This window comes from Pongo pygmaeus, chromosome 13, assembly GCF_028885625.2.
Source record: "Pongo pygmaeus isolate AG05252 chromosome 13, NHGRI_mPonPyg2-v2.0_pri, whole genome shotgun sequence".
Classification (NCBI taxonomy): domain Eukaryota; kingdom Metazoa; phylum Chordata; class Mammalia; order Primates; family Hominidae; genus Pongo; species Pongo pygmaeus.
In genome coordinates, this window is record NC_072386.2 from 68,615,489 (window position 1) to 68,759,667 (window position 144,179).

General features: G+C 36.9%; 1 pseudogene; it reads right to left on the reverse strand.

Moving 5' to 3' along the window:
- Positions 1–7,491: 7,491 nt before the first annotated feature.
- Positions 7,492–86,046, reverse strand: LOC129043487 (keratin, type I cytoskeletal 18-like; annotated as a pseudogene).
- Between the last annotated feature and the right edge of the window lie 58,133 nt (positions 86,047–144,179).

Sequence of the window (144,179 nt, forward strand, 5' to 3'; positions counted from 1 at the left end):
GCCTGCAGTTCTCTATACTTGTCGCCCAGTCCTTGACTGCATATTACTTATCAGTACTTGTACCTGCAACTTTGTTCCAAAGTTATCTGTGAACCCCAGGGACAGCTTCCCCCGGAGAGAGCTGCAAGTGTTGGGGAGTTTATAACCCTCCGGGGGCAGACTTCAGTCAATGACTAACTAAGGGCAGCTTTGAAATTCCATCTGTTTGCTTTGAGACAGGACAAACTCTGTCATGTCATGAATGTTCAGATCTCTTGTGGAATCAGGCTGGGTCTGGAAATAACCCAAAGTTATTATTTTTTGGCTTCTCTATAATGTTGCTCCATATCCTCACTGATACCTCTTGGGGTGACTTTCTTAATAAACCACTTGCACATTCATCACAGCTGTTTAAAAACTTGAGCTAAAATACTGAAACATTGCCATAGGCCAGGAATTTCTCTCCAACTCTGTACCCGAAAATACTACTTACCAGACATCTACTGAATAGTGAAGTTAAGATGAGGAAATTCTAATTACTTTTATGATGATAATTCTAGACTGCTCAGAACTTGCTTGTTTATAACCTGGTCTTTCTTAAATCCAGTTTCCTTTCCAGTTTTCAGCAGCCTTTATGATCTTAAAGTTTGTTTTTACTCTTTCTAACTCCTAACTTTCGACTCTAACTCAAAGATTCTGGTTTGAACTGACCAACAATAAGCACATCTAATTTTAGCCTTTTTTCTAGTACTTGGACACTTTACCCAATTTGCTCAGGCCTAGAACTGTAGGGGCATTGTCATCCTCTGCAAGTTTGGAGGTTAGGGCTGAAGTTTCAGGTACTCCACTAGACAACCAGAATTCAAAGATGGTTAAGATTGTGTATTGAAAAATAGTACCAGGTTAACAGTCATTGATATAAAGTCTCTAAAATTCTAAATAAAACACCCCTAAAAACACAGGGGGAAAATAGGAGAAAATTTGCAACACTATTGTAATTAAGAGCAACAGTCCTACTGCAGTAGGGATGTCCACTTGTTAACTAGGTCTATGGAACTGAACTGACAGACACATTGATGGTTCCTGCTGCATAGTTTCTATCTTGAAAGACAACAAGGAGATCTTTTGCCAATTGTATACTGCCTATTTCTGGAATTGAACAGGCAAGATCTATAGTTAATACAACCTAGAAAAATTGTTGGTTATCTTTCTACTGCAAAGAAAATATATTCTACAAGATTATTAGAACACATTCTTCTCTTCTCTAGCAAGAATATCTACCTCTCCACCAAACCCAAGATTTTCTTACACATGCTATCTGCATGTAAGGAAGAGACAGAAAGATTCTTAGACATAGGTGAGAACAGAGGGGAGTAGGTAAATAGTATACATACCATATATCACCTGCAAATGATCTATGAATTTATAATGTGTAGATAAAAATATTTGATTAAGAGAAGAATCAATGTGCAGAATTTAGGAACCTGGAAGTATTGCTATACTTTTTTTTCTGGTGAGGAATAAAATCTGGTAAAATAGAATTATAAAAATTGTAAATATGATTTAATTTCAAAATAAATCTGAAGAGAACACATATGTGTAAAAAATAATTTGTAGTTGTAATTTGGTTCTCTTCCAGATTTTATTTATTTTAATATGGATTATAAAATGGAAGAAAAGCTTTTAAGTAGAAATAAAAATTAGTAAATCCCTATCCCAAATCCTTATGCTAAGTATGATAGACATGGAAGGGGATCGAGTTCACATTTTGCAAAGATCCCTCTGAGTATGATATGAAGGCTGGACAGTGGTATGCTGGAGCTGACCTCATAGGCTCCAAGAGTCTATTGTTAAATTTACAGGAATTTTGCAAGCCTTCTGCTTAACATATACATCCTTGAAATCAGTCATGTTGGGAGTATTTATAATGCGGAAATGGGCAAATGCTAGAAAGTCAAGGTTTTCCTCCCTTATTAAACATTTACCAGCACACTACTGAAAATGGCTGATAGGCAGACAAAAGAATCTGGGAGACAAGTAAGGAAGCTTTTGATGTTCTCCAGGAAAGAGATGTGGTGGCTTGACGCAGGCAGTTAGTCATGGAAATATACCAATTAGGCTATGGTCTTCAGGTAGTGGTACCAGGGTAAGTGAAGGATCAAATGTGGGAATGAAAGATAGCCATCAGGGATGACTTGAACTATGATAGATAGCGTGTTATTTACCAAGATGGGAAAAAAGCAGATAAGGAGCAGGGTCTTCTTGTGGTGACAGGAAGAGGACATGGGACAAGGGTTCCATTTTGGCCATGTTTGGTTTATGAAACTTATTAATGGTACAAGCGGATAAATATAAAAAAGTAATGGTTTGGGGGTGCAGAGGAGGCTATGATTAGAAAGAGAAACACAGAAGGTTTCTGGGGGTGCTGACGATGCTCTCAGTGACCTGTATCTGGTTATGTAGGATGTTTCCTTAGTGATAATTCATTAAACTGCACAATTATGCCTTTTGTATTTTTTCTATATACATTATTTTACAATAACAAAAGTTTTAAAAGCAGAAGAAATATGACATTTCTAGATAAAAGCTTGGGTAAATATTAACTTGCAGAGAGGAAGGCACAAAATTATAGAATTCATGAAGAAAAGTCGTACATGCTACGTATAGAAATTAAGATTTATATTATAACAAAAAAGACCATGAATAAAGTGGGAAACATATTTGCAACACTTATGGTGGCAAAGTCAGCTTTGCTAGTTTAACATGGAATTTTTACAAATCATTAGAAAAAGACTAACACACACTATAGAAATGATCTGAACTGGCAGTTTACAGAAAAGGGAAAAATAAGTGTCTAATATGAAGAAGCTCAATATCATAATTTTTTAAAAGTTTCAAACAAAGATGGCAACGATACTCAAGTTCTATTATACCAGTGAAGCTGTTAATAAAAGTATGATAATATGCTGATTTTCCAAGGATTTGGAGAAATAAGCAGGCATTCCTGTATAATTGGAATTTTCTGAAGGGGAATTGCGCAGTTTGTTTTTTCTTTTTTTAAAAAAAATCACATACACTTAAACCTGGTGTATGGATGATGGAGTCTTTGATGCGCTGCCCAGAACCCCCTTCAGTGGAGAAGGACTTGTTTCTCTAGGGGCTGGGAAAGCTGACAACAGCTCCCAGGTGTCAACACACTTAGAAAACTCCCCAGCTGAAGAGTGTTGCCTAGTTCAAGGTCATAGCCTCTCTTCACAGCAACTTATATCCAAGGATCAGTCACCCGGGGCATATGAAGACCTCCTTGCTTTAACTTGGGACATCTCCGAAGGACCATCCAGGTTTAGAGTCCCCACAGGGTCACTGAGACTGTGCCACCTTCTCCTACTGCCTGATCCTTCGCCCTTTCCCCCACTTCCTCGGGTGCCAATTCTAAGAGCTTTCCTTAATAAACCTCCTGCATGCTAATTTTTCTGTCAGAGTCTGCAGGAACCCAACAGTGGCACTCAGTGATCCCATCATTATACCTTATCAATATAATTGTAAATTATCACTGTGGAATTTGAGAATTTTTTATTACACAAGTTTTTAGTAGCAAAATGTGTGTTAAAAAGAAGTGTTCAGTCCATAATTAGTTAAAAATTATCTTATAACTATGAGATACAATACTCAGCAAATAATAAAAATAGGTAGGTAGTTCTATGTGAAACCATAGGGAAATAGCAAGATATATTGTTAGTAAGGTGCACAACCATTTATAGACTGGAGTCATTTTTATAAATAATTAAAAATTGATGATTGATTGAAGCTACATTTATTTTTAAAATTATGGGAGAAATGGCAAAAAAATTGCTTAAGAGAATGGCCAAGAGAAAGCACCCCCTCAAATCTTGGCTGCAGAGAGCATAACTGACTGGAAACCCCAACTGCTGCAGTTTAAAACGTACTGCTGCATTGAGCTGAAGGCCAAGCTTCTCACTCACTGGTTGCTCCTGGCTAGTGACTGAGTCCAGCAGGGATATTAAGGCAGGCCTGCTCCTGAGACAGGCATCTTCTTGGACAAGTGATCTTGGATTTAGGACTCCTAAATTGTCTTGCTTTAATTTCCCTAAAACTGTACACAAGTTTAAGAAGCTGTAACTTAGCCTCTTTCCTTCCACACCTCCTTCCCTCAGGTCAGAACTGCATCATGTTCTGACTACTCTGCAAGCTTCTCTCAACTCTCTTCCTATTTTCTTTCACAAATACTTCCCCTAATAAATTTTTTGCACATCTAGTTCCAGTTCAGTGTCTGCTTCTGGGAGGACCCAGAATTTTCCCATTTTCCTTGTTTAAATGCTGTGGCAGAATTTTCCCATTTTCCTTGGTTAAATGCACTAGCAGAGCAGAAGGGTAAAGGAGACACTTAATCTTCATTTTCTAGTTTCCTGTAGTGTTTGAATCTCCCAATCATATATGTGTAAAACTCTTAATTGTTACAATGTCAACAAGTGTTATGAGGGCAGAGATCTTGTGCACATTTTATTTTTCTCCTTTATATATTTTTCTTCCCCTGTTTTATTCATAGAAATCAACTTAACATTATTATCCTTCTCCTCTCCCCCATTACTTTTCTCCCAGGAAAATCTTTCTTCTGTATTTAATCCCAACCTGTAAGTTACTTTCAAAAATTTCAGATATGTTTATCTGGTTCAGAGAATAATACTCATTGGTGATAAGTTCATGGAGGAAATAAAAACAAGAAATATAATCATCTGAAGAGGGTCACAATTTATGCTGCTGTTGTTTCTCTTGTTACCATTTGGTGTCGCTGTGGAACATGAGTCAACTGAAGCCCGGTAAAGTCCTTTTGAATGAGCAGAAGCATCATGGTGACCCAGGGACATATGGCTAACCAGCTGGCACTCCAGTCGATATTTATGCACTGCCACAACACAGTAGTGACTGAGAACAGAGTCACTTTCCTGGCAGTAATTTCTTAAGGTTTAAAAGCAGTGAAAGTCAGTCTTCCACATGGTTCCACTAAGCTGCAGTCACTCTACTACCGCTTTGGCTCTGTGTTTCCAATGTTGTAATTCCTTATTACATTATTTTACAGTACACAGATGTTCTTTACTTTGTGGGTCCCAAAATATCCTTTTTCTATTCTATGTATATGACATTTCCTTGTTCAAATGGAGAAAAGGAGACACTGAATTGATTTGTTGTAATTATGAGATTGAGATTGGAAGCAATTTTTTTTTTGCTTTTGATTGTTGTAGTATTATATGTGTAATTATTTTTTAAGGAAACCTTTTAAAAAGCATGCTTGACAAATTATTTATTTAACATTCAAATGCTGTATTCCCATGCAGATTTATTAACATCACAGCCTTTGAGTCTTTCTTTGTCTTTCCATGGCTTTGTATATTACCAACCTAGTATATACCAGCTTTGGCCAATCACAAAAACACTCAGAGTGGCTTTACAGCACTTATGGAGAGGTTGACAACACATCTTACTACAAATTGTGTCTATTACCCAGTTCACTACTTTCATTAATGACTCCAACCTCATGGGGAAATGCAATGCTTTGTCACATGCTGATCATGCTTAAAAGAGGATATCTTCAGCTTCTGCTCTTATTTTCAAAGAGAAAATCTGTTGTTTCTCACAGTTCACTAGTAGTAATGCAGGAGATAGAGGTGGACCGTGTATACCAGGCCTTTGCAATGAGATCTGGTAAGTCTCCACAGGTATGGACTGGAAAAAGAGTTTCTCAGGAGATACTATGCCCAGCTCCTCCCTCCACCTCATACTTTCATCAAAAAGTCATTGTGAAAGCTGGAGCATTTGTTCAAATGTTTGAATTTGGTCTCAGAGGCTTCTATTTTGCTGTCACAAAAGATTACTAGAGCAGCTTTCCAGCCCCACTCTATATCTCAGGGCAAGGCAAGGACACTTGTTTGTTTCAGTTTTGATTAATGTTTGCTTATCTGGACTCATTGTCAGAAAATTCTAGCCAGGTCTTTTTGGTCTTTTTAAAAATACATTCTATGAATTGAACTGTGTCTCCCCAAATTTTATATATTGAAGCTCTAACCACCAGTGTGACTATATTTGGAAATAGGACCTGTGAGGATGTGATAAAGGTTAAATGAGGTCACAAGGGTGAGGCCCTAGCCTAACAGGGCTGGTGCCCTTAGAAGAAAAGGAAGAGATACCATAATAGAGAGCTCTGTCTCTCTCTCTCTCCACTCTGTAAGAACACAGCAAGAAGGCAGCCATGTGTAAGGCAGGAAAAGAGCCCTCACCAGCAATTGACCATGTTGGCCCCTTCATCTTGCACCTTCAGCTTCCAGAACTGTGAGAAAACGAATGTCTTTAAGCCATCCAGTCTGTAGTATTTTGTTATAGCAGCCCAAGCTGACTAATATAATACAACCCACATATAGCAAAGGTCTTTGTTCCTCTGTCTTCACTCACCTCTCTATAAGAATGATGAGCATTTGCAGCAATAAACGTTCTAGGAGAGGAACAGAATGCTTTTCAGATCTCGTGTTAAATGTTGCAATGCTTCCCTACACTTACCTTGATAAAATACAATACAGACGTGGTAATGGAGTGAGCCTCACTTTATAAACTTTTAACACTAATGCTGTATTGCTTCTTCATAGTTTGGCCAAACTGGTCCAAACAGGCTAGTACTTAGGAGGACAGCTCATCAACCTCTCTCTCATTTTGGGTTCTTGCTTATCATATCTGCACCCAGTATTGTTATAGATTTGAAACACAGCAGTTTTTAGGTGATGTCTGGTGTTATTATAATCCCTTGTTACCGTTGTTATCCTCATGACACTTATAATTCCTTGTTTGATGTCTGTGTTTTCAGCTGTACTGTAGGCTCTGTAATAGCAAGGTTTGCATCTGTTTTGCTCAGGAGTTTATTCCTAGTAACTACCATGGTACCTGACAAAAAAAAAGTGTGCTCAGTGAATATGCTCCCCGTTCAAGTGGGTAGATGTGTCCCCATCCATGTGGATCAGAGAAGAGAGTGTCTTTCAGCCTCTACTTCCCACCTCAGTTAAACAGCTTTATGTAGCACACATGGAAGGCCAGCTTCAGGTCATTCCTGGTGCAGTTCCTCTCCTTGTTCTATTGTCCGAGGTCAGCGTGGCTAGCTAACCACAGCCTCCACCTCTGGGCTTTTGCTGGTGTGGGTCTCGCATTAGTCTCTGTACTCCATGTACTCCAGAGGCATAAATCAAGCTCTCTGAGTGCTTCCACCTGTCTCACTCTGCTTCCTGGGAAGGGTTGGGGCCCCTGGTCCTCCTTCCTGCAGGGTAGGGACAATGCTATTGCTCTCCAACAACTCTCTCAAACAACTTTCACTCTCGGATACTACAATAGTAACCTATTAAACTGTGTTGGCCACCTTTTTTGCACATGGAGCTTAGACGATCAGGCACCTCACTTTGGGTTGTTGAAACACTTGCTGCTTAATGGCTTGTCCCCAGCCTTTTGTGGTCTCAGTCAAATGAGGGATAAAAGATGCTCCATTTTAATATGCTCTTGCATTCGTGTAAAACCCATATTCAAATTGCTTCTGAACAATGCAGGATTCCATCTCTCATTTACATTCAGCCAGTTCAAATATCTGAAGCCAGCTATTATGTCCTCTATACCACCTAGTCCTCTGTCCATTTCCTGTTCCTTAAACATGACAGTGGCTTTCAGACCCTTTCCCATCCTAATTTTCCTCTTCGGGTCATATTCTAATTTGCCATGGTACTTAAAATGTTGACCTGTAATTGAACGTAATACTCCAGATGTGGTTTGATCAGAATATAGAAAGACGATTACTTCCCATAAGCCAGAAATTACACTTTTATTAATGCAGTCTAAGATCCTTGGCTTTTTAGCAGCCACATCACACTGAATTACAGAGTTGACTGTAATTCAAAATAATATCCAATTTAAAGCAAGTGCTATTCCCCTTCCAGCTGGATAGGGTTTCCCATTTAAATGGAGCATTTAAGCCAAAATGAGGTTAATATGTGACCAGAGGTGGCATTAGACCACCAAAGCACGTTGGGCTCTTAAATTGGTTGACTAATAAGTGTCACAAATCAGCTCAAGTGAAACTGGAAGTGTCAACTACCCTGACTACTTGTCAACAGGAAATTGGGGGTGTGTGTGATGGTGGTAATAAACAAGTCACTCCTCAGAATTATTCGTAGGTATTTTTCTGAAAGAATAGTCATTTATTATACAACTTGCTCTTTTCAGATTTTAATGTGATATTTAAAATTCAACTTCCTTTAATTTTTAAAAACAACATGTTTCTGATTTTAAAATACTTGTTCATCATGGAAATTTGGAAAATATGGCAAGTTATAAATGGGAAAAATTAACCTATATTTGCAGAGATAACTCTGTTAACATCTTTTAGTGTCACTGCTTTTTCATTTGAAATTGCTTCAGGAGGAGAAGAGTCACATGAATTAATGAAGGTTTTTAATGTTCATCTTTAATAGGCAAAGATAAGTGCCACTGAGGTTTTTCAACCAGAAAGGGTTTCCCTAAACAATGGAGGTCATGACTTTAACTCTATGCAACTCCATTCAAGAATTAGAGAAACTTGATCATAATTTGTCTGTTTCTAATAGGTTGAACCATATGACACCACCATATTTTTAGGTAAAAAAAAAGTGTTTGGACATCAGCAATATCATATGGTTCAACATGGTAAAGTTGTGGCAATCTTGCAAAGAGTTTCTTGAATTTTGGAATGTCTTAGAACAATGCTATATTTGATTTAAGTAGCTCCATTTGACTGGATAATGGCAGAGACCGGAAACAAACAAGTTGCACACACCTGTGTTTCCCAATGAATAAAATGCACAAACTAAACTGCCAGAAAATTTTGCAGAAATGTTGATGTGTTAAGTACATTTTAATATACCTTTAGTGTGTTCAGTAATTGTAATCACATTCTAAATTTTTAATATGAGTTATTTCCAAAATATGAGCCTTTATTTGGTAACGCCTCTCCACTTTGCACCTTGACTATTTCTAACATGGATAGTGCTGACCAGGAACTCAAGATTAATGTGCTTAGGAGACTTAAAATAATGAGTATCTTTAGTTCCATTCTTGCATTTTAAGGGTGTCCCAGGTTTATATGTCCATGCATACAGATTTTCAAATAGGTTAAATAAAACATCCCTCTCTTGGTCCAAAAAATCTTAAGAAGAGCAGCATAAATCTAATTACTGATACCAATCTTCCATGTGGGCTGCACTTGGGTGAAATATTTTTTGTTGTGATTATTGCCTAGTGATCAACTGTTCAATTGAATTAGGCTTCATTTTCCATTTTCTTTGCCTTTCAAGGTATAATTAAAGCCTAATGCCAAATCTCACTAGAGCTCTCATCAATAACTTCCACTTAACCACTTTTAAGAAGACAGCCAGCCTTTGGGTTCAGACAAGGAGGCTACAATTCACAACTTACTATTTAGATGACCCTTAAAAGCCATTCTCGGTCAATAATTCAAAGCAGTGTTCAACTTCCTTTATGAGGGAGAAGGAATTAACCTATCATGTTCTTATAGCCGTGTTTCACCCAGGCAAATGTAAATCATTTAGATTGAAAATATAACATGATAAAGAAATTTTATCTCTGTACCCAGGTGAACCGGGTCGTGTTAGAAAAGCAGTCATTTCTCTTACACTATGCTGGAAACAAAAAGAATAACTGTGCTATAGTTAAGCTGAGAAAACTGCTTGTTAGGCTGATATTAGAAAAGGAAGAGGTCAGAGGCACCAACAAATAGCTGCAGTGATTGCCAAGAGGCAGGTTACAAAGAAAACAAATGACACGTGAGCCACTATATTTAACAGCATTATGTACAATAAGAAAATACCCTCCTACTTATTACCTCCACTAATCCCCTCAACAACTTGGAGTGATATTATTCTGGCTTTACACAAAAGAAACTAAAGCCAGGAGAAATTAAGTGACCCACTGAGGATCACACAGCAGAGCCAGAGCTTGAGTTCAAGACCTGAATCTGTAATTTTTGTCTTCCCACTGTCCCACAGCTGCTGATACGGCCTTGTGTGTTCTGCATTCTCCTCGAAAACCAGGTAGGGAAGTATATTCAAGACAAGCTGGTGGAAAGGTTCATCTTTCCTCTATGTATCATAAACGACAGATTTGGTGACCTTCCACCAATTTGGTGAGAGTGAAGGCAAATTCAACGACAAACTTTACATCAGTAATGAAGTCAGCATGAACTTGACAAGTAAGTGCACATTTATTTTCAGGTAATACGAAGTTTAGTTACAGGGAGTACACATTTCTTTAATTTTGGGGGGAATCATAACATAAAATAATTATATGTACTTTTTTTTTTTCTTTTTAGAGTTCAAATAGTACAGAAGGGTGTAAAATGTAAACTAATTATCTCCCCATCTCACTTTCCCGCTCTCATGCCCATTCCTATTTTGAAACTTTAACTGCTTTAACTATCTTTGTTGATCTGGTGATTATCACCACACTTGTAAAAAATAGGCTTACATGTAGCTCTATTATTTCTTGTATAAATTTATAATTTTTCTTTGAATTGTACTATAAAAGATGAGCAATTAGACTTACTTTTACTACCTCCCACACTGTTTCAATTCCTTTCCTTTCCTTTTAAAATAATTATTATATTATTATATATAACATAGATAGTAATTGCATTAGGTAGTTTTATTTTTCTCTCAGATGAATACCTTTGCAACTCTGAATAATACACCTGGTTAAGTACTCATATGTGAGACTGAAACCATGGGAAGTGTGACATCAAATTTTTGTAAATGGGAAGGGCTTCTCGATGGGAGGCTTCACCTCAGGCAAAAGAAAAGATAAAGGCTGTACATGAGAGGACTCGCCATAAAGCTAGCTTGAATTTATTGCGTTAAAATATGGAAAAATTGTTAATTTATGTATGTGATTATGTATTATGTATATAATTTATATATTTAATTTGTGTATGTAATTAATGTTTTCCATATCTTAATGCAACAAATTGGAAATATATTATATATATGTAAATATATAGCAAATGGCCTTTGTAGTAAAAGTTTCTGCATTTGATCATTCATTTGAAGATATTTTGTATATTATATTTTACTGGTAGAAGTAGGTTTCATCAAATCAATAGATTTAGACAAACATGTCATGGTCAATGAGAAGAAAAATCACTAGTGAGAAAGACAGTTGATCCAGAAATGAGAAAGGGGAAGAGACAATTCTTGGGGCCATGAGAAAGGGGAGTGGGCAGCAAGTCAGAAGTGTTTGAAGAGAAGACAGTAATCAAAATTCCACGATCATGATTGTAAATGCATGTTAGGGGTAAAAGAGAAAACAGTAATCTGCAAGCTTACAGGCATATTTTGGCATGTTTTGTTTTTCTCCCACTGGCACATTTGTGAATGGTACAAATAAACCAAATGCTTTTGGATCAACTTTGATTTGCCTGTGCAACTTGCTAACTCTGTGAAGGAAATATGGAAGTGAGAATCGATCCCATTCTCCTGGAGGTTTCTATGAATTATAAGATGCTGGAATTGTGTTTCACAGGTTCACAGCTGGAGAGTAATTTACCTCAAGGTGAATCCTATTTTGAGTCTGACTCATATCTTCTTTACATGATATTTAAATGAGACTTTAGACTTTTGAGTTGATGCTGAAACTACTTAGAACTTTTGAGGCTATTGGGATGGAATGGAAGTATTTTGCGTGGGAGAAGGATGTGAATCTGGGGGGACCAAGCTTGGAATGCTACGGTCTGAATATTTGTTCCCCGCAAAATGTATATGTTGAAATCCTAACTCCCAAGATGACGGTAATAGGAGATGGGGCCTTTGGGAGATGATTGGGTCATGAGGATTGTTAAGGGATTAGGGCCCTTATAAAAGAGGCCCCACAAAGACCTCTCTCTTCCACCAGATGAGGACACAGCAAAAGTTGCCTTCTGTGAGAAAGTGGGCCCTTCACCAGACACCAAATCTGCTTTGATCTTAGACTTCCCAGCTTCCAAAACTGTGGGAAATAAATTTCTGTTATTTACAAGCTACCAAATCTATAATATTTTGTTATGGTAGCCCAAATGGACTAAGACAGACACCCTCAGATAAATGAACACACACACACACACACACGCACACACACACGGAAAGCAAACAAATTAATATCTTTTCTATAACCGCACTTAGAATGATGAGTTTTAGGCAACATTCTGCTATTCTCTTACTATCTTTCTTATCTTCATCAGATACAATTATCGCATGATATTTTGTTTTTGGATATCTTTATTTTGAAACAGGCATATGGCCTCAGAACTGGAAGCAAAGTTATTTCGTATGATTAACACAAATTTAAATATTCATAGACATTATATTTGATCATTAAGAAAAACCGAAGTGATTTTAACATAGAGTGTTTTTATTTTGCCCATGAAAACTCACCCTCCATACAAATATTATAAACAAAGATGTAATTAAAGTTAAGATTCATCCCCATATTAAGACAGATTGTCTTAAGATATGTAACCTATTGTTTCTTCTTTACCAAAATCTATGCTGATGCTTGGAAGGACATATTGAAGAAGTTGATAGTTTTTTATCATCATTAATTTTAGGAAGCTGTAAAAGTATTCTGGTAACATAAAATACATCATTTATGTTTTAGCAATTTTTCTTAAAATATGCTTAATCAATGAGTATTTCACAGTGTATAGTCTTCTTATCTACCATTTTTAGATAAAATTTCAGATAGTAGAAATTTTCAAGTTCTATAATAATACATTTATATACTACATTTTAAAGTGATGTGATAAACCAATAGCAGACAATGTTACATAATAATGAATGAATGTTACCATAAATTTTATGGAAAAGTGTAAAATTTATTTTCCTACATTTAGGAATTTTCTTCAATGTATATTTTTTAACTAACAAAAATAATGAGGAACAGATACTGCTTTTTAAAATATGCCTTATACTGTATTTCCTTCTAATTTGGGTATGTCACATTTTATTTACCTATCATTTTAAGATTCTCACAATGAGTATATAAGTAACATCACAAGTAATCACAATTATGTAGAGACATTTTGATTCACTTTATCTTTTATCATATCATTCATACATCAGCAAGCATGAAGGGGTAAGTGAGTTTTTATCAATAAATCAGTGGTGGGTGGTGGTTGTTGATGGGGTATGGGTATAAAATCTCTATTATTGTGATGTTTGCCATATACTATACCCTATTGACTATGCAGTATTGCTATAATATATGCATATCATCAAAGTTTGATGACACATAAAAGTAGCTGCTTACCTATTTGTATTTGATAATGATATCCTAAAACATGTCAGGCTTGAGGGTAACTGACTCATGGATCTACTTCCAAAGTTAAAGCTTCTTGCATCTAAGAAGCAAACAGTACCCAAACATTCCCTGGACTAGCCATTATCATGCGTCTGCTATTTTATTGCCAACTGCTAAAAATGTGTGATGTTCTGTAGGAGATTGGTCAGGGTGGTGGGAGAAATTATAAGGAAAGAAGCAAACCTTCTGGAAAGCCAGGAGGTTTTGCAAAAGCTTCGAAAGAAAATTTGGCTGAAGGCAACCAAATTCTCGTATCTGGAGCCTAAGAGCAAAGGGCAGATAACACGAGAATGTAAAGGAACTTATCTAGATAAATTTGTTTACTCCTGTCTCCAGAAACCAACTTTTGATCATTCGCACACGGGACTGCTCTCTGCTGGGGGGTTGACAATGTTTATTACCCACAAATTGTGTTTGCACCATGCCTTTGTCATTAAATCTGTACTAAATAAATGCGAGCATTGCCGGCTTAGGGGCGCTGCTAACTCTCTTCAGCCCCTAGTGCCAGCAGTCCCCTAGCCCACTCTTTCACTGGATACCTGTGTCTGAGTACTCTTCTCACCCGTCACTTGGCCAGAGTCTGCAGGGCAGACTCAACAATGTTGATTAATGTTCATAGTACTGTTAGTTGATATGCAAAATTTCTCCTACTACTTGAAGAATGCTTTTATAAGTCTGAGATACATTATACAGATGCTCCTTGACTTAGGATGGGGCTACATCCTGATAAACCTACAGTAAATTGAAAATATTGTAAGTCAAAAATGCATTAAATGTACCTAACCTCACCGGGTGTGGTGGCTCACACCTTTAATCCCAGCACTTTGGGAGGCTGAGGTGGGCAGATGGCTTGGACTCTGGAGTTTGAGACCAGTCTGGGCAACCCCATCTCTACAAAAAAATATAAAAATTAGCTGGGTGTGGTGGCATGTGCCTATAGTCGCAGCTGCTTGGGAGGCTGAGGTGGGAAAATCACTTAAACCAGAAGGTCAAGCCTGCAGGGAGCTGTGATTGTGCCACTGGACTCCAGCCTGGGCAATGGAGTGTGACCCTGTCTCAACAAACAAACAAACAATAAAAAACCTAACCTACTGACCTACCTTAAATGTGCTTAGAACACTTAAATTAGCCTACAATTGGGCAAAATCATCTGGCAGCACAGTACACTGTTGAGTATCAGTTTACCTTTGTGATCACATGTCTGGAAGCTGTGTCTCATTGCCACTGCTCAGCATGATGAGAGAGTAGTGTATCACATATCTCTAGCCTGAGAGATCAAAATTCAAAATTCAAAGTATGCTTATTAATGAATGCCTATTGCCTTTACACCATCATAAAGTTGAAAAAGTAATAATTTGAACTATTGTAAGTCAGGGACTGTTTGTACTTATACGAGTACATTTTTGAAAACATAGTACAACCACTATGGAAAAAAGTGTGGCGATTCCTCAAAGAATGAAAAGTAGATTTTTATTTGAGCCAGCACAATTTCACTACTGGGTATCTACCCAGAGGAAAACAAGTCATTATATGAAAATTATACTTGCACACACATGTTTATAACAGCAAAATTTACAACTGCCAAAATATGCAAACAGCCCATATGTCCATCAGTCAATGAGTGGATAAAGCAAATGTGATATATATAGACATACATACACACACACCATGGAGTACTACTCGGTGATAAAAGGGAACAAAATAATGGCATTTACAGCAACCTGGATGCAATTGGGGATCATTATTGTAAGTGAAGTAATTCAGGAATAGAAAACCAAATATCGTATGTTCTTACTCATAAGCGGGAGCTAAGCTATGAGAACACAAAGGCATAAGAATGATACAATGGACTTTAGGGACTTGGGAAAAAGGGTGAGAGTGGGGTGGGGGATAAAATACTATTCACTGGGTACAGTGTACACTGCTCAGGTGATGGGTGCACTAAAATCTCAGAAATCACCACTAAAGAACTTAATCGTGTAACCAAACACCGTGTGTTCCCCAAAAACATATTGAAATTGAGTTAAAAATTTAAAAACCCTATAGATAGCCTAATAAAATAATATTCCTAAATACTGACATAATCTATATATTTTGAACACCAATCTACATAGGTCTATTTTGATATGGGAGAAGGGAAACAATGACTAATTTGGGGACTAGAAAATAAAGTTCCAACTGTAGAATAGGAATTCTAGAGTAGTTCAGTTAAGAAGACCTGCATCTATCCACTACCTATTGTTCATCCCCATGGATGGCTGTGCAGGGAACACCACAAAGAATGAAACCACTTTTGCCAAAATTATAATGGTGAGAAAATTATGACAGTGGGGGCGATCTGATCTGGCCAACCCCCATCTTGTCTTTAACCTTTAAGTTGCTCTTAATTATTCTGGACTTGGACGAAGCTAACTTTGGGAGACATTTAGTTTATAGTTTAAATGATATTAAATGCTATCATAGTGATAATAGCCCTTACCCAAAACTCAACTGCCTTTGTAAAGCTAATGAAAGGCCACCAGACTAGGAGAATGAGAATAGTTTATGTCTACACCTTAGCCAAATTCACCCTGAATTTGGCTAAGGTGTGAATTTGGCTAAGGTCTGTAGACATAAACTATTACTAGCCATTATTCCAGAGGTTGCAAGGTATGCAACTTCCTCAGTTACTCCTGCAGATAGCATCACTATTGTAAAACCTAAGATTGGCCATTCAATATATCTTTTCAGGTTTTTTTGCATGTCTGATGACCAATGGTTCCACCTTTACACTGCTCCTGTGGCCCCACCCAGAAGTGACTCAGCATGCATGAGGATCATTTCCCACTCCCCTATGATTGCACCCCCAGCCAATCAGCAGCAAGCACACATTGCCTAACTATGCCCTCCTCCTCCCCCAAACTATCTTTGAAAAACCCTAGCTCTCAAATTTTTGAATTTTCAGAGAGACTGATTTGAGTAATAATAAAACTCCAGTCTTGCATTTAGCTGGCTCTACATATGTAAAAGTCTTTCTTTATTGCAATTCCCCTGCCCTGATAAATGGGCCCTATCTGGGTAGTGGGCAAGAAAAACCCACTGGGTGGTTACAAGAAGAAGAATTTATGATATGCACAGGTGCAGAACTCATCAACTTTCCTCTGCTGTATTCATATACAGAATTAAGTTTTAAAAATATTTGGGGATTTATAGGGTATAAAAGTGATAGTGTAGCGACATAGGCCCATGTATAGGGTAGTCATGTATTGAAGGCTGAGGGGATGAATGAATGAATGAATGAACAAGATGCTTATTAAATGAGTGAGTATGAAAAAATAGTGTTGAGAAGATTGTGAGATGAGTAGAGTGGCACCTATGAATAGAAAGTCTACAACTCAGATATTCTGGGTAGACATAACTTTAAGTGATTTTATTCTGATTTAATGTTTTCATGGGCAAAACTATTACCAGAATAATTTTTTTAAGAAGAGAGGGGGGAAAAAAACTCTTTTGTAACTATGTGTCCTGATTTAGGGCTTGGAAATTAGGGTCACCATACTTATCAGTGTATATTTTAATAACTCACTCATGGGTTTTAAGATGCCTGGATTCTGTAAGTTTCCTCCCAGACAACATAATCTACACGAAGATGAACTTCCCCAAGAACATATTCTGCACTAAATATCAAATATCTGAAATGAAAGGATTTATGGGAGGTTTTATGTTTGCTATTTAGGCATGGACTATCCTCTTTCGATTATGTTTTTTTTCTTTTTATAACAGATCAATAAATTTTACCTGAGTAATAAAGCAATTTTGTAGAAATCAATCTTCAATCCTGATTTATTCTGAGTGGTTTGCGTCAGTGACTGGGAGATAATTCACAAGATCTGTCTGCCATTCCTCTGCCAACAGGGTCTTGACACCTGGCCAGAGAACAGTTGTATCTAATCCTCCTCGTTAGCTCATCCCCAGGGAGGCTTCTTTCAGCTGGTCTGTGAAATGACTTGGGTGGCTAGTATTTAGAAACGGGAGTTAGAAAAACGAGGAGAGAAAGTGAGGGAGAGGGAGAATGGAGAAGAAGGAGGGAGGGAACAGGAGAGAGGGAGAAAGAATAAGAGCAAGAGAGAATTTTAATTCCGTCCGGTGAGAACAAATTTTTGTTGTGCATCTTAGGAGTGGGTGTTTCCTATCAGAGTGAAATAAGCAATAATAGTGGGTTAGCAAAAGGTCTCAGTTCATTAGAGGAAATGTGGTAATTTTTTCAACTGAGGTAGACGCTCACAGGAGGAAACTCTGTAAACAATCTCAATGTGTGGCTTAACAGCTGTCTTGCAGCCACTAACATTTTTAATAAGGTGGGAAAAGATGGAGAGCAACACTTAGAGTTTTCTTTCTTTTGTCATATCTTTCAAACACACACACCAGACAAATGGTTTAATGATTAACTCTTCAGACTTTCATTGAGGCAGATTTTAAAAAATAATAATAATAAAAGGTGCCAGCAAAAACCACAGATCAGACTGGAAAGAGGAACAGCCCCTTACAAGGGCTTTTATCTCCTGCCCATCATCTCAAATTGTCTTGTTTACCCCCTTGAATCCTGATCAGGCACCATTACTGCACTCAGTGTCCACAGCACTTTAGTGAAGGGAAAATTAATTCTGAATTACTGGCCCCATAACTGCCTGCTTCTTCACATGATCTGTCAGGAAAATAAGCAGACAATAGCTAGCTAAGTGGATTTCTGCTTGCTGCCATTCACAGGAGAAGGGACAGGTGTTCAATGGGGCTTCTTTCTTTCCCCCACTGCTATTTCACAATACATAGAAGAGGAGTTTAATAGCTTGTACCCACCTGCACCCTTGTCATTTCTTGGTTTTATTGGTTTTAATGAAAATATTAAGTGCACTGTAGGAACAGCAGCTAAGTGACATTTTGATTGAAATACACAAGGAAATGTATAATGGAAGCAGGCACTAGTACAATGTTAATAGAAACTGAAAGAAGCAACATCCAGAACAACATTTTTGCTATTGTTATGCATATAGCTAGTCCTCAGAAGGGTAATAGGGGACTTACCCTTCTAGCTCTTGGTAAAAGAGGCTTTCACCTCAGCTACCTGACTTTTTTTGGTTTTGTTTTCTAGAAGAATAAAGTGGCCAGCTTTGATGTATTTTCTTTCATTAGACACCTCTTAGATAGCATTCATGGTCAAGTATATATTGGAATACCTTTCCTCTTCTCTGGAATCACAACTCAGTAGAGTTTCTGGAGAGAAGTTGGATTTATTGACATGAATATAGGATGAAAACAATGATTCCTTGCAGGTGAACTCTCTTACCAGTAGCAAAGATGTGCTGCCTGAGCCCATATCCTAGACTCAAAATATAGGAAGAAAAAAGTCAAAATAAAAATTATACTATGAAGCATCCTCAATGCATTTAATGTTCATTTCTATCTTGACCATTATGATAACATGAAATTGTGTAATGGATATAAAATGAAATAACATTATCATCCTTAACAAACATGCATGCACATACTTGCACACACATAAATTGTCCCATAGAATTTAAATTGCTAATATAGAAAATTAATGATCTCATACATTTTATATCTTTTTATTTAAAAGTTAGAATAGGCCGGGTACAGTGGCTCACGTCTGTAATCTCAACACGTTGGGAGGCCAAGGTGGGTGGATCACGAGGTCAGGAGTTCGAGATCAGCCTGACCAACATGGTGAAACCCCATCTCTACTAAAAATACAAAAATTAGCTTGGCATGGTGTTGTGTGCCTGTAGTCCCAGCTACTCAGGAGGCTGAGGCAGGAGAATTGCTTGAACCCGGAAGGTGGAGGTTGCAGTGAGCCGAGATCACGCCACTGCACTCCAGCCTGGGTGACAGAGTGAGACTCTGTCTCAAAAAAAAAAAAAAACCCAAAAAAAGATAGAATATTTTCTAGTGGGTATTGAGTGACAGAAAACAACATGTTCTTCATTGATAATGTTCCTGAATGTATATAGCCATATAAAAGAGCAGTGTGCATGCTTTTTCTTTAGTAGGAAGGTCTCTGTTCATCCATGATTTAAAAGAATGAGGAAAGCTTATAATATTGACAATACTAAAAATACAACAGAGAAATTCAGAGGGACATGTGTTGCATACCTGTGCATACATGTAGTTGTCTCAGGGATTCTTTGCTCAGTACACACCTAAATAAATGATCTCATGTATTTATTCATTCATTTATCCATTTGTCCCTTCATCCATCCATTCATCCATCGATGTATCCATCTGTTGTATCAGAATCTTTTGGCTGCAAGTTACATATTATTCTTCTGAAAGTGCCTTAAGGGAGGGTCATTTGTTGACTCATAACAAGATACCCTGGGGCAGGGAAGTTCCTTGTTTGGTGCAGTAATTCAATGGTGTCATCAAGGAACCAGGTTTCTTTGATATTTTCTTTCATTCATTTCAAGCCTGTTAGTTTTTATTTTTAAGCTTGCCTCTCCTGACTGCAAACTGACTACAAGTATCACACTCTTAAAAGACAATATTCCAAGATAAGAAATCTGGGTATCTCCCTTTTTATTTGGGAAGAAAATTCCCAGAAAGCCCCAGGTACCAGTGGTAGAACCGAGCCACTGGTTCACTCCTTATCCAATTCCTGACAAAGGAGACTTGGGATTTCCATTATTGGCATAGACTAATCATGAATTTAGGAGTGTGCCAGTGGTATGTGGTAAATGTGCAATAATCTGTTCTCCAAAGGGGGAAAAAAGGACACTCTTTGATCGTAGTATTGGCTGATTTCTGTAGTGCAAACACTTCCATCCTGGCTGATTTCAAGCTACCAACATGACTTCACTGAAGCAGAGTTGGGAAGAGAGAGGCACAGTAGGCTCCTGCAAGCCAGAATGAATTATCTCCAGCACCCATTGGACTGGGGTCCTTTTTCCCTGAGCCTAACTCCACCTAATATCTGAAAAAAATCCAGATTATTTTAGAGAGAAAGAAGGGAAAATTATTGTTTGGCATGGTACCTACAATGTCCGTCTCCTTTATTTGTTCATTTATGCAACACATACTTTTTTTTGCCCCATAGGTATTGAAAATAAGTACTAGACATTTTTGAGGGTCCCACATTATCTATGCCTCTTTATGAGAAAATCTGATCAGTCACACAACCTTTGCCAATTTGCCAGTGAGCAATGTACTATGCCATTACAATTGACCTGAAGGGAGCAACCACCTACAAACTAATGATAGGACTCTGCACAAACAGAGAGGCATGGAACAAATCAGACTGGCTCTCTCAGCAATTTGAAGTCACTAATCAGTATTTAATATTGAATCTGGAAGGTCTTGTTGAATTGGGGCAAGCTAGGTGTTTGCAACATGAACAATCAACAGGATGCTGTGAAGAAAGGGAAAATGAAGCTGATTCTTAGAGAGTGGAAAAATACTAGAGGAAATGGGGTTACAGAAATATGGAAAGAGTGATTTCAATTCTTGGCATTCAATTCTAATCCCTCTTGAGGCCCAGCTGCACCTCACTTCCTTCCCTGAAATACAGCCTTAATGTATATCCTTGTGTGAGCCATTATTTTATTTTCCTCATCAATTAGAGTTTTAATTTTCTTTTTTTCCTCCTTTCTTTATTGGGGTGTGTGTGTGTGCATGTGTTTAAGAGACAGATTCCTGCTGTGTCACCTAGGCTGGAGTGTAGTGGTGCAATCATAGCTCACTGCAGCCTTGAACTTGCTGGCTCAAGTCCCCCCGAGGAGTAGCTGGGATTACAGATTCAATTAGAGTTCTTAAAATAATTGTTTTTATTATCTCAAATGAGTTTCAATGTGTTTCAATCAAAACAGTCAACACAATATAGAATAGAACACAAAAGTGAGCATGAAACTACTGTCCTCAAAAGAGTTCGTAATCTAAATGTAGAGATACAGAAATCAACCAATAGGCAAATACTTCCCAAGGCAAAAAATCTTCACTTAGATAAAGCACACTAGCATACTTTGGCTAGTCTTTAAGCCACAAGAGAAAGTTCTCTAGTGATAGTTAAAGACTTTCAGAATCATCTTAATTTGGTGTGCCATCAAAAGAACTGCTCACTCTAATTAGAAGATGATGTTTTCAGGTATACAATTTTGGTCCAACTCTATCCCTATTCTTTCAGGGTTCCACTTCTGCTTTGTTAGACCACTCTCAGACCCACGGAAGATGATAATCAGAGTGGCCAGCACCTCTAAGTCAAGGCAGAAACTCCCCCTCACAAAGAAAGGGAAAGTCCTTCACACAGAACACATCTGTGCCAGGGACATAAAGGAACACATGTGGTGTCATTGTCTCTAAAGTAGTTCTGAAGAGTTAGAGTGTTTCACGCCAGTAAAACAAAAGATTTTACAAAATCAGAAAACTATTCTCTAAAACACACGTCTTCTGAAGTGTGATTTGGGTGTCTTACCCTGTATAGATAAAATAGAATATGTGACTCCACGAGCAGAGTTCTCTGTTTTAAAAGGCTTTTGGCACCTGATAACGTTCCTCCCAGTGAGTATTGAGTTATAGTCTGTTTGAGAGGAAGATAAACGATGTTTTTAGTGAAAATACAAAAAGAATCAGTTACATGTTTCATGCAAACACTTCCTTTCTGCCTGTGTTTTGTTTCTTCCTTCACTGTTGACCTTCACTTACTGGCTCAATTTCAGTTTATGCAATTATACTCTGATAATCTGAAGCTCACTCTGCTGTCACTTCAATTGGTTAAGGGGTTCTTCTTTACTTTTCCTTTAATAGTCGTGCTAAGTGGCTATAGAGAACATTATTGCATTTGCTGGATCTCACTTCTGTTATCACTGAAGCCAGTCTGGGTCACATATAAACATCAGAGACTACCAATATTGGATGGCAGAAATCATGTAAGTGTGTTATAAATGTCTTTGTCTTAAAAGAGTGAAAACTATATCATTATGGGAACCGAAAGATGTGTCCCATCAGCCACGATGCATCCAGATCTCCCGTAGGGTAACCCTTTATAAAATGAACTTAAATAATTTATAATTACTGAAAAACTAAAGTTGTGTTTCTTAAGCATGGCCCAGGGGTCACTGTCATTAGGATCCTAGGTATGGAGATGTGCTGAAGCAAACATTTCTGTGGTCCATTTCAAACCTCCTGAATCACAAAACCTGCAATCGCAGTCGGGAATCTGAATTTTTAACAATATTTCTACGTGATCCTGATGCATAATTAAATATGAAAACAACTGATTAGATGATAATTCTAGAGAAACTGATGCAAAGTAAGAATTGTTCTAAACTAAAGTTCTTTAAGCGTCTCTTATACTCTCTACTTTTTAGTTTTCTTTGGACTCTCCTTAGAGCACAACCGTCTTCATTAAACTGTTGAAATAATATACTCTATCAATTAGAAAAGGCTTTTAATACATAAACAAGTAAACCCCTACGTATCAGTGGCTTAAAAGAACAAAATTTTGTTGCTCATTCGTGCTATATACCCATTGTAGATTTAATTGGAGACAATACATTCAATGTTAGTAAAAGTTTCAAATTTGATTCTGAGTAATATAGATGAATGTCTTAAGATTCAAAAGCTATTAACAGAAGGAGAAAGTGTGGCAAAAACTACAAATAAAATAGAGGTAATAAACATATCATTTGGCTCATTCATGACCACAAAAGCCCAATAAATAAGGCCGGATGACATGAAAAAGATGGGGGTGGGCGTATTAAAAAAAACTACCAGCAGATTGTTTCAAAATGTCAAGAGCAAAATATTTTCTCTGCCTCAAATACAGTTATTTTCACCCAGTCAATGGCGGAGACAGAATGAAGAAGCTGCTTGCCTAGAACTAAGGCCTTTCCTGCCACTGCCTCTTAATTTTATTTATTTATTTATTTATTTATTTATTTATTTATTTATTTATTTGAGACGGAGTCTCGCTTGTAGCCCAGGCTGGAGTGCAGTGGCGTGATCTCGGCTCACTGCAAGCTCTGCCTCCCGGGTTCACGCCATTCTCCTGCCTCAGCCTCCGGAGTAGCTGGGACTACAGGCGCCCGCCACCACACCCGGCTCATTTATTGTATTTTTTTTTTTAGTAGAGACGGGGTTTCACCGTGTTGGCCAGGATGGTCTCGATCTCCTGATCTCGTGATCCGCCCGCCTTGGCCTCCCGAAGTGCTAGGATTACAGGCATGAGCCCGAGTCCGGCCCACTGCCTCTTAATTTATTTGTCCCAGCTTGACTCCTTACATTTTGGTGGTAAATCGCACCTCAGTGAACACCTTAAAATGCCTAATGTCTGAACCCCTTTCATTTCATAATTCCTTAGGCTTTGCTTTCTCTCACTGAAAACTGTTGAGAGAAGTGAGTTTAGTACTGAGTATTTCCTGCCTGTTTCCCTGACAAACAGGGACTTTAAAGGAAAAATATTTCAGAGAGGGGAACTTCTCCCCCTATGTTGAGGTTAACTTTTCATTTCAACCCTCTTTGTGCTTCCAGAACTAGCTATTCAGCAGCAGAACTCATGAGACACCATGACTAAAATCTCACTATGGTCTTTGGGGGAAAACACCAACCTTAAAAATTACAAGGTAGAACTTGTGCTAAAGTTTTATTAATTGACAATATGACAAGAATATCTATGGTTATTTGGATCAAATATTACCAATATGCTGTAACTGCTTTAGCAAAGTGACCCCTCCAGATAGCCAAAGAAATAGACTGCTAAGATGTCATTTCTGGGTAACCACCTCCCAAAAAATATGGACTGCAAAAGTTACCGAGTCTACCAGGTGCAAAAAAACCCCCAAGTCTCCTGTTTCTCTATAGTCCCGAGTAGCTGGGACTATAGGCACAACGTACCACTATGCTCAGCAATTTTTCAGACACGGGGTCTCACTGTGCTGCCCAGGCTGGTCTCAAACTCCTGGCCTCAAGCAATCCTCTCATCTTGGCCTCCCAAAGTGCTGGGATTATAAGTGTGAGCTACTATGCCCAACTTTAAAGCCACAAGAAACTCTCTGATATATGTCACTCTCTTATCCAAAAGAAATTTTAATGGATTCCTGTTACTCAATAACAAAGGTGAAAATCCTGAGCCTGGTACCTTGCATAACCTGTTATTAATCTAACTTTGCAACTTCATTTTCCACTTCTCCAAAGTATGCTCCTCACATTTTAATTGACTAAATTATTCTCCATATGTGTTCTGTATTCTTCAACCTCCATAACTTTGCACAATCCACTTCAGAAGTCTAGGAGGCCCTAATTTCCATCTTCATGGGTTCAAATCCTACCCACCCTTCAAAGCCTTCCTCTACCCAACAAATAATGCCTCCACCAGATGCAGCCTTGATTTCTCCCATGACAGATTTTTATTTTCCTCTTCATCAGGGCATGTGATGGTTAATTTTAGATGTCCACTTGATTGGATTGAGGAATACTTAGAGAACTGGCAAAGCATTACTTCTGGGTGGGTCTATGAGGGTGTTTCCAGAGCAGACAGGCATGTGAGTCAATGAACTTAATGAAAAAGATCCACCCTCAGTTGGATAGGCACTATCCGATTAGTTGGGGGCCTGGATAGAACCAAAAAGGAGGGAAAAGCATTTTTTTTCTTCCTCTCTCTCTTTGAGCTGAGACCTTCTCCTTCTCCTGTTCTTGTGCATCATAACTCCAGGCTCTTTGGCTTTTGGACTCCAGGATCTAATACTAGTGGTCACCTCAGTCCTCAGGCCTTAGGTCTTAAACTAAGAATTATACCATCAGGTTCCCTGGTTCTGAGGCTTTTGGACTTGAACCGAGCCATGCTACTATCATTCAGGGTCTCCAGGTTGCAGAGTGCCTGTCATGAGACTTCTCAGCCTTCATAATTGCATGAGCTGATTCTCCTAATAAACCCCCTCTCATCTGTCTATCTATATTCTATTGGTTTTGTCTCTCTGGAGCACCCTAACAGGACATTTATTTCCTAATTTCCAACATAGTTCAGCAAATTGCTTACTCCCTCAACCTCAGCCCAGACCAAAGATTCTTTGAAGGAAAAGTCTGATTAACGTTGTCCTTTTCAGCACCTAATGTAGTGCCTTACATTCAGCAGATGTGCGATTATTATGGTCAGAATGAAAATGTATTTAACACCCGTATTACCTTTGTTAGGTACTTTGTAGAATTTTATCATTGTAAGCATGACAGTAGTCCCGTGCAGTTATCATTACTACTATTATCCCCCTTTTGCAGATAGTAATCTGAGGCTTCTTGGGGTGTGTATGGCACTGCTTATGAAACTTTAAGGTGTATCAATATCATCTGGAAGGCTATGTAAAACACAGATGGTCATGCCTGTAATCCCAGCACTTTGGAAGGCCGAGGCAGGTGGATCACGAGGTCAGGAGATCGAGACCATCCTGGCTAACATGGTGAAACCCCATCTCTACTAAAAATACAAAAAAATTAGCTGGGCGTGGTGGCGGGTGCCTGTAGTCCCAGCTACTCGGGAGGCTGAGGTAGGAGAATGATGTGAACCTGGGAGTCAGAGCTTGCAATGAGCCGAGATCGCGTCACTGCACTCCAGCCTGGGCAACAGAGTGAGACTCCATCTCAAAAAAACACCAAAAAAAAAAAACCCAGATGGGTCCCACCCTCATAATTTCTGCTCCAGTAAATCTGGGGTGAACCCAAGAATTTGTATGTCTATAAACTTCCCAGGCCATATTGCTGTTGTCACAGGAACTACCCTTTGAGAACCCCTGACCTGTGACACCGTGGCTGCCTCCTTGCCTCCCTTTCATTGAATTAGGTGAAATGAGTATCTGAACAATGGCAGAATTTACATTATTAAAAGATGTTGTGAACATTGCTTATCCTAAATTCCCTCTTCTGTAAATCTTATTTAATATGTTAGATTAAAAGTAAATTAGAGGGGAAGGTTATACAGTGAAAGAAGAAAAGGGAAAGAAGGGAAGGGGGTTTAGTGAGGCAAATAATGTCTTTTTATATTAATTTACATTCCAGTGATATGAAGAACATCTGAGAATGTTAAATTATGACCCCTACTGCCTACTGGTAGAATTCTAAATCAATTGGAGAGAATGTAAGACATTTCTACTCTTCCAACTTTACAGATGCAAAAAGGGGTTCTGAGAGCTGAACTGTGTTTTAGACTCAGAAACATGCTTTTTAATATCATATTGAATAATTGAACATTTTTTTCTTCCAAGGACAAGTTTTCTGACTTTTAATCTTAACTTTGTCACAAAGGGAATAGAAAGAGAAGCCTCTGGAGAATTTCTCAAATGGAAGCACATTTTAATTTTGGGATGATGTTAATGGAAACACTATAATACAAATTCTCTTTTCCTTTGAAAAATTTTCTGAGAGGCAAAATAGTACAACACTAAGAAATACAATGATGTGGCAAACAGCCCTTCTTTGGGGCTTTCGGGATTGAAATTAAAGTTTCTCAAAGGTGATTCCCGTCAAGTAGGGCAAAGGTTCAGCAATGTGGATCTTTTCGAGATTTATTTGTATTTTCCCAGAGGTTTCTGAGAGGTGGCCTGTTCCTGCTCTGTGACTGTCTTCAGAGATGGTGTTTCCTGGTGTGTGACCCTCAGCATATTAAAATTCTGAGATAGTCAGTTTAAAAAAAACTAAACTCTGCAATTTAGTGGCTGTCATTAAAAGACACAGGGTGGTAAACAAGATGATTATTTGAAAATAGAAATAGAAAAAAAAGAACACATTCTTAGAGGATATTCTTCAGCTCCTCATTATCTCCAGCCTGCGTTACTGTCCAGTTTACTTAGCAGCCTCCAGTCTTAGTGACCCTTCAATTCGCTCCACTCCCATCCAAGTGCTCTTTCTAATACGATTTTATTCCTGCCCTGCTTAGAATTCCTCAATAATTCACCATTTTCTTCAGGAAAATAATCGACTACCTTTTGTGTTGTATCCCAAACAGGGTTGCACGTGATTCATTCCACTGTCCACTATGTCTTAAGTTGCAGTAACGCTAAGCTCCTACTCTTCCTTCAAACCTGATTTTTTTTTTTTTTTAATTCATTTTTGTTGCCCAGGCTGCAGTGCATTGGCAGGATCACGGCTCACTGCAGCCTCCACCTCCCAGGTTCAAGCAAGTCTCCTGCCTCAGTTTCCCGAGAAGCTGGGATTACAGGCACCAGCCACCATGCCTGGCTAAGTTTTTATATTTTTAGTAGAGATGGGGTTTCACCATGTTGGCCAGGCTGGTCTCAAACTCCTGACCTCAGGTGATCCACCTGGCTCGGCCTCCCAAAGTGCTGGGATTACAGGCGTGAGCCACCACACCTGGCCAAACCTAATATTCTTTTTCATGACTCACTGTGTTTCCCTCAGCTTTCCTCAGTCTGGAAAAACCCTTCTAAACTCTACCCAATCTCTCCTCTGCTATGTTGTCATTATTAATTATTTACAAGATAAATGCTTGTTAGCCCTTTTACTGAAACTATCTCCTGCGTGAGGCTTGCCTTAACTATGTAGGTTGACTTAGGCAGACCTTATTATGTAGCCCTCCATGGGAGGCTAACTAGTGCCCCAAGGTTGTCCAAGTCCTGATCCCTGGAACCTGCTAAGCTTACCTTATATGACAGAAATGACTTTGCTAATGTGATTAAATTAAGCTTCTTAAAATGAGGCGATTATTCTAAGTTATCCAATGACATTAAATGTAATCACAAATGCCTTGTAAAAGAGAAGCAGAGAGAGATGTGACTTTAGAGGAAAAGGCTATGTAATGACAGATGCAAACACTGGAGTGATGTACTTTGAAGATGGAGGAAGCAGTCACAAGCCAAGGAATACAGGCAGCTGCTAGAAGCTGGAAAAGGCAAGGAAGTGACGTCTCCTCTAGAGACTCCAGAGGAAGTGTGGGCTCACCAACACTTTGATTTTGGTCCAGTTAAACCCATTTTAGACTCTGGCCTCCAGAGAAGAAGAAATTTATATTGTTTTTTCTTTTCCTTTTTTTTTTTTTTTTTTTTTTTGAGACAGGGTCTCACTCTGTGGCCCAGGCTGGAGTGCAGTGGCATGATCACAGTTCACTGCAGCCTTGATCTTCCAGCTCAAGTGATCCTCTAGCTCAGCCTCCTGAGTAGCTGGGACTACAGGTGTGTACTGCCATGCCTGGCTATTACCCAGGCTGGTCTTCAATTCCTGGGCTCAAGCCTTCCTCCCACCTCGGCCTCCCAATTGGAGGGATTATAGGTGTGAGTCACCAGTCCTAGCCACATTTCTGTTGTTTTAAGCCACTAAGTTAGCAGTAGTTTGTTATGGCAGCAATAGAAAATGAAAACACCTTCTCCACACTGTGCACCTCTATTATAGCAAGTGTTTCTGGCTTTTGTAATCATCTGTGTACTTGCCTTCCCACTAGATTAGGGGATCTCTGCTCATCAGTTCCAACTATCTATCTTTTAATGCCCCTTCCACTATGCTGAAATTAAGTTCATCTACATTCATAATTTGAAAATGTGTTACCTATAATATATAAAGAAATACAAGGAAAGGAATTAATAATAAATGATATTTATTCTACATGTAAATATATGGACATAATTATATGTCAGGATAACTAGGATATTCAAACACTGGCTTCTATAAATAGAATCATTAAGTATGTGACAGCTATGTATGCAAACCTACAATACCAGTGTGTTTTACATTGTAAAACAGGCTTACTGTTTATGAAATTTGTTTATGAAATCATGCAGAACTCTTGGTAAGTGCTAAAAAGAAATCAGATGAAAAGAGAATTATTTATTTACTTTCATGGTAGTTGTATTCTTGGAGAATTCACTGTAAATTAAAACTACATGAAAGTTCTTTGTGTTCATTGGTTAATTTCTGGGCTCAGATAACCTTGGTTTTCACTACATTAATACTTAGTAAGAGACTGGTAAGTCAAGTGTGACATGGGACATTCTTCACGTGTGGAAGTATCCTGTGTTCTGCAGAATGTCTGACATCCTGAGCTTCTGTCCATTAAATGCGAATGACATCTTAAGGCTAAGTGCAGTGGCTCATGCCTGTAATCCCAGTACTTTGTGAGGCCAAGACAAGTGGATCACTTGAGGCCAAAAGTTTGAGGCCAGCCTGGCCAACATGGTGAAACCCTGTCTCTACTAAAAATAGAAAAAGAAAAAAAAATTAGCCAGGTGCAGTTGCACATGCCAGTAGCCCCAGCTACTTGGGAGGCTGAGGCACGAGAATTGCTTAAGCCTGGGAGGCAGGGTTTGCAGTGAACCGAGATCACACCACTGCACTCCAGCCTGGGCGAGAGAGCAAGACTCTGTCTCAAAAAAAAAAAAAAACAAAAACAAAAAAAATGCTAATGACATCCTATAATTATTATAGCAACAAAAAATATGATAACAAATATTCAAAATGCCTCCACTGGTAATCACTGCTATGTACTGTCAGCTCCATGTAACCAGTGATTGTGGCTTAGTCATCTAAATTGTGGATCTTCACACCTGTGGTGGGCGGTGGCTCGGTTCTAAATTCAGTTATGTAAGCTTCAGTCCCAGCTGCTTTATCTCTTTCCTGTGCAAGCTGATACCAGGTTGGCCAGTGATTTTCTTCTCTGCCTGTCTCCATTCTGGAGTTCCCATATCACCCTCTGGTTCTGCTTGCCCTAGAGCCCTTTTTTCTGATTCCTCTGGGTAAAAAGATTAGTTTTTTGAAACCAGAGTTTTAGCCACCACTGCAACTATTGCTGACCACAGGGCAAAGTTGTAAAAATATTAAAAAATGCATTCCATGCAGGGCCCTTTCTCTAAGTTTCCACTTCCCTTCAAAATATTGTTGCTTTTAGTCCCAGCACCCTCTAGGTCACTCCAGATCCTCCCAATCCTTCTATTAGTTATTTTTTGGATTTTTCCAGGGTTGATAAGTGTTATTTGCAGGAGGATTGCTATGTTAGGAGCTCATGCTTTGTACCAGAAACGTGTACATTTCCTTTAGAGAAAGAAAAAATCTTACAGAAGTATTAAAACAAATCATAGCTAGTTAGCTCTGTATTATTTTATATACACTTGAGTTTGTCAAGCACAATTCAGGAAATGTGTTCTCCTTACATATAAATGACCACAACTTGTAGATTGTCCATTGCTCTGGAAATTCAATAATTTCTACATCTGGATGGTTCAGACCTCTACATAGCAGTGTGCTTGCTTAAAGCTACTACTGTGACTGTTCATAGTGGAAGGTTCTTTGGTAATTTTGCAAATGGATGAAAATACTAGTGGGCTTTCTTTGAACTCACTCTGGTATTAATTGCCCTTATTTCTGAAAGCAGCAGGGGAGAGGGAAGTTGGCAAGGAAGAGAAGAAGCAGCCAACATTGACTTCTCTTTCTCTGTGCTCTAGTGAATAAAGGATGAAACATTCACAGAGAGATGAAAATCTTTTGGTTTGCCCTGAATCGGGCCAGCATGCTTGATGACTCAGGGAAGGCATTGATGGGTACGATGTTAGAAGAAGAAAGAAACAGCAAGCATAGGTTATGAACATATTGTTCTGCCTGTAAAATAGCTGCTTGTCTACTTGCCCTGTACAAAGAATGATTTATCCAGGCAAGAACACCCTGTAGGGAAGTGGATCAAAAAGAGAAACCAACAAGTGAGATGAACTAGAGCAGGGCTTGTCAAACTTTAATGTGCAAACCAATCTCCTGGAGGATCTTGTGAAAATGCAGATTCAGACTCAGCAGTTCTGGATGGTGCCTGAGATTCTGCATTTCTAACAAGCTCCAAGTTGATGCAGATGCTATTCTAAATTGCAGTGAACCAGAGGCTTTCAGATAGCAACATTTTACCTAGAGCTGATCCTAGTGCCAGGTGAGGAGAGTCAAATGATGATTTCATTTATTTTACTGCCAGGAAAAAATTCCATGGGGGAAAGTGGAAAAATTTTTGCTTGTGTTGGTCAATTTTTTTGTGCATATTCAAAACACGATGTTAATTTATTATCAGGGTTAGCACTTATTACGCTCCCACTCATTCTGGCTGCTTTGCAACAATACAGCTTGTTATGTGTTATAAGATGTCAACAGCTGTGTTATTGATGCTAATGCAATCTTTCTCACTAACAATTATAATAAAACTACTACTTTAAGCTTGGAATTATTTTACCCTGATATTCTTTTTGGGGCATTTTATACCATACTTTAAATCTGTGTTTTTCTTTCATGTGTTAAGAAATGGGAATCTATTTATATTTGTCATTAAGCTTGGTTTTCATGATATATTTTACGTGAGTTTTTAATATTTATGACCACGAAATTCAGAGAAAGAATTAAATAGCTTATTCTTTACTTTGTACCTGTGTTTTCTGAAACGTAAGTTGAGACTGGTGGAAAAACAAAGATTGCCCTTCCTCTTCTGGGTATGAAATGTACTTTGCAGAGCAAGGATACTAAAATGTTAGAATAGTAGAAGTCAGGGTATTTTGATGGTTTAGAAGGACAATGGGAAAGAATATCAGAAAATTAGTTCCATAGAAATTTGATAAATATGATTGGCTAATGTAAAAATCTAATAACAAAATAGTCTTGAGAATTCATCTAACTCCCTAAGATGATCCCCCATTCATGCAGCCTGATCTTAGCATTGTCCAAACAAAACTGAATTATTTTGTCTTAAGTCCCAGGAGCATATTTCACCCCGAAAATTTAAATGCACATTAAGGATTCGTACTCTCATTCGACAAATATCCTACTGTTTTTAAAGGCATTGTTAAAATTCCTTTTAAGTAGGTTTTGATTTGGTAGATAAGAAAGGCCCATTAAAAAAAAAAGATGATTAAAAGAAAATAAATCAACCTAGTAAAATAAATCAATGAGTATAACCCGGATACAAAAGATTCTGAGAGGCAAAAATAATTTGGTGATTCAAAAGAGATAGATGAGGCCACATTCCTTTGGACACTTTAGAGGAGGTTCATAGCAAAGGGTTAGGGGGTGGGGAGATTGATCTATACCGTATTGATTTTTAATACTTCACGCCTCTCTTTGATACTTCTGAAACTAAAATAAATTACAAGTTTGACATTTTGGGTGTCATCTTGATATTTTTAATGGCATATTGTCTTCCTGGAAAGGTAAGGAGATAGAAGGTGAGAAGAAAGCAAAAGAGGTCCTATAACTAACCACAACCTTCTATATATTTCTTCTTAAAAGAGAGAGCTGGTAGAAGATATTGAAACCATAATTAGGGAATTAAAACAACTGTAAGAAGAATGTTTCCTGCTTTTAAATCCTCCATTTCAATGACAACTCTGCTTTCTTTTATCATTTAGGATCAACATAAAAACTTTTATAAAAAGATTAGTTTGGGAGAAGTGGATCACATTTAAGGCCTTAAAAATTTTGTGATCCAACCAATTCCCACACATCTTGGGAAAAATGAATTTATTCAGTCATTCATGCACTGAATATATTCATTAAACGTCTACTTTCTAACAAGTACTGGGCTATAAACTACATAAAGATGAATAAAAGGTAAATGGAAACAATTGACACATATGCTTATTAGAATAAGGCTAATTATAAAGGAGTGGAGAGTTCATTTTCCCTGTACATAGCATTTGTTCAAAACAGAAAACCTTAATTATGCCCTCTTTGAACCCCTTCCAAAAAGATCTATGAATAAGATGATTGATAATAAATTCTAAATTAAATTGTGCTTAGAGAAATTTTAGAAATTACAGAGCAGAGAAAGAACTAAGGAATACATTCAAATACTGGACCTACAGTAGCACAGCTTTCACGAAACAAATCCAAAATGGTTTTTAAAAACAAATATTTATATCATACTCACATTACCTGTCATCTTTGGTTCGGCTACGGTTCTATACTGTATACCTTCTTAATCCTGGGTTCCGAGCTAAGGGAGCAGCCCTTATGTGAGGCAAATAAGCTTTGTTGGGGAAAGGAAAGAATAATGGTGGAAGAAGGCAATGACTCATAAAGCATCAACTCAGGCATAGCATATGTTCTGATCACATTCCACAGGCCAAAGCAAGTCAGATGGTAAGTTAATGTTAATGAGTGAGGAGAAATGTAACCATCTAACAGCGAAGAAGAGAAAATAATTAGAAACAATTAATTGATATTTAATTAAATAAAATTTAAATTATTCTTTTAGAAGACAAAGCAGAAAGATTGAGAAAGAGACCAGAGACAATACATTTAAAACAAATTTGACAAGGGTTTAGATAGGATAGCACCTATCTAATATGCCCCTAATGGCATTTAGATAGGAGCAATAACTCCTATATGGCTCGTATATGGCTAAAGCAGAGGCCTTGTATATTTTTCAGGTTAAATTGCATACAACAGAATTCACTCTAGTTAGTTTAATCAGAAGGGAATTTTTACAGTAAGAATAGATACTTACAAAATTATTTAGCTCTCAACTTAATTCAAGGAATAGTTTCCAGGCTCAGAACTAATTCACCTCTGACATAGTTGTAAAATTTACTTCTCCCTCTACAGAAAGTTTTCAATCCACTATTGGCACTTCTGATTGCAAAACACATGACTTCTGCCATAAGCAGGAAAATAAGCTGCCAGAATGGAAAACTGCTGAGACAGCTCTAGAACCATCATATCTGCTATATTGTATGCAGCTAAATAGATGCTCTACCCCGTCCCTCTTTTCACATGACGTTAGGGATCAAGATTTACATAAGAACATTGATTGGTGGAATATAAATCACATTGAGAAACCTGGATACAAAAGAATCTGGGAAGGTAGTGTTTTTTAGTAATAGAGAGGCTTTATTTAATCTTTATAATAATTATGCTATTTGGTTAGTGTTCTTTTGGTTTCTTGTGTTCTACTAATCACACAAGAAATGAAAGTAAATAAATGAAAGAAATAAAACATATTGAGAAATCCTATAAAAATTATACTTATTTTATCTTGGCTTTTTTATTTTTAGAAATGCAGTATATCAGGTAGAAAAATTAAAGTCCCAATAATTGAAAGACATTCTTTTCTAAGGCTAACAAAGGCAGGAAACGAAACAATGACTCACATTTAACAAACTCTCAGTTAAATAGAGAACATTCTGACCAGAATTTGATATGAAATTAAATATACTTTTGTTTATCAACTATAAAGAAAATTAGCAGTTTTTCAAATATTATTTAATAAGAAAGAAAGTAAAGCTACAAGAAAGTTGAAAGAATAGTGTTTGAATACCTGATAACCATTCACCTGTTTCACTATTAAACTATCACCACACTTGCTCTCTCTCCCTCTCTCTTATATAAATAAATGCTTTATTCTCTGCCTACCTTCACCTGTTACTGTGAGTTAGATTTTGCAGAACTATTTGAAAGTAAGTTGCAGACATCATGACACTTCATCATGAATCATTCAACGTGAATATCCTAAGAACAAGGACATTTCCTTACTTAACCATAATACCGTTAACATACCCAAGAAATTTAACACTGACTCAATGGGAAATATAACTTTTAGCTTTCAGGGCATTAAAAAAGAGGTTGGAATGGATGTTTACTAAACCTGGGCAAATTATCTTTCATTTTTAAGTTCAAGAAATGCCTTCTCTTATATAGGGGTTGACTTTGATGTCTAATGCTGTCAATATCCTGTCAGTCCCTGAAGGTGAATTTTCTACTCAATTCCTTTCAAAATCATTTCCCTACTGGGCAGAAATTATCATAAATGTAGCAATTTATTCCTGCTATGCCCTGAGAATTAACTCAGGGTAAGTTGAACTTGCAGCGCCAGAGTCAGGCTCTGACAGAACACATCTGTTTGGTGCCAGCAGCTGTAGCTTTGGTCATAGAACTCATTTTCAAAGTGTGAACAGGAAAGAATTGAGTCTGCTTTTTTGTTTGTTTGTTTGTTTATCTGTTTGGCTTTAATGATGTCCACAAAAAGAAAAGATGGAAGAAAATATGCTACTGGCATTGCCTCTGTTACTTCTATAATTCTGAAACACCTTATTACAGTAAAATAAGTAAAATTCAGAAGGAAAAGCAAAATAGAAATCTGTTTTTTTAAATAACTCCTGCAGGTTAAACACAACACAACTCTCTTTGTAGAACTGAGATGAAAAGTCACTACCTAGAACCATAACTAACTACAGTGTCTTTTGCATCATTCATATCTAGAGAGATGGCCTTTAAAAATATATATAATTGCTTGTTAACTCACTTTAAGAGCAATCTGAAATGGAGGGAGAGGAGGAGGAAACTTCTGAAGCATAAAGAAGGAACTCCCTGGGTTGATTTCCTCCTAATGGCCATGGCTTTCTTTCAGAGATACTTTTCTGTACATCATGCTTGCACATTTTGATTTTACAAGTGACACAAGCTTTTCATACCTCCAATAGGAGCATCTCTGAAAAAGTACAAAGTCCACTCTTCCTAGATGCTCCTTTATCTATCCCAACAACACCTGAAGCTTCTAATACAATGATGAGAAAGCTTGCATTTTATTTCTGTCTTAAGAGAGTTTAAAATGAATCCAGATTATATTTTTCACTGTTTTCATTTCCTTCCTAGAGATTTGAAAATTCTGAGATAGAAATTTCAGAATTGTTTAAAATTAAAGGTAAGAAAAAAATGACTCTTGAATAAATAAATCTCCACTTCATGGACTGAGGGCTGAGATATCATTCATGGCCTCCTTGATAATTTTGGAAGATATCTACAAGTTATTTGATAGTACAGCTGGTCCTCCCTATCTGCAGATGTTAAGCCCATGGATATGGAAAGCTGACTGCACAACACCATTTTATATCAGAGACTTGAGCATCCACAGATTGTTTGTATTCACTGGTGGTCCTGGAATCAACCCCTTTAGATACCAAGTGATGTCTCTATTTTATTGATGCATATATATGAAAAAGCTAATAGATTTTAAGTTAGTATTTGTCAAATACTAAGACGCATTCAAACTTTTGTAAAAACTCAATGAAATGTGAGCAGGTAAGTCTAATAAAGGGGGAAGACATTTGCTCAAAGGTTTAAGGGCAGCGACCATAGCAGGAAATGTAAACCCTTTTTGTTTTAGAAAGTTGGGAGATACTATGGTGGTTAAAAGATGGTCTCAAGAAATAAAAGTACCTTGTGGTTGGCCTTATGAAGAGAAATTAATCCGTTTTAGAAAAGCGATTTAAAATGTATATTTATTGAGGACCTGCTATGTTCAAAGCACTGTGTAAAGCATACCTCTATTATATAATGAAAAAAATGTTTTACACATTCGTTCCCTATAAAAAACAGGTACCAACAATCCAATGGAAACCAGAAGACATCTTCCAATACCTCATGCCAAACCCCCTTCCACTTCCATCTTCCATCACTCAACCAATATGAATTCATCAACACAAAACATTAGTTGATGCATAGAGAGAGCTATCTTGTTTCCATTTGTATGATTTGAAGTAAAAGAAATAATTTATTTTTTCCTCTTGATTTTCCTCTTATCCCTAGGCACTACCCTTAGTTAATGTATTATGACTTTGTCTAATAATATAGTAGATACAGTGCTTGAGTCATGAAACAACGGATACACCTTATCTTTCTGTCATTTCTTCTATGACACCTAATGTGAACCATGTTCCCCCAACTTTTAAAACTTTTCCTCATTCTTGAACACATATATTGTCTTGATTTAGGTTACCCCAGAAACAGCCTTGGGGCAAGGGTTCATGTTTGTTTGGAAGGTACAAGAAACATCAGTAGAAGAACAGAAAAATTAGACAGGAAAGGGAAACAAACTGATAAAGGAATACGCATAAAGACTTGTAGATTTGTTTCTATTACAAGGAACTGGAACTGAATTTCACTGGGAGAACCGTGAAAGGCAGAGTGGAGTCTTCAGTGGCAAGGGAGCTGGACATTTATACACAAATTCTTAGGGGACATTAATTCCTCAGCTCTTCGGCCAGCCTACCTATAGGAAACAGTGGCATCCAGTCACTTTGGAGAACACCCTCAAGCAAATAGGTTAAGATACTCGTGGTTAGAAGTTGACTGCTGAAGTAGGAGTCCCAAGGGCTATGAGCAAGGTGCCTCTGCCATACACACTGTCCTGACCTGTGGCCTTGTGTATTCTTTGTTTTCCTGCGTAGGTCTTTGCTCCCCATCTCTTCCCACCTTCTACTTAAGCAATTTCTTATGATGTTATCTCAAAATCATCTTTTTGATGCTTTCCATAACAACCAAATTAAGTTTATTCTTTCCTTTATTGTCCTGTGTAACACCTATGTAATATATAAAATAATTCTTATCTTGTTCTATTTTGTACTGAGAATATTTTTAAGTATATGTTTCACTTTCACTATTAGAAAGTGTGATTTCAAAAAAATAGGGACTCTGTAAATTCACATCTCTTTCAGTGTCTGGCAAAGTGTCTTGCACACAATTGACACCCCAAAAAACTTCATAGAGAGAATTTACTGAATGAATGTGCACTGAAAACTAAATAGCACAAGGAAATAAAATGCTGGTATTTTAGTATCAACATTTATCTAGCAAAATGTAGATAAGTACATGTACTACAAAAAGCATATTTTATTCCTACTACCAAATGAAGCAAGGATTTACAAAGAAAAAGTCAAAGCACAAAAAGATTTGGTATATATTGTTTTCAACCTGATTGTGATAACTTTACTTTGGCACTTTCTCTCAGCTTTTTTATTATCTAGTTTCAAGCCCTCAAAGTCCCACTTGTTAAATACATTTTTAGTATTATTTACAAAGTTACTATAAATTCCATACGATTGAAATCACTACAGTTGAAACTTTCATTATTCTCATAGCAGGTAATATCTGCTCATCTCTGTCATGCTGAAAATATCTCCCTTTCCTAACAGCCAGAAAATATCTTTCTCTTGCTCTCTTTGCCTTTTAAGTGAACAGATTTGATGTCACTATGTTATTATCACTTTCCTTCTGGCATCATTATCTCAGGTTTTCTCTTAGTTTATGAACTGATTTTATTTTGTGAAGTGCAAGCTGCACAAATTAAATATATTAACATTATTTAAAATCATTGTATTTCTAGGTGGATCTTTTACTAATAGAAATAGGTGAAAAATCTTGATAATCAGGTATGTTTGGACTGATGGAAAGAGAACTCGAAGCAATAGAGAACAGGTGAAGTTGTAAGGGTTTACTGCTAGGCTTTCATTCAGTAGTTAAGGTTTTACTTCTAGCACTATTTGAAAGGTAGGCATTTCAATCTAGGATTTCATGATCCTACAGTTTATGAGTGAGAAAGCATTCCAATGGTCTATGTTTGCTTCTGTCTTTAGTTGTCCAGTGTGTTTAGATGATATCACCTGAATCCACACAGGAAGACATATATCTAGGGATTACCAACTCACAATTGGGTCCATAGATTATGAGGATCATATAAAAGACAATGGCTGCACATGAATGGACCCATGTGGAATAAAATATGCTATACCATCACATTATAGATAGTTCTGTATAAATATCATGTGCAAATATTTTACTAAATTTACCACTATAGACAAAAGATACAAGAAAAATGCAGTGATTTGAGTCATTACTATGGGATAAAATGATATGCACTAATGTTCATCTTGAGCTAAAATTCAAGACATTATAATAGCTTTTAATATTCTTTCCTAAATATATGGGTTTCACTGCCTTTAATCTTAGAAAAGGATGAGGGTTAGGATGTGGCTCATTGAAAAGATAGAAGCAGCTGTTATGTCATAATCAAAACAACTCTTCATCTCTGCCATGATATTTTATGCAAAGTTTTGTGTTTGTCGCATATATTTCCATACTTAGAATAATATAAATAGGAGTTAACATGTAATATTGATATATGTACATATATATACACACATACATACAGTGTCCCAGCAAAGGAAGCTTAGATTTGAGTCATTTTAATGTATGAAATGACATTTTTCTTATTTAAAAAACCTATTCTCTGAAGGATTCTGAACTTCCTTCAAAAGACCAGATTTAAATTCTACTTTTTCATTTACTCACTGTATGATGTTGGGTAAATTACATAAACTTTCTAAGCTCTATATGTCTCATTTAGAAAAAAAATCATGATTAGTGTATTTGAAAACACTTTATAACATATTATACTCTACAATTCTTTATATTATTCAGAGTTTAGATACGCAATTAAAAAATTACCACCAGAGGAAAATAGTTACCTTTATCTGTTTGACATGTAATATTCCATCAGTTTTTTTTTAATTTGCTAGTTCCTTTTCTTTTTATAAAATCCAGCTCCTGCACAGTTTTCTTTTTGCTATAGTTTTAACACACAAAGACATCTTCCTTTGTCCTATTTAAGTTCCTCTCATTGCCTTATAATCTTAGGAGAGAACTTCTAATCACATAAATTTTTATCAGACACACAAATAAATGAAAAAGTCTGAAGTCCACTAGTTCTGGGATGGAGATTATTCCTGTGGATAGCATCCAGTTTGGCCACAAAAATAAATGTTCAAAGTCTTGTTTTTTTGCAGTGAAAGCAAACCACCTTGTAACTTCAGTTATGAAGAAATGATGTCAAGAATCAATAAAACAGCAGGTTTTCCCTAATCCAACATCTTTTCTGTCAATAAAAGTGTACAATTATATGATAGAAAAGATGACAGTTAGGGAGATTTCAGTAGGATAAATACAGTCTTCCAGCCTGATATATTCAGAGACCATTTGTAAGTAGTATGTTTCAGTTTGCCCCTAAAAAGTACTAACTGGCTATGACTAAAGAGAACAGCTGGGATCAAGGACTGAATCGAGATCACAGCCAGGCAGACAGCAGCCTGTCACCCCATGGAGCTTGTGTCTGGTTAGAGACACTTTTTTCTGCCAGTACTATTTCAGCCACCCAAAAATATTCCTGCATTTATCCCCAGAATTATATTCCCGATGTTCCCAAATGTCTGAAAGGTCATATATTCTGAGCAGAGGAGATACTTAGAGCAATAATATCCTGGGAAGGTTTCTGTTCTCCTCAATGTTAAACCAGTAACTGCCTCAGTGTTGAACTCCAGAACATTACTATGAATATTGCCTGGGAAGAGCATTCTAAATTTTATTTCTATGATGATGAAACAAGGCAAAGACCAGTAATTTGGGTGAGTACTAAGAAATAGCTGAAAACAGTTTCTCTTTCTCCTGACACCTTGAAAGATACCATGCCTACAGATTTCCTGCTCATTTCTATGATTTTTTTGTGATTATTTTGAATAAAATGTGTTTTTTATTCATTTTTCTATGAAAACACTATTCTTTTTTATATTTTATTTATTTTTATTTTTTGAGGCAAACTTCAAATAGCGTAAAATTAACCGTCTTGACCATTTTAGAGTATACAATTCAGTAATTTTAAAATTATATTTATGACATGGTCCAACAATCACTGTTATCTAATTCCAGAACATTTTTATCACCTTTCCCAAAACATCATATATCCATTAAGCAGCCACTCTCCAGCAGCCCCTCACCCCAGCCACTGGCAACCACTTTTCTGCAACTATGGATTTGCCTTTTCCAAACATTTCATATAAATGGATTCATACAATACGTGACCTCTTGTGACTATCTTCTCTCATTTAGAATAATAATTTCAACGTTCATCTATGTTTGTAGCATGCACCAGTACTTCATTCTTTTTTATGACTGAATGATACACCATTATACAGTTATACCACATTTCATTCATCTATTCATCAGATAATGAACATTTGGATTGCTTTTACTTTTTGGGTATTATGAATAATAATGTTATGAACATACATGTACGAGATTTTGTGGACATATATTTTTAATTATTTCGAGTATATACCTAGGAGTGGAATTTCAAATGAGTCATAAGGTAACTCTATCTTTAACTTTTTGAGGAAAAGCCAAAATGTTTTCCACAGTGGATGCACCATTTTCCATTGCCACCAGCAATGTAACTTCTCCACATCTTCATCAGTACTGAGGTTGTTGTTGTTGTTGTTGTTCTGCTTTTTCTTTTTTTAAATATAGCCATCCTAATGAATGTGAAGTAATAGCGCATTGTGGTCTTGATTTGCATTTCCCTAATTACTAATTATGTTCACCACCTTTTCAGGTACTTAATGGCCATTAGTATACATTTTTTGGTGAAATGTCTATTCAAGTCCTTTGTCCATTGATGGTCTTTTTGTTGTTGAAATGTTAAAAGTTCTTCATATATTTTTGGTACTAGACTTTTATCACATATATGGTTTGCAAATATTTTCTTCCGGTCTGTGGGTTGTCTTTTCACATTCTTGATGGTGTCTTTTGAAACACAAAAATATCAATTTTGACAAATTAATTTTTGATTTTTTCCTTATGCTTTTGGTGTCATATTTAATAAACCATTACCTAGCCAAAAATTCACAAAAAACTGCAACTATCTTTCCTTCTAAGGATTTTACAGGTTTGACTCTTGTATTTAGGCCTTTCATATCCTTTGAGTTAAATTTTGTATATGATGCAAGGTGGAAGACCAAATTCATTCCTTGGCATATGTTCCTCCCATAGTTCCAGAACCATGTGTTATAAAGACTATTATTTCCCAGTAAAAGGTCTTGACAAAATTGGTGAAAACCAGTTAATCCCAGATGTATGGGTTTAGTTCCAAACTCTAAATTTTATTCCATTGATCTATATGTCTATACTTATGCCAATATCACACTGACTTGATTAATGTAACCTTGTAAGTTGTGAAATAGAGAACTGTGAGTCCTCCAAATTTGTACTTGTTTTTCAAGATTGTTTTGGCTATCCAGGGTCCCTTGCAATTCCATATGAATTCTAGAATTGGCTTATCCATTTCTGGGGAAAACAAACAAACAAACAAAGCAACTGGAAATTTGACAGAGACAGCGTTGAATCTGTAGATAAATTTAGAGTATTGCTATCTTAACACTATTAAGTCTTTTGACCTAGTAATTTGATATATCCTTTTATATTTATAGCTTCTTCAAGTTCTATCAAAAATGTTTTATAGTTTTTAGTGTACTTCTTTGGTTGAATTTATTCCTATTTTAACATTTTTGATGCTATTATAAAGGAAAACATTTTCTTAATTTTATTTTCAGATTACTCATTGCATATATATATAGAAATACAATTGATTTTGTGTATTTATCTTATATCTTATTACTTTGCTGAACTAGGGTGTTAATTCCAATAATTTCTTAAAGTAGATTCCTTAGGCTTTTCTGTATATAGTGATCATGCCATCTGTAAATAGTTTTACTAATTTCTATTCAATTTGGATTCTTTTTTATTACCTTATTATTTTGCTTAATTTCCCTGGCTTGAACTTCCAGTACAATGTTGAATAGAAGAGGTGAGAGTCAACATCCTTTTCCTGTTCCTGATCAGAAAAAGAAAGCTTTCAGTCTTTCACTATTAAGTATTATGTTAACTGTGGGATTTTTACATATGACCTTTCTCAAGTTGAGAAAGGTCCTTTTTATTCCTAGTTTGTTGTCTTTTTTATCCCAAAAGAGTATTGCATTTTGTAAAAATCAAAATGATTTATCCATTTTGATTAATACACATTTTGATTTTCTGGATCTACTGAGATGATCACATGGAGTTTTTTTTCTTCATTCTATCAAGATAGTGTATTATATTAATTGAGTTTGTATGTTTAACCATACTAGCATTTCTGGGATAAATCTTACTTGATCATGGTGTTTAATCTTTTTACCATGCTGTGGTATTTACTGTGCTAGCGTTTTACTGATGATTTTTACATGTACTCTCATGAAAAGTATTGATCTGTATTTTTATTTCCTTGTGATGTCTTTGGCTTATTTGCCCCACTGATTATTTAAGAAAGTGTTCAATATACATATATTTATATATCATATATTTTCCAAATTTTCTTGTTATTGATTTCTAATTTTATTTTATTGTCATACAAATAACACAGTTTATATTATTTCGATATTTTTAAATTTATGAAGATTTCTTTTGTGACTCCACATATGGTTTATTCTGGAGAACATTCCTTGTGCACTTGAGAAGAATGTTTAGTTTGATGTTGTTGGGCAGAGTGTTTTATAGATGTCTGTTAGGTCTTGATTGTGCAGTGATTTTTAATTATTGTATTTATTGGCTGATAGTCTGTTTAATTGTTCTGTGCATTATTGAAAGTGGGGTATTGAAGTCTCTGACTACTACAGTTAAATTGGCTTTTTTTCCCTTTACACTCAGTTTTTGCTTCTTGTATTTTAGGATTTGTTTTTATGTTCATATGTGTTTGTAATTGTTCTACCTTATTGATAAATAGACCATTGTATTTATTTAATATCCTTCTTTGTCTCTCAAATCAATGATTGTGTTAAAGTCTAGTTTGATATTAGTATATAGCTTCTCTTTCTCTTTTTTTTTTGTTACTCTGCATGGAGGACCATTTTTCCATTTTTTCTTTCAAATTATTTGTTTCTTTGTATTACAAAAGAGTCTCTTATAGACAAGATATAGTTAAATCACTTTAAAAAAATCCATTCTGGTACTCTCTCTGCCTTTTAATTTGAGATTTTAATCCATTTACAGCTAATCAAGTTATGGATAAGGAAGAACTTCCTTCTGTCACTTCCTCATTTTACTATTTGTTTATGTCTTTTACATCTTTTTATTCCTTAATTTCTCTATTACTGTCTTCTTTTGTTAAACAGTTATTTTCTAAAATTTTAACTCACTTTAATTTCTTCCAGTATATATATTTTAGTTATTTTAAAAAGTTGCCCAGGGCATTATAATTAACATTTAAATTTATAACTATTTAGTTCAAATTAATAGTAACTTAGTTATAATAGTATACATAAATGTTGCTACATAAAGGGGGTATGGGGTGACATATTTGTGTATAAATAGTATAAATAAATATATAGCCATATTTCCTCTTTATTTTGTTATTTCATATGTTACACTAATGTACAATTTAATTGAGATTTAATATTGCTTTATATAGTCATTTTTTAAAATTACATACAAAAAAAGAAGTTGCAAACAAAACACAAACACTGACTTTTATATATCTACCTCTATAGTTACTTTTATCTACATTATTTATTTCTTTTTAAAATTTGAATTGCTGTCTAGTGTCCTTTCATTTTAGCCTGAAGGATTTCCTTTAGCATTTCTTGTAGGGAAGGCCTATTATCAATAAACTCTCAATTTTTGTTTATATTAGAATGCATTAGTTTCTCTTTCATTTTTGAAGGATGTTTCTGCATATATAATTCTTAGTTGACTATTTGTTTTCAGCACTTTGAATATGCCATCCCACTGGGTTCTAGTGGTTTCTGATGAGAAATCATCTGTTTATTTTATGATATGACTTGCAGATAACAGATGCTTCTTTCTGGCTACTTTTATATGTTTTCTCTTTGTCCTTGGCTTTTGACAGTTTGATTTTAATGTGTCTTGGTGCAGATCTCTGTGTTTCTTGCACTTGGAGTTGGTGGAACTTCTTAGCGTGTAAAATAAAGTTTTCATCAAATTTGGGGAATTTTTGGCCATTATGTCTTCAAATATTCTTTCTGCCTCTCCCTCTTGCCATTCTTTTGTATTTCTGTTTCTCGTACTGTATAATCTCAATAAACTTACCTTTGCGTGCACTACCTACTTTTTTCTCTGCCTGCTCAAATCTACTGTTAAATAACTTCAGTGAATATCTTATTTCAGTGATTATAGATAGCAACTCCAGAATTTATATTTTGTTCCTTTTAGAATTTATATCTCTTTATTGATATTTACTATTTGGTGAGACACATTTTCATGATTTTCTTTAGTTCTTTGTCCATGGTTTTCTTCAGCTCTTGATCAGACCTAACACTGTTGCTTTCAAGTGTTTTCTTAGTATCCAATATCTGGGCTTTCTCAAGGACAGTTTCTATGGGACATAGTTTTCTGTTTCTTTGTATTCTTCATAATTCTTTGTTGGAAACTGGATATTTGAAATATTATAATGTGGCAATGCTGGAAATTGGATTCTCCCTAGTTTCTAGGATTGATTCTTGCTGATTGTGGCAGTTTTTGTTTGTTTAGTTACTTTTCTAAACTTATTTTGTAAAGTCTGTATTCTTTGTCATTTGTGGCCACTAATGCCTCTGATTCATTGATTTAGTGTGCAGCTACTGACTGGACAGATTTTCTGAGGCCCCTGGAACAAAAAATGTTTCTCCCTCAGTCATTTAAGTTGGATTCTGAGTGTGTGTTGGGGCACACTTTCAGTGTTCATTCAGGCAATTTACGACTTTGCTTTAGCTCTCACTTCTGCTTGTGTAGAGCCTTAATGTCAATCAGAAGTAAGAGCTTAGGGCTTTCTCGGGTATTTTTTGAGCTATATGAATAGCTCTAGGGATGCACACGACCTTCTAGATTCCCAGGATTCTGCCAGAACTTTTCAAAGTCCTTATTCCCCAAAGCATCTTATTCCTCACTCTTTCCTCCTAAACTTTTTGGTTAGTTTATTATTTTTCCCAACTGTTTTACAGTGCCAGGTAACTGTAACTAAAACACTTGCCTTTCTAAACATTTTTAACAAACCCACTCTGGGTGACCACTGGATGAGTTCAAGTTAGGTGAGAAAGTACCATTAAGTTGGTCCTCTGAGGAACTACCAGATAGTCAAAACAAACAACCATCATTTTTTGGCAAGTGAGGTTTATTTTGCTTCCTCTAGTATCAGTACCTGTACCAGGAGTGTGAATTGTGATCTTCAAGGCTGCCATTGAGCTGGGAAGTGGAGATCAGAGCAGGATAAGTTAAAACATTTTAAAGCTCCCTGTTCTTTCTGATATTCAGCTGTTTTTCCTAATTAAGTATTCCCTTAGTAGCTTTTAATTAGTTCCCAGAGTTCTGAAAAAGTTGATTCTGACAGGTTTCCCCATAAATTTATTCCTTTTATGGAGGGACAGAATTTTGGATTTGTTACTCAGCCATTTTCACTGATACCAATTTGAGAAGCTATACCTTGTGTGTGTGAGAGATATACACGTGTCTCTCACACACACACATATTCATATATACATACATACCACATAAACATCTCATAACGTTCACTTTAACTCTGACTTATTCTAAAACATAATGTGGTTGATTGTTTTGTGCGTGTTTTCTATGTGTCATTATGTAACCCACAAAGAATTGACCCTCTTTGTTCTCTTTCCCACAGATGTGCTTTTTAATTACTCTCACATTTCTATAATGATCAGAGATTCTATTGCCATTTTGAATCATGTTACTTACTGTGAGATATCTTTATATTGTTTCATATTTTAATGGAAATAGAGATTATTACACAATTATAGAATTATAGTTGATATGTATTGTTTAAGGAGACATTTTAACAGAATAAAGATATACTCCCCATTTTTTCAGTAAAATAAGATAGTTACTGGCTCATGGTAAATGTTTTTAAATAATTTTGAGTATGTTTTCTAGTTATTTTTTTAAATGTTATTCAAATGAACCTTAAGTGATTTAAAATTTGCTAAGTTTATAATTTTTTTTTTTTTTTTTTTTTTGAGATGGAGTCTCACTTTGTTGCCCAGGCTGGAGTGCAGTGGCACAGTCTTGGCTCACTACAACCTCCGCCCTCTGAGTTCAAGCAATTCTCCTGCCTCAGCCTCCTGAGTAGCTGGGATACAGGCATCTGCCACCATGCCAGGCTAATTTTTTGTATTTTTAGTAGAGACGGGGTTTCACCATCTTGGCCAGGCTGGTCTTGAACTCCTGACCTCGTGATCCACCCATCTCAGCCTCCCAAAGTGCTGGGATTACAGGCGTGAGCCACCACGCCCAGCCGGAGATTACACATTTTTTGTCTTGAATTTATTAATTTCCTAACATTAGCTTCTTAATACTAAAACAAAGCTCATATTTTCAGAAGTGATACCTATATACTCATAGTAGTAGACTTTCAAAAATATACTATTGCCTTCAGTTTATCATTATTTTATATCTATTTATAATAAGAAATATCTGTGATTTTTGTTTCTGTGCTGTTATATCTTCTTCGATTTTGAAAAGTCTGAAAGATCCCATTGGTAACAAAAACCTGGTGATGAGGAAATGCATAAAGACAACTTTTGTTCACATTTTAAGTTTTAACGCACAGTAATTTAAATATCTATTTAGAAATTTTACTTGTTATTTTTACTATCTCATGTTCCTCAAAGATTATATACTTTACTGAAATTTTAAAATAGGGTAATTTAGAATTATAAATGTTATCCTAGAAATAATATTTAAATTTTTTCATAGTGGTCAAATTATCTTTAGATTTCTAATTTTGTCTATTTTATTTGTTTTTCTAGAATAAATTTGATAAAATCTTCTTTTGTATGTTGACTTTTATTCAAAAATCAAGTTATGTAATTAATTATTGACTATATTTAATTATTGACTATTAGTTCCTTAGTGGACGCATGTTAGGCTATAGAATTTTTAGTCTTAGGAGTAGTATCCTTACTGTCATGACTTTCTAAATTATGGATTTTGTTTTGTTTCCTCTTTGAGTCAAGAACTACTTGTGGATATTTTTATATCTAGTTTTATTTCTTTGTTAGAGAATACAGTCTGTGTCATTTGTGAACTTTGGAAATTCTTGTGTTCACTCAAATCTAATATATAAAATTTTAATAGACTCTTGGGTATGTATATTCCACTTTAAATAAGTTAAGTCCAAAATATTTTAATTCAATGTCACTAAATATATTATTCAAGTGATATATTTATTTTTGTTAAGATGAATTGTAAAAGATTAAAGAAAATATGTAAAAATATTCCATTTCAAATATTTTTCTAAAGGTTTTTGATTTATACATTTTATCCTCTCTTCCTCAAATCAGATAATTCATGGTTGTCATAGCTCCATTATTGTTTGACACTTTTATTAATATAAAGTTAACCTCTTTGAGCCATTTAAAGCATTTTTTTGGTTCTGAAATTTTACTTTAGGTAGGCAATATACACTTTCTTTTAGCTTACTTTCTTCTAATGAATATTTCCAGAACATTGTGAAGACCACTTTGTCCCTTTTTATTTTAGGTATAGCTCTTGTAGATAGTACACTGTTATATATTGTCATTTTTTTCTAAAGAGCCCTCATCTTCTAACTGGACTATTTATATTATGCCCAATAATCATCAAAACAGATTGGTCTGATCTTAACCTTTTTAAGTTTTATGGATAATATTTAATGCTTTCCTTGGTGTTTAGTATTATTCTGCTTTCGTTATTGGAATATATTTTATTTGACTATAGTTGCTGCAGTGACCTGGGGAGTAGATGCTCACTTGATTTTACTGACTGTCATACTTTGAATTAAACGAGCCTTATTGTATATTTCTTTGATTATCAAATGTAAAAATTCAAATAGTAATACTTCAACATTATCTTTATATTGAAAATTACAGAAACAATACCCAAATGAAATGAAGCAAAAATGAAAATGCGTTAACTCCTGTAAACTGGGAAGTTCTAGGATGAGTCAGGCGTCAGTCATAATTATATCTAAGAATTAAAATGATATCCTCAGGAATTTGTTCCTCTTCATCCAACTAGTTCCTGCTGTCTTTTCTCCATGAGCTAACAAGTATTTGAGCTTGAACTGAGCTCATGTTTCTGGAATCATAGCCCATAGTTAGACAGTGCTAGAAACAATTCACATTGTAATCTTTCAGCTGCCTCTCTGTTCTTCCACCTTCTTAATTGATTTTAAATTTTTGTTTCATGAATATGGCCAAGTTTATCTTCCTTAAGGTGTCTGTATTCATTATCTTTATGGCTGGTCTAGGTTTCCTGGAAATTGTCCATGGCTTGCTGTATCACTTCATTGAAGATCAACTCAGATGTCACTATGAGGGGCTTCTGTGACCAGCTAAATCTAAAATATTCCTTTCAGCATCTGTGTCAATTCCATTACCTTATTTTATGTTCTTGGAAGTACTAATCCATTTCTGAACTTAATTATGATTTACTTTTTGTTGACATTATTGCCATTAAGATGTAAGCTTCATGTGAACAGATGCCTTATCTTTATGGGACGTTACCACACCCCAGTGCTTAGATCAGTATCTGCAATTTATTGTATACCCAAAAAGAATTTCAGTGAACTAGAAAGGCTCTCAAATTACTATTCAACATGTTTGATTTGATCTTCTAAATCTTTAATTTTACTCTTTAATATTCTCACCTTTGATTTCAATTCTGATTTTCTTTTAATTCTTGCAATTCTTCCATATTTTGTTATTCCATTATTTCATTTCACCATATGCCACTAGGTAGTGTCTGTATTAAAGGGACGCCATTACATGTGTCTTCTTATTTGACATACTGATTTGTTTTCTAACAATGTCTTCTAGGTTCTATTATAAATCACCTTCGCGAATTTGTTGTCCTTCTGGATATTCATGATACTTCTTTGTACTTGTTTATTCGGCACTTTAAGGGCATTTTTTTTTTTTTGCTTTTCCTTCTTAAATTTGCATATAATCATTGTACATATTAATGAGGTACATAGTGATGTTTCAATACATATAATGTATAGTGATCAGATCAGGATAATTAGCATATCCACTATCTCAAACATTAATCATTTATTTGTGTTGGGAGTATTCAATATCCAGTTTTTAGCTATTTGAAACAATATGTTATTTTTAACTATAGTTATCCTATAGTGGTATAGAACACTAGAACTTATTATTTTCATCTAGCTGTAATTTTATATCATGTAAGAAATCTCCTTATCCCACCCTCTCCTCAACCTTCCCAGCTTCTAGTATGCTATATTCTACTTTTTACTTCTATAAGATCAATTTTTTTTGGCTTCCATGATGAGTGAGAACATGTGGCATTTAACTTTCTGTTCCAAGCTTATTTTACTTAAAATAATGTCCTCCAGTTCCATTCATGTTGTTGCAAATAACAGGATTTTGTTCTTTTCTATGGCTGAATAGTATTCCATTGTGTTTATACACAACATTTTCTTTATTCATTTGTCTGTTGTTGGACACCTAGGTTGATTCCATATCTTGGCTTTTATGAATAGCGCTGCAATAAAAGCAAGAGTGCAGATTGCTTTTTCTTTTTAAATATTGGAATGAGAAAAAAAGATACCCAGGATAACTGACAGCATTGGGGCAATTAATTTCTTGTTTTCTCTCTCCACTGTCCAATTTGGGTCAGTTTTAAACATTTTTTTTGTTTAATGTCGTTTTAATGTCATTTTAAACAATGTCTTTTTAATGTGATTTTAAACAATGGTAGTTATGTAGAGCTTGCACCCCAATTGTCAATGCCTCACAGGTATTCTTCTGAAATACCACTGAGATGAGGTAGGATTTTCCTCTTATCTTTGTGTCTGGTTCTGAAACCCTCCAAACTGTTAAAATACAAGAACAAAAACAGATTCCTGCATTTGCTATACCTAATATTTGGGGACAAAATACCCACTGATGTTATTTCTTAGTTTCCAGTGTCCTCATTCCCTAAACACACATATTTGTTTGTGCATACCCACTTTTCTTCTCTCTTTTTTGGTACAGTTTTAGTCCTGGAATGGATGTAGAAAGATCAGTGGTGGGGTCAGCATTCTCTGTCCCCAAAAGCAGAAGAATATCTACCTGGTTTTGTTGTTTGTCAGGAAGCAGACAGTGAAGAGAGATGAAATAACTTCCTACACTATTTATTTTTTGTTTCATAAAACATGGCTTGTGAAGTCACAAGTGTTTTTTGTTGTTGTTGTTGTTGTTGTTATTTTTTGTTAATCTAGCACCTAGAGCTGGGTAGTAATTGGAATTTGCAGACTTAAGTAATAGGTTTTCTATCAGTCTTCATTTTGGGGAGGTGTGAATTTTTTTCTTGTTCTGTTTCTTCATAGGTATTTTAGTGATAAATTGGAGAGGCTGCAGCAGAAGTTCCCAGTCAGATGCACTTTAAGCTGAAAGGAGATAGAGTGTTTTTTGTGTTCACACGTGTCCTGCAGCCAAAGTGTGCTGTGATACTCCTTTGGAGTTTTTATTTTTATTTTTATTTTTCCCTAAGCAGGACCAATCCTGACTCAAAATCTTTAAAGCTTATGGACTGTAAAGTGATCAGATTCGCTTGACATTATGCAAAGCACAAAGCTTTTGGGTTTCATTATTTGTGTTGGGTTTAATGAGCCATATGGGGAAAAAAATTAACACCTCATCATTGTGGGATGGTTAGCACAAAGACAATTAGCAGCACAGGGACGTATTCAACCTAACCTGAAGCCCTAGCAACCTTTGAGGGTTAGTTTTGTTGTTCAATATGCTTCCCAGGAGTTGTCGACTGAGATTTCTGCATGGTTAGGTCCCAGCTTTCAATGAAAGCCTAGAGCACAAGCATTCAGTAGCGTGGATGCCCTGAGTGTGTTTGGTGCATGTTGACGAGATCAAATGCACTTTCTTCATGGACTCTGATTTGCTTTATAAACCTGAAAAATAACAAAGGTTGCAACTAAATGAGTCACCAAGTGAAAAATACGTCCTCAGCTCAGCACATCTGTGGAATAAATCTGAGAGACAATCAAGAGAAGTCACAAGGACTGCTGACAGGGACCATTCACTTTACTTTCCTCAGAAAGGACATTTAGTTTTGCTGAAATCGAGTTCAAAGGATGAAGCTGTCAGTCTACGCACATACACACACACATACACATACCACACATGCACATACACACAGCAGCTGCCTTTGGTTTTATAGATCTTTGCTCCAAACTCATGATACTTTTAGCAGAAGCCTAACATCTAATGGTTTAGTCCAGTTGAATTTCCAACCAAAGGGCACCTGAGAGCACATATATGGGCAACTGACTTTAAGAATGAATATTCACTGGCAGTAACAAGAAACAGATCTGCAGTAATGGTTTCACTACAAGTAAAGAAATAGATTGAATTGAGAAGACTCTATTCTGTTTATGATGCTTTGCTCCACAAAAATACATTCTTCTACTTGGCTTTGATAGCCTTCAGTTATGCGGCCCATCGTGCCTGGCCTCTCCCTGCTTTTCTGTATCTAGAATACCATTTCCTTCCCCCGTGTTTCCTGTAGAACAATTCTGTTCAATGGAACTTTCTGCAATTATAGAAATGCCCTATGAATGCACTATTAAGGTAGCCAATGATCACATGTGTCTATTGAGCACTTGAAATGCGGTTAGAACAATGCAGGAACTGAACTTCTAATTTTATTTAATTTTAATTAATTTAGTTTAAAATTTAAAATAGCATCATGTGGCTGGTAGCTACATAGTAGAAAACATAGCTCTAGATCTTTACTATTAAAATGTGGTCCCTACACAGTAACACCACCTGAGAACTTTCAGGATCCAACATCTTGGACTCCAAACTCGACATACTGAAACTGAGGCTGAGGTCTAAAAAGATCTTCAGATGATTTGCATGTTCTGTAAAGTTTGAGATCTACTACTCTAGACAGCTACTCATGCTTCAAAATTCAAATTGAGTCATTTCTTTAGTTAACCAGGATGAACTTACCAGCAGTAGTCACAGTGCTGAGGGCTCTTGATACTTCCAGGGGCCTACGAAAATGTTTTAATTTCTTTTAAAATCAGAAAGAAAAATGTGAATTTCTAGGTCAAAGAAAATGTTTTAATATGTAACAATGCATTCATCTTTCTACAAACACAGTCATAAGTTATTATATATCATATGCAATATTTAACTTGTAATAAATAACATGTAAATAAAGGAAAGGGCATTACAGAGGCAAAAGTGCGAAGGACACATGAATGTCATACTATGGCCCTATTGTTAACATCTTTGCATCCCTAGCATGACTCAGCATTATCTCTTCCTGTCCTGTCGTGGTAAAGGAGGAGACCACCCCTCATATTGTCTTATGCCCAATTTCTGCCTCCAAAGAAAAAAAGAAGTAAAAACTAAAAGGCAGAAATGAAATCCTCAGGCAGACAGCCTGGCGCCACACCCTGGGCCCGGTAAAGATGGACCCCTGACCTAATCGCTTATGTTATCTATAGATTACAGACATTGTATGAAAAAGCACTGTGAAAATCCCTGTCCTGTTCTGTTCCATTCTAATTACCGGTGCATGCAGCCCCCAGTCACATACCCCCTGCTTGCTCAATCAGTCATGACCGTCTCACATGGACCCCCTTAGAGTTGTAAGCTCTTAAGAGGGACAGGAATTGCTCACTCAGGGAGCTCGGTTTTTGGAGATGTGAGTCTGCCCATGCTCCCAGCTGAATAAAGCCCTTCCTTCTACAACTTAGTATCTGAGGGATTTTGTCTGTGGCTCGTCCTGCTACAGTGGGTTTGGTGATCATTCTCATCACAGTGTACTACACGGTTGTATTTGTTTGTCCCTTGGACATTAGAACATGCCTTGCTTGGATCTACAGAACTGAGCCTGTGTTCTGTCACACACCTGGTGCTCAATAAATGTACAAAAGAAGGAAGGAAAGAAGGCAGGAAGACAAGAATAGATTCTGATAGATTTAGTACTTTACCAGAGAGAGTAAATTATTGTAGTCATGTCTCTTAAATTAATTTTGATAAGATGAAAAGTAAAACCCTACCCTCAAAGTCATGATAAACCAGCCTCCCATTAGGAGATATACAGAAGCAAATCTTTCTCCTGCCAGAAAATCTTGAATAATGTGCTGTGGTCAAAAGAAAGAGCATTACTCTTGGTATTAAGACACTTGAGCTTTCTCCTTGTTGTGTCACTAGATAATTGTTTCTACATTTGGTCATGCCATTTTACTATTGATGTCTCAATTCCCCATTGATAGAATAAGATAATAAGCAGCAAACTCTTATTGAATTCCTATTGGGTCACTGAGTTTTTAACAACTTTTAGTGAATTAATTTATTTAATCTTCTCAAAAACTCTATTATGATACCATTTTACAGATGAGAAAACCAAAAGAACAAAGAGTTTAATGATCATGCCCCAGATCACACAGTACTCAGATTCAGGCTGTCTGATCTTATTGTCTAAGTTCAGCTGTTACTCTCTATTGTCTGAGATAAATGACTGCATCTTATGTAGTGTTATGGGCTGAGTTGTATATTCCCCCAAATTTGTACGCTAAAGTCATCACTTCTAGTACCTCAGAATGTGACAGTATTTATAGATAAGATCTGTAAAAAAGTGATTAAATTAAAATGTGGTCATTAAAGTGGGCCCTAATTCAAAATAATGAGTGCATTTATAAGAAGAGAAAACTAGGACACGATTTGTAGAGAAGGAAGACTTATGTGAAAACACAGGGAGAAGACAGCCATCTACAATCCGGGGAGGAAGAGAGGCCTCAGAAGAAACCAGCCCTACCAACACCTTAATATCAAACTTCAGCCTCTAGAACTGCATGAAAACAAATATCTGTTGTTAAAGCCACCCAGTTTGTGGTATTTTGTTATGGTAGCCCTAGCAAGCTAATACATATAGCACAAGACTTATATAATAATGAATAAATGGTACTACTAAAATATGCAAAATGTAGGCTCTCATTCATTCATTTATCCAACAAATGTTATTTTCTATTAAGCAAAAGCAATCCGTTGGTTGCCAAAAGAGATAACAAGGAATCGGATAAGTTTATATAATTATATTATAAATTAATATTTTATTGACTTGTCCTCAGCCTATTCCACCAGACTGTAAGCACCATGAATGCAGAGTGTGTGCAATAAATATCTGTAGAATGAATGAATGACTGAGCATGCTGCTGAACAAAGCCCATTGTTTGGGTTTTAGGTTGGTTTTGCAATTGAAGAAGCACAGTTAGTTGTTGTTATTATATGATTCCCCTTGTTCTTTTCAAGCACATCTTTCTGGCATCTCACTAGGGAACACACCAAAACATCTCTCCTTTCTGCTTCTGGCTGTTGAGTTACATTCTTTCCTGGTTCCTGCCTCCTCCCAGCTGCTTTAGCAGTTTTGGCTAAGGATTTTTCTTCCTCCTCTAGGCTCACAGATGTCTCTTCCATGTCCTTCCTTGATGGAGCATTACAAAAATCTTTGACCCTTTCTGGCAAAATAGACTTTTTTTGGGTGGTGAACATGGGAAAATGGTGGCCAAAGTGGAGAGTGAATTGAGCTGGCTTCACTTGGCTGGGTTGGGTACAGGAGGGCACTTTGTGAACACCCTCATGTACATAGTGCATATTTCCCAGAAGAAGAATCCTTCTTCAAGGGGCCTATGAGCCAATAAGGAGCAAAATATATGGGAATAAAAAGTGACCATTTTAGAGAAGACGTGATCACTTCCTAGTAGTTGTGCTTAGCTCTGTTTTAGTTTAGTTATGTAACAAATTACCCCCCAAATTTAACAGCTTTAAATGACAAATATTCCTTCTCAAAATTTTTGTAGGTCGAGGATCTAGATGCAGCTTACTTATGTGGTTATTGGTGGGATTCAGTTCCTCATAGGTTATTGGACTGAGTTATTTGACACGTGGGCTTCTCCACAGGGCAGCTGCCAACATGGTGCTGGCTCTCCTCAGAAGGTAAGGGAGAGCAAGGGAGATGAAAGACTCTGTCTTTTGTAATCTAATCTCAGAACTGAGAATCCCTTACTTTTTCTTTATTCTGTTCATTAGAAGCAAGCCACAAAGTACACCCCACAATTGAGGGAAGGAGGTGATTACACAAGGGCATGGAAAGCAGGAGGAGGGGTCTCCGAAGCCACCTTAGAGACTGCCTATCTTACTGTTGTTCACACTTGACAAATACTTTTTGAATAAATGAGTACCCAAAATGTGAGAGACTCAGATAAAGGGCTAGAAAATTCAGAGAAGTAATGGGATATGAAAAAGGCTTTTTACAGGACATGACAATTTTAGTTGGAGTTAATGGATTAGGATTAGGTTTTGTGGAGTGAACAAAACATGTGTAGGCAAAGAAATAGCACTAATGGGAGCCTGGAGGAAAGAAAATAGGGGCCAGGAAAAATATTAGATCTGATATCATTAAAGGCACCACTGCTGTACACCATAAAGACTCTTGTTATACGAAGTCATGAAGTTTTATTCTTGGTGAGTGGTGACCTTGTTGAGAATTTCTGCAAAAAACCTGAAATTCATGAAGGGCATGCCTTCCTAAAGAGTCAAACCATAGTTCTGAAGACATTTCTCCTAATCCAAAGATTCAAAAGAGAAGCTGTCACTGTGCTCATTTAGTTGGCTTCCCTGGATTTTGAAAACCATCCATGCTCATCATTTCTCCCTTGCCACGCTGCTTTCATTAATGTCCCTGCAAGAGGGTGGTTTTATAGCAAAACCATCAAAATTTTCAGACTTCTCAGAAGTAGACGTAACTCTAATTGCTTTAGAAGTTAAAAAATAAAAATGTAAGTGACTCACAGTGATGTAAGGTTTTGAGCTATACAATAAATAATCGAATTAGGTAGCAAGGGCAGAAAGAAGAAAGTTTTTCTTAGGAGATTTCCTGATTCTGACAGAAAACACCAAGAAGTGTATGACAAAGGCCAGGAGTGCACTGTAAGCCTAAAGAAACAGCATCTCTTAAGGGCAGTTTTTATATTTCCTTGCATGCTCTCTTCTGTCAATTATAGTATGGATAGAATAAGAAAACAAGTACATGTATCTACGTGGGAGCAAATGTATCTGTATATAAGGAAATCTAAAGTATATGTACTCGATGTGAAAGAAAATAATACTAATTCCTTGAAAAAAAATTATTCAGCACTATATGTCTTGGGTAAGTTCTGGAATTAAATATAAATATTTCAAAGTCTATGGCTGTATTTTAAGTAGCTTGCATTTAAGTGATAGAAAGAATAATTGTGAATAACAATTAAGAATCATTTTATCTTTTCTATTCATCACATTTTTAAAAAGAATCATTCATTTTTATTTAAAATTCAGGGCAAATTTCAAAGTTATATTTAGAGTCATCTATTAATATAATATGTAAAGGTCTGAAATTTTAACTTTAAAAAATGTTTTGACATTGGTATTCATTTTACTGTTTAATGTGTTACTTTAATACCATCTGAAAGCAGGGGAAATCTAAGGATTTTACATGACTGAAAAGGGAAGGCATACAAGTGATCTATTTCCAGGAGTTGTAAAACTATTCCTCCTTAAGGGTGCAATGTTAAGACTCCATGTGTTGGTGGTGGCAGCAGGGACAGAGGTGGGTAGGTGAGGGGTGGAGGTGATGGGGGGAGTGTAGGAAAGTGGAATGGAGAAGGGTGATTTAATTGTAATCTGCAGTGTTACGTTATCTTGAACTGTGCCTTGTCTTCCTTCGTTTTCTTCCTCACGTCTCTCCCTGCTACAGTACACCACTCAGAGCCACCTTCGGAAATGAACGATTATTTCTCTGATCAGTTGGGAACGCTAGCAGAAGTTGCCCTGTTTGGTCAGTATCTTGGTTGTGAACAACTGCTTCTTCTGAGGTCTTGCCTCACCACGGGACAGGCTGCAATGAAATATTGATCAACACAGGGGTATAAAGTCCTCCTATCTCCAAATCTGAAGAGTTATTCCAGCTTTCTGAGATTGGCTAATCACTTAGCCAAGTCCATATTGCTGCTCAAATTCCCTTCCTTGCACAGATGTGAATTCCACGACAACTTCCTACTAAATCTCCTGCATGCTAACCTCCATCTCAGGGTGGTTTCCTGGGGCACCAAATCTGAAATATCCCTGAAATGTTTTACTAAATGGATCACTAAATAATTTTAATGAATATTCTGCAAATTATTGATCTGGCCTTATCAAAAATGAGGAACTGTCTTAGAATTCTAACACTCAAACATCTTACAATCTAGTGAGAGAGAAATGGTTAGAAGACATTGAAAAACAACTAAGACATGTTGGAAGAATAAAAGTCATAGTTTATCATAAGGTTATATCACTTATAATTCATTTTAATGAATTAAAATGAATATAGTCTCATCTAATGAGAGAGACAAAGTGGAATGAAGAATCTATTAATTAATTATAATGAGATTATAATCTCATAGCCCAATGAAAGAGAGAAAATTAATAAAGACGTAAAGGAAAAACTAAAATATCTTTATATTTAATCAAGGTGCAAAAGAAAAACTAAAAAGTAGTTATAATAACTTTTACAAAGAAGCAAGCAGTTTATAAGGAAATTTTACATGCATTATCTCATTTAATCATTTAAACCATACCATTGCTACAGATGAAGTTATTAGCACAAGTTTATGAGTGGAAAAGTGAAATGAGTGAGTTTAAGTGGTCTGGCTAGGAAACAGCAGAGCTTAGTAAATTCAGCATGGAGAGGAAATGAGAAACAACTGCATTCCCAACTAATTTTGTCACTTACTGATCCTCTCTTTGGCACTGGATTGATGTGGCCAGGAATCTCATGTGTTCCTGACCCTATAATCAGCCTTTGTCCCACTTCTCCTTTGACAATAGTTTATAAGACGAGAAAAAGGTCCTTAGCTAGTCTTGTTCATTCTTAAGGTCTAATACTCTTTTTATTACTTTTTTTTCAATATTCCTGTCTAGGTTTTGTGGGGGTTTTTTTTTCTGTCTTCATTTTTACCCCCTGCTTATCCTTTCTTTAATCCTCTCTTCTTTTACTTCTAAAGTTGTAAGCCAGCACTGTGCAATAGAAGTCTCTAGAATGATGGAAATGTTCTATATTTGTGCTAATCAGCATGGTAGCCACTAGTCATTGTGGCTATTGGGCACTTGACGTTTGGCTAGCACAACTGAGGAACTGGCTTTTTAATTTCATTCAAATTTAATTGATTTAAATTTAAATAGCCATGCATAGATTGTGGCCATAGAATTAGACATTGTAGTCTAAGCTTTCATTGGTGCCACAACCCAGCTGTCTCTTAAGTCTCCTAATTTACTTCCCCCATGGTGGTGTCTCCTTATGAAGAGGCTGCAATTCCATTCTTTCTATTTTTATACAACTCTTTCCTTTCTAGCCCCAGTGCCATGAATATCAGTTCCCACTGGGCATTTCCGAAGGTGGGGTATACTCTACAGGTGCATATACCAGTAGTGTTGCCAGGCATGTGTTGCTGGGATAGGGACTATGGCCAAGGAGACAACTTGGTCATTGGATGGCACTTTATTTTAAAATATTGTAGAAACATGCTGAAATTCCCCTTGATCTGTTTCTTATGGTGTGGATAGAAGAAGCTTTCTTTACACCTTCTCTGGTTTGTGTAGGTTTTATATATGACTAGTTAGTCCCCTGCCACTCCAAGTAAATGATTTTACATCTCTGAATCATACATCGCCCTCTCTACTCAGGAAGACCCTTCTCATCTGTCCCTATCTAAATCCAAAATGTCCATTTTGCCTAGTATTTCTTGGTCAGAATTAATGACTCACTTCTGTGTGTCATCCTAGCTCTCTATTGCTTTGCTCATTATAGCCTGAAGCAGATTATTAGGATTTTTTTTATCTCTTTCTACTCTACTAAACTGTGGATTCTTGAAGGACAGGATCATGCTGCATGCATCTCTGTATCCTTCATGGCTAAGGAGAGTATCTGGAACATAGTAGGATCTCAGTATCTCTTCATGGAATTTGCACATCCATTTGGCCTCTGAAAGCCACATCCTCTCCTCTACAGCTTGTCTACTTACTTTTCCTGAGGCCAGCTGTTAGGAAATGATGTTCTAAGGTAAGAATTTCCTTCACACACCACCCTAGTTGCCCTTCTATCAGGGCCAATGCAGATTCCACCTAAATAAATGTGGGTTCTGGCACATTTGTTTATCAACATATTTCTCTGTGTGTATGTGTTATTGTATTTTATTCATTTCTGGTGTATTTATTATGGATTTCTTTTTATTTCCATAAATAACACTACAACTGAAGCAACATATTATCTGTTAAGCATCTCCAACAGTCAGAAGGCATTATTATATGGCTCAGTGTTATCTTTACAATCTTTGTGTACCTCCTCTTCTCTCTACCTCTTCTATTTTTCATCACTATCCTTAATTATGCCAGTGAGTCCCATGATGGGATTGCCCCAATTGTAAATTTTCTGTAATTATTACCTCCTGCACATGCCAGATGCATCTGAATTCACAAAAGCTCAATATGCATTTGACAAGTTATTAAATACTAAACCAAAATGTGCTTCAACACCTACGCTTGTGAACTGCTGCAGTAAATAAAAGTGTCTGATGATGAAAGGTATTTATCCTATTTGATAATTTCAATTAAACCATTTCAGATGTAAAATTTGAAACACTAATTTCCTCAATCCTTGCTGCCTGTCCTTGGTAGTTTGAACATGACTCTTAGATTCCTTTGGCTCATGACATGATGCTATATTGAATATTTTCCTAACTGCAAATTTGATTTTCAGTCACATTCAGGCTTATATCATTGTATGTTATTATTGTACTTGTCAGCAGAGAATCTTTGCAATTGCTCCTTCAAAACTTGCATAAATTTGGTGATCTGTAGGAAGTTATATTTAAAGTATTTTAATAACTAGTGTGGCACCAACCAATTATAATGGACACCTGCAGGAGCTCTGGGGCTGGTATTTGGAAGCCCCCCTGCTAGGCCAGGCTTTAACCCTTTAGCTGCAGAAGAGCTCTTGGAAGTATCCAAAGTGAGGTACCAAGGCAGCTAAGGTTTGGTGGTCAGTGACCCTCCGGGTCAGGACAGCAGCTCTTTACCATCTGCTATGGAGTAGTTCAATAGCAGTGCGCATCTGCTGAATGTCATTCTTAGTGATGTGTTTATTTAAGAGCCAGCAGAAAAGAAAACAATTGTTCAGGCATTTAGAATGTGTGTCAAAGGGCTAGTTTCAGGCTAATGTTTGTCTGGCTTTCAACTCTTCTTTGGTTTGCACAATTGCGTTTGTCCTTAAACAATTTCCAAAAGGACATGTTCTGCTCGGGGCAGAATTCACCCTCTTATTCTGAGAGACAGTTAATACATTATCTGGCAGGTGAGAGACCTGAACACAGAGACTCACCCTTCAGAATTCAGGTCAGGAGTTGCGAGGCTTTTCCTAACTGAACCTTCTCCCTGAGTCCAAGTGACAAACAGGAATGAACTCAGCACAGCAGATGCGGGGAGAGGAGGGAAGAACATTCCAAAAAGAGGCAGCACTATGTACAAAGACACAGAAGTGAGAAGCATCATCCCATGGCAAGTTCACACAAGCCTCAAGCAGGTTAGAATCGTCAGAGATCTGGGAAGAGGAATGGTCACAGGCAGGGTTGGTGAGAGATGAGGCTGAAAAGGTGCACAGGGGCTGGGTATATAAAAGATTATTTATGAGGGAAAAATGTTAATTTATTCCATTAATTAGAATATTGATGGTAGCATTTAGAAATCAGAGAAAGAAATTTGACTCAATGCAGAGGATAACGGCAGATTATTGTAGGCCTTGAAGTGGAGCTCAAGGGAGGTGAAGCTTCCAGGTAGAGAGAGACAACATTTGTCTATTTTCATTAAAATTAGATCTTTTTACACCCTTTATTACAGAAAGTTTTCTACAGAAGCATTTTTATAAGCACGAAGTGGTCTTAGGGAAATATTGGAGAGAAGCTTCACAGTAGAGGCAAATCCTATTTACTGTTTTTTTTTTTTTTAAGGTGTCTTTAGGTGAGAGGTAATCACACAGTCCTAAAAAGATCTGTTTGCTTTCCCCCATCTGACTTGTAACCTAGGCCACTAATGACATAAAAATTATCTCCCAGCATGACTTTGTCCTTCCAACAAGGCACGGTTAGAAGCAGCCAGCCTATTGCTGCGTGATCAGAACCCATTTGCAACTGGAGTTTTGTGTGGTGCTGCAGGTATGCGGTACAAAGGCCTGTCTCATGATCACATTAATGAGGAACCTGTCATCTTCTCTGCAGCTTCCAGCATTAGCACCTCGAATGATAACTTGGAGATGTTGAGTCCTAGAAGGAGGAGAAACATGCTGAGGAGGTTAAGGATGAACCAGTGAATTTCCCAGTGCAAACTTACCAGAAGTACTGCTTTTTTTCTTAAATGCTAGTAGGTTTGAAACAATGTAAAAAACCAGTCAGATAATTTGATTAACAGCTCAGTTACAAGTTTGCAAACTTTCTAACTGTAATAATTATTTTCTTCAATGAATGAAACAACAAAGTAAGAGTTATTCAAACTGGTCTCATATTTACAGTGCTTAATTAAATTTAGGTGACCTTTTGGTAAAAATTGTATTATTCACAGAATGGGCCAAGTACCAGTCCACAGCTCAGGTGTATGAGGTATATTTTATTTTCCTTAACAAACCCTTGCATATTACTTATCTTCTTGAAGACACCTTTGTAAAAGTGAATCTAATCTTTGTGCAATCTTCCTCACTTTCCAATTTGACAGATGAGAAAAGTGAGACAAAAGAAAGATCAAGTTTTTTTTTTTTTTTTCTCCAAGGGAATCAACTAATTCTGGTGGATTGGGGTCTAAATTCTGAGTACTGAGTTTTTACCAAGCATAGGGGCAGATGGTCCAGTGCACACAGGTGTTCCCTGAGGTATCTGTTGGTATCATATGGCCTTCAGTGATCTTTCCATAGAGTTCATGTCTGAGCAACCCCTTGACCTTATCCCTCTAGCCCCTTGGGGTCCATATGCTCTGGGTCTAGCTACTCTCTTGGCCACATCTAGGAGGATCAAGACACACGGCATCTTTTTCATGCCAGGCTGTCTGAAGCTTTATCTGCCCAATGTGCTATTAAGATACTTCTTTCCCTAGGATGTTATCTCCAAATTAAGAATTCATTCATTCATTCATTCAACAACTATGTTTTAGGCAACTTCTATGTGCAGATAATATACTAGGCACTAGGAAAACCCAGACATTAAATATGCTTATAGGAAACTTTCATTCTAGTAGGGGCATATAGGCAATAAACAATCACCAAGATAGCAATAATATCTATCAGCGCCCATCGTTATATACGCTTTAATTACTTAATTTGAGTTCCCTCCAAAAGCAGGCAAGAACTTGAGTGCTGGAGATAATCCCAGGAAGTTGGAGTGAGGGGTGAGAAGAGTGAGACAGGAAAAAAGGAAAAGCCAGTAAGCACTTGTGATCAAATTAATCACCACAGTGAGCACTTGGGGCTCAGTTTTCCCTCTATCTTCTAAGTTACAGGATATCTTTCAGATTATCCACTTAAAGTTTGAAAAAGAAAAGCAGATATGCATTGGCTCCTGGACCCCCATTATTTGAGGCATACCTGTAGATTAGCTCCTCTTCCTAATACATGCTGCACATGTCTACTTACCATGACACAGCAAGATGCTGCCATTGCATAGAGTTGAGATTCATATGAAACACTCTGATGAAACCATGGCTGGAAGCCGAGGTGAGCTAAGTTAAAGAGTCTGAGTAAAGAGGACCCTCCTTATGCTGCTCATACCCACTTAAGCCTACATGAAGTCGAATCTGTCTGTGAGTGGTCAAGGTGCTAGCCTGTTTCAATCTCTACAAATACTTAACACAAGGATTAGTGAAACAAGTTCCAGTTGCCACAGCTGTAAATGATCCCAAGGCCTATCTTGGTGAAAATGGTCCCAAGGCCCATCAACAATCTTCCTTCTCAACTATCCATTCCACATTCCGTCACGTCATCTGATCTCAGTTGTTTGACGGGGTAAGCCCAGACTTCATTTCCAAAGAGCTGGAGTTTTTAGGTTCTTTGCCATTGTTTGGCTATGTTTGCTACAATCTTTGTTCATTGCTACCAGGAGACATAGGGGTAAAAGAAAGAAAACACCCCAGTGAAGAGTTGCAGACATGCTTCTCTCAGCCCAGTTTTGTAGCAGCAACTCCAGGTCCTCGTGATACTCTTTGTCAAATATTATACATCCCAGAGTAACTCCTTTTGTTGTCATTGTTGTTGTTCTTTTGCTTTTGGTAGCTGATCTACCAGTATGAGTTGCTTGAAATGACCGGGTGGGAGCTGCCATTTCAGGTTCAGTGGAATCCTTACTGTGTCTGCTGATGGAAACATTCCTTCCCTGGGACCTATGGTGGCAAATTGAAAAGGTCCTAAGGTTTGGGAACAGGAAATACTGATTCCTTAGTGGATCACTGAGAGCAGTGGTGAGATATGCAACATCCACCTCTTGATTTCTGGATTCATGTAGTCTAGCTTTGAAACCAGAGTGCTGGATTTGGCCATTAACCTGGTGCTACGTGGCATCTGGAAGACAGAGATAACACTGCAGGCTATTTCCCTCAAGTCAGAAGCCTAGTCGTTGTTTTATTATTGGTTTGCTGCTTCTGATAATGTAATCTAGAGCAGGACTAGTGGACCTCTGATCATGTGTCCAATATCTCACTTTCTTTGCATAAAATAGGTCCCTTACTTTAAGATGATATTATATATAATGACTCTAGACAGTGAGTTATCCCGCCCACCTGACTGGTTAGTGGTTTCTCTGCAGTGGATAATAGGTGGTGTACAGGAACATGAGCTACAAAAGTCTACACACTCTATAGTGTGTAAGTTCACTAATAGGTTCATACAGAACCATTTGCCCTGCCTAGAATCAGAGGTGAGACTGAGAGGAATTTAAGAAGCACACAAGAGGCATCTGTCACAGTGCCGTATTGAGTTATATGTTCATTTGATTACATTAATCCCTAGATGATAAGCCCATTTAGGGGAGAGGCTACATCACATTAATCTTGTGTAGGCAACACTTATCACAGCATTTGGAATTTGATGAACACTTATGTCATTTTGTTTTTTTTTTTTCATGTGAAGCCTGCATGCAAATAGAGACCTTTTGGGTCTGTCTCTTACGGATGAGGAACGAAAAAAAGACTAATGATGGTGAAGGACTTTTCTAGGTTCCTGCATCCACATGGTGGCAAAGGCAAGACCCCAAGTCAGTGTGACCCCAAGGTCACAGATCATCAGGCCATGATGCTTCTTCCTAGAGTTAAGTCTGTGTGGTAGAGATTGAGCATTATTTTTTAACAATCCAAGACTATCGAAGACATATTAGCCTCTCAGCATGAAGTCAAGTGATTAAACTATAAAGAATTATAGAATTAATTTGTTGTTATCCATAAATGGCATAGTATATATTCTTTCATTATAAGATGCAAGCCTGAAGTCCAGGCTACTGCAGAATATTTCACTTCTGATCTAATGAGTTTGGAAAATTTTCACTTCTCCTTGTGTTTCCACTAATTTTACTCCATCTTCTTTTGTTACCCCTTGAAATAACTTATATTTAAATCAAGTTGGGATTAGAATCACTAAAGCTGTACATTATAAGAATTGAGTTTAGGTTGGGCACGGTGGCTCACAAATCTCAGCACTTTGGAAGGCCAAGGCAGGCAGATCACTTGAGGTCAGAAGTTTGAGACCAGCCTGGTCAACATGTTGAAACCCCATGTCTACTAAAAGTACAAAAATTAGCTGGGTGTGGTGGTGGGCACCTGCAATCCCAGCTACTCAGGAGGCTGAGGTAGAAGAATCACTTGAACCCAGGAGGTGGAGGTTGCAGTGAGCCAATATCGCACCACTGCACTCCAGCCTGGGCAACAAAGTGAGACTCTGTCTCAAAAAAAAAAAAAGCAGTTGAGTTTAAGGAATATTTCAGGGGGAGGATGCATACACTAACGAATAAGAACAAAATCTGTTTCTGCAAAGCAATCTAGCAGTTTTTGGTCAAATTAAATATTCTTATAAGCTATGACCCATAACTCCTACTCTCAAGTCCCTAGCTTAGATGGCATCTCATACAGTTCCACAAGGAGAATGTGTAGATATTATTTGAGCATTGTTAGTGTGGTGGAGAGAGTTAGAGGAAACTCAGTGTGTTTCACCAGAGGAATGGATAAATATCTGGATTTGAATACAGTGCGACTGCTCTAAGAAAAGCCGGAATTACAGTGGCTTAAACAAGACAGAGATGTATAGATCTCCATGTAACAGAGATCTGAGTGTCAGAAGTCCAAGGCTAATATGGCAGCTGCATGGTTTCTGTGGCTAACATTCCCTCTATTCCGGTTCTCTGCCAACTTAGCACTTACTCTGCCTCCTAGTCTAAAATGATTGCTCTGGCTGCAGCTAGTGGGAGGAGGGGAAAGAAAAGGTGGAGGGCATACCACTTATATTTAGGAGCATACCTAGAAGTCTGACACCTGTCTAACACTCGTATCTCATTATTCAGAACGTAAGTCACATGGCCACACCTAGCTTCAACAGATGCTGGGAAGTGAAGTTCCTAACTAAATGACCATGTGCTCAGCTGCCCATCACTATTAAAGGAAGAAGAAGGAATGGCTATTAGAGAAGAATTAGGCCTTTCTGATGTTGTAAGATTGTAATAAATAAATATTTTTGAATAAAACGTGGCAACAGTTAGAATCAATGTATTCCAGCAATATGGATTGTTCTTACAAAAAGAATACAGAGTGAAAAAAAAGCAAAAACAGAACAAAAATGGGCTAATACATAATACACACAGATATGTAATTCATTCTTAAAAACAAGTATGGAAACTCAAAAGGACAATAATATTGTGCTAAGAAATGAAAGTTTTGTCAGTCAAATCTACACACTGAAATCTAGTTCTCATCACGTGGTCTATTGAAAATTATATAAATATTTTAGGGCCTATTTTTTCTTATCTGAAAATTTAATTATACTCTTGAGAGTAAGATAAGCTTCTATGCTTAAAATATTTATTACAGTGCTTGATACAGTAAATTCTCAATAGAGATTAGCTGTTATTACTATGTCTTTTTTATTAGAAATTGCATGAATATATAAGATCAGAACCTTGTGTAAAGTCGACTCTTGGTAAATGTTGGTTGGATGCATGACTATAGAACAAACAGTGTATTGAACACATAGAGAGGAATGAGCTGGGAAGTATTGAGTCACATACCAAATATTTATTTAATACCTCATATGTGTCAGGCCCCTGGGATACACAAATAAGTTAAAACTAGCATAGACGCTACTCAGTGCTGGAGAAAGGCAATTAAAAATCGTACAAATATATGTAAAAATTTCAATTGCTATAAATTCAAAGAAGAGAGATACTCTTCTATGTGTGTCATATACATATAAATATACATATATGTGTATATATTGTGTATACATACATTTATAAATTTATATTTTTTATATTTATATAATATATGCATATATACACAATATATACATATGTATGTTAGTATTCATACATACATAAATATATGAGTGTGTATATATATGTGTGTGTGTGTGTGTATTCCTTTCTATGTAAGTTATGTTTAAATTGACATATAATTAGGAAATAACTATTAACTAGAAAAACAGAGAAAAGAGCATTCCAGGCAGAAGTAACAGCATAGGAAAATGCACTGTTGCAGCCAAGAAACGGAAAATATAGTGCACTGAAAGAAAACCAGTGGGAATGGAGTGGAAAAAAACAAGAGAACAAGTGCTATGAGTTGACAGAATAGGTAGACGTGAGGCCATATAGGGGACAAAGGCTTTTGGAAGGGGTTTTGTCTTTACTTTATAGAAAGGGATACTGTATGAGTTTCCTGTTGCTGCTATAAAAAATTAGCATGAACTTAGTGGCTTAAAACAACACAAATATATCTCTGATTATAGTTCTGGAAGTCAGAAGTCTAAGATCAGTTTCACTGGGTTAATATCAAAGTGTTGGCAAAGCTGGTTCTTCTCAAGGCACTGAGGAGAGGACCTGTTTCCTTACTTTTTCAGTTTCTAGTGGCCACCCGTATCTTTTGACTTGTGCCCCATTCTCTATCTTCAAAGTGCATCATCCCAATCTCTGCGTCTGTCATCACAGCATCTTCTTCTTTGACCCGGAACTTGCCTGTCTCTTTTTTATAAGGACCATTGTGAGTCTATCAGGCCCATCCAGATGATATGTGATAATCTACCCATCTGAAGTTCCTAATTAATCACGTTTGCGAAGTCTCCTTTGCCATATAAGGTAGCATTTCGTTTCTGAAGATTAGGACATGGACATAATTGGGGGGCTGGTATCCAGCCTACCACAGAAGCCATTGAATTTGTTCAAGCAGGGAAAAGGGCACGTTCAGATTTGTGTTTCTAAAAGGTTCTCCGGTTTTCTTGGAAAGGATGAATAGAAAGAGGGCCAGGTATGTTTGTGAACCAGTTTGGGAGGCCAATGCTGGGTCCTGGCAACGGAAGAAGAAAAATAACTTCATAACAAAGAAGGGAAAATAACATTTTGGCTAAAAGAATACAAGACTGTTAGAGGTAAAAAGAACTTTAGAGAACACTATCAGTGCTGTACTGGGTCTGGCTTGGTACTAGATTGCAAGAGCTGAAGTGTTCACCTATCCCAGCTCCACATTCAGTGGCATGTTGATAGCTTGGTATTGGCCACAGGGGGAGTATTTACACCATGGAAATTGGCCAACACTACAAATCAGGACATTTTTTCCCCCAAAGATCCAATGTCACAGAGTACTCCATTGACATTATGTAACCTACCAATAGAGCTAAGTCGTCTCCCTCTCTTCCAGGGGTCTGCTTCCAGTAATATCAAGCTCATTCCTAATCCTGCTGTTGAACAGTCCTGATTCTTAGAAGTTTCTTTGTGGAGACAGACCAAATGCTAATAGTGGCTGATTTTTCAGGTTAGGATTTTTTTCCTTCCACTTCAGTGTTTTCTATGAGTTTTACAGTAAGCATGCAATACTTTTATAATTAGAAAAAAAGTCAGCTTTACTTTTAAATATTCATTAAAAAAATTACCAACTACCACATGAATGAGGACATGAGGGCAAACTTGTTTTATGGTACGGATGACTAGTTTATGATCTAATCACTTAAAAATGTTTTCCTAGCCACCAGCTATGTGTGAGTTAGTCTTTGAATTTCTTGTGGAATTTGTTACAAGGCTTGGTCCCTTGATATGTTCAAGACAGGGAGGAAGAGGATCAGAGTGGTGAAAATGAGAACAATAAAGAATACCTACAAGTAGTAAGTATTGGAACATATAAAATAACAGAATATAAAACACATCATGAGAGAGTGGCAAAGCAGTTTCACCTTGGCATTACACATGCTCTCAAGGCAATAGGAAGTGAGCAAGGGTGTGATCCCTGGAGCAAGACTTCTTGAGTTCAAATTCCAGCACTACCACTGGTTACATATGCTCTCTGGAAAAGGACTAAAACTCAGTTTCTTCATTTCATTTATGAAATGGAGGTAATGATAGTTACCCATAGCATTGGGTATTTGTGAGATTTAAATTAGTTACTCTATGTGAATCCCCTGGAAGAGTTCTTGGCACACATTAAACACTCAAAAACTGTCATTTATTTATTTGTTGGCATTCTACTGCACGTATTCTCATTTATTTCTACATAAATTTTACTACAGGAAAAGCCATTTAAAGATTTATTTTAATTATAGCACTTTGCCACCTTCTTTCCCCAATGGATCTATCCAACTGAGAAAATGAGAGTGATTTAACCAAGTAAAATTGATGTAAATTTTTTTCCAAATATGTTACATACTTGTTTTTTCATATTTGTGTATTGAGCTTTAGTCCAACCCTATATGGTTCCCCAATGATTTATAAGCATTACTGCTTATCTGCATATTAAATTTCCAAAGAATGCTACTCCAGCAACTTGATTCAGGTATTTCTTCCTCTAGACTTTTTCTCTCCCCAGTTGAGTACACACACCCCTTGCTCTTCATTCTTTCTGGCAAGTTTTCTAAGGTGTGTACCAAGTTTTTGAGGAGCTGAATATCACGTTGCCTTGAGTCAAACAGGAGCCAGCTGGCACCATTTATCTCTTCAAATTACAAGAAAATGTGAGAAACAACAGGGTGTCTATGTGGGGTCCTGCAGAGCCCTAAAGGGCAGCTACGTGTGAAAGAGTCTATCATGGCAATGAGCTCGAGAATTACCTGTAATTCTGGAAGCTTCCGACTTGCCAAAACTTATCTCAATGTGGTTTCATGATCAGATTTTTAGATTTTTTTTTCTACCTTATCCAGCTACATCTTCAAAAGTTAGATGTGTTTATGAGAGTGATAATGGTGAGAGGAAATTCATTTTGTTACTTTTTTGGTGGAATCAATGCAGTTTTTTGAAGGCTCCATGAGATTCCAGTAGATATTAAACATTTAAGTTTCCTAATTATTTATTATTTTTGTTGAATTTCATCACATCATCTCTTGAAGTAGGCTGTTACATAGTGCATCACCTTGAGAAGAAACAAACACTCCCTCATAAGCATTTGAAGTCCCATGTAAGTTTAATATCTCAGTAAAAACTCATAAAGGATTTTTATTCGAGTGAAAATGTTATAACACAATCTATTTGAAACCTCATACAGAAAGATTAGCCAAGATGAATATATGCATGATATTTTTAGGAAGTCAAAATAAGTAGAAATTTCTTAGCACTTCTTTTTGTGTACGCCTTAGTGAAAGAAGAAATTACATAAGAAAAATCATAAATGTTAAATCTGGATTATTAGAAGGCATAAAGGCTTATCCTAGAATAGACTTTTCTCACATATTCTTGTTACTACATTTAAGAAAATATAAGAACACAAGGACAGGATAATTCATTTTAAAATGTACATAATTATAGAATGCAAGGGAGCTGGTTGAAAAGGGTATAACCTTGAAAAAGGTTTATAGATTTAGACTAAATGAAAAAAACTGCAGGAATTATAAATTTTTCCTGTTGCATTAAAAAACAGATAAAATATTTCAGAGACTGATTCAGAAATCAGTATAATAAATAAAAGAAAGAACTATGAGACACTATTACTGAGTTCTCTAGGAGCTTGAAGAAAGAAAATTTATATGCATCCTTACTTTTTAAAATGCACAAATCTTATATTTGTAGAGAAGTCAATTTGACTTTGATACCTGGGTAGATACTGGAACTAATCATCAAGTAGTTTATAATCCCCTATAAAAGCACACCATTCTGGGTCACAATCAACATTGCTTTGCAGAAAATAGATTTTGGACAAGATTCTTCAAATATGATAAAATAAAAATTTCAGGATGCATTGCAAGATAAATAATATACAATAAAAATACACCTGAAAACTTTAAAATTGTGATTCTATTCTATATGCCATTTTTAGCACACCAGAATTTTCTCCAGCATACTACTGGAGATGTGGTTCTCAAACTTTTGGTCTTAGGACCCTATTATATTATTAAATTATTTTGAAGTACCCAAAGAGCTTTTCTTTATGTGGAATATAGCTATTAATATTTACTGTATTGGAAATAAAACTGAGAAACTTCTAAAACATAAGCATATACAAGCACACATTCCATTAGCCAATGGATTGAGAATATCAACACATGTCAGGTAGCCTTTTAGACAATTCCGTTGTACACTCATGAGAGAACAAGAGTGCAAAGGCAAAAAAGTTTCTAGTATCACCATGAAAATAGTTGTGACTTCACAGACCTCCCGGTATCAGGGGCCCCAGTGGTTCCCAGAGCATACTTTGAGAACACCATACTGCAGGGTTGGTAACTGAGAGATTATCAGACATCTCAGTGAGAGGAACCAAGAGTGACTCAAGGAAGGAATTTATGAAATATCCCTCAAGGTGTAAATTCTGTCTGGCTAAAAGTTAATATTTTTATTAGAGATCCCTGGGTAATATCTTTAAGCCTATGATTTGTATTCAAGGAAAAAAATAATATTAGAAAGGTAAGGGGTAGGGGAGAAGGATTTGGTCATTATTTGGTGAACATTTATTAACTAGCCACATTATATAGGAAGCACTGGAGAGACAGAAAAGATCTTAAAGAACTTAAAGCTGTTCCTTGACATGTTCACCATCAGGGAGAGAGATCTATGTGCGCTAATAGAGTTGTGAACAGAGGTCTCAGGCAACCCAGTGGAAGGAAGAGTGATTTGTGCCAAATCATTTCAGGAAGTCTTCATCAAAGAGGCGATGCTCATGACCAGGTGTGCACAAGCAGTGCACATGCTGAGCAGAAGCACTCCAGGCAGTGAGTTCAGAGAAAAGTGCTGCAGGCAGAGCGTGACTCTGGGCAGAAAGACATGCAAGGGCATGGCTCCAAGGAATGGTGATCTTTCAGTAGCTGGAGCAGCAGGTGTTGTTGGGGTAGAACATGTGGGAGAGGTTAGGTGTGACTGCAGAAGGCTTTTTATGCTCACTGAGAAGAGTGGGCATTGCCCTGTAAAGAACAGGAAGCTGCTGAAGTTTTTTTTAGCAGACGGATGATTTTTCAGAATCATGTTTCAGAAAGTCAGCTCAGTGGCTCTGTGGAGGAGAAAAGGGATGAAGCTGAAACTAGAGCTTGGAAGCGCAATTTGGAGCATCTTGGAATAGTCTAAGCTAGAACACTGTGTTGCATGGGCTCTGAAATCTGTCTGCTTAGGTTCAAACATTAATTACTCCCTTCATTTGGGGACCTCAAACAATTAGCTAGCTGTAGAGTAGAGGAGTGCCAGTAGCTACTGTAAGAATGACTTGACACAATAAAATAAAGTAAAATGAAACATTAATGCACTATAACTTTGTAATTGATATTAGTTATCATTATGAGTGCATAAAATTATAGGGAAGAGGGAAAACTTGGAACAGATTTTAGAGATATTTAGGAGTTAGGATTCACAGGATTTTTGTGAAAATGTTGGATGGTGGTGAGAGACGGTGAAATTGTTTCAGATGTTTAGATTCAAGAGAATTCTGGGAAATGACAGATAATAGGTAATGCAGGGAGGGGACAAAGGGCATGAGAATGTGGAGAAAGTAAGACCTGTTTTCACATAAATAATGTTTGTAAAAATGATGGGAAATGTTTACTGCAGTTACCTCGCATAATATGGAGGTGCAGTATGTGCCATTGATAATGAAATGTATCCAAGAAGTTTTAAGGAACAAGATGGAAAAATTCACTTGTGATAAATCTCACAGACCCAGTCAAGGGAGGAACAGGGTAACTAAGCTTCTAACAGAAATATGTAATTTCTTAAGAAAATCAAGTGCTCTCCTTGAGGACTAGAGGGTAACATGCAGCCTTTAAGGAAAGAATAGGTGCAAATTAAGAGAGAAGTTGAGAATTAAAGCTGGCAATGTATTTTTTTCTTTAGCATAAAAAATTGCACATTATCAGTGTATTACAAGAAAGATGAAGTGCTCAAATCCACACAGCCAAAAGGCCCAGTCTGGTAAGTTTCTGTTATAATAAGTCAATTTAGAATAATAAAAGTTGTTAGGAAAAGAGAAGTTTTTATTGACTTAAATGGTCAAAGCGTGCTGATTTAAAAGAAACACAGATTCTCTGAAAGATGTACAAACTTTCTCGTAGATTTATCAGTAGTTTAAAAGGGAGTGAGTAAAAACTAGAATGAAATATTATTTTCTCAAACACAAATAACCGATGTAAAGTAAAACACCCAAGTGATCAGCTGGGCATCTCTGCATGCTGTGCTTATGTTAGCTATTTGCAAAGATGTGGGAGAAATCTCAAGAAAATAATTACTTGGAGGAAGAAAGTTACTAATCTCAAAGTAAGGTAGAGGAAAAGATAAAAGGATTAAATGGAGGGACTTATGTTACAGTGATAGTATTCTGAACCACTTATTTCTTTAGGAGAAGGGAGAGGTGAAGGGGAGTGGGGAACAGTCGTCTTTGAAATTAGAATAGCTCAGAAAATAACTAACTACAAGATAAGTATTATTAGAATCTGTGCCAATTCACGGACTGTTTGCATTCAGACACTGGTCATATTTTATTATAGTCACACGTGAATTGACAAAATGTGAAGCATTTTGTATTTACAGTTCAGTGGAATAATTTTTCTACTCTGACTGCTTTAATGTATTGTTTGGCTTCAGGGAGAATTGCTCATGTTCTTGGAATGGAAACAGATCTGAATAATGGTATTATCAAATTAAAAGCTGGTCTTAAGGCTTAAGACATACTAGGTATGTGTTGAGAGCAATTTTTTCTGTTCCTCTTCTGTTCCCTTACTGAAATACCATTGATCAGTGCTTAAAATGGAAATGCAATCACCTTGGTGAGTGAAAAAGGATGCCACACAGGGTGTTAGTTTCCTACCTCAGTATGAGAATTCACAGTCTCTTGGGATAGAAGTAGCACTTTCTACTTGTTTCTCCCTCTGCCTCCCAACACACACACACACACACACACACACACACACACACACACACACACACATAAGCTCTCCTTGCTCGTAAGCCCTCCTTAGGGTTATAAAATGGGTGAGATCTTTCTGAGATCTAAATATAAAGGAACGTAATTTTAACATATTGTGTCATTAAGAAGTTTAGGAGCTTTTAGACACAATCTGGAGATAGTGGAAAATTAGATGCAGTGTTGCATTAGACATGTTTTTAGTATTTTCTTCTTTTTGTAAAAGCTGTAATTTTCAGAGTTAAGAACCAATTTAATGTCCCTGGAGTTACAGCTTTTTTGTATCCATTGTCCATTAGGTGAATTACTAAGCCAAGAATGGAATCCATTTATAATGTATAAAATACTGTGAAATGTCTTAAAAACAGTCTTTGCAGGGGGAAAAAGCATTGGGAGTCCATTAAATTTGAAGACAGTGAGTTCTGAGGTTCTTCTTATAATCATATAATGGTTTTTTGTGCTTTGATAATATGATGCATTAGATATTGGAAGATTTATTTAAAAGTTTGAATTCAACGAAAATTTATATAGAACTCACATAAAATATATTATTTTTGACAGTCCAGACAGCTTTTAAAACTGAGTGTATTGTCAAAAAACACTTGAATAATATTTATTGTATTCTAATACAAATTAATAGATAACCACTAAGATGCTACTAAGTGTCTTATGGTGATATTGTCACTATTGCTGGCATTTAATAGACTTAGAAAATTTGGTTTATAAATTCTTGTTTTTGAACAAATTTTAATTATGCCTGAAAATTAACTTGTTCTAAAAAGATTCTTTATAAGATGTATGTGATATATATGTATGTCTGTGTGTGTGTGTATTTAGACACACAAACCATTTCCAATGATCAGATTTAAATTAATAATAAATTGAGGATTTGCGTTGTACATGTTATTGTACACTATATTGACTGCTATGGGATCCCAAACCATAATTAATGTTTTGCCAAACTCTCCTTTCATATAAAAGAAGAAAATTTCAGAAAAACAAGCCGACTTCAAAATTTACTTTATTTAATAAATAAATAAAATGTTAAAATGTTATTCCCAGAGTATGTTCCAGGATCCAGAGAGCTGCTGCCAAATCTCAGAAAGTTATTACTCCTGTAGCAACAGCCCTATATAGTATGTTGAACCATACTAAATTGTCATCTATATTGGTTGAAACCAGGTGGCTAGCAGCTACTTCATAAGATATAACCTAATAGTAATCTTCAGAAGGACAAATGTTTGGCATTGTTATGGCTGAAGTATCATTTTTTAAAAGTCAAATAGTGCTTTCTATAGTCACTAAGCAGAGAAATGTAATGTACTTAATGAAGATTCTAATAAAGACTGTTAATGTATTTAATGAAGATTCTAGCAAAGACTGATTCTAATAAAATCAGCAGTTTTCCTCTCATTAATAGGATTTTGTAACTGAAACTCTTACTAGCCAGGCTGTGATAATTCCTTGAGATAGTAGATGTACACATACATGTTCATATTTCCTACTGTATAAATTAGAACATTTTATTTTCAGCTGAAAGTTACATAAACCCCAGCTAGTCATGGTTTAAGTAAATGCAAGGTGTTTTGTGTTTTTTTTTTCTTCACATAATAAAAGTCTTGGAGGTAGGAAGCCCAGCACTGGTGTGATGGCTCCGTGATGTGATCATGGACCCAGCTTCTTCCTATCCTTCTGATCAGCATGTTTAACCTTTTAGCCAGCTGACAGCTACAGCATCATACCTAAGACAAGAAGAAGAGAGAAGGGACAGCATGGTGCTAGCCTCATCCACCCCTTTCATTATGAGAGCAAATGTTCGTCTACAGATCCCAGCTTATGCTGTATATGTCAGGAAAATGTCAAATGACTATACTTGACAATGGCTGGAAAGATAAAATTTATTTTCCAAACTCTGTAGGAACTGTAGGAGAGAGGAGGTGAAGAAATACTGGGAAAGTATTGGGTTACCAATCAACAAATCGACAGTGTCTGCCAAATTTCACTTATTTCTTTTTCTTTTCTACTCTTCCTCATGTTGATCAGCCTATACATTGCTATACATTGTGACTATTAGACTGGACCATATAAAATTTCAATATTTATAAATTGTTGACTTATAAGAATGGCAGTTTCATATGGCTCAATTTAATAGTTGCATTAAAAGCTTGGATAAAAGTACTTATTATCAAGTACCAAGAAAATAAACTATAAAGATTTAATATCAATATTATTCAGTCCATTTAAAATTTCTAGTATCTTTGAAAAAAAATCAACATTTGAGTCCATGTGGTAAATGGTAAATGAATAATGAAGCTACTGAACTTAATGAAGTTCTGAATGCCACATAAATTACTTTATGTGGAAAACTTATAAAACACGTGTGCTCCAGGTGAAATTGAAGGAAATAAGTTGGTTAATACGAAGAGCTCCTTTAATGTAAAAGAACTGGTGCTTACTAGGTACTGGAAAAGACACAAAAATCGATCAGAATTAAGATGAACAGGCTCTCAAGGGACATAAATATGGTAATTGTACACAGTGATGACAAAATGCTGACACTGAGTAGTTATTTGATCCATATTACATCTATATTTCTGTAGCACCTTTGATTACTTACATTTGTATTTCGTTTTGTAATTTTTTGAAGTGTTTCTCATTTTTTGTCCCTTCAATTCTCATATTATCTCTTTGAGGTTATGTGATTTACCTATTTGATTAGTAATGTAATAAATATCATTAAATGTGGAAGTTAAGTGGCTTTCCCAAGGTTGCATGACAATCTACTTCTGAATCAGAAGTTTTCAAGGTCCTTGAGGCTCCAGGAGATGCCAAATAGAAGACGAAAAAAAAAAGGATCAAATTGTCAAAGCAGACTCTCATGAGTTATAGCCCTTATCCACTATCAAACTTTCCTAATAATTCAGCGTATAAGCAATTGCAATACATGGGCAAGGCTTGCTTCCCTGAGAGAAGTCTAACACCATTACCTCAGCTCCCCAAAGCCCTTCTTCTCTCACATAATGAGCAATCTGGTCAGCCCTAGCTTGTGAGTTTTCACAATGCATGGAGCATGTTTGTTACATAGTGGGAGCCATTTCAGGCATAAAGCATGATAATTTCTTACTCCACTAATTATCTAATAAATCATTCTCTCGAAAATCTATAAATTCCAGGTTTATGTACAGCAAGCAGCCTGGGTAAATCAGGTATTTCCTGCTAAAAGCATTTGATACAATAAGGTCTCTCCATTATCTTTCCACTAGTAAAAAATTAGCCAGTAGTGGTGGCTCACACCTGTAATCCTAGCACTTTGGAAGGCTGAGGCAGAAAGATCACCTGAGCCCAGGAGTTTGAGACCAGCCTGGGTAACATAGGGAAACTCCACTCTACAAAAAAATTAGCTGGGCATGGTAGTGCATACCTGTGGTCCCAGCTACTTGTAAGGCTGAGGTAGGAGGCTAGTTTGAGCCATGACTGCATCACTGCACTGCAGCAGTGCTGCACTCCTGCTATATCAGAGACTAGGTTATAGCATGTTTGCAAGGGTAGTTGTCCAGGGCATTTATTTGGTAAGCACCTTCAGTAAATGGAAATTACATGTTATGGTCCTGCCATCAACTCTTTTTCTAGAGTGAATGCTTTTGTTCTGAGGCCATGCTGGATATGTTACATTGGACATGTAAAACATGTTTATGAAATTGTCATCAATGTACTAAACAGGATTTACACATGGATTTTGATCAAAATGCAATTTCGAGTTTATGTTTTATCACCTCTTTAAATGTTATTCACTGGGAGTGATCCTGTCCTGTCCATAAATGAAAACTCATGGAGACCAATGATTCTCCAGTATTAGATGCTCCTACAGTCACATTAAGTTGTAAACACAGTCTCATTTCAGAAATTCAAATATTTAGATTCACAGACATTTTGAAATTCTCCCCTCTCTGCAGTTCAGTCCTGCTTTATACTGAAAATCTGCCTGAGTGAGAGAGGCTGTCTCTATTACATCCTGCCACATAACAAACTTGCCCAAAACCTAGTGATTTAAAACAATTATCATTATTTGTTCACAGTTCTTTGGATCAGCAATTTGGGCTGGGCTCAGCAGGACGGTTCCTTTACTGGTCTCAGCTGAGCTCATTTACATATCCGGTTACTGACTGGCAATTCGCTGGGACACTGTGATACATATTTCTCATCATCTAACAGGCTGGTGCAGGCTTATTCACAGGGTGGGGATCACAGGGGTTCACAGCAAGAAAGGGCAAGCCCCAAATGAGCAAATGCTTTAAACATCTTCTAGAGCTGACCAAGTCAATCAGCCAACCTAGATTCAAGGTGTGGAGAAACAAACTGCACTTCTCGATCAGAGGATTTGTAATACCGAGTTTCAAGACATATATTTAAACAGGGTACAGATATGTGGCCAATTTTACAATCTATCACAAATAACTTAAACTTCTATTTAACATTTTTTGCTCTCATATCCTCTCCATATCGCTAGCTACTATTGACTTTCTGCTAGTGTCAAAAAAGATAAATAAATAAATAGAATAATGAGGAAAGAGAAGAGAGGTGAGAGGATCAGTTTTTACTCAGAAGGGTGACTTCTAGCTCCCTAGACCTGGAATGATTAAGGTTGACTCTTGCATGAGATGCAGCCATGGCCTCCTCAATGTCTCTCTCTACTAGAGATCTCTCTTGTCCTTAACCTTGGCCAGATACAGTTGTAGTCTGGTGGCTGCTTTTGTGTCCTCTTTTGGCTCCTAGGCATCCAGATTTATACTTCCAGACTCTCAAGTAGGACCCAAAACAACCTGACACCTACTCTTTTTAGGACTGCAGGACATCCCAGCAGAGCAAAAGTCTTCTGGATCTACCACCAAAGCAGCTTAGTAGCCTTTCTCCCTCCCTTAGATTTCCTGGATGAGAATTAGACCTCAGTCCTCAATTCCTCAATCGATGTTTGCTTTATTAGTCTTAAGGCCAGCACCAAGTCTTTTTCTCCCATATGAACATATTTCAAAACTTTCAGTGTTTCCCTTTATGCTTTAGGTTAGAAAGTGGCACTCCAATCCACTCCTACAAAAGAAGGGGTGGCGACTTTCAGCCTAGAGAGACTCTCTCCAAAGAAACATTATCACTAGTCTGTGCTCTTTAATATTTTTTTTTCTGATTCCTGTTTATGTCTTTGATCTGGCAGAGGGATACAAAAGTCACAGCACAAATTCCATTTGTAAATTCTGCATATGGTATGTGCATTGGCAGGGAATCCTTATTCTCCTCGTAAATTCTGCATATAGTCTATGTGTCTTGGTGCTGGGGTCATTGGTGTTTCAATTTAAATGACTGGGGCAGGAAAGATTCTATCCTGACGTGGAAGAAGGAAGAAAGGCAGGCAGGCAGGCAGGAAGGAAGGGAAGGAGGGAGGGAGGGAGGGATGAGGGAGGGATGAAGGAGGCAAGGATGGAAGGAAGGGACGAGAAGGAGGGAGGAAGAGAGAGAGAGAGGAAAGGAGGAGGGAAAGAAGAAAGGGAGGCAGGAGGGGAAGAAGAAGGAGGGAGGAAGAAAATTTGCATTTTAGGTATCTTAGTCTAGAGCTTGCTCATCTTTATTTTGTAGATGTGGGCTTCAGTTCACAGAGTAAACAAGGTGATTACATGCATATACTTTATATACTGCCATCTTCAGTGCTGAAATCTTTATTTTATTTTCTAAGATGAGACATATCCTGGCCTCTTTTTATGTGACACTAAAATCCCCAGAACCACCAAAACAGACTAGAAAATCCCTTCATTTGAACAGCTCATGGGTCTTGACTTGCAAGATTCTGAAGGGAAGGACTATTTATGGATGCCCAAGCATGCAGGCAGACCTAAGGAACAATTGCATGGAAACTCATGCGAAGTTAAATTGGCAATCAGCTCTAGCATTTCTTATGGCAGAGCTGCCTATTGGGTAAATAATATGCATTTTATAAAAACATTCATAAATGTAAATTCACACAAGAGACTGAAATGGCTGCTTAGGGTTAAATGAAATGCATATTAACAACACTTATGAATAGTAAATAGCATGCACTTTTAAAATGTGATCAACGTGTATTTACATAATAGCCTGTAAGAGTTCCACTGTCAAGTAAATAATACTGTAGTTGCCCTTAAAAGTCTTTAATTACTTGCAGTATTTGCAAAGTATGTTGTAATGGATTTCTGGTTTGTGTTAGCACTCCACTCTCTTCTCAAATTTGTTCCTTTTCTTCCCTGATTTCAAATACATATATATATTTATGAAAATAATTTTAAATTGGCATTGAAATAAACCACATGTCTAGGTAGAATGGTCTTGAATGGTTTCACTTCTGTGAAAAGGAAACTTTTAAAGTGAGATGGCAATATCACGCTGATGTCGCACCCATGAAGAGCATTTTATACATGAAAACAAGTAAACAAAGAAGAGAGCACCTGCAAGGTGGGGTGACGGGGCTGTTGATTGTGGGCAGAATATGCTTTGGCGAACTGCAGCCAATGTTTCAACCCTCTCCCAGGCTGTTCCTATTCTTCCACTGTATCACAGGGATCCAACCCCCACAAACTACGGCCCTAGTCTCTCTTACCAAGTAGTTTCTGGCTCTTTTAGGGCATGGGGAGTACTGGCTGGAGGCTGGAAGGCAGGAAGAAGGTATAAGTCTGATTTCTTCCCTTTTCTCTCTGCTCAGGATACATTCACCAGTGGCTATGGCACCCCACACCTCTGTCTCACCTTCTAGCCCACCCCACAGTTCTCCATGGTTCCAGAAGCTATCTGTGGTCCAGGCACCTGGGCTCTAGTCACAGTTTCCTCCCTCCAGTTGATGCAGGATTTTTCTCAATCCTTTCAATGGACTTGAGACTGAGGTGTCCTGTTTACTCAGCCCGGGATGCTCAACCCCTTGTGGGATACAGCATGTGAGTGAGCAAGTGTGAGATCTGGCTGGCCACTTCGGGTGCTGGCAGGAGCAGGCTCCATGTGGGCCCCATGGTGTTACCCAGGTGGGGATGCCTGCAACCTCTGAAGCCCCAGAGGCATGTTACAGTGCTCTCTTAGCTCCACCATCCAGGGACAGCAGTGTATTATTATCAGCTCAGTGGGCCCCTTGCCTCATAGTGTGGGGCAGCTCCCCTCTGCTGGCAAGGGTAAAGGATCAGTGTGACAGCCTTTTTTGGGTACCTGCACTTGGTGGGCCTCAAGCTCTTGTCCAGCATCCGAGAAGAATGAGGTTGCACAGACACTTGAAGGATGGTGAAGGTGGAGAATTTTATTAAGTGATGGAAAAAGGCTCTTGGTGGAGTGGGGAGCTACAGAGGGGATGGGATGGGCAGGTAATCTTCCCTTGCAGTCTGGCTGTCTCTGGCCAGCTGTTTCCTGTAGTCAAGCCATCTCTCCAAAGTTAAGCCATCTTTCCTCTGAAGTCCAGCTGTCCCTCTGAAGTCAAGTCACCAAACTCCAGTCAAGCTGCTTCTCTCCCTCTACCAACTGAGTCTGGGGTCTTTATAGGCAAAGGATGGGGGCAGGGAGGGCCATGGGTAGTTTTGGAAAAAGCGACTTTCAATTGGTAAAAAGACATTATTCTTGTAAATCCATTACAACATACTTTGCAAATACTGTAGGTAATTAAAGACTTTTAAAGGCAACTACAGTACTATTTACTTGACAGTGGAACTCTTACAGGCTGTTATGTAAATACACATTGAGCACATTTTAAAAGTGCATAGTTTTTACTATTCATAAGTGTTGAAAGAACCAATCAAGACAGAGCAGGGAAACAAGGATAGAAGTTCTCACTTTGAACCGCAGGTTTTAGGCTTTTCAGCTGGAAGGTGGGGCTTTGTCAGGGACCTGTCCCTGTCTGCCTAGAATTTCTCTGCCTCCTGCCTCTATCATAGTCCTCAAGGTCACAGCTTCCTGCAGTTGCTAATGTCAGTGCTACCTCATTTTTTCTCAATTGATCTTCAGCTCTTGTAATCTAGTAACCGATTACCCATATTAAATTACTCCTATTGAATTCCCCGGTGTGGTGAGCTTTGTTTCTTAGATGTTCTCTGACTGATAAAACTGTCAAGTGAATGTTCTCTTTTCTGAAGAAGTTGTCCATGGGCTAAACTAGGCACAGTCAGAGATTAAGTGCCTTCTTTCCTATGCCCTGCAAAATGTCTCCCGTGACTTTGGATTAAATCTGTTAGAACTCACCTGATATTAACACCTTTTTAAGAGGAAGGAGGCAACTTTAGACATTATGTTTGGACAGAAGAGAGGTAAATCTAGATATTCAGAGCCAACTACTTAAAAATACATCAGTGCTCTAGAAATCGTATTAATGCAAATAGTGGTTGTTTTATTTGGCCAATTTTGATCATCCCTTACTTATGGCTTTGGCATCCTCAGCTTCCAGGGGTTCCCGACTGTAAGAATCACTTCCTGTTTCTTTGCCATTGTGCCTTTCCTGGGCCATGCAGTTGTAATCTAGAAAGAACTTCGGGGCATAGCAAGTTATGAAAATCAGTGAAAAGGTGGAGGGCATTTTGATAAAATGAAGAGTGTGTGCCTTGACTGGAAATATTGCATTTTTGTTTTTAAACTAATGACTGTATATGAGCCATATAAAACCGAACTGCTGCTGCTTCCATATTCCCAACCTTTCTCTGTCACACTTTTCACTACCATGATCTGCCACATTCTTGCCTTGGATTTGTTGATGAAAAGAGTCAAATTTTGTAAAATATTTGAAGAAATCTATTCTGAGCCAAATATGAGTGACCATGGCCCATGACACACCCCTCAGAAGATCCTGAGAACATGTGCCGAAGCTGGTTGGGGTACATCTTGGTTTTCTACATTTTAGGGCGACATGAGCCTTTAATCAAATACATTTAAGAAATACATTGGTTTGGTCCAGAAAGTGGGACAGCTCAATGTGGGATGTTGGGGGTGCTTCTGGTTATAGGCAAATTTAAAAACTAACTGGTTGACAATTGGTTCAATTTATCTAAAGACCTAAGGTCAACAGAAAGAAAATGTCTGGGTTAAGATAAGGGATTGTGGAGACCAAAGTTCTTATTTTGCAGGTGAAGGCTTCAGGCAGCAAACTTTGGAGAGCACAGATTGTAAATGCTTTTTATCAGACTTGAGGTCTGTGTTGGTGTTAATGCCAGGGAGGTATAATGAGGCATGCCAAACCCCACTTCCTGTCGTGGCCTGAACCAGTCTTTCAGCTTAAATTTTAAGAGTGCACTGGCTGAGGAGGAAGTTTATTCAAATGGTTAGGGTGTCTTCAAATTTTATTTTTGGCTTACAGATTTTATGGTTTCATGGATCCTACCTCACATCTTGGTCACACCCTTAAGTTCTGTGCTCATTCTCAACTTCACTTATTCTTCATTAATTCCTGTCCTTCCTACTGTGTAGTGAGAAACAGATGACATTTGAGAATCAATTATTAGAAATCCATTATTTTGAAAGGTTTCATAGTTAAATTTTTCAATCTTATTTTATTAATAATATTAAAACATACTCAACTACTCCATATTTTATTTAATGTATACATCAAATTTCACCATTGCTAAGTAGGGAGAAAGTGGGAGAAGAGCTAGGCACTGTTTGAAATGTTTTAATTCATTCCATCTCATGCTACCCTTACCCCATAATCTTCCTTTATATGTAATTGACTCTGACTAACAGCAGTGCCTTCAGGAGATGAAGGTTATATCCAGAATAGGCAGGGGATGAGGACAGCCAGGGAAAGTCACTAAAAACAGCTATCCCAGGTCTTGGTAATTCCTGGAGCTGAATTATCCTAGCTGAAGGTGCACTGGCCCCCAGACTGCTGGAGCTGGGATGGCAGGCAAATCGCTGAATCCATTGTCTTCCATTCTTCCATATTTATTAAGGATCTGCTCTTCACTAGGCACTACCCTGAATACTGGGAATAGACTTGTGAAAAATATACACAAGACTTTTTTTTTTTTTGCCTCTAGACTTTTTATTGGCCTGCTGCTCCCCAAAGGGTACCCTACTTCTGCTAACGTAATGCCTCAGAACTTTGGTATCTTTGGTCTCAGACACCACTTTGCCATCCACTATCTGGCAGGTGATGGTCTTTTGGATGGTTTGCATGGAGTTGCTGCTGTCCAGGTCATCACCAAGATTGACGTCCTCGCCATCTTTCAGCAGGCAGCAGTAGGTGGTGATCTCAGCCTCCAACTTGACCTTGATGTTCAGCAGGGCCTCGTACTCCTGGGCCTGGCACTGTTCCTCTGCCCAGGTCTGTGCCAGCTCTGACTCCGGGTGTGGCATGATTCCGTTGAGCTGCTCCATCTGCACGGTGTAGCAGGCCTCCACCTCCCTCAGGCTGTTCCCCAAGCTAGCCTTCAGATTTCTCATCGATTCCAGGTCAATCTCCAAAGACTGGACTGTGCATCTCAGCTCAGTGAGCATCATCTCAGCAGCTCCAACCTTGGCGGGCTGCATGGGGACCACTGTGGTGCTCTCCTCAATCTGCTGAGACCACTACTTGTCCAGCTCCTCTCAGTTCTTCCAAGCCAGCTCATCATATTGGGCCCAGATGTCTGCCATGGTCTTGGCGAGGTCCTGAGATTTGAGGGCATCTACCTCCACTGTCAACCCAGAGCTGGCAATCTGAGCTTGTAGGCCTTTTACTTCCTCTTTGCGGTTCTTCTTTGTGAAAGAGCTCCTACTTGAGAGCCTCGATCTATGTCTCCACCTGCAGCTGAGTGACATTGGTGTCATCGATGACCTTGTGGAGCCCATGGATGTCTTTCTCCACAGACTGGTGCACGGCCAGTTCTGTCTCATACTTGACTCTAAAGTCATCAGCAGCAAGATGGGCATTGTCTATCTGCAGAACGATGTGGGCATTGTCCACAGTATTTGTGAAGATCTGAGCCCTCAGGTCCTCAGTTGTCTTGAAGTAATGGCTCTAGTCTCTGACCTAGGGTCTCTTCTTCAGGTGCTCCCAGATTTTGCTCTCTAGCTTCCAGTTCTTGGTCTCCAGGCTCCTCACTCTGTCCAGGTAGGGGGCCAGGAGGTCGTTCAGGCTTTTCATGGTCTCCTTCTCATTCTGGATGCCTCACATTCCTGCCAGACCCCCGGCCATCCCCGCGGCCAGGCCCCCAGACCCCATGCTGCCCGTGAAGCTGGTAGAACGGGACACGGATATCCGGGAACTAAAACCCCTGGCATCTGCATAGACGCTGGCCGCACTGCTGACAGGCCGGGCACCATAGCTGGGTGCCTGGACAGAGCCCAGGGACCGGTAGTTAGTGGAGAAGGTGGAGCGAGTGGTGAAGCTCATACTGTTCGTGGAGGAGAGCGAAAGGACAGGACTCAGGCTTTGCTGACGACCCACAAGGCTCTTTTGCTCATGGAAACTCTGATTCTATGATGGTGAGGAAGGGTTGTTGGTAAACATTGAACATGTAAACAATGACATAAAAAATATAATTTTGGAAAGTGATAAATACTATGACATTAATAAAATGAGAAGCTGAAAGAGAAAAAAAATGAAGGGCAAAGGGCAATCTTTGATTGGATGATGAGATAGCACCTCTGAGAAAGGATATTTGAATGATGGGAAGAAGCCAGCCATATAATGCTCTGGGGGAGAAGAATTCTGTGTGGTAGGAAGAGCAAGCACTGAGGCCCTGACTACAGGCAAATTTGGTAGATTTGCAGAACAAAAAGAAGGCCAGTATGACTGGGGTCGCAGGAAGAGGGAGATAGGAAAGGATTCGAAAGTTAGAGTAGACCACCAGGTGGTAAATTAGATGGTGGTCGTTTAGAATAGGCAAACTGTTTGGATTTTATTCAGGTTCGTAGAGACAAGAAAACTGAGTCTCAGTGACGTGAAATGACTTGCTGGATTTTACATAGTTTGGTAGCTGTAGAGATGAAAGCCCAGTCTGGGATTCTTCAGTGTTCACTACCTTTATTATTCCTGCAGTACTCATATTGATATATTTACCTGCTTAAAAATAACAATCACTTCAGCAAACATCTCTTGACCCAATTTTTTTTTTAAGTTTCTGAGCTGCGGAGGTTCTTTAGTATCAATGATCTGATCTTGTACTGTTTGACAGAGCAAAGTCTTGGCAGTCCTTAGGCAAAGAAGCACTCTTGGAAAAGCGCAGGTGCTGTTGGGAGCACAGAAGGCATGTAAATCAGTAAGTGGCATTAGGCTATCATTCATCAACTGGAGTCTGTTCCGAGTGCTAAGTGGCGCTGCCCTCTGAAGATACCAGCCTATGCTGGAGCTGTAAATCTAAGGCCATGCTCTCTTATAATTATCAAAGATCCCCTGGCAATTTTTGCAAGAGATGAGGTGTTAAGTCCAATGCCCTGGCCCAAATCCAACCCAGGAAATTACTTTTTGCCTACCTAAATTGCACTTAGACTTCAATTTGAAATTAATTCTCAAGTTCTTCCTTGAAAACTATTTCTGGTATAGTGCTGCTGCAGTAACAGGTCCCATTGTGTGTGAGAATTTCTTCCTCCTCCTAGCCTTCTCCTCAGCCTCTTTCCCTAACCTAATCCCCAAAATGCATGCATTTCACCAGCTTGGAATGATAGGTTGGATACCTATCATTGTTGCTTGGAATGATTGTTTGGGTACATCCACTACTCTCTCTGTGCAACAAAGTGAGGCAAATACCCATAATGCTGTGTATTCTTGGAAATAAGTTAAACTTCCTTCTATCCCCAGAACTCTCAGCCACAACATTACCTGCCTTGAGACCATTAGGGTTAAATCATTATGCTTTTTATTTCTGTTTACATCAGTTATCATAAGAAGCCAGGATGCCCCAGTCATGCCTTTTCTCCTGGAATTATATTCCCAGTCTCTCTCTCTCTCTCTCATACACACACACACACACACACACACACACACACACACACACACACACACACCATACACTTACATAGAGTTCAGGACTCTTTATCTCTTTTTACTGCACTGTCAAGTTTTTTTTCTTCTTCAAAGTACTTCTTGCCATTTAACACATTACACGCTTTAATCATTTATTCCCCCAATGTAGAAAATAAGAACTATAACGAAAATTGTTTTTGCCTCTTTTGCTTATTGGCGATAACTATAAAGTAATTGCAGGTCCTGCCATTACTTTTTATGCACCAACCTAATAAGTACTAAAAGCAGCACCTGGCATGAAGTAGGTGCTCAATAAATATTTGTTGAAAAAAAAACAAACTATTGGCTTGGCTTGGTGGCTTATGCCTGTAATCCTAGCATTTTGGGAGGCCAAGGAGGGCAGGTCACTTGAGCCCAGGAGTTTGTGAGCAGCCTGTCCAACATGGGGAAACCCTGTCTCTACTGAAAATACAAAAATTAGCTGGGCATTGTGGCACACATCTGTAATCCCTGCTACTCCGGAGGCTGTGGCACAAGAATTGCTTGAATCTGGGAGGCGCAGGCTGCAGTGTGTGGAGATTGTGCCACTGCACTCCAGCCTGGGTGACAGAATGAGACTCTGTCTCAAAAATAAATAAATAAATAACAAAACTATTAAATAACCCAACGCCAGTGATTTGGGTGAGAGCTAGGACATGCAATTGGCTGTACAAAGTATTATTTGTTTGTCTATTCATTGATTATTCATTCATTCACTTGATGAACATTTTCTAGTGCCTGTTATATCAGAAAAGTGCAACATTAAGAAGATGAACAGACATATCCTCAAGCCCTTAATCTAGACGATAAGAAAAAAATGTATGTACAGAGCTAACTAAAGAACTAACTATAAACTAGCAAGATGAAAGCCATCTCCTGAGCTAGGTTTGGGTATGGTAAAGGCTGTGGAATTATGACTGCATACTATTCATGGATAGCTCTATTTGATATATTTTTCTTAGAATTTAATAGTGGGAACAAATCTTATAAAGAAATGTATGATTTTTCTTTTTATCAGAGAAGAGTGATCTCTATCGTGTTTTCTTTTTAGCTTTAGAGGATAATCAGTGAAAATCTAAATGTAATAATCCATTGCAGTTAAAATTGCATCTAGCAGATTTGTCTGACTTCTCCTACTTTATATGATTTCTGATTTCTTTTTCTATCTGTATTTTAATTGTCCTGTCATAAGTGTATTTGTTGTTGTTTAACCCTTCTTAAATTCTTTATGGTATTAGTAGGGTATAGGTAATAAATATACCTTAATAGATACAGGTACTGGAGATGAAATAGATTACTCTGCTGACCCATGCTGAAAATGTTAAATATATAAAGATCAAAGGTGCTATGCCTACAATCTAAGCCCTACACCACTGTCTAATAACCAAGGTGTCTGTGCATTCACACCAATCTTTTGCATATGCACATCTACAGATACGTGATAAATTTATATGCCACTGTTCTACCTAGAGACAGCTCTTAGTGTTTATTTTAAACGATTTTATGCACAAGCAAATGCTACCAGTTGTGGAGAAAGAGGAACTGTAATATAATTTACTTCACGTGACAACCCAGGAATGGCCTTGTGTCTCAACTTCTGCAAACGACCTTATTGTTTCTAACTCACTGTGGTGGGCTTTTTTTATATTAGCGTCATCTATGCCAACATTTAACTTTCTTAATTTTAATTTATTTTCATTTTTAAAAATTACATTAATTTTGCTGTACTTCATACGTTCCGGTAAGCTAACTTAAACACATTCCAAAACTAGAAGGGAAATAAACATATGAATAAATAATCAAGTAAATACAGCTTTATAAAATAATAGTACCTAAAACCATGTCTACACACTGAAATACACAGTAAGAAAGAACAAAACTTCCAAGGTCAAATCCTAGACCTACTGAATCTGGAACTTCTGTGATCGGGACTGGAAATCTGTATTTCTAGACATAAAATATGTATGATATACAGGGATGTATATGCTCCCCAGGTGATTTGAATCCCAGCAAGAATCATCACTCTAATCTATGGGTGTGAGAAATATCCGTTTGTTTCACAATAAATTCATCCTTATTCTACTTTTACTCAGATGAGTATCAACCAACCCATAACCAATCCATGGGTGTAATAGTCATAATTGTGCATGTTTCCACAAGTCCAAGTTGTTCAGGCTTAAATAACATCATAACCCTTGTCGGCTTGCATTGGCTAATACTTTAACACAATGTTTATCAATAATTCTTGGCTGTGGGAAAATGTCCATGGCATTTTCCCATTAGAACTAGTTTTATTTCTCTATTTATCTAAATCTACCTAGATATGAATATAATTATAGGTACAGATATATTAATTGTGCTGAGATGGTATTCATAAATTTCTATTTTCATCGAGCATTTTTTCCATCAGGGATTTTGGTCAAATTTTGTTGGACTTTCTGCCAGCATCTAGAGAGACTATCATATGATTTCTTTTTAGCCATAACTATGGTAAATATAAGAATTTTTTATCTGAACTATTCCTACATTTCTAGAAAAATCCACTTGTTCACAGTGCATTATTTTTCAATGTTTTTGGATTCTATTTGATAATATTTTAAATTTTTGCATTGATACATCTAAGATGGGTCTACAGATTTGAAAGTGTGTGTGTGTGTGCGTGTGTGTGTGTGCATGCCAACTTTATCTCTTCTAAAGCCAGCATCTAATTTAATGGGAAAGCACTAGAAACATTTTCCTAAAGTCAAGAAAAGGCAAGAATACCGACTACCTTTACTGCTGTATAAAATATTAGAGGTGTGAGAATTGGAAAAGAAATGAAACTGTTTCTATTTGTACATGATATGACAGTATACCTGGAAAATCCTTGAGAATAAATAACGCAATTCATATAACCAATAAACAAATCAATAAATAGTATACTGTAAAGTTATAAAAAAATCCATAGCCTTAGTATCTACAAACTATAATCATGTAGAAGATACATTAAATCCTATAGCATATTAGTGACAAAATTGGTAGAAACAAAGTTAGCATAAAAGAGACAAAAGCTATAAGAGATGAACTTCAAAATATCTTTGAAAGACACAAAACTATCCTAGAAAAAATAGAGATCTTATCTTTGTGGGCAGTGCCACTAGTTAATATATAAATTTAATCCAATCCCAGGTATTTGTTTTGTTTTGTTTGGGGGCTAGACAAATTGATTATAAAGTTCACATAGAAGATAAACTTAAAAATTTTGTTAGAAAAATCTTGAAAAAGGATGAGAGAGCAATGAGGGAAGCTAGTCATATCAGATATTAAGTGATACTACAAAGCCCCTTATAATAAAAACAGTGTGGTATTGGTGCTTAAACAAATATAACAATGAACATAAAAGAAGATATATAGACCCATTCTAGTTAGTGTTAATGAAAGTGTCATCAGAAATTATTGAAATAGAAGAAAAATGAATTTATACCTCATACCATACACCAGAATGAACTACTAATCCATTAGGGATCTACATGTAGAAAACAAAACCATAAAAGTACTACAAGAAAACATTAATTTACTCCTTTATAATCTAGGCGTGTGGAAAGCCTTTCTAGCTATACCAAAACAAATACATAAACAAACAAAAAACAGACAATAAGAGAAAAGGTTGCCTAACTCAATTCAATATAAATTTAAATTAATGACATGAGAAAGAACACAATAAGCAAAATAAAAAGACAAGAGAAGTGTTAGGGGACAGCTTCCCTGCCCTGTTGCCTGCTGGCCTCTGGAACCCTTGATGGAGAAAACACAACTTTGGCAGTGACAGATGACATACCACGACAATTGTTAAGCATTTTGAGGATCACACTTGAGGATAGAGGTTACTTCTTGGAATATGTAGGAAGATGCAACAGAGAGAACATGCCTTAGTGGGCTTCTAAAGAACTAGAAATATTTTATTCCTAAACCTGTATAATAGTTACTCAGGAGTTTGGTTTCTTGTGTTTGTATAAAGTGTACACATACATTTCACATTGTCTTCTGTGGCTAGGTTATAGTCCACAAAAATAAACACCAGTAAGAAACTATCTTCACATTCTCTATTTCTTGTTAATGAATTACACTTCCTCTTTTTATTGTTTACTGACTCAGATCCATTCAACCAAGTATCAAATGTTTAATCAAAAAATCCTATTATTAAACTGTATATACATAATAAACCCAATTCTTAAAAATATTCTTGTCTAGAAATAACTGAAAGGAAATACTTTGTAATATTTTTCACATCTCCTGTAATGAATATGTATGTCTTTTATAATTATGAAAAATGATATGTATCTAAAAGGACTAACAAAAATAACTGTAGTAAGAACTGTAGAGAAAACTGGTTTTAGGAAATTGGAATTTGCTTTCAAAAAGACAAAAAAGAATTTTCGCATCTCACATTGACTCTGAGCTCCCATAGTTGAAAGAAACATATCACCCAGGAAGAGAACAAGAAAAATAAATATTTTAAAGTAACTCACTGTAAAGAGTTTTTCTCATACATATTGTTGTATTTCATCAACACCAAAGTTCTCTTAGGTCGGCAGAGCAGAAAATGTACTGATAGGTGATTCGATAAAACTCGTACTTATTGGACCCCTGTTGAGTTCCAGACACATTCCCAGGCTTTGATATTATCTCATTATTCCTCTCAGCAATCCTGGGAAGTAGGTGGCATTTTCCTATTTTATGCATGAAGAAATCGAGGATTAAAGAGGTTAAGAATTGTGCCTTAGGTCACATAGCTGCTAAATAGCAGAGCCAGAATTTGAATCTCAATCTGAAGCCAAATGCCACGCTCCTTTCTTAAAGCTCCTCGTTGCACTACAACCAGAACGAACATGAGCCTTTGGATTCTCAATCTTGTATTTTCTCCACATTGTGCTGACTCCCTGCAGAGCTAAGATAATGCTCTTAGAAGCATCTTTAATGGTTGTTTTGACACCTTGTTTAACAGAATTTTCTTCAGACTAAACATTCTTGGCAAGGCAGTGGTTCACCCAAGTGCTTTGTTAATTTTAAAGTGCAATAAAAAACGGAAGCCCTTATTATGGGGAGGTGGTGCAGTGCAATGGAAGGAACACTTGGCCCAGAGTCCGAAGTTCCGCTTCAGAATCCCTACTTCTGCCAGCTCACTTGGAATGGCATAGGGTGAATTAACAGCTGAGCTTGTCTGACTGGCCTGCCCACTAGCCATCTCCATATCTCTCTCCCTTCTTCTCTCCCTTACAGGGTTATGAGTGTAATTGGTGTAATAAATAGCTTTGACTGCATAGGAAACAGATTTATTTTTTTCTTTCATCACGGCCTCCTGGTTTGCTCTTTTGAACTTTGTTTTCATAGCCCTTGATAACACTTGGCATAGTTTCTATAAAGAACTGGTAGCTTTTGGTATAAGAACAGTCTCATCTTGGAATTTTTAATACTGAAATAGGAAAAAGCTTTGATCCAGTCTCAAAACTTTCAGTTTTTATCCAGTTCAAGGCTTCTCTCTTTGATAACATTTGGCTGCTCAACTTCTCCCTTTCCTTTCTGCCCATCCCTCTGAAGGCAGGGATTAGAGAGGAGAACTCAAGGGAAAAGCCAAAGTCTCTTCACTTACTGGGTACCATCTTTGGGATGGCATCCTTCTCCTGTGGGCAACTGTCTGGGTTCTTCGGAATGGTCACTCCCTTCACACGTCTCTCTCATGAATATGTTTTACAGCTCATCCCCTCAGACGCCCTCGTCAGCTTCACGTCACTGAGAAACTCCTTGTACTCAATTCTTACAGTTGGAGTCCTCCTGAGGGGGTCATCAACAAGATGGTTCCAGGCGGGCTCTTTTCTATAGGTCCCTTGAGCTCATGGGAAACTCTTAGGTCGTGTCTCGTCAGAAGGTGATGGTGGGGTCTACTCCTCTTCTTCACTCTCATTTCACCCTTCATCTTATCTCCAATTACCTTTTTTCGTCTCTCTCTTTGTCTCACATAGGACAGAGAAAGCCCAGCAAGTCCACTGTAGAAGCAGATGCTCATCAAAATATGAGACACTAACATTACCTTCTTGCCAACCCCCATCTCCACAGGCAGTTCTCCTGCAGACCTCTCCCTGGATTACTTAGAGAGGTGGACCCTCTTCCACCTGGGAGTACTTGTGCCCTAGTTTCCTGACTCCATTCCCCTCTAATTATTGGTATGTGTCTCTGACAGAGACTTGGAGGGGATGGGCAGTAATGGTCGCAGGACCAGATTTGCTGCTTTAATAAATACTGCAAGGATATATTTCAGATTTTTAGTGGCTCTCTTTAGAATGAGAAGGTACTTGGCATGTACTATTCTCAATTTAGAGATTTTTGCCTCAGTTCTCAGACAATGAAAGAGTCTGATTTACAATTGTGTGATATTAGAATCAACAGATTTTATGAAATAGAGTAAAAATACCAGAAAGCCTGTCTATTGCTGGTCACCCAAATGTGATTTTTTTCAATAAACATGTATACATTAGATATTGCAATATGCATTGAAAATACAATGATGAATATAGCTGTATGCCCACTTTCAAGAATCCTGGATGAACTATTTCAGGAAACCAATAAAAACATTAAAATTAAGTTGATTGGGATGACTCTAGAAATCTACCTAGTTTATATAATAGTAGAGAGGAAGTACATGTTTAGTGGTATTATCAAGGGAAACTATTTTGAGAAATAGTAGTGCTATGAATATTGTTACTACTTCAAACAATAATGATAATGGAAATAATGATACTAACATATAGTTATTGAATAATGACCATGTACCAAGAGTGCATGCTTTACATATAGTATCTTACATAGTCATCACAATAATCCTGTGAGTTAGGGACTATTATTGTCCTCACTTCACAAATTAGAAAAATAAGGCTTAGTAAAGGGTGAATGTTTTCTCAACATGACAGATCTGTTTTCCTACTATCCTTGCACTTTTAACCAGTAGACAATACTGCCTCCTTGGAACCACAGTTTGCAGGCATATTGTGAGGTAGAATAAATGCTTTCTGATAGCAGTAGTATTAAAATAAGTAGTACTTAAAAGAAGAGGCTTAATAAAAGATGTTATTCTTCTGGATAGAAGAAGAATGGCTAGAACTGGGTACCATCCACCCCTACAGAATCAGGTGAAAGATGAGATTTAGAAGCTAGTCTTCATTTGAGTCTTCTTCTCTACAGGAAAGAAGCATTTGGGTTCCAGACATTTGCCTTCCATTGTCTGCTTCCTGTACATTCAAACCTGCTGACAGAGTGGCATATTTGGAAGCTGAGTTTCTGCTCTTCCTGAACTTTACAAAATGTAAGGTTGCCAGTTACTATAAGTTGAAAATAGCACCAGTATTTAGCCAAGAGTTTTCAGAGTTGGAAAGAGACTCTTGGAGTATTTTTTTTTAAGAGCAAATGAAAAAAGTTAGGGTTTTTAATAACGCCTAATAGTAAATAGAACAAAAGAAGTAAGACAAGCATTTTAAAACACACACACATGCAATGTTAAATTTTATGAATAGTCTCTGTTTTCTTAGCTCACTGAAAATGATTTCCCAGAACCTTTGAAAGAGAGCATAGGTACTAAATCTGATTTCCTTGAAATCCTTTTCACTTGAAATTTTATGAAGGTGCTTTATGCAGTACTGAATAAGTTGAGTCTTCTAAAAGAGTAGGTTCCGTAGCAGAAGGAATGTTGTCAGAGTTGCAAATGGTGGATGTTCAAGCATTATCACTGCCAAAAATTTAATGTAACGATTTAAACTAGCACAGACCCAAAGGCCAAACATCAAATGAAATTGGGCTGTGAATCCTGTCTCCTGGAAGAAATGCTTCCATAGATTCGTAGAATGCTAAAGCTGCAAAGGAATTTAGGATTCCACTACTTTAATCTTTTGTTTTACAGGTGAGGAAACTGAGTTAGAGAGAAGCTAGCATAATCGCACAAAGACAGTTTGTTTGTGACAGAAGCATGAAAAGAACCAGGATCTCATAACTCCTAGTACATCATCAATCCAGAAGACAGCTCTTTAGCCATTTCAACAGGTGTTGATGTGGATGAACATGATGGCATACTACAGTGATGACATAAACATATTTTGTTCTCATAACTGTACAGCAATGTAAAGAGTTTTTAAAAATTCTTTGCAAGACTATATTGCAAAGGTGAAATGTTTGTTCCTGTATTTGTCTTATTTGCTAATACATATTAGCCTAGTGAGCATTATCAGTGTTTAGCTAATTTTTAAATTTTAACCACACCCAGTGAGAAAAAGCCTATTGATCTTGAAATGGCATAATGATGTTTGAAATGACAATATCATTCAAGAGTTACAATCTGGCATGAAACTACAAAGGATTTATCATACAAGAGCGTATACTTCTTACAGAGTAACAAGTGTACAGTTTATGGCTGGTGTGCCAGCTCCCTGATGACATCGACACACTCCTTCCACCCTTTGTATCCATCATTCAAAAAGTGTGGCTTGTGATCGTGACCTCACTTCCAGTCTCTTCTTTGCATTCCCAGCAGGTGGAAGAAGAAAACAATAAAGAACAAAAGACAGAGTTGAGGCATTATTTCAGAAAGTGAAGCTTACCCTGCAATCTCCGTTTTATTTCTGCTTTTAACTCATTGGCCAGACTGTGTCTCATGAACAGCCCTGCGAACAAGGGAATCTGGGAAGTATAGGTTTTTGGCAGAGCATCTTACTGCCTTTTCTCCCCCAGTATTATGATTTAGTTATTAAAAAGAAGGAGAAAATGGATATGTGGCAGGCAACCGGCCATAATTACCGCAAAGAGAAGCAAATATGGAAAAGACACTAACCCAAGGTTGAAGAGACCTGTGTAATATTGGTCCCGGACTCCTAGATTTCAGTTAACCGGCTTTGCATTATTGGACTCATTGCTGGACCCCTCTAAGTACTTTTTCTCTCATTTTAAAGTGTGATGATCAGATTAAGAATAATTATAAGGTAACTTTAAGAGCTAAAAATGCAGATTTCTGTTACATAGAGCTGTGCAGTCCTATATAATACCCACTAGACACATGTGGCTATTAAAAGGTGGCAAGGCTGAATGGAAATGTTCTGTAAACTTAAACACTTGATACTGAAGACTTAGTTGACAAAAATAATATAAACTATCTCATTCCTAATTTTTTCTGTCAATTACATGTTGAAATAGTATTTTTGATATATTGGGTTAGATAAAATATATTACTAAAATTAATTTCACCTGTTTTTAATTTTTTTTTTAATTGTGGCTCCTAGAGAATTAAAATTACATATGTAAGCCAGGTGTGGTGGCTTGTGCCTGTAATCCCAGCTACTTGGGAGGCTGAGGCAGGAGGACTACTTAAGGGCAAGAGTTCAAGACCAGCTTGTGCAACATAGCAAGACCCCATCTCTCATTTTTTTTTTTTTTTTAAATTAGCCAGATGTAGTGGTATGGACCTGTAGTTCCAGATATTTGGGAAGCTGAGGTAGGAGGATTGCTTGAGCTTGGGAGTTTGAGGCTGCTGTGAGCCATGATCACACTACTGCACGTTAGCCTGGGTGACATAGCAAGACCCTGTCTCTAAAAAAGAAAATAAAAAATAAACTAGATGTGTAGCCTATGTTATATTTCTGTTTGACAATATTGACACACAGAAGAGTGCATCTGGCTTTTAGAAACACTTCTTCGATTTATATCATTCTACAAATTCTTGCAAATTACCTTCGTACTACTGAGTAATTAAGGCCAAGGTAAAACTACTATTAAGAATTACCGGGGAAAATGGTACCATGCATACTGGCTTGCAAATCATTTTCCAAGAAGTTCACTGGAATAACAAAAAAAAGATTTTAAAAGAAAAAATGACGATCAACCATGGAAAAACATAACCGTGTAATAGAAAGAAAGAATTTCAGCTGATTATAGTGAGAGTACAAGCAGACTGAAGGTAACGATCAAGTCAGAACCGCCATTTTCAAGGACGCTTGGCAGTGTTACAGGACGGAAGGAAAGAATAGCCTGGCAAACAATACCAAAGTCTAACATTTCAAGAGTAAGGTAAGGAGGGAACAAGGAGAAATATTAATAATAACTTTTATATAGGGAAACAGTGGGAGAATCAGCCTCTGGACATTCACACTGTCTGTGAATCTTGGTGCCTATAGGAGATATGACTCAATGGCCCATCTGCATCTTCGTTCCAGAAGGCTTTCCCTTAACCAGGGAATGTCACTCTGCCCTTGCACCACGGGCCTCAAAGACCAGTGAGGAAAATCCCCAGGCGCTGGCATCATCACTGAATGACAAAATTTGGTGTTTAAATGTTTAATCCGGCTTCTTTGTCACTTGGCTGATTGTCTCTGAGGGTGCATTTTAAACTGGATTCCAGACTTTTCCTGGAGGAATTTGGTTCCAGTCACTCATGGTGGAACTTTCTTGATAAGACATCTGTGTTGACTCTCTTCATTTCTCTTCTCACTTTCCCACCTCCCCACTAATCTACAGAAAGAAGAATAGTGGGTGCCTAGGGATGGGAGAAGGGGCAGGATAGGGGGTGATTGCTAAAGTGTACTAGGTTCCTTTTTGAGATTTTTGCTTTCTGGATTTTGTTTTTGTTTTTGTTTTTTGGAGGGGGAGTTTTTTAGAGACAGGATCTCACTCTGTTGCAGTGGTGCTGTCATAGCTCATTGCAGCCTCAAACTCCTGGGCTCAAGTGATCCTTCCACCTCATCCTCCCAAGTGGCTGGGAGAACAGGTGCATGCCAATAAGCCCAGCCAATTTTTTTTTTTTAATTTTTTGTAGAGATGGAGTCTTACTATGCTGCCCAGACTGATCTTAAACTCCTGGTCTCCAGACATCCTCCAGCCTTGTCCTCCCAAAGTGCTGGGGTTACAGGTGTGAGCCACCGTGCCTGGCCCCTTTGTGGGATGATAAAAATATTTTAGTTAAATAGTGGTGACAGTTGCACAATTCTGTAATTATGCTAAAAGTCATTGAACTGTGCAGTCTGTGGATTATATCTCAATTAAGCTGTAGGGGGAGAATGCTGACCTGGTGGTTGTGCATGACTGGAGAAAGAATCGTGGTTGCAAAAGTTTTGGAAATATGAACAATTATGAATATTATAGTCACTTAAAAGGAAATAAATATTATTAACTTTGAGAAGGAGAAAATACTGAATGATGAAATAAGAAAGAAGGGAGAGAAAAATAAGATGTAGGGTGTATGTGCTAATTTCCCAATTTTTCATGGCAAGAACTAATCTTTAACCTGTCTCAAAACAAAAAATTAAAAAATTCATGATATGACTCCATCCTCATTGTTTTTGATAATTACTTTTCTTAATCTTATGGAGATGTTTTTGGGAACTCATATTTATAGTGATAAAAATATTTTTGAGAATTTAACCCACTTTGATTTTTTTAATTTAATTTTTTTTTTTTTTTTTTTTTTTTTTGAGATGGAGTCTCACCCTATCACCTAAGCTGAAGTGCGGTGGCATGATCTCGGTTCACTGCAACCTCCACCTCCTAGGTTCAAGCCATTCCTCTGCCTCAGCCTCCTGAGTAGCTGGGATTACAGGCATGCACCACCATGCCTGGCTAATTTTGGTATTCTTAGCAGAGACGGGGTGTTGCTCTGTTGGCCAGGTTGGTCTCGAACTCCTGACCTCAAGTGATTCACCTGCCTTGGCCTCCATAAGTGCTGGTATTACAGGCGTGAGCCACTGCACCTAGCCTTAACACACTTTTAATTGGGTTTTTTTCTTTCGTTATATTTTAGGAAAATTAAATTTAATAGAAATTATTTTTTAAAATACTACATATAGAATAACCTTATATTTGCAAGACACTGTCTCTCCTCTTGTTCATCTTGCTCTAGAATCATATGGCAAGTAATTACTGAATTATTATTTTGTGACATATTCACTACTATGTGAACTTATATTCTGCAAAACTCTGTCTCTCCTCCTGTTCATCTTTCTCTAGAATCATATGGGGACATATTGAGGATGATAGCCACTTAACATTAAACATGGTAATTACCAAGAGGTTGGATTATTGGTAAATTTCTTACTCTATGCTTTGTCATTTTCTGCACTGATTAAATTTATCATGAGTTTGCAATTGTCAAAAAACTAATCAAGTTGAATTTAATATGTATATGTAAATAAAAATATATAATAACGCTGGCTTGGCATGGTGGCTCACGCCTATAATCCCAGCACTTTGAGAGGCTGAGGTGGGCGGATCACGAGGTCAGGAGATCGAGACCATCCCGGCCAACATAGTGAAACCCCATCTCTACTAAAAATACAAAAATTATCTGGGTGTGGTGGCACGTGCCTGTAATCCCAGCTACTCGGGAGGCTGAGGCACGAGAACCGCTTGAACCCAGAAGGCAGAGGTTGCAGTGAGCCGAGATCGCGCCACTGCACTCCAGCCTGGTGACAGAGTGAGACTCCATCTCAAAAAAAAAAAAAAAAAAAATGTAATAGGCTGTGGAATGTGACTGTCATTATTTTCTTGGAATTGTGGATAAATGGTTAAAGATAAAAACGTTGGAGGACAAGCAATAGCTCAATTGTGTTCCCAAAAGCAACATGGTTGGGGTATGGGTGCACCTGCAGAGGACAGGAGCCCACGGGTAAGACGAGAGCTCAGCTGTAAGGCACATTACTAATGCAAAGAAGAATGTCCACCAGAAGTCCCTGAGAGTGGGTGGCTAAGATGATCTCTATAGAACACAAACACACAGGGTCAAAAGAGTGATCTTTTAGTGATCTTCAGCAACAGAAGCCTGTCAAAAGAAAAGAGAGAACCATAAACACAAATACTTCTCTTTTCTTTCCCCCTCTCTCCCACCTCCTTTCCTGTACCCTTTCCTCCTTGTTCCTCCCTCCTCATCCACTGGATCTCACTTACTATTCTTCTTTTCCCACACCTCAAAAGAGCTCTCCCTCTCTCTCTGGATCGCCTGGGATAATGTCTCCCATGAATTTATGCTTTTAGCAAGCCTTGAAAAGGGTCTGTCCTCAAACATCTTCTGATTTAGACTGTTCAACTGCCCTCGAATAAAAGAAGCTCTTGACTTGGATAAAGGAAAAAATTCATAGAACACTCAATCTTCCTTATTTATTTTTCATAGTAGTGAATATGTCACAAAATAATAATTCAGTAATTGCTTGGCACAGAGATTAAGATTTTCTCCTTTGGGAGTCAAATAATTTTCATTCAGATTTAATTTAATTTAGAATATAGGTAACCCAACAGATTCAGTGGTTTCTACTTTTTAAAGTTTTGTTGAAATTGTAATTCTCTCTTTCTCTCCCTCTGTGAAGGATGTATGTGTTTGTGCAATGAAGATATGTGGTAGTTTTATTTTGTGTTCGTTTTCCTGTAGAAAGTAAAACCTAGGAGTGTTTAAGAGGTGATAATATTATTAAGACAACAGGAACTTATCCCTTCTGAACTCAGAGCAAACTCATCTTGTCTTCATCTAGGGCCATGTGCTCCTTTGCGACTTTCTTGAGTTTCCCTCTGAATTCTCCTTTTCTGAAAGGAAAAAATAAAATCTAAACTAGGTCAATACACAGTGAGTATGAACAACATACCCACACCAAGGTCTCTATTTGATTGTCCACCTGTTTTGCTTGTCACTCAAAGTAAAAGAAACATGGTGATAATGGGTGCATGGTATAGAACAAATATCTAGTAAAAAGTACTGGATATGGTGAAACAAGCAAGTCACAGAATGGTACCCTGCTATCAGTTGTAGGTGTACAGGTGTACCCTGCTGTCAATTGTATCCAACTGACAGGCTGTGGAGAAGACTAGAGCATAATATGCAAAATGGAGACAGCAATTGTGATGAGGAGTTAAAATTATAGTAGATAATTACCCCTAGTTCTCAATTTTTTTGTAATGTTATGACAAAAAAGAAAGAAGGCAGAGAAGAAAGATTAAGATCTTTAGAGCCTTGTCCCATGTTGTAACTCTGGCCTTCCACATCCATAGCTGGTTTAGCTTCTCTGAGCTTTGTTTTATATTCTGTAATAAAAAGTAGCAAAAATATTGCATAGCTCTTATGAAGATGAGAAATCAAAATAAAGTATTATGTATGCCTAGAAGATATTGTCTAAGAAATAAAAATATATCTGTATTGGTATTATAATTAGTATATACTACTATAAATAAATTTTGTGTATAAAAAATACACAAAATGTTTGATGCAAGTGTCTCATGTGAACTCTGCAGAAGGAAAAGTTTCTACCAGAACTCCATTAGAAAACAAGAGAAAGCTTGTCATATTAGTTAAGAATTCAAACAAAATCTAAAAAGGGTTCCTTTCTCTATCAAATCTGCAAAAATGTACTGAGCACAGCTACATAACAAGCATGTACTTGATGGCATATGGCATGCTAAGACGGATAAAGCACAGCCCCTGGCTTCCAATAGTTCACTGTCTAGTGAGGCATGCACATTTGTTCACAAATAACCACAGGACAAAGAAGAAAATGACTACAGAGGAGAACTAAGATTTATTTACTTTTTACCTCGTGTCACACATTCTGTTAAGCAATTTACATAGAAGTATATATGATTATCTCCAATTTACCAAGGCCCAAGAAAGGCTAAGTAAATTCTCTAAAGCCACTTAGGTAGAGAAGAGCAGTGCTAGAGCTAACACCGAAGAAACTGAGGTCAAAGACAGACTTCTTTCATACAGGGGTAGAGGACAGAGAGATTAATTCTGTCTTGGGGAAGACAGGGTAGGAAAGAGAAAACTGGGGAGAGAAGGCTTTTAGCTGGATCATTGAAGAATGAGTGGGATTTTGATAATAACGACTTCCATTGCAAGTGGAAGGAATAGCGGGAAGAGAGGCAGGGAGGCGTGAGGTTGCAGAGTGCAGCTGATATCCACCACCAGAATCTGGGGTGGCTCGTTTCCAGCGTTCATGCAAGGAGAGTATGGGGGTGAAACTGACCTCATAAATTATAAGCATTGTCATGTGAATCAAATAATACATTTTATTACTGAAGGAACAATCAGAAGTAATGGACTACTCTTGGAAACAGTCTACATCTTTCACAACTAAAATAAAATTTAGAAATTCAATCTGTAGAATGACAAGATGAGAAGAAATAAAGGAAATAACTTCGTCTCTGAGAAAAAAGGGAAATTTTATACACACACACACACACACACACACACACACATATATTTAAAAAACCTTAAGTACAAGAGCATTTACTCTGAATTTTTCAAAATAGAAACCCGTATCCCCGAAAGATATATTTGTTTCTTGGTGTGTGTAGGAGGTTAAATAATGTCTCTCTAAAATTCTTGCTCACTCAGAACTTAAGAATGTGACCTTATTTGGAAACAGGGGCTTTGCAAATGCAGATAACATAAAATCATAATGTATTAGGGTAAGCCCTAAATCCAATGATTGGTGCCTTTATAAAAAGGCCATATGGGTTGCATGCGGTGGCTTGCACCTGTAATCCCAGCACTTTGGGAGGCCGAGGCGGGTGGATCACAAGGTCAGGAGTTTGAGACCAGCCTGGCCAACATGGTGAAACCTTGTCTCTACTAAAAATACAAAAAATTAGCTAGGCGTGGTGGCGGGCACTTGTAATCCCAGCTACTTGGGAGGCTGAGGCAGGAGAATCGTTTGAACCCGGGAAGCAGAGGATGCAGTGAGCCGAGATAGCACCATTGCATTCCAGCCTGGGTGACAGGGTGAGACTCCATATGGAAAGAAAAAAAAGGCCATATGAAGACACAGAGATAGACACTGAGGGAAGATGGTCATGTGAAAATGAAATCAGAAATCAGAGCGAAGAATCTGCAAACCAGAGAGCACATAGCATTTCTAGTAACCACCAGAAGCTAGGAAGAGGCAAGGAAGAATTCCTCTGTAGAATCTAGTGGGAAGAGGACCCTGCTGAGACCTTCATTTCAGACTTGTACTTTTCCAAATTGTGAGAGAACACATTTCTGTTGTTTTAAGCCACCCAGTTTGCGGTACTTTTTTATGGCAGCCCTAGCAAACTAATACAATGGGCAGTTGAAAATCTTAAGTAACTCATAAAAAAAATAAGTTTGGTCATAATATGGCAGTTTTAGCCCATTTTAGTAGACGTTAGAAACCTTAGAGGTCATGGACTTTATGAAGACAGGTGCTACAAAGCTCCCAACAGCTGTCTGTTTGAAACAGCACAAAAACATGGATTCAGTAAATAAAGTTTACTCATTTTTTTGTATGCTAGACCTTCTTCATTTGTTCTGTAATAGTAGACTCTAAGACCAGCTAAAAGTAAGAGAAAAACTAGTTACCTACCTCTCTCTTTCTCTACCTCCCTTTCCCACATCTGTCCATCCCCTCATCCATCTATCTATCCACCCATTCTTTCATCTCTCATCCAGTCATTCATTTACATAACATAGAATTAAATCAGAATATGACAGAGGCACTGAATCTACGGCATCCATGAAATAGTCAATAGAGTCGTGGCCGGGAGAAAAGAAAATCACTTTAAAGAAAGACTTCAACTAACCAGAAATTAGACATATTTGTCTCACATAGGTTCTCATGCTGAGAAAGTTTATTTGTCAATATAGCTGAAGAAATTGTAGGCATATCCATGTGGAAAAGGGCCTGAAGGGGAAAAAAACAATAACCCAGGCATTCTGTAAGGAGAACTATGCCAAACAGAAGAGCTTCAAAGTCCTGTGAAACTCTGAAACTCTTGGGCTAGAATTCTATGTCTCATCAACTTTCTTTCACTTCATCTGCCAGTCCCTCTTCTCTCCCAGCTACGAATTCACAGTCAGGCAGTGTCAGTATATGCGGTGTGTTGCAGTGAAAATGCAAACACATTTTCTATAATGAACATATGGGAGACTCCAGTTGAAAAGAGTTCCGATTCTATCCCAAGCATGTTATTGGCTATGACTGCAGGGAAGCAGGCAGCAGACGGAACCAGGAAGCATGAAGGCAAGAAAGGAAGGATGTGTGCTTGACTGCTGTTTCAAGATCCCGAGTCCTGCCATGCCATGCTGCAGCCTCTTTCCAAAATCGAACTGCCTTGCTGGGTGTCTTTCTGGGTATTTAATATGTATCTTTCATTCTACAGCCCATGGCCTTACATAAGGGGAAAAAACTCTAACATAAATTGTATGTGCCTTGAAATTTGTATATAGGTATCAGTATTTTTAAATTTTTTTAAATATGAAAAAATTAGGTATTCCAAAATTGAAGTAAATATATAAGTAACTTTGCATATTTATATGTAGGCAAACAATTGTTAATATTTTTATATTTTTCCTTCATATGTGCATTCTTTATGTGCATAAATATAAGCATGTGCATATATACATATATGTACACATTTATATATATATATGTATAAAACCATATTAATATAGTACACTTTATCGTTAAAGGCAAGGACATTCTGATACATAATCTATATAGCCATAGGTATTCTTTGAAAAGCTTTATCATGCCTTGCTATCAGTTTCACCAGGGTGATACAGATTCAAAATGACAATAAATTAAAATTATTTCTCTCCCCCAAATCAAATTACTTGTTTACATGTCAACTCAAGAATGTTTCCTTCAAGATCCATCTTTTCCTTTTAATGTGGAAGAAGACCTCTATCTATACAGATGTGTCAGTGGTGAGCACAACCATGGGAAATGCTGTGAGTCAAATAAATAGCATTACTGTTGACTGCACAGAGATAACTAAAGGTCATAGAAGAAGCTGTCAGTTTGGTACGTCAGAAAATTGCAACCATCTACTTAGTCAAGGATATTACATCCAAATAAAATTGCACCTGCTGGTATGTAATAATTTCTCTTCCAGCAATGAGGTATCCTGCAGTGAAACAGAATGCTTTGAAATAGATGTATAAGACCTTAAAATCGTCACGTTCTCTTAGGTTTGTAGAGGATTTCTTCATTTGTGGTGAATGAGATGTGTTTTTATTGCATTACATGATGAAGGAGCATGAGGACATGGGAAGCAGTGAGTGGGATTAGAGTTAGCACAGGACGAAGTGTAAGATAGTACCACAGTTTGGGGTGCACTTTTCCATATTGCACAGGGTGTGATAACTAGTTGGTTGCTCCTCTAAAGTTCAAGGACCTCTTTAAGCTTACTTTCTCACTGAATGTTTCAAAGGACTTTACTGAGTGTCCACCTGTCCTATCCTGTTGACTATTTCTTTGTAGGAATTTTGCTCACATACTTATTTCAATATGTTCTATAATAAGTGGAGAGACAATGAAAAATCTCCTCTAGGAATAATTTTATTTCCTTTAAATGTGGTATTTCAAAACTTGTTCCTTGTGACACAGGAAATCAGTTAAGCACTAGTCCTGTGGAGTAAGGTGAATTCCAAAGGCTTTCTCTTTCAATGATCTTTACAGTCTCCCTGCTAGGCCTATTTTAGCTCCATGTGCAAATCTAAGTGGTTGAGACATCAGGAAAGAATGGTTTCCTCAGGCCTGTGAACAGAAAAACTTAAGTACTACCATAGAAAATTGAATAGTCTAAATCTTCTCTAACTTCCCCTATCTTGTCTTTCTCCCTTTCTGTTTAGTCTCTGGACTTTTAAACCATATTTCAGATATTTTCCTCACAATTCTATGGAAAAGTGGGTCTATTTTATGAACAGAAATTTCTTGGAAGGGCCATCTTCTATTTATATGATAACTGTCTCTGCATACATAATGATTTTACCTTAAATGATAAAATTTACTTTAAAAACTCTTTTCTATCTATGAAATGATCTGAATTAGCATCATTACAGGGCTTATCATGGAACATCTTACCTACTTATGCAATTTCAAAGTCTAGAAAGCTAGAGTGAATACAGTAGACCTTCAACATTCACTATTTTAGCATTCACAACGTTGATTATTGGTGTAGAAGGTGCAAGACATAGAGTGACTGGTAATTTTGCTGCAGCAAGAAATTAAATTGACATAGACCAAGATGCTAGTTTCTATGAATGCCATTTTACTAGTGAAAGCAGCTAACAAATTGTGCAGAGTCTGCATCTCAACAAGGTTTCATATTATCCATTCAATTTCATACATGCAATAACACAAATGTATTTTTGTGAAAAAAATGTTAAGTCCGGAGGAAAAAAAAGAAATCTGTAAAAAAACGGAAAATACTGTTACTTTGTCATGTGAAGATATATGGTTAAAAACCAGGTGCCAAGGGTCTTCTGGAATTGGTTGGGATGATAACATGATCTTACCAATGGTGCATGCATATTGATATCCTTAGTTAGAGCTGTGACAGTAAATCTTCACATGCCTTCCTGAATCTAATTATCACAGAACAAAGGTTTTTATACTAGGCTACCCATTTGGGGAAAAAAAGTCTGCATTCCCAATTACAGCTGCCAAGACCTGCTATTCTACTGCATCCCTGCCCTTCCCAAGCTGCAGAAGAACTGAGGGGAAACAGACCTAGGCGGTTTCTTAAATTTTATTGTAAAGGAAAGATAGCAATGGGATATAAAATCTAGGAGAGAAGTCAAGGAAAACACCATACATTATTAGAGGGCAAATAAAATGCTCAAAATTACACCCATCAGAAATAGATGTTATTTTTTAAATTGGGATAAGCACGGAAGGCCAAATTTCTTTAGAAATAAAAAGGCGAAACAGAAAGGAATATAGCACACAAGAGAAAGCTGAAGAATGTACTGCAACAGAAGATTTATCCCAGAAAACAAAAGAAAATTGTGAGCAACAAATGCATTTCTCATGGAAATAAAACATAGACTCTACAAGATGGGAACTTAAAGTAGAAAAAGAAGAGATCAAACCTGAGACCTTTTGACAACAAAATGTGATGAGAAAACAACGTGACAACAGAAGAGAAGCTTCCATTCATAAGAACAGCAACAAAATATCTAGAAACAAATCAAATGCTAAAAATGCAGAACCATTCTGAAGAAAAGATAATGCCAATGAGGCACATATAGGAAGAGTTGGCTAAATGTGTATATACCCATAATTCATGATTAAGAAGTCTTAATAAAATTAAGATGCTTATACTTAATAAAAATCCTCCAAAGTCAACTGACACTGAAGTAAAATTAAAAATACTATTGTTTTGGAATGACAAAAATATTTCTAAATTAACCTGAATGCATAAATGCACAGTAGCCAGAAACTTTCTGAAAGGACAAATATGAGTTAAGGCTCATTCTATCATATATTAAAATATATTACAGATCCACAATATTTAAAACAGCATGGCTACAGCCTGTATTAGTTTATTCTCATACTGCTATGAAGAAATACCTGAGACTGGGTAATTCATAAAGAAAAAGAGGTTTAATGGACTCACAGTTTCACATGGCTGAGGAGGCCTCACAATCATGGTGGAAGGCAAAGGAGGAACAAAGGCACATCTTACATGGCAAAAGGCAAGAAAGCATGTGTGACGGAACTCCCATGTATAAAAATATCAGATCTCATGAGACTTATTCACTATCACCACTATCACACGGGAAAAACCCATCTCCATGATTCAGTTACCTCCCATGACATGTGGGGATTATGGGAGCTACAATTCAAGTTGAGACTTGGGTGGGGACACAGCCAAACCATATCACAGACCCTAATGTATATTAATATATTCTGATATTCTGGAGTTTGGAATAAGAAAAGGTCAGCACTTCCCGCTTCTTTAAATGACCAGCAAAAGATGGAATTATATCTCCAGAATGTATTCAGCTCATTTTACGTAAAAAACGACTGTCTCTTCAGTATAAATGTATGCTTGCCAATCTCTCCATCCTTAAAAATCTCCAAAATACTGAGCTAAATCAATCGCTTTGTAGTCAGTATTCTGTATAGCTCAAATCTATATTTGTTTCCTGTTACTGCTGTAACAAATTACCAAAACAATAAACAATAGTTTCAAGCAATATACATTTATTCTTTAGAGGTCTTGAGGTCGGAGTCCTAACTTAGTCTTAAAGAGCTAAAATCAAGATGTTGACAGGACTGTCTCCTTCTGGAGGCTCTGGGGAGAATCTGTTTCTTCCCTCCTCTGGTTTCTGGAGGCTGTCCTTATTCTTTGACTGACGCCAGGTCATACAGCCTTTTTGTTCCCTCCTTCCATCACCATGCACCTTTTCTCTCTGACTTGGATCCTCCTGCCTGCCTCTTATGAAGACCTTTGTGATTATATGGGGCCCACTTAGATAATACAGCATAATCACTTCAAAATCTATAATTTAATCCCAGCCATAAAGTTTCTCTTGCCATGTAACATAACAGATTCACAGGTGCCAGTGATTAGAATGTAGACACTTTCATAGGGGAGAGAAAGGGGCCTTGTTGTACCTACCACATTCTCTTTTGCTATCATCCTAATTATCTGGTTATTAAAAACCTGAAAAAACAAATGCCAGTCATATCCATATATGTATGTGCATTTGTGACATTGGAGCAGTGAAGAAAATTTTCCTGGATGCTGCTGAATCTTATATGTATCATCAGCTTAGTCAGTTAGCTCTGTTTTAAAATAAATCAATAGACACTGAAAAACTGCTTTGGCTGGGTGTGGTGACTCATGCCTGTAATCACAGCACTTTGGGAGGATAAACCTGGAGTATCACTCGAGGCCAGGAGTTTGAGACCAGACTGGGCAACATTGCAAGACCCTGTCACTACAAAAAATTAAAATTAGCCAGGCATAGTGGTGCATACCTATAGTCCTAGCTACTCAGGGGGCTGAAATCAGAGGATTGCTTAATCCCAGGAGTTTGAGGCTACAGTGAGCTGTGAGGGTGCCACTGCACTGCAGCCTGTGTGTCAGAGCAAGACCCTATCTCTGAATAAGTAATGATTTGCTCTTTAACAAATGAGAGAAAATATCTAATATTTTCTGTTGCTTTGCCTTTGTTCAATCATTTTATGCTTATATATTGAACACCTATTAATATAGAAAAATAAAAATATGAGGATATAATTATAATCATAGTAGCTGTCATTTATTAAGTGCTTTCTATGGGTCATTGTGCTAAATTGCATGAAAGATTTATTTCTAATCATTCTAAAATCAGGATATTATTTCCCACTATATACAGATGAAAACACTAAAAAATCTTAAAAGAGTTGCAAGCAAGTAGGTATTAGGAAAAATATTTGAGCTTAATGACTCTAAGGACCCTAACTTTACAATCTACCTTTGCTCCTAGTACTTGCACAAGGTGCTAGACAACAGGAAGCAATGGCAGGACCTGTTGCCCTATGCTTCTGTTCCATTGGCGACCCAGACTAATAAGAGACAAGAACAAAAGGGTAAAACATGTGCTGTGACAGAAGTTGAGAATGTGACAGGAGCTCACAGGTAGGCTTCTAGCCCACACAAAAACAGGGTACCATCTTTCCAGGAGGCAGCTGAGGGCTGAAGAAGGGGTACAAGGGCAGGTTGCACAGCAGTGGGGTGAGGACTGCAGGCTGATTCAACAGAACGAGCAAATGCCTGGAGGCAAGAGAACATGGCGAGTCAAAGAGATTAAAAGAAATTCATTATGGCTGGATGATAAATGTCAAGGAGAGGATAGCAAATGACCGGGAAAGTATGCCTGGGCCAAATTATGCAAGACCTTGTAAATCATATTAAGGAGTTTGAACTTCATCAGAACTTCATCCAAGGGTCAGGTCAGTCCCTTTAAAAGTTTTCAGCCAGGAGTTATTTGATACTTGAGCAAATTTGCATATTAGAATGAGAGGAAGCCTGACTTCGATGGGGACAATGCTGGGAACAGCGAGGCCAGCCATTCAGCTGTTGTAGGTCTCCAGTCATTATGGAGGTGTTGCAAAGCTAATATTTTCGTATTAACACATACATGGAAATATTGTGAAGAAAAAGGCAAAATTCGCATGGATTTTAAATATAAAGCACCCAGCTTCAAAGAAATCTCATACTTACAAAACAATCCCAAAGTCTGTTGCTCCAGCTCCCTCGCTGCACCTTCCCTCACCCCTGAGTATATTCTGCACTGCCAGATTGAATACGTCGCTGGGCAACACTGCAGATGCACAAGCATTGTGTATGGTGCAGTAGCCTGGTATCTCCCTAAAGCAAAGCCTGCAGTAAGGTATTTTATTTGCAAATGGTTCCAAGGAGCCAGTGTGAGGGGCAGGAGAGTGAAGTAGGGAAGGAAAACAAATACAAGAAGTCATTTTCATTTTGATGGAAACTTCTGAGGTGCCTAAGGAAATGCATCTTAGAACTTTTCTTTATGGAGATGACCTAGGAATCACATTTATCTTCCATCACCTGGGTTTCCATTACTCGTTGCTCAAGGGTGGCAGTTCCACGAATCAGTGCCTAGGGGGTTGCCACAGGGGTCCCAGCTGAATAGCTCTAGGCAGAGCATTGGGGGTCCATAGCGCAGGCCCACAGTGAGGCCCCAGCAAGCTCTACGTGTATGAAGCTGGTTAAAGCTTACATAGAAGCAATTGCCACAGCCACGCCAGATTCAGGGTGGAGCTGTGATTGTAATAGCGCTCACTGCTCTCTGAAGTTCCTTTTTTATTGTATTTTTCATGTGTGTACTGTCTTTCTCACCCATTAGACTGCAAGATCAAGTTCTCTTTTTCTTTTTAAACTGCCACCACTTCAGTTGTGGAAATCTATCTGCCTTACAGTAGATGCTTAAACATTATTTCATTGAGGAGTGACTGTGAAGTCCCAAGTGTCTGCCGTGTATGTGGTTGCCTCTTTAAGATGGTGGGTGAGACTAGATTTTTTGCGTTTGGTTTTTCCACTTTCAATGCTGAAGTTCACACAGTCTGCTACTGAGGGAGTATGGTAGCTGCAGCAGATTGGACAGAAGACCATTTCAAGGCTGGAAGGCAACTATACACATAGATCAAGAGAAATGTTGATTTCTCAGCCACCATGAAGTATTCTATCAGGTGCAGTCACTCCACATTGGATGATTCCAAGGTAACCCATTAAATCCCATTCTTTGGAAAGTATACTTTCAGGAGCAAAAGAAAAGGGGCCTCTCCCAGCTCCACATTTTTCCCCTGACTGATGCTGGGCCACTCATCTTATTGTTTATGAAGCTTTCTGCATATCTCAGAAACAGAAATTTGAAACTAGGGGGAAGCATGCTGATGATAAGAAAAATGGCACTGTTTCAAAACCCCTACCTGTCTTGAATAACTCAACTGACAGGTCTGGTAAAAATTGATTCTTGGCAGGGCACCGTGGCTTATGCCTGTAATCCCAGCACTTCGGGAGGCCGAGGCAGGCGGATTACTTGAGGTCAGGAGTTTGTGACCAGTCTGGCCAACATGGCGAAACCCTGTCTCTACTAAAAGTACAAAAGTTAGCAGGGCGTGGTGGTGCCCACCTGTAATCCCAGCTACTCGGGAGGCTGAGGCAGGAGGATCGCTTGATCCTGGGAGGCATGGTTGCAGCGAGCCGAGATTATGCCACTGCACTCCAGCCTGGATGACAGAGTGAGACTCTGTCTCAAAACAAAAAAAAATTCTCGCAAAGTTTGTATTCTGTTCACAGACAGCATTAGAGATCACATTCTAATATTGTGTTGTATACCAATTTCCAACCAAATTTACGTTTTAGAATGGGAAGCAGATTTAGAACTTATCATTTTTTGCTGTCTCCCTCCCATCAACCCTCTTCAGCCAGCCCCATACGTGGCCAACAGGAAATTAAGGCTCAGAAAAGTGAAGTAACCGCTCTATGTTACCCAGCTACTTTGTGGCAGAAACAAAATGAGAGTCTTTCTGTGTGGTATAGTTCTTGTTTCAGAGCAATTCAGTACAGTGTGGGTTACTGATAATGTTAAAGTGGCAGGTTTGATTTTTGTGTACAGGCCATGGATTCTTCCCTGCTTCCACCAACCTCCCTAAAACACATAAACTAGCCTACAAATGCCTTGAGGGTTAGAAATGTGTCTTTTATCCAGTGCCTGGCACATTGTAGGATCTCAAAAAATATTTGTTGTAAAATGAATTTCTCTGGCTGTGGTATTAGTCATCCCGAAGGAGGATAATAACCTTTTTCCCCAAATACATTTTTCTCCGCTATCCTGGTTACTTTCTCCTGTCTTTGTTTATAGTCAATCAATATCGCTATTAAGGCGCCTCCAGCTTTGTTGTATTCGGGTTCGGAGCCTTGTCTGTTGGACAGCCCGACTTACCACAGAGATACCAAACACCCTTTCAAAATCTATTACTGGGTCAAGCCTCAACTCTACTACTTTAAAAATCATTTCTCCAAGGTTTGCTTTAAAGTTTTCTTTCTCTCCATGTCAGCAGGATAGCTGTGAATTTCTTATTTTCAGCAAGCCCTCCTTTGAGTAATGGTGACCCAGTAAGAGGGATTTTCACATACGGTAAAATCTTTCTGTCAGAGGTTTAGACTTTCTCCCATTCATCTAGCTTAGAAAAGAAAAGGACTCTTTTTTTTTTTTTTTGCTCAGTTTCTGTAATTATCATTACTGCCTTGACTAATGCCAATGTAAAGCCCAAGTCTAGCAATATAAGATAGACTAAACAGAATTTCATTGCAAGGTAAAAATTGTATTATTTGTAAATGTGTTTCTTGCTAAGGATACCCATTGTTAGGTGCTAAAGGGATATGCTACCAAGGAATATATTTAATAGCATAATTTTAAAATAATGTCATTGATTTGTATAACTCTGGACTTAGAATTTGTACCTTATCTTACACATTGATTTGTTTCCCTTATATTTCCACACAAAAAAAATAAAGCAGGTATAATGTTCTTTGAGAAATATACAAAGAAAAGTTTCTACCAAGTTTATCAATTTGCTGGGTCTCACCTCTGGTGAATTGAAGCTAGTTCTCTGGAGGGAGTAGAATTTGGAAAAAAGGGATTAGAGAATGTTGAAAGGCCATAGAATATTGAAGCCATGAAAAATTTGGCAAAATTGGTTTCCAAAATCCTTATTGGGAGGAACCAAGACCATTTTGGGGGTTTCAGGGAAACAGTGGCATCAAATGTAAGGAATGAGACAAGAACAGGAAGAGAATAGCATTGATACTGAAAAAGTCAGAAGCAGAGTGAGATATGAATAACCAAGATTGAGCCACGAAGAAGAAAACTTATGATGACCCAGCCAATGAACTTGTGCCAAAGGGCAATCTTAGTTGCCAATAGCAATGCTGTATCTATCTATGTGTTTGATGAACAGCTAGCTCTTCTGTAAATGTTTTTCCATTTGTGTCAGTGAAGAAATCTATAAATAATTGCCACTGAATAGTAGATGTCACCATTTAAGTTGTTCAACAAATCTTTATTAAGGATTACAGTGAGGAGCCATTAGATTAGGTACTGTGCTTGTTCAAAAATGAGTTAGAGATGGTAGCTGTCCTTGAAAACATACAACCATAAAGGGAGAAAAGTAGAAAATAAGTATAGAACAGGGCTGTTTATGATCATTTTAGTAATCAGCACCTATTATATGCTAGACACTGTTTTAAATTCCTTCTAGGTATTACACGGACAACTGTTAGAAAAGATTAAGAGACATAACAACTGTCTATGTAATTAGAGGAAAAGGTATAGGTTGAAAGTATAGGTAGAATTTCCATGGATGCAGTGGTTTCACTAGAGTGTTCCACTCAAATAAATTGAACCAGGAAAAATAAGGAGGGCAAATACTATAAAGCACCTGGAGGAAAAAGCTGAATGGAAGCTGTGATGGCACAGAGATGTATTTTAGGAAGCAGGGGTTTCTGCAACAGCTTTGATACTAAGCCAAAAGGTTTAATTTTTATTTTGTAGGCACTGGGAAACTATTGAAGGTTGCTGAGGACAGACTCACATGATAGAAACTGATTAATCTAGAAGACTGAGAGTAGATGAGAAAACATCAGGTAGCCATGACAATAGCTCAGACCCAAAACAACAAGGCCAATAGAAGGGAAGATAAGGGAGGGAGTCCAGAAGGTAGCCTTATGGGCTTTAAGTCATGACTATCCAGTTGGTTATCTCTACAAAAGGTCCCACCACCATGCATTTTTTTTGCAATAACTTGCATATCTATAGAGATGTTCTAAGCATCATTTGGGAAGCAACTTGGTAACTACGAATACTGAAATGTGCTTCTAGCGGTCTTTTATAAAGCAGACTTCCCAAGGGTAAGCTGTGATGTAAGCTGTGAAAATGGTTACATACAAAATCCACAGATTTCTAACCAGAATGCTTATAGAACTCATTATTCAATTTCAAGAGTGTGCCATTTGTTCTGGAACAAAAATAGGACCAATATCAATGAAGCAGTGTTTCGAAGTTTTTGGGCATGATTACATAGCTTGGGAAAATGTTAATATTTGGTAGGTATGGCCAAGAAAATATTGTTTGTAAAAGAAAGGTCACCTCTAAATTCTTGCCTATAGATTGAGGAGTATTATGTAACTTTTGGTTTCTACAGTGGAATTTTCTCTTTCTATTCCATTCCCTTTCTTCTCTCAAAACCCAATGGCAAGGAATGGGGAGGAAGAGAAATGCATAAGGCGCATTGCTTCAAGTGTACCTTACTCAAGACAACGTATGTAGACAATCGGAAGAGTGAGCACTCTCATTTCTCAGGACCTGATTCCTTCCAGCCAATAAACAGATCATACCACAGTGAAATACAACTATGTTGTTCAAGCAAGGGGTATGAGCTGCACCAAATACTTGGCAGGTGTGCACCCTCTCATTAACCCTTATAAACAGGATTTCAGTTCTTTCCCTCAACACCTTCTTTAAAAGACATAAACCCCTCCAAATCCCTCCCCAGGTCTTTCTCCAAAAAAGTTTCTCCTACAAATGACTGTTTAATTTACACATCGGTTTTTCTTATTAAAATGCTAGTGGCTCATAGAGATCCCCTTGTAGCCAGGAATAGCAGGAGAGATTTATGTGTGGTGTCGCCTTTACTAAAATCTTAACCCCTCCTGGCAAAAGTACCACTGAATTCCTGGTTCACTCCACTCCTGCCATCAATGAAACAAAATATTCCACAATTGTAGCAGTTCCCACTTCCTGTTTTATCTCCATTTTATGAGATCCAGCTTTCCAGAATATGTTTGGTGATTATTTTACTTAATCATTTTATTCCTAATGACAAAAAATTAATACTTTTCCAAGACTTATATAATAAATCCTCTTCTGATTTTTTCCAGTAATTGATATTTTCTACTCCATATTTCCATATAACAGAAAATTAATATAGGTTCAAATTAATGAATTATAGTAATTAACCTTGTTATCCTTATGGGCTCACTTTAAGCCTAACAACAATTTATTTTCATTTTCTAAATTGCCTTCCAAAATAGTTATAGTAATTTATATACTCTTAAAAAACATTAGCAGAGTCATGGTTCAAACTCAGGATTGTTGAATTCAATTGTCATATTCTAACGGTAAAAGAAATAGAGAGTGCCTTGTGCCATCCTTACTAACACACAAACACCAACAATATTAAATGCACAGGTGAGCGTGTGATCAAGAATCACACACATTTTAGGAAAACCAATAGAAAGCACAGGAAATACAAGCAGGAGAGCTAAAACTTCAGAGAAATAGAATTAATTATGTAAGTCAAAGGAGCATTCAGAAGAAGTATAATTAGTCCCTAGAGGAATGTGAGAGGACTCTTCATGAGATAAGAGCTGGTTTTAAAAACCTGTCTACTAGAGATCAATGGAGTAAATGGAATTAAATCTTTGATGAAATAGTAAAATAAAGTCATAAGCTGAGACATCAAGTAAAATGATTCTATTAGTATCAATGTAGAAGAATAAAGAAATTGAAAAGATAAAATAAAATATAAAGGCCATGGAGTAATGATATGGACATTCCAATATCATTTAATAATAATTCTGGGACACTGTAAATAGGAGAGGAAGATTTTAATTGTGAGGAGGGTCTGCAGTATGGGTGGCAAGGTAAACTTCCTTGAGAAGAGGGAAAGTGAGCAGAGTTATTGATAACATTTCTTGATGGTATTCCCAATCAATGTGAATGGATTAAATTTCCTTGTTAAAAGATGAAGGCATTGGATTGAGTACATGAATAACTAAACAAAGAGAGAAATTTACATAGAACACAATTCAAACAAAATAAGACAAGAAAGGGCAAAATGAAAGTGAAAAGGATGTCTTTTGACTGCCTTCAAAAGGCATTCAAAAATCGGGGTTGTGTACATACACCTCTAACACAGCAGATACCGCTCTACACTGTGATACTTGTAAACAGAGTAAGGGGTCTTTATTTCTGGGTTGTATTTTGTTGCTTTGTTTTGTTTCTTTTTTAGTCCCTAGAATAGCAGCATTACTTGGCATTTTTTATAACAAATAAATGAAAAAGAAAACCAAAATAAGCATCATTTATCTGCATTTGAATGTTCAGCATAGGCTAGCATTTCAGTTAATTGAATAAAAATACAACAAAATTCTTTACTCTGAATAATTAGTTCCTGGGTAGCTTTTGTGAACAATCATAATAATGAGCAATGGTTGTTTTTTTTCCATTGCCAACTACATCTCATATCTTAAATTATCATCAAAAAAACTCTTGAGAAAAATTCAGTCTTCTTCCTGTTTGGGAGGTTTCTATATAACTTCACCTTTCCCCTCTATTTAATTCAATAAATATTTATCAAGCACTAAAGTATACAACTTACTATGCTAGGTGCCATGATTCCATTATCTGTCAACCAAAAAAAAGGCACTCATCTTCAAGTTGACAATCTGGCAGAGGACAGAAAAATAAACTTGGCCTCCTTGTATTAAAGTATCTGTTAACATGTATTTATTGTGCACCTGTTACGTGCCAGGGCAGATCTGCAGTATAAGATAGGGACGCGAATAGTGTTCCTGCTAATTGTGTGTCATGATATTTGCTATGGTACTGAGGATACGGAGGAAACAAAAGAGACAAGGTAGCTGCCCTCAAAGAGCTTGCATTCAAGCTCAGAGAGTAATGGGAGACAGAAAATGAAAGCAGAAATTGTAAAGTATAGATGCTAAATTATGAGGCCCTTGATGAGATATATTGTACATTATTGAATCAGAAGTGCAAAGGTATTGATTTTTGAAGAATAAACTCTACATTTACTATGACAGCATCTTGGTCACAGGCAATTATTAAACATTCATTCTTTTAATATTAGCAGAACTCAGAAAGTTTTCGGCTGCTTGCTCTAATCTGGTAGTACTCCTGCCTGTCTTGATTTTCTGTCAGTCTGTGACTCTGTGACTCTATCTCGCTTCTTCTTTTTGGTTCTCTTCAATGAAATAGCACCTACAAAACAAATTGCTTCTTTTGACTGCAGCTGGCTTGTTCACAGTCGGGCTTTTGATATGAATAAACCTGAAGATGTCAGGCTGTATAAACACTCAGAGAAAGATGTGTTCACAAAGGCTCTGGAAAATTATATGCTACTTCCAAAATGCTTTGCCACATTTTAAAGTGTAATTATACCCTTCTTCTTAATAACTGACATGACATATGTTTACATGTGTTTTAGCCGACTTATGACAGTACACAGTCGTGTGTTGTACGTTTGGTAGCAACATCTACAATTTCATGGGAAAAACATCTGAAGCTGTCTGTTGATGTTGCCCTACTGTTTTACAATAAATGATGCAACCTGCAAATTTCATAATGCTTTTTAATCTTTGTATAATAAATTTAATTGTCATTTTCTCTTGTTGGTTGCGAGAACTATTTGCTCAACCACACTGACCTTGTTTCAGATTTATTTGTTTTCCTTTGGCTGTTTCTTTATTTGGTTGGAATATCTAGAGCAGCACTGTTCAACAGAATTCACTGCAATGATAGGAAATGTTTTGTGTCTGCATTGTTCAATATGGTAGCCACTGGCCACATATGGCTATCGAGCTCTTGAAATTTGGCTGGTGCAAATAAGAAATTGAAAATGTAATTCTATTTAATGTTAATCGATTTAAATTTAAAAAACTGTACGTGGCTAGTGGCTACTCTACCTGACAGCATTGGAAGAGTAGCAATATCCAATAGAAATATACTGTGAAACACAGAGGTAATTTTAAATTTTCTAGTAGCCGTATTTTAAAAAGTAAAAACAAAAATAAAAGTAAATTTAAATAATATATTTATATGTTTAATAATATACATTAAATCTTATTTTAACCTAGAGTAGCCAAATTTATAAAGGCAGAAAGTAAAATGATAGTTTCCTGGGGCTTAGAGAAGGGAAAAATAAGGAGTTGTTATTTGATGGGTACAGAGTGTCAGTTTCGTAAGATGGAGAGAATTCTGTGGGTGGATGGTGGTGATGGTAGGACAGCAGTGTGAATGTAATGCCACTGAACTATACACATAAAAATGGTAAGATGGTAAATTTTATGTGAATTTTACAAAAATTTTTAAAAATTAAAAAGTGAAAATAAATGATCATTTAAACAATTACCCAATACAAAATATTAATATAATATTTTACATCCTCGCTTTTGTACTAAACTTTCAAAATTTGATGCATGTTTTACACTTCATCAGACCAGCCACTTTTCACCTGTTGAATAGCTACATGTGGCTAACGGCTACTGTATTGGATAGAGCTGGTATAGAGAAAGAAAATAATCCAAAAGTTATTAATTATATTTCACTCCTCTTTCTACCTTCTTATTAGGGGCCAATAATTTAAATCTCTACAATAGTTTTCCACCATAAAAGAAGGGGCAAAGTATGCAAAGATAAGTTAATTAAACCAGAGGTTTGCCTCCATAAAGGTGACTGAGAAATACCTTGCTCTCCTCTAAGACCTTTTAAAAAAATATGAATAATATTTAAGTGATTCCTTTGTACTTCATGTATACATTCACTCATACAACCTCGTGGTCCTAAAAGCATTTTAACACAACTGTGCATCTTAAAATCAATAGCAGTTGAGAACTGAGAAAATATATTATTAATTATATTAGTTACCAGGCACACAGATATATAGTTTTCTAAACAATCCTATTGGTAGGCATTATTATTCCCATTTTGCAGTTAGGAAATTGAGAATGAGAGCATTATACATTTCTTAAGTTATTGAGCTAATAAAAAATAAATCATTGTATCATTTCATTGTATCCTTCTCATGCTTTTGCATCCTCATAGCTTAGCTCCCACTTGTGAATGAAACATACAATGTTTGGTTTTCCATTCCTGAGTTACTTCACTTAGAATAATGGTCTCCAATTCCATCCAGGTTGCTGCGAAAGCCATTAGTTCGTTCCTTTTCGTGGCTGAGGAGTATTCCATGGTATATGTATACCACATTTTCTTTATCCAATTGTTGATTGATGGGCATTTGGGCTGGACTTTGGGGACTCAGGGTAAATGGTGGGAGGGGAGTGAGGGATAAATGACTGCACGTTGGGTACAGGGTACACTGCCTGGGTGACAGGTGCACCAAAATCTCAGAAATCACCACTAAGAACTTATTCATGTGACCAAACACTACCCGTTCCCCCAAAACCTATTGAATTTAAAAAATAAAAATAAAAATAAAAATAAAGAAATGAATCAAGTAACCAAACTCAAGTAAATCTTAGCTAAAACCTGGGAGGAGCAAAACTAATGTTTTCTGTTTTTAACTCCTTAATTTTAGTGATGTGTTCCTAGTAAGGGAAGGTCTAGACACTGGGTGATAACACTAATGATTGCTGCTTCTTTCACATCATGCAGAAACTGAGGTCATCAGTTTACACAAATAGGATGTGAACTCATCGTTTTCTTTCTTTGTCTTTCTTACACCATGGAATCTGTAGTACTGAGTAGATAGGGATGGTGTATGTGGACATATTATTTAGAGAATAAGTAAAAAGTCCAAATCAAATCATCATCTAGATTCTAAGGCATCAGAATAACTTGAAAGTTTACCACCAATTAATATGCTGATCTCTGAAGTGAGTCTAAATTTTAAAAACTATTAGAGAGAGAAACACCTAAAATCTATTCAGTCTTAGACACATGGAAAGAAAATGTTTTATTTTCATGAGAAAATGAAGTAGTTTTCTTTATTGTTGTTGGAGCAAGTGTGGATTTTGTTATTTTTAAATTTCATATTCTATTTTGTTGTTGTATTGGTGTATAGGTCAGTGTGTACAAGAAACGCAGAATAATCCAGATGAGAAAAATTTAACACAGACAAGTGACTACTAATTTGTTAGAAGGGCTGAATAACAAAAGGGGAAAAAGTATATCTCCAGAGAAAAAGAGAAGAGGATGCTATTGTCAATAGCTTAGGAATCAGCTTCCTCCTCTGAGGACCTACACAAGAGCCCATACATCCCACTGCCTCTGTGCCCCAGATAAGTGGGCTGAAACCCACTGACTCGCTGGAGCCCAGTGGCCTAGCTTTGCTGCAGCCACTCCCACAGGTGCTGACAAAAGAAATAAAACAGTGGCTTTGCCCTTCCCAATTCGAACCTCTCACAATATCTCCCAATGGAAAAACAGCAGAATTCTGCTGGGAAAGGAGTCTGGGAAACACAGTTTGCAAGCTTCCAGCTCTGGTGGAAGCAAAGGGTAAATGTGGAGCTGAGATCCAACCAAAACTCTCCAGCACAACTGGTGGAATAAAAAAGAAAAATAAGAGGAATCTGTGAGAATCTTCATGAAATATGGAAAGAAATGCTCATTGCAACACAGCAAGAAGCCACAAATTTGGCAAAAATAATTGGATAATGGAGGCATCTTTTCCAGGATGACAAACAGAATTGCAGTTGTCAGAGACAAACATAATTGATACTGAACATATGAGGAGAGATTGTTCATGTTCTCATTGTTCTCGTTCAAAATATTCTGCTTAGAATAATAATCTATGCATTGTATCTAGACACAGATATTCAAAGAGCATTACCACAGGGTGATGCACTGTCTATGAGAGGTCATATTATGAATGGCTGAGTACACAGACTCTGGAGACAGACTACCCAGGTTGGCATTTAAATTATTCCACTTACTGATTATATGCCTTTGAGCAACTTGGTCATCCATCCCTAGTATCCTACTGAATTTGCTGTTGTCAAGGTCACTACGCGTGTTCATATTGCCAAATCCAATGGCCACTTCTCACGCAAATTTTGCTTGACTGACCTCCCATTAGCATCTACTATATTTCATGGCACCATTTTTGAGGTGCTGCTTCTTTTGGATTCCCTGATACTCTTGTCTCCTCCTGACTTTTCTTCTATACTATATACCTAGTCTTTCCTCCTCCGTCCTTGTTGCTGTCTCTTGTCTCTGCTTGGCTTCTAAACACAGAAGTGCCAAAGATCTTTTTTTCCCCTCTGGGTCCCTTCCTTTCCTTTACACACTCTGCCCGGGTGATCTCATTCAGGCCTTAGCTTTGCATAACGTCTCTGACTCCTGAGCTAGACCTTCAGAGCACCCTCTCATTAGGCCCCCTGATATCTTCAAGTCAAAAGGTAACTCCTAATGCAGGTTCATCAATTGTAACAAATGTACCACTCTGGTGCAAGATGTTGACGGTAGGGTAGGCTGTGGATGTGAAGGGACGGGATATGTGGACTCTCTGTACTTTTTGTTCAACTTTGCTGTGAACCTAAAACTGATCTAAAAAATAAAGACTATTGAAGAAGTAAAAGAAAAAGAAAGGAAGGAAATTCTGACACATGCTACTATGTGGATGAAACTTGAGGACATTATGCTAAGTGAAATTAACCAGTTACACACACACAAATACTGTATGACTCCACTTACATGAGGTACCTGAAGTAGTCCAATTCATACAGACAGAAAGTGAATGGTAGTTGGCAGAGGATGAAGGGAGAAAGAAACGGAGAATTATTGTTTAATGGTTATAAAGTTTCAGTATGGGAAGATGAAAAAGTTTTGGAGATGGATGGTGGTGATGATTGCACAACAATGTGAATGTACTTAATGCCCATGGATTGTACACTTAAAAATAGTAAATCTTACGTAAATTTTACCACCATAAAAGAGTTGAAACAACCACAAAAAGAACTGATGTTCTTTCCCCAAACCTACCCACTCCTCTCCATCATCCCCAAATAGCCCATCAACAACCTAGTATTTTATTCCAAATAAACCAACAAACAAAATACCCTTGATTCATCTAATTCCCTTACCCTACCTCCAGTCCAACAGAAAAGCTATCACTTCTAACTCCAAAACATATCCAGTTCCATCCACATCATGAGAATCCAGGATTCTCATCACCCCATCATCATGGCCCTTATTCCCATTCGGGACCTTCCTGTGTACTGTCCCCTCAGCCCAGTGTTCTTTCTGCTGACTTCTTCACATGCCTGGCCCCTTCCTGTCACTCAGGCTCTATTTTCAGGACATTCTCAGGAAGTTCTTCTTTAACCTCTTTCTGAAGTAGCCACTCAGTTTCAATGCTTAGCAGAATACTAATTACTTTCTATGTGGTACACATTTTTCTGTTTTCTTTCTTTCAACTATAATATAAATCCCATGGGTTCAAGGACCTGTTTTCATCTTCATTACTGCTCTTTCTTCCCTATCTATCTGGCTCAGAAGCTGGTACATATTTGGCACTCAATACAAATTGATTAAATGAATGAATGAACTTCCCTGAATTTTAGTATCATCTCAGTAAAAGTGGGTAATTGTATCAATCTTATAGTTCATTTTTGAGTATTAAATAAAATAATGCCTCTAAAACTGTTAGCACAGTGCCTGAAGCACAGGTAGCACACTCAAAGATCAACTGTTATTTTCAAAATTATAAATATCATCATTCGGCAAATTATAAGGTGATCCTGGTGCCTTGGACATTGCTATTACCATTCTTTTACTACTTGGGAAGCAGAAAAGTGACACCTAAAGGCGAACCGGCTTGACCCATGAAAGATAAGAAAATATTTCTAGTAAAAAAATCGATGATTGAATATTTGAGCCAGGTGCTTGAAAACGTTATTGGCCAAGATGTGGTTGAACATGTAGGGGGTATTTTTTGTTACAGAAAATTTCATAAGAAAGGATGTCCTATCTGGATATTAATCATGGATCCAGAGACTGCTTGAAAGCTTACAATGCACTTTTATACACTTTATCTGATTTTTTCCCCTCACAGTGACACTGTGAAGAAGCCAGGATTAGTATTAAAATTCCCTTCGAAAGAAGCACCTTGAAATTCCAAGGCCAAAACATGAATTTAAGTTTTACATCTCAAATCTTATCATTAATATCAAAAAAAATGCAGTTTTTGAACAGGAGACATAGAACGCTAAGAGTTTTATATAGTTGGGGTACAATTGTTTGATATTCTCTCAGGACAGGTTAATTTTAAAAAAGAGATATCAAAATTCAATTTTGCCTAGTTTTAAAAGAAATCATTCAGAATCCCTAATATTCAAATGTGTCTCCATCAGTCTGAGGATTTCTGATTGCTATTTGGGGCTGTAAAATCCTCTTCATTGTATTGAGCCAAAAATCCTTATGTAAAAATACCAGTTACCTAAGCTGTACTTGTTATACAAGAAGTTTTTTTTTTTTTTTCCTCTCTCTCTCTCTCTCTCTCTTAAGGTTTCTTATGAAGTTGCTTATCTTCTCTTGAAAAGAACAAAATCCTGGATTACATCAGTTCACCTTGGCAAAAAGAGAAATGGGAAGTTTTATAATGTTAACAGAAATGAAATCTTTCACCCATTTATATATTTCACTGAAGGTAAATTTCTTTCAAAATTTAAGATGTTACAATTTTTTAAATATAGAAGCATGAAGTATTTTTTCTTTAGTTTAATTGATAAAACATTTAATTAAAAAATGGTTGATAACTTGATTTTATGCATAATATACCATTCTATAATAGTAGCAGCTGAAAAGACAAGGATATGGGAGAGAAGGGATACAAGTGAGAATGGAAAGTGACAAGGATGACATATAGAGACTGGTTAGCCAGGAGGGGGATTTCCTTAGGTAATCTGTGGAGCAGAAGAACCAGCAATGTAAAGACCGGCCACCTAGACATGGGCAGTCTTAGCCAAGAAGGACAGAAATGTGACCAGAGCAGAGACAATAGGATCTACTGTCTACTCTAAAAGAAGACAGTAACATACCAGTTATGTATCTGGGGGAGTGAAGAACAGATCAAACAAGGAAACAAGGAAGCCTGGAACAAGTAAGAGTGACACAGTGATTCAGGACCCTATATGTGTAAAGGGAGCACTTAATGAGCCACATACTTCTAGCATTGGTAGAAAAACCATCAAGGCGCGAGGCTAGCCTGCATTCATTTGGGTGTGAGGAAAAAAAAAATTATAGACCGACCACATTCCCATTGCCATACTTCAATGATGTGATCAACAATGTTGTATTCTAAGTTACCTAGTAACAAGGGTTATGATGTGCATGCATTTTAATAACTTCTTATTTTGTTTTAAATTATAGAAACATTACTTTTTTACTATATAGAACTTAGAACTTAGAAAATTGTCTAAAAAATATAAAGAAACTAAATGTTATATACAATCCCAGCATTCAGAAAAAAGTACGCTTAACAAATCACAGAGATATATGTATAGAAATATATGTATGCTTATTCCTTAACACTATGTAATCATAATATGTTGTTCGATACTTTTAATTTAAAAAAACAGTGTAATGTGTGACTTTACATATAATTAATAATTCTTCAAGAGTATAATTTTAATGACTTCATAATATTCTATTAAAATATTTTGTACTTTTATATTATTTCCATTTTTTGACATAAAATCTAGCAATGAACAATTTTATAAATAAAGGTCTCTCTGTATCTCTTAAAAAGTGAAATTATTGGGTTAAGCTTCTTGAAGGCCTTTGACATATTGTTAAATTGGCTTCCAGAAAATGACATAAATATCCAATACTTACAACTGAAACTTGGGAACAGATGAATTCACATAATGGTTATTCCTTATTCTCCGAACTCTCACTATTGAAATTTAAGAATTAGATAGTAAATAATTCTTATACATATGTTTTTGAAACTTGGAATTACACTATGAATGCAGCCTTATATCTTGATTTCTCTTGCAAATTTATATAGTAGAAAAACAATTACATGCCAAAGATTTTTATTAGCAACAATAGATGCCAGAAAACAATGAAGGAATATCTTCAAAGTATTGAGGAAAAATAAACTGTCAAATTAGAATTAAATATGCAGTTAAATTGTCATTCAAGAGTAAAGGCAAAAAAATGACTACTTATTTTTCATACCTAAAAGAATAGATTTCCTACAAACTATAAGATTTTAAAATAATGAATATACTTTACAAAAAAGAATAGGGAAGAAATGGGATTTTAAAACAATGATAAGCATGGACATTTGGAAAATGTTTATAAATCTAAGTAATTGTTGCCTAAAAATAACAATAATTTCATGTATTTAAGAGTTAATGCTAGATAAATATTTTAAAAACACAATAATAAAACAACAATGTATTTCAGATAAACACAGCAAACTTTTTTTTAAACTCGTAAGCAGGATTATCTCCAGAGGCCAAAAACAAAAGAAATTGAACTGAGTCAGAGGATAAGCACAGTGTTTTAGAAGCAATCCAGAGAAGCAGGACGTGGTTTCTGAAGATTAATGTGCTACAAGGAGACAGGAGACGAGGACTGGGTCAGAAAAGATGGAGACTTTAAATGGAAAACAGAGCTGAGGTGTTTGAATGCATGTACCTTGGTAGAAAAGAAGAGCTTTAAGACCACCCATTGTTGTCTCAGAAAGGCATTGAGGAAGTTTGTCTGTCATGCTAGGGTTCTACTTGGGGAGAGGCAAGAGGGAAGTCTCCCGCAGGATTTTATAACCAAGGGCCTAATAAAAAGTCTTAATGTGGAATCTACAATCTAAGAGAAATTAACCCACCTAAACTGTCTCGGGCTTGTAATACCCTTGGACCATTCGTAACAATTAAATCTAGAAGTGCTCTGGATAGCTATACCCTAACATGCTTAATAAGATCTTACCTGGTATAACCCTGCTAAAGATGAGCTATCTATATCATAAAATATCTTTTTAAATTCACTTTAAACAAAAGAAAGTAATCAGAGCAAATAGCACAATTAAACCCATAAAATGTCACATAATAAAGACTATGAAGTAAATGTATGTGAAAAGATGAAAGTTATGAAAGTGGATAAAAACACAGAAAGACATATGACTCCATGGACAATGCACAAACTATTTTCAGAAGTGGAAAAACATAGTTTATGGAATAAAATTTCAATGAATAGTTTAAAGAGCAGTTTAAGCATAACTGAACAGAGAATTTGTGAACAGGTGCACTGTGCTTAGGAAATTATTCAGAGGGCAGAGCCCAGAGAAGAAACAAGATGAAAAATAAGCAAATAAAAGGGAGATTAACATATAAGAAGGAAACATAGAGAAAGTCCAATACATGTTAATGAAATTTCTTAGCAGATGAAACAGACAGAAGGGGGACTAGTAATACAATTATTTTCCAAGGTTGAAGAAAAAAGCATGAATAGGCGTATTTAAACAGCACAGTTAGTCCTGAGTGTAATAAAAGTGAATGTGCCCCTAGGCTCAATCTCATTGTAACGTAGACTGAGAGAAAATCTTAAAGGTAATACCAGAAAAAGAGATTTTTCTCAAAGAGCAACAGTTAGCCAAAAAACAGGCATCTAAACTTCATGAAACTAGCAAGAGGATATTGTAATTATACCAAAACATCTATAGGGAAATGGTTTATAATCCAAATTCTATATCCAGCTAAATTTTCAAGAAAAAACAAGGCCAAATGAAATCATTTTCAGACAAACATACACTGGGAGAAATTAACAGTAGACTTAAAAAATTACCTAAAATATATATTTCAGGAAGAAAGTGACCCACAAAGAAGAATTAATTTTTAAGAAACTGTGAAATCTAATAAACTTTAACTATATAAAGTAATAATATTGACTAACTTGAAGGTTATTAAGATAGAACTGAAATATCAAACAAATTATTTATGACCAGAGTAGATGAAGATAAAAACTTTAGTTTCTTATATTGTTTAGAATTTAAGTGAGGAAAGCAAAGATCACCTGATGACCAACAAGCAGCCCATCCAGAGACAAAACTCTTTATCTGAGGAATTCAGAAGTAATTAGACTTCCCTATTATCTAAAGTAGGCATGTGGTTCCAGGTTTCTTTCTCAAGAACATAGAAGTAACTAGAATTTCTGTGAATCTCTGGAATGCATGCATATGAAAACTTATCATGCAATCCTTGCTGACATTAAGGCACCAAAATGTCTACAAATGTAATCTTATCATGATCTACGTGGCTAATATGGTCTAAATTACCCTTAAGCTCCCACATAGGATGCATAAATACCCCTATGAAAAATGCACCTTGGTGCGCGGTGCACTCAGTCCTATTGCTAAGGCACCCTGCTGCACTCTTAGGCAGGATTCTTTCTTTCTAATAAAACTTTCCTTTTTCAAACCTATACTGCCATTGGTAAATCCTTCTTAACAACCTGCAAGTCGACCACTTTCCAATGCTGGGGCTCTGACACCTCACCCGGCATTAAGAATATTGACTAATTTCAGTGTATGTTAATTAAGCATGCATGATTTAATATATATTTATATTTAATATAAAATTTGTATTAAAATATATATTTAGATAGAAAAATGTTTATATTTATATAGTTAATCTATATTATATATGCTATATATAACATATGCTATATTATATATGCTATATATAACATATGCTATTATATATGCTATATATAACATATGCTATATTATATATGCTATATATAACATATGCTATATTATATATGCTATATATTATATATGCTATATTATATATGCTATATATAACATAAGCTATATTATAGATGCTATATATTATATATGCTATATTATATATGCTATATATTATATATGCTATATTATATATGCTATATATTATATATGCTATATTATATATGCTATATATTATATATGCTATATTATATATGCTATATATTATATATGCTATATAATTATATGATATATAGTATATATTAGGTATTCAGTATAATTTCTAAACTATAGCTGACATTAGATGAAAAAACAAAAAAGTACAGGAAATTTAAAAAATTACTAAAAGGCAGGTTATAAATGAGAAAAAGCATAGGAAATACATGGTGCATAGGAAAGCACTAAATAAAAATGATAGAAATGAATCTAACAATATCAGTTTATCAATGTCTTTTAATTCAGCAGTTAAAATGCAGATATTTTGAAGTGGATAACTATATACACATACATAAAAATTTTGCTAAATGCAGTTCATAAGAGACACACAGAAAGGATAAGAACACAGAAAGGGTCAGGTTAAAGGGCAAAGAATACATGCCAAGCAAACAATTCACAAAATACAAAGCCTGGTAGAGTTAAATTAATATCAAACAAAATAGAGGGAAAGGTACAAAATGTTATTAGAATAAGAGGGATGCTAAATAACACTTAAGTATTGTCTACAGCAGATGAAGAGAAAAGGTGACACTTGGAAACTTAAAATTATATTGGAAATAATGATTAGTGAAAAATGCATTATAATAGAAACTATAAAATATTTAAATATTTAACAGTTATAAATATTTAACAATATTTAATTTAATATAAAATATATAATATTTAACAATGTTAACCAGTTAACAATTACATATCAAAGCTTGAGGGATTCAACTAAATGGAACTTAGAGGTAAGGTCATAGCCATAAAGGATTTTATTCGAAAAGAAGAAAAACTAAAAATTTATGAGATCATCCTACCATTCAAAAAGTTAGAGAAAAGAATTAGCACAGAGTATAAGAAAATAGAATGTGAAGAAGTGATATGAAGGATAAAAATTGCGTGTAAGTCTAAATAATGCAGAGAACAAGAAAATCATAAAGGAATGTTATAAATAACTTTGTACTAATAAATATATAAAATAGAAACATGCACAATTATCTAACATCAGCATGATTTGCCATAACTGGCCCAGAACAAGCAGAAAACATGATTAGGCTAACAACGATTAAACCAATCAAATCAGTATTTTAAAGTATGCGCCCTGCCACCAAACAAACAAAAATTGGCCTCAGATATTCTACCAAACATTTCAAAAAGTGATAATTCCAATATGATATAAATGGTTACAAATGAACAAATAGAAAAAGAGGAAATATTTTGCAGTTCAGTTTATGGGGATACTGAAACCTGGATAGCAGAGAATAATACATAAAAAAGGGAAATTATAAGGTCATCTTACCTATGAAGGTAGATGAAAAAAATACTATAATGTACTAGAAAACTAAATAGACCATGTATTTTAAAATACATCATTGCCAAATTGACTTAACACTAGAAATATTACTATAATGCATAGATTAGCAGAATAAAGCAAACTCTCTGATCGTGTTAATAAATTCAAAAAAAGCAGTTGATAAAAATTAACATTATTTATTCACTGTGTTTTAAATAGAACTCTAAGGAAACTAGAAATAAAGCTTGTAGCCCATTTGTGCTGTTACAACAAAATACCTGAGACTGAGAAATTTATAAAGAACAGAAATGTATGTTTTATAGTTTTGGAGGCTGGGAGTCCAAGATCAAGGCACAGCAGGTTCGGTGTCTGGTAAGCGCTGCTCCCTGCTTTCAAGATGGCGTCTTGTTGGGGCTGGAAGGGAAGGAAAGCTGAACTCTGCATGAAGCCATTTTTAATGCAGAGGGCCTTAATCCTATTCACCTGCCAAATTGATTCCAAAATTTAAATGCTAGTGCAAAGGGCCTAAGGTAAACAAACAAACAAAGAACAATATGATGAATAGAATTGTTCAACTCTAAGGATTATTAGAAAGCTTTTTGATTAAGATAATGTGGTATTGGTTTAGGGACTGATAAATATTCTAATGAATTAGAACTGAAGAGAGGTTCTTGATGTATGATAAAAACTGGTATATTTAAAATAATTAAGAATGAAGATATACTATTCCATAACTGGTACTGATAAAATTGGTAATAAAAATGGAAACAAAAACTAAAATTAATCTTGTTTCACCACATAAAAAAAAGATTTCATGTGGATCAATGACCTGTTTGTGGGAAAAAAAAAAAAGGCAATTTTAAGGAAAAAAGAATATATTTATGACATTGCAGTAGGGAGAATTTTTTAATAAGACACTAATAGCCAGAAGGAAAATAACTCATATTTACTTACATCAAAGTTGGAAAATTCTCTACAAAAGAAATCTAAACAGGCCAGGCGCGGTGGCTCACGCCTGTAATCCCAGCACTTTGGGAGGCCGAGGCGGGCAGATCAGGAGGTCAGGAGTTTGACACCAGCCTGGCCAAGATGGCGAAACCCCGTTTCTACTAAAAACTACAAAAATTAGCCGGGCGCAGTGCAGGCACCTGTAATCCCAGCTACTTGGGAGGCTGAGGCAGGAAAATCGCTTGAACCCGGGAGGCAGAAGTTGTGGTGAGCCGAGATCGCGCCACTGCACTCCAGCCTGGGCGACAAGAGTGAAACTCCGTCCCCAAAAAAAAAACAACAAAGAAATCTAAACAAAACAAAAGATGAATTGTTGGGAAGCGAAAGAAAAAGAGAGAAGACAGAGAAGGAAGGAAGGGAGTGAGGGAGGGAGGAAAGAAGGAAGGTAGGAAGGAAGGAAGGGAGGAAGGAGAAAGAGAGAGACAGAAAAAGAGAGAGAGGAAGGAAGGACATGGTAATCTAGATAACCAACAAAAGATTTGTTTCTTTAATACATAAAGGGTTTCTACAAGTCAACATACCACCAAATAGAACATAATATGAACAGGAAATATACTTAAGTAGAAAACCAAATGGCAATTAAATGTATAAAAAGATGTTAAATCTCATTAGTCATCAGGAAAATGTAATCTAGGACTACCATAAGCTACTGTGTTACAGGTATCCTATTGGAAAATTGGATCCCATATTGGCAAGGGTGTAGAGAAACAGGAACTCTCTTCTGCTGATGTGTCACTGCTGGTGTGAATGAACATTGGAGAACTGTTTGGCATTCTTCAGTAAATCTGAATATGTGCATAAGCTTTCACACAGACTTCCTCTCCTAGGTGTATAACCTTAAAGAAATTAAAAATAAAATCTCATGCGTATGTGTTAAAGGAGAAGTGTTCAAGGAAGTTCACTGCTACCTCGTGTATATGGATACTGTAAAATATTCACTGGTAGAGGAAAGCTGATTCAATAAACAACAGATATACCAAATTACTTCAAATTTCACTAGAAAAATTATATAATTATAATGATATAATTACACAGGTTAATAATTATATAATATATAGACAACTATACAGGTTTATATATATATATATATATATATATATATATGGTTTGTAGTCGTAAAGAAAAACTTACCCCAGATAGTTTGATTAGAGAATGAATTTATTGAAGAATACCAAATCACTTATAGACTCTGAAAGAGCAAAGAAATCCAGTTTTGAAGCTTTGCAATTAGGAACAGAGGGCCAAATGCCATCACCAGGCTGCTCCTCCTAAGCCGTCGCAGCTCCTGCCAATTGCCCCCACAGTTCCAGCTAATTATCCTAAAAGTAGTCTTTCAGAAGATTTTGCCAGTTAACTTTGCAGCATGCTTTAACAAAAGATAGATACCTTAAGAGACCATTCTCTCTGTATTAGCCTGTTTTCACACTGCTGATAAAGACATACCTAAGACTGGGTAATTTATAAAGAAAAAGAGGTTTAATGGATTCACAGTTCCATGTGGCTGGGGAGGCCTCACAATCATGGCAGAAAGTGGTGGTGGCCACTTACTGGCAGTGGCAAGTGAGAAAATGAGAACCAAGCAAAAGGGGTTTCCCCTTAGAAAACCATCAGATCTCATGAGACTTAGTCACTACCATGAGAGCAGTATGGGGAAACTGCCCCCATGATTCCATTAACTCCCAGTGGGTCCCTCCCACAACACATGAGAATTATGGGAGCTACAATTCGAGATAAGATTTGGGTGGGGACATAGCCAAACCATATCATTCTCCCCCGGACCCTCCCAAATCTCATGTCTTCACGTTTCAAAACCAATCATGCCTTCCCAACAGTACCCCAAAGTCTTCAATCATTTCAGCATTAACTCAAAAGTTCACAGTCCAAAATCTCATCTGAGACAAGGCAAGACCCTTCCACCTATGAGCCCGTAAAATCAAAAGCAAGTTAGTTACTTCCTAGATTCAATCAGGGTACAGGCATTAGGTAAATATAGCCATTCCAAATGGGAGAAATTGACCAAAACAAAGGGGCTACAGGCCCCATGCAAGTCTGAAATCCAGTAGGGCAGTCAAATCTTAAAGCTCCAAAATGATCTCCTTTGACTCCATGTCTCGCATCCAGGTCCTGCTGATGTAAGAGGTGGGTTCCCACAGCCTTGGGCAGCTCCGCCTCTATGACTTCGCAGGGTATAGGCCCCCTCCTGGCTGCTTTCACAATCTGATGTTGAGTGTCTGTGGCTTTTCCGGGTGCACAGTGCAAGGTGTTGGTGGATCTATCATTCTTGGTCTGGAGGATGGTAGCCCTCTTCTCACAGCTGCACTAGGTGGTATCCCAGTAGGGATTCTGTGGGGGGGCTTGTACCCCATGTTTTCCTTCTGTACTACCCTAGCAGAGGTTCCCCATGATCACCCCACTCCTGCAGCAAACTTTTGCATGGACATCCAGGCGTTTCTATACATCCTCTGAAATCTAGGCAGAGATTCCCAAACCTCAATTCTTGACTTCTGCGCACCCACAGGCTCAACACCATGTGGAAGCTGCCAAGGCTTGGGGCTTGCACCCTCTGGAGCCATGGCCCAAGCTGTACTTTGGCCTTTTTTAGCAATGGATGGAGGGGATAGGATGCAGGGCACAAAGTCCCTAGGCTGCATAGAGCAGTGGGGCCCCACACCCTGCCCAGGAAACCATTTTTTCATCCTAAGCCTCTGGGTCTGTGATAAGAGGTGCTGTTGCAAAGGTCCCTGACATACCCTGGAGACATTTTCCTCATTTTCTTGGTGATTCACATTTGGTTCCTATTCCTTACGGAAATTTCTGCAGCTGGCTTGAATTTCTCCTCAGAAAATGTTTTTTTGTTTTCTATCACATCATCAGGCTGGAAATTTTCCAAACATTCATGCTCTGTTTCTCTTTTAAAACTGCTTTTAACAGCACCCAAGTCACCTTTTGGATGCTTTGCTGCTTAGAAATGTCCTCCACCAGATACCCTAAATCATCTCTCTCAAGTTCAAAGTTCCACAAATCTCTCAGATAGGGGCAAAATGCTGCCAGTCTCTTTGCTAAAATATAACAAGAGTCACCTTTGCTTCAGTTCCCAAAAAGTTCCTCATCTCCATCTGAGACCACCTCAGCCTGGATTTCATTGTTCATATCATTATCAGCATTTTGGTCAAAGCCATTCAACAAGTCTCTATGAAGTTTCAAACTGTCCCATATTTTCCTGTCTTCTTCTGAGCTCTCCAAACTGTTCCAACCTCTGACTGTTACCCAGTTTCAAAGTCACTTCCACGTTTTTTAAAATCTTTACAGCAGCACTCTTCTCTACTGATACCAATTGACTGTATTAGTCACACTGTTTTCACACTGCTGATAAAAACATACCTGAGACTGAGTAATTTATAAAGAAAAGAGGTTTAATGGACTCACAGTTCCATGTGGCTGGGGAGGCCTCCCAATCATGGCAGAAGGTGAAAGGCACATCTTACATGGTGGTGGCAAGACAGAAAATGAGAACCAAGTGAAAGGGGTTTCCCCTTACAAAACCATCAGCTCTTGTGAGACTTATTCACTACCATGAGAACAAGTATGGGGAAAACCGTCCCCATGATTCATTCAATTAACTCCCACGGGGTCCCTCCCACAACACATGGGAATTATGGGAGCTACAATTCAAGATGAGATTTGGGTGGGGACACAGCCAAACAATATCACTCTCCCTCTGGTTTCTTCTGAATTGAAGACTTGCAACAGAAGATCTGATTAGTGAAGCCTAAGTAATATACTGGCACCAGAAGAGCATGGGAGGCTTGGAGTTGAAGCTTCACACATCAACTTGAAAGAGAAGGGACTCATAATACACTCAATCCTCCCAATATAGGGAATGTTTTCAAAGATGTATATATATATTGAAGTATTAAATTAAGAAATGGAACTACCTTCTATGTATTTTGAATTAGCTGGGATAGAAGAGAATAAAGACAAAATTATTATTCCAGTAGAAAGCAATAAAAAAGAAAAATTCAAAGAAATAGCATCAAAACCCCAGAATGCAATGGTATAAATGAGTCCCCTATTGTCAATATCACAATATCTATAAAGAGATTACAATTATCTGCTATAAAGCAAAGTATCAGATTGAATTAAAGAAATATAATTCACCTATATGCCATTTACAAAAAATACTTCTCAACAATGATGAGACTGAGGAGATACTTGTAAAGCACTTAGGACAGTTCTTGATGCATTGTAAATAAAAACTTCAGGAAAACATACACACATACATAAATGAACAAACAAATAATTAGATTGAAAGCAAAGCAAAAGAAAAATATATCAGGGAAATATTAACTAAAGTTAATGGGTGGAGGAGTAATGCTTTTGGAAAGTTTTATCAAGAATGAAAAGGAACACCATATAATGTTAGAAAGAAGCGTTTCTACAAGAAGACGTAAGAATCATTAACTTATATGCACCTAACAGAAAGACTTGAACTATATAAATAGCTGACTGAATTAGAGAAAGAAATTCCCAATAATAGTAGAAGATTTTAATACTTCTCTCAACAGAAACCAATAGAGTGAGCAGACAAAAAAAAATACTATGTAGACAGTTTAGATGATATAGAGGGCTGATTTACCATCTATATTTAGGTGACTTAAAGAACTAAATATGTAAAACAAAACTTAAAATTATTAGAAGGAAATGTAAGAGAATTATATTTATGAACTTGGGTTCATGAAGAATTTTGAAAATGAGTTTCAAAAAACAAAAATTGTATGTGAAAGACTAATAAATTTAATCAAATTAGAGATTAAAACTTCTATAAAATAAAGAAAAGCCTATATAATCAAAATATAAAGGATAAAGAATACTGGGAGAATATATTTGCAAAATACAGAACATATGAAGGATCAGAGGTAACAAAAGCATATACTAAACACTAAAGATAAATTTAAAAAAGACAAGAAAGGAAAATGAGTAAAGGGTTTATATGTACAAAATTAACCAAAGATGCCCAAAGGGACTCTCTCTCTCTCTCTCCTTTCTTTCTCTCTCTCTCTCTATATGAAATATAGTATATATTATATAAATTTTATATAAAAATTACATATATAATTTCATATATGGCAACTTTTATATATTTTAGCACAAAATCAAAAGCTGACAACTCTAGAAGTGAAACTAAAACAACGGAGTCTGCCAGGCACGGTGGCTCATGCCTGTAATCCCAGCACTTTAGGTGGCCGAGGCAGGCAGATAACCTGAGGCCAGGAGTTCCAGACCAGCCTGACCAACATGGCGAAACCCTGTCTCTACTAAAAATACAAAAATTAGCTGGGTGTGGTGGCGGGTGCCTGTAATCCCAGCTATTCAGGGGGCTGAGACAGGGAAATCACTTGAATCCGGGAGGCAGAGGTTGCAGTGAGCTGAGATCCCGCCATTGCACTCCAGCCTGGGCAACAAGAGCGAAACTGTCTCAAAAAATGAAACAACACAGTCATTTATGTAGCCCCAAGATCGTGGCCAAAGTTCTTAAATGTGATAAAAACCAGTGGTTGCAAAGGATGGACAGAAAAAGTGAATATTCAAGCATGGCTGCTGGAAACATAGACATCAGTTTAGTAATCTCAGAAAGCTGACCAAGCTCTTATTCTTCATCCCAATGATTCCTTTTCTAAGTATATATCTTAGAGCAGTAGTTTTCTAAGTGTGGTTCACAGACCCCTGGGGATGCTGAGATCTTTTCAGACTGTCTGAAAGTCAAAATTATTTTTATTATAATATGAAGGCCATATTTGTCTTTTTCTCTGTGTTGACATTTGCACTGATGGTTTAAAGCAATGGAAGATAAACAAACAAAAAAACAAAAACAAAAAACGATTAGCACAAATCAAGGCAGAAGCACAAAAGTGTACTACAGTTCAAGTTCTTCACCACTGTGCACTTGCAGTTCAAAAATAGTTTTACTTACAAATATCCTTCATAAATCAGTAAAAATTATTAAATTTCTAACATTTTGCATCTTGAATGCACATCCTTTTAATATTCTATGTGACAAAATTGCAATTAAGCATGAAATATTTCTGTTGTATACTAAAGAGTATAGAACACTTGTGTGATGAAGTTATGAGCTGAATTAGCTGCTTTTATTTATGGGACACCATTTTTACTTGAAAGAATGACTGACAAACTACACTTATTCAGGAAGATACGTAGCAGACATTAAAATGAACAAAGTGAATTTGTCATTTCAAGACAAACATGGATTATATTTGTACCAATGATACAATAAAAATCTAAGCTTCTAGGCAAATATTAGATTTTTTTTTTTTGAGGCGGGGTCTCACTCTGTTGCCCAGGCTGCATTGCAGTGGCAAGATCTTGGCTCACTGCAACCTCTGCCTGCTGGGTTCAAGCAATTCTACTGTTTCAGCCTCCCAAGTACCTGGAATTACAGGCGTGTGCCACCACACCTGGCTAATTTTTGTATTTTTAGTAGAGACAAGGTTTCGCCGTGTTGGCCAGGCTAGTCTCAAGCTCCTGACCTCAAGTGATCCTTGTGCCTCAGTCTCCCAAAGTGCTGGGATTACAGGAGTGAGCCACCATCCCTGGGCCAAAAATTAGAATTTTGGTAAGGTCGTATTAGCTACGGTGAGATTAACAGCTGCTAGTGTAAACTTTACCTGATGAAACTTGTGTGATATTAACAAATGTGATTTTTAAATATTGTATAAATGAAATGTGTCCTCATTTAGAAGATCTGCAAACTCAGTGAACCAGTATTTTCCAAATGATCATTGTATGATGTTAGAAAATCATGGCACAGATCAATTCAACATACAAGATAGACCAATAGATTTTAACAAAACAGTGTATGAAAAGTGTATTGTCATGATTTCAGATTTATATTGTAATGAATCTTTTAGAAATACCACTTTGTATAGTATCAAAGAAGAATATCTAAAATAATCAAAAAAGGCTATTGAAATCTATTTCTCTTTTCCAACAAGACATCTGTGTGAATCGGGATTTCTTTCAACCAAAGATGCATATCACTACAGGGTGAATGCAGAAGCAAATATTATGATCCAATTTTGTTCTATTAAATAAGGCATTAGTGAGAGAGATTTGTAAAAATGTAAAAAATTGTATTTTTCTTTTTTTGTAAAATATAGTTATTTTAATAGAATATGCTACCTATGTTCAGATATAATAGGCTTGTTATTTTTAAAACAGACTAATAAATATTTTTTAAATTTCTATTTTAACTTCTAATACTTTAAATATTGATAAATATAATCCACATAGACAACACTCTTTGGCATTCTCAATAATTTTTAAGAGTGCAAAATGTCCTAGGCCAAAAAGTTTGTGATGCCGCCTTAGAGAAATACTGACATATAAATTGAAGCTATATGCAGATGTTTTTTATGATGCTGTTATATTGAAAATTTGGAAACAATATAAATGGTCCACAGTAAGAGAGTGAGTAAATAAATTGTGCATTATATGATGATACAGTGGAATACGACAGTTAAAAATAAATAAATTAGATTTATATATGTTAATATAATGTTAAAGAAAAAAATAATTCTTGGCATTTGTTAAAGATGGTAAGCTTAGTGGGGGCCGAGGTGATAGACACAGGGGCCACTGCAATGGAGTCCTGCCATTAAGGAGAGAGATTGAAGTCAATTTCAGGTCCAACAAGGACAGGTAGGGATTTATAGCCAAAGAACAGGGTGGGCATCAGTGGATGAAAAATTAGTAAGGAAAACATCAGGGGTAAGGTAACTTTTGCTAGAAAGACTCAACAAAATTCTTGTTGAAAGCAAGCCAGGGTGATATCAGGTAATGAGGGTGGCGAGATACCAAGGTTGGAGGGTTGTCACTAAACTGACATGGCAGGATTCTTGCTCAAACCAGATTCTGCAAGGTCAGAGAGGGAAACCCAGCAGATGACTCAAAGTTGCCCGACTAAAGTTTTGGTCATAGGAGAGAGTCTTTGTCAATAGTTAGATCTCAAAAATATAATTTTGAATATAACAAAACAAGTTAGTTTATTACATGGAAATTAGTTAAAATAATTTAAATTACAAATATTATGTATGAGTCACTATTATAAATTATATGTATTACATTATAAAACTCAGAATTTATGATCTTAATTGCCACTGGGGAGAAAGAAAAAAGAGACAATTTAGAGTATTTCAAATTTAAACTATTTTATATACCTAAAAATGCAAAGAATTTTATAGTGAGCATGTATTCCCTTTTCTGTAGGGCATATTTAAGAATATCCCATTGGATTTTAATGTTTTTGGTAGTTTTTGCTGTTATTAGAAACACAAATCTTTTTTTGACAACATTGCTATTTCCTTAGAATAATTTCCTACTTCAGGAATTATTGTAGTTTTGAGGCTACACCACTCTTAATTTATTTTATTCAACAAAAAGCTTATATAAATATTTATTTGAACCAGCATTATACTGAGAGTGGCTGCTTTTAGGCACATTTACCAAATCTGTATAATATGTGTGTATATTTTTAAATACTGCCAGTTTTATCGGTGAAAGTGGCACATAATTGTTTTATTTATTGTTTTGGTGATTCTTAAAGAAGTCGAGAGATGGGGGAATATTGTAAAAGTAGAATTACTGGTGCTTTAAAAACAAGAGAACTCATTCAGTATACACCTGTCTCTAGAGTTATTTGCACATTTGGGCAAGAAAGAAGTCCAAGCCATGTGGCTTTAGTCTCAGGGCATGGGGAGAGGTTGCTTTTATGGTCTCCCTGTCCACAGTTTTTCACAGGAGGTATTAGAGAGAAGTGGCCACAGCTTAATGATTATTTTCACTGCTCAGTGTCTGTAAGAGAGGCAACAAATGTGAAGAACCAAGGATTTTTGGATTCCCTTATCTACAGACACCAAAAATCTACTCATTTTGTTCCCATTCCTTAAATCATCCAGACATCTGACATTGTGGGACTATATTAGTCCTCCACTGTAGGTCCATTCAATATCTATCATAGCAATGTGGGGAGTGGTTTAATGACCTGGGCTTCCTTTGGCACCTTTGAAACTTTCGGTGGTGGTGTGATTCTAGTTGATATTCTTCTAGACTGTACAATGTCCTCTGAAATCAGAACCATGTTAAAAGTCAGCAGTTTCCTTTCAGTTATCACTGCTTGATGCCATACGGTGTAAAACTTTGTCTATTTGTTTCCTTTGATCCTTGTCCTTCCAGAAGGAACCTATCTTAGTTCTTTATATTTACCCCTTTCAGTATAGATCAAGGAGTCAACATTAAACAACTTTATATTTTTGTCCACAATGTTCAATTTGTATTTCTGTTTTCACACCTTGGCCGATTTCTACTGCATCTGACATTATTTCCTTCCTGATTTTAAAGAATTCTTTAATTTCAAAATACTTAGTAACATTACTAGAATTGATTTCATTGATTCTCTGTATTCTTTTTTGTACTCTTTTGTTTGTCTCAGCTGAAATTTTTATTATTCCTTTCTTTTTTTGTTGTTTTGGGTTTTGTTTGCTCTTCTAGTTTCTTAGGATGAGAAATTAGGTTATTGATTTGGTATCTTATTTCTTTTTTAATGTAGGTATTCACAGCTATAAATTTCTCTCTGAGCATTGATTTCACTGCATCTCTTAAGTTTTAGTATGTTTTTGCTCATTCCAGAGTATTTTCTGTTTGCTCTTGTAATTTTTTTATTCATTATTGTTTAATTTGAACATATTTGTGAATTTTTGACATGTCTTTCTGTTACTGCTTTATGGTGTAATTACACGTAGTCACAGAGCTTTTTTTTTTTTTTTTTTTTTTTTTTTTTTTTTGAGATGAGTCTCACTCTGTCACCCAGGCTGGAGTGCAGTGGCATGATCTCGGCTCACTGCAACCTCTGCCTCCCGGGTTCAAGCGATTCTCCTGCCTCAGCCTCCTGAGTAGCTGGGACTATAGGTGCCCGCCACCACGCCTGGCTAATTTTTTGTATTTTTAGAAGAGACAGGGTTTCACTGCGTTAGCCAGGATGGCCTCAATCTTCTGACCTTGTGACCCACCCACCTCGGCCTCCCAAAATGCTGGGATTACAGGCGTGAGCCTCCACTACCAGGGCATATTTTTATTATTTTAATCTTTTTAAATGTATTGACACATTTTGTGGCTTAATATATATTCTACCCTGAGAATGCTCCATGTGCACTTGAGAAGAATGTTTATTTGCTGTTGATGAATAAAGTGTTTTATAATTGTCTGTTAGGTCTACTTGGCTTATAGTGTTGTACAAGTCTCCTATTGCATCATTGATCTTCTATCTAGTCGTTTCTATTATTGAAAGTGGAATATTGCAGTCCCCACATATTATTGTTGAACTTTATCCTTTCAATTCTGTTAGTGTTTCTCCTTGTATTTTGAGGCTCTGTTGTTAGACGTGTGTATGTTTATAATTGTTATATTATATATTAACCCTTTTAACATTATATAAAGTCCTTCGTCTCTTGTAACAGTTTTTTACTTAAAGTCTATTCTGTCTGGTGTTAGTATAGCCACTCCAGCTCACTTTTGGTTATTGTTTGTACAGAATATATTTTTCCATCTTTTCACGTGAAGCCTATTTGTGCCTTTGAATCTATTGTTAAGTCTCTCATAGAAAGCATACACTTGGTTCATGTTTGTTTTTTAAAAAAATTAATTGTTCCAACCTTTGTCTTTTGATGGAAACTCTTAATCCATTTACATGTAATTTTTTTTAAGTTTTATTTTAAGGGGTGCATGTGCAGATTTGTTACATAGGTAAACTTGGGTCATGGAGATTTGTTGAATAGATTATTTTGTCAGCAGGTATTAAGCCTAGTACCCACTAGTTACTTTTCCTGATCCTCTCCCTGCTAATGCCCTCCACCCTCTGATAGTGTGTGCTGTTCCCCTCTATGTTTCCAGTGTTCCCATCATTTAGCTCTCAACTGTAAGTGAGAACATGTGGTATTTGGTTTTCTGTTCCTGCGTTGATTTGCTAAGTATAATGGTCTCCAACTCCATCCATGTCCCTGCAAAGGACATGATACTGTTCTTTTTTAATGGATGCGTAGTATTCCATGGTGTATCTGTATCACATTTTCTTTACCCAGTCTGTAAAGATGTACTTCTGCCATTCTGCCAATTGTTTTGTTTTTGTCTTATATCTTTTATATTCCTCACTTCCTCCAATACTTCTTTTCTGCGTTAAATGAATATTGTCTAGTGTGCTTTTTTTAATTCTCTTGTTTTTTTACTACTTTTTTTTCTTAATGATTGCCTGGGGATTAAAATGACATCTTAATTTATAATATCTAGATTCAGAGCTAAGATTAATATTAAATCAATTTCAATAGTATACAATAGGCTGGGTGCGGTGGCTCACACTTGTAATCCAGCACTTCGGGAGGCCGAGGTGGGTGGATCATGAGGTGAGGGGATCAAGACCATCCTGGCCAACATGGTAAAACCCCATCTCTACTAAAAATACAAAAATTAGCTGGGCATGGTGGCATGTACCTGTAGTCCCAGCTACTCAGGAGGCTGAAGCAGGAGAATTGCTTGAACCAGGGAGGTGGAGGTTGCAGTGAGCTGAGATCACACCATTGCACTCCAGCTGGGCGACAGAGCAGGACTCCATCTAAAAAAAAAATGTATACAGTATATTATATAACTCTGTCCCCTCCCCTCCTCTTTGCTTTATTATTGTCACAAATTACATCTTTGTACATATGTGCCCATTAATATATAGGTTTATACTTGTTTTATGCAATTTTCTTTTAAATAAGATAAAAAAAGAGGAGTTACAAATAAAAATACATAATGCTGCGTTTTGTATTACCTAAATATTTACAATTTGCTGATGTTCTTTATTTATTCATATAAAGATATTTTCTTGTGTCCTTTTATTTCAGCATGAAAGACTAAAGCATTTCGTATAGGGCAGGTCTGCATATGATAAGCTCTCATTTTAAAATTTATCTGGTAATATATTAATTTCTCCTTCATTTTTGAAGTATATCTTTGCTAACTATGGAATTTTTCATTGACAATATTTTTCTCTCTGCACTTTGAATTCATTATCCCACTGCCTCCTGTGCTCCATTGTTTCTGATGAGAAATTAGCTGTTACTCTTCCCGAAGATCCTTTGTTCATGATGAGTTACTTCTTTCACTGCTTTCAAGACTTTTTTTTTTTTTGTCTTTGGCTTTCAACAGTTTGATTATGATGTTTCTCAGGTATGTCTCTGAGTTTATACTTCTTGGTTTGTTTAGCTTCTTACGTGTGTAGATTAATATTTTTTCAACAAATTTTAGAAGTTTTTAGCTACTATTTTTTCAAATATTATTTTTGCCCTTTTCTTTCTCTCTCTCTCTCTCTCTCTCTTTCTCCTTCTGGACTTCCATTATGCATATCTTGGTACATGTCATGGAGTCCCACAGGTCTCTTAGGCTCTGTTCACTTCCTTTATTCTTTTTTCTTTCTCTTTCTCACACTAGATGGTCTCCATTGAGCTATTTTCAAGCTCAATGACTCTTCTGTCAGCTCAAGTCTTCTTTGATGTACTTTTCGTTTTAGTTGTTGTAGTTTTCAATTCTAGAATGTCTATTTGGTTACTTTTTATAATTTGTGTCTCTTCTGATATGTCATTTTCTAGTTCTTTAGACAAATTTTTCTTTAACTCTTGAACATTTTTAAGTAGATGGTTTAAAATATTTGCCTGGTAAATACAATGTATGGGCTTTCTCTGAGACTGCTTCTATTGATTATTTTATTTCTGCATATGAGCCATATTTTCTTATTCCTTATCATGCCTCATAAGTTTGATTAAAACTGAACATTTTAATATTTTAATGTGGCAACGTCTGGAAATCAGATTTCCCTCTAACCCCAGGGTTTGTTGTTACTGCATACTGTAGTCATTTTTATTATTTTTGTTTGTTTAGTAACTTTTCTAAACTACTTTTTTAAACTCAGTATTCTTTGTTGTACATGGCCACTGAAGTATCTTTTTCACTAGCTTAATGGTTAACTAATTATTGGATAGATATTTTCTTAAATGCCCGGAACCAAAACAAACAAAAAGAATCTTCCAGTCTTTACAGAGGGGCTCTGTGTGTTTTAGAACATGTCTTTGACAATTAGTATTGTG